At 41.1% G+C, this 111,889-nt stretch overlaps 2 protein-coding genes and 1 pseudogene across 5 annotated transcripts; 1 reads left to right on the top strand and 2 right to left on the bottom strand.

Annotated features, from left to right (window-relative positions):
• Positions 1–8,792: 8,792 nt before the first annotated feature.
• Positions 8,793–15,500, bottom strand: KIAA1143 (KIAA1143 ortholog). Of its 4 annotated transcripts, XR_009701582.1 has the most exons (5): positions 15,332–15,500; positions 12,282–12,426; positions 11,168–11,230; positions 10,345–10,435; positions 8,793–9,108 (listed from the first exon to the last, which is right to left on the bottom strand). XR_009701582.1 is itself a non-coding variant. In XM_061196531.1 (4 exons), the coding sequence occupies exons 1-4, from the start codon at positions 15,437–15,439 to the stop codon at positions 10,416–10,418; spliced, it is 336 nt and encodes a 111-aa protein (XP_061052514.1). In that variant the 5' UTR covers positions 15,440–15,500; the 3' UTR covers positions 9,140–10,415. The 4 variants fall into 4 exon arrangements, 3 of the variants coding, with proteins under 3 accessions (XP_061052514.1, XP_061052515.1, XP_061052512.1); XM_061196531.1 differs by lacking the exon at positions 8,793–9,108 and having other exon boundaries at positions 9,140–10,435; XM_061196532.1 differs by lacking the exon at positions 8,793–9,108 and having other exon boundaries at positions 9,140–10,432.
• Positions 15,501–15,693: 193 nt separating this feature from the next.
• Positions 15,694–84,723, top strand: KIF15 (kinesin family member 15). Its single transcript, XM_061196518.1, has 35 exons — positions 15,694–15,718; positions 21,659–21,701; positions 22,193–22,376; positions 24,362–24,438; positions 28,451–28,488; positions 33,296–33,393; positions 34,727–34,906; positions 45,116–45,325; positions 47,011–47,136; positions 47,303–47,425; positions 49,393–49,516; positions 50,055–50,131; positions 50,356–50,565; positions 51,479–51,656; positions 53,657–53,798; positions 54,613–54,754; positions 61,539–61,736; positions 62,489–62,596; positions 62,868–62,973; positions 63,872–64,037; positions 66,466–66,616; positions 66,778–66,863; positions 67,848–67,917; positions 68,306–68,392; positions 69,311–69,415; positions 70,233–70,355; positions 72,204–72,350; positions 73,261–73,362; positions 73,657–73,821; positions 75,354–75,463; positions 78,564–78,633; positions 79,679–79,716; positions 83,513–83,678; positions 83,917–84,048; positions 84,376–84,723. Exons 1-35 carry the CDS (start codon positions 15,700–15,702, stop codon positions 84,424–84,426), a joined length of 4,152 nt encoding a protein of 1,383 aa, XP_061052501.1. The 5' UTR covers positions 15,694–15,699; the 3' UTR covers positions 84,427–84,723.
• On the bottom strand, positions 59,862–61,282 carry LOC133094902 (protein LTO1 homolog; annotated as a pseudogene).
• Positions 84,724–111,889: the final 27,166 nt, after the last annotated feature.

Raw genomic sequence — 111,889 nt, 5'->3', positions numbered from 1 at the left:
ACTCTGAAGAGTTTTATGTAGATTTTGATACCTTCCGTTGTTGGATCTAATTTCACTTCAAGCTCTGGACTTCTCATTTCCATGAAAAGGGAAGCCTCACTAACACTAACTGAGTAAAAACTCGTGTTCAGGACTTTGTGTTTTGAGGTGGAGTGGGATGAGGAGAAGACACAGGAGAATAGAGAGGGGGCATAAGATAGAGAATATAAGCCTGTTGATGAGGACGTGGCTTTACTTGTTTTGAAATCTAAGAGCACAACACTAAAGGGGAGCCTCTTAAGGGAAGAGGAGGGTAGGAGACGTTGGGTTCTTAGGCGCCAGCAGGTGGGGCCAACATGAGAATAGCGTCTTGGGGATAAGTGGGTGGGGGTGCCTCACTTACAACAAAGAATGGCTTCTTAGAGCTCAAAAGAAGCAAAGAAATCAAAGGATACTTTTTAAATTTTTTTATTTATTTTTGGCTGTGTTGGGTCTTTGTGACAGTGCGTGGGCTTCTCATTGCAGTGGCTTCTTTTGTTGCAGAGCACGGGCTCTAGGCTCGTGAGCTTCAGTAGTTGTGGCACATAGTAGTTGTGGCTCACGGGCTCTAGAACGCAGGCTCAGTAGTTGTGGCGCACGGGCTTAGTTGCTCCGCAGCATGTGGGATCTTCCCAGACCAGGGCTCGAACCCGTGTCCCCTGCATTGGCAGGTGGATTCTTTTTTTTTTTTTTTAAATTTTTTTTATTTTTGGCTGCATTGGGTCTTTGTTGCTGCATGCGAGCTTTCTCTAGTTGCGGAGAGCGGGGGCTGCTCTTCACTGCGGTGTGTGGACTTCTCATTGCGGTGGCTTCTCTTATTGTGGAGCACGGGCTCTAGGCGCTTGGGCTTCAGTAGGTGCAGCACGCAGGGTCAGTAGTTGTGGCTCACGGGCTCTAGAGCACAGGCTCAGTAGTTGTGGTGCACTGGCTTAGTTAGTTGCTCCGCGGTATGTGGGATCTTCCCGGACCAGGGCTTGGACCTGTGTCCCCTGCATTGGCGGGCAGATTCTTAACCACTGCGCCACCAGAGAATTCCCGGCAGGTGGATTTTTAACCACTGCGTCACCAGAGAAGCCCTAAATGATACTTTTAATGGTGCTTCATGCAATGCTAATAAGCTACTTAAGGTAAACAAGCACATCTAACACTAAAAGGTACCCTTGTAAGAAAAGTAAGAGATATTTTCCGCATTTCCAGAGTCAGGGATAAAGAAAGAGGAACTTGACTTCCCAAAGTCAAACAGCTAATGTCAGAGTTGAATCTCAGTCTAGATCCTGGTTTTTATAGTACCAAACTCACAGGTAATTTTCCATCACTGAACCTTTCCATTGTGTGAGATGCCAAAATTGTGAAAAACGGGGGGGAGGTATTTTTTCAACTTAATGTGTGCTCATTGAAATACATTTATAAAATAAGAGTGGAAAAAATTAAAATTACATACTTTCACCAAGTACATATACTAAAGTACTTACTTTAGTATATTTATTCTAGCCTTTCTTCTCTGCTTAGCTTTTCTTTCTTCCATTAAAAAAAAAAAAAGTAGCTATGGGGAATTCCCTAGAGGTCCAGTGTTTAGGTCTCCGCGCTTCCACTGCAGTGGGCCCAGGTTCAATCCCTATTCAGGGAACTAGGATCTCACTGCTGTGTGGCCAAAAAAAAAAAAAAAAAGTAACTATGATTATTATGTTACATCTTGCTATTTGATTTAACATAAGGATTTAGCCATACTCTTACAGACCTTCTATAAACCTCGTTTTAATGGTTGCCTAACATTTTATTGACCTGCTCATAATTTACTGACTTGTTTCCCTTCTGTTTGTTTAAATTAATGCCATTTTTTTCTTATAAATCAGCTAGTCCACTTAGTGCAATGCCTGACACATGGTATGTGCTCATGTTAGCTAGTAAAATTATTAACTCAGCAGTGAAACATGTTTGTATATAAAGCTTTTTCATCATTTTAAATTATTGCCTTAGGATTTTCAGAAGGTATGATCTTTAATTTTATTTTTAAAATTTCATTATTTTTTTGACTAGACAATAGAAGCTTATGGTTTAAAATTCTAAAAGCACAAAAGTTAAACAGTGAAAAGCCTTCTTGCTAGCCACCCCAGATAAAAAATATTATCAGTTTCTTGTTTTCCTTCCAGAGATAGATGATTATAAACAAGGAAACGTGTTTCCCTCCTTTTTCTAAAATAGACTTTTAAAGAATAGTTTTAGGGGACTTCCCTGGTGGCGCAGTGGTTAAGAATCCACCTGCCAATGCAGGGGAGGTGGGTTCGAGCCCTGGTCTGGGAAGATCCCACATGCCGCAGAGCAACTAAGCCCGTGCGCCACAACTACTGAGCCTGCGCTCTAGAGCCCGCGAGCCACAACTACTGAGCCCACGCACCACGACTACTGAAACCCACGCGCCTAGAGCCCGTGCTCCGCAACAAGAAAAGCCACTGCAACGAGAAGCCCGTGCACTGCACGAAGAGTAGCCCCTGCTCGCCGCAACTAGAGAAAGCCCGCACACAGCAACAGAGATCCAACTGCAGGCAAAAAAAAAAAAAAAAAAAAAGAACAGTTTTAGGTTCACAGCAAGATTGAATGGAAAGTACATGGAGTTCCCACGTATGTACAATCTCCCCATTATCAGTGTCCTGCACCAGGGTGATACATTTGTTACAGTCCATGAACCTACACACTATGAACTGAAAATTCATAGTTCAAGTTAGGGTTAACTCTTTTTTTTTTTTTTAATTGAAGTAAAGTTGATTTACAATGTTGTGTTAGTTTCTGGTGTACAGCAAGGTAATTCAGATATGTATGTATATATATGTATGTGTATATATATATATATATATATATATATATATATATATATATATATATATTCTTTTCCATTATGGCTTATCACAGGATATTGAATATAGTTCCCTGTGCTATACAGTAGGACCTTGTCATTTATGCATTCTATATATAATAGTTTGCATCTGCTAGTCCCAAACTCCCACTCCATCCCTCCCCTGCACACCCCCTTGGCAACCACAAGTCTGTTCTCTATGTCTATGAGTGTTTCTGTTTCATAGATAAGTTCATTCGTGTCATATTTTAGATATCACGTATAAGTGATATCATATGGTATTTGTCTTTCTCTTTCTAACTTACTTCACTTACTGTGATAATCTCTAGGTCCATCCATGTAGCTGCAAATGGCGTTATTTCTTTTTTAATGGCTGAGTAATATTCCACTGTGTGTAAATACCACATCTTTTTTTTATATTTTATTTTATTTATTTATTTTTTATACAGCAGGTTCTTATTAGTGTTTTATACATATTTGTGTATATATGTCAATCCCAATCTCCCAATTCATCCCACCAACACCACCTCCTCCCGCCATTTTCCCCACTTGGTGTCCATATGTTTGTTCTCTACATCTGTGTTAAATACCACATCTTCTTTATTCATTCATCTGTCATTGGACATTTAGGTTGTTTCCATGTCTTGGCTATTATAAACAGTTTTTCTATGAACACAGGGGTGCATGTATCTTTTTGAATTTATAGTTTTCTCTGGAATGGGATTGCTGGATCACATGGCAACTCTATTTTTAGTTTTTTGAGAAACCGCCATACTGTTCTCCATCGTGGCTGCACTAATTTACATTCCCACCAACAGTGTAGGAGGGTTCCCTTTTCTCCAACACATTAGGGTTCTCTTAAGAGTCATGCATCCTATGGGTTTGGATAAATGTATAATGACATGTATCCACCATTATAGTATCATGCAGAATAGTTTCACTGCCCTAAAAATCCTCTGTGCTCCACCTATTCATCCCCACCTCTTCCCAACCCCTGACAACTACTTATCTTTTTATTGCCTCCATAGTTTTGCCTTTTCCAGAATGTCATGTAGTTGGAATTGTACAGTATGCAGCCTTTTTTTAAAATTTTTTATTTTATTTCTTTATTTTTTGGCTGTGTTGGGTCTTCTTTGCTGCACGCAGGCTTTCTCTAGTTGCGGCGAGCGGGGTCTACTCTTCGTTGCGGTGCGTGGGCTTCTTATTGCAGTGGCTTCTCTTGTTGTGGAGCATGGGCTCTAGATGCGTGGGCTTCAGTAGTTGTGGCTTACGGGCTCTAGAGCACAGGCTCAGTAGTTGTGGCGCATGGGCTTAGTTGCTCTGCAGCATGTGGGATCTTTCCGGACCAGGGATCAAACCCGTGTCCCCTGCATTGGCAGGCGGATTCTTATCCACTGTGCCACCAGGGAAGCCCCTATGCAGCCTTTTTGAGTTGGTTTTTTTCACTTAGTAATATGCATTTAATTTTCTCCATGTCTTTTCATGGCTTGATAGCTCATTTCTTTTTTTTTTTTAAAGAATTTTTTATAATTTAAATTTATTTATTTATTTATGGCTGTGTTGGGTCTTCGTTTCTGTGCGAGGGCTTTCTCTAGTTGTGGCAAGCGGGGGCCACTCTTCATCGCGGTGCGCGGGCCTCTCACTATCGCGGCCTCTCTTGTTGCGGAGCGCAGGCTCCAGACGCGCAGGCTCAGTAGTTGTGACTCACGGGCCCAGTTGCTCCGCGGCATGTGGGATCTTCCCAGACCAGGGCTCGAACCCGTGTGCCCTGCATTGGCAGGCAGACTCTCAACCACTGCACCACCAGGGAAACCCTCATTTCTTTTTTTAAAAAATATTTTTTATTAATTAATTTATGGCTGCGTTGGGTTTTCGTTGCTGCACGCGGGCTTTCATTGCGGTGGCTTCTTTCTTCGCGGAGCATGGGCTCCAGGTGCACGGGCTTCAGTAGTTGTGGCTTGCAGGCTCGGTAGTTGTGGCTCGCGGGCTCTAGAGCGCAGGCTCGGTAGTTGTGGCACATGGGCTCAGCCGCTCCGCGGCATGTGGGATCTTCCCCGACCAGGGCTTGAACCCGTGTCCTCTGTATTGGCAGGGGGATTCTTAACCACTTCGCCACCGGAGAAGCCCGATAGCTCATTTCTATTTAGCGCTAAATAACATTCCATTGTCTTGCTGTACCGCAGTTTATCCATTCACCTACTGAAGGATATCTTGGTTGTATCCAGACTTTGGCAATTATGGATATAGCTGCAATAAACATCTGTATTCAGGTTTTTGTGTGGACCTAAGTTTACAAGTTCTTTGGGTACATACCAAGGGGCGCAATTGCTGGATCACGTTTAGTTTTTTAAGAAAGCACCAAACTGTCTTCCAAAGTGGTGACCATTTTGCACTCCCACCAGCAATGAATGAGAGTTCCTGTTGCTCCACATTCTTGTTAACATTTGCTGTTGTCAGTGCTCTGGATTTTAGCCATTTTAATACGTGTGTAGTGGTAGCTTATTGTTGTTTTGTGTTTCCCTGATGACATATGAGGTGGGGCATCTTTTCTATGCATATTTGCCATTTGTATATTTCTTTGGTGAGGTATCTGTTCAGGATGTTTCCGCATCTTTAATTGGGTGTCCAGCTTCCATTGCCCACAAGTTTACAGAGAACCTTCTCTGGGAGGTAGACAATACTGCCGCAGTTGCACCAGAGACCCAGCTTGACTTGTTGGCTCAGGGAGAGGCAAGGGCAATGGGAAAACTGACTCTGTGCTACCATCTCCTCAGGGGCCCAGGGTAGGAGGGGAAAAGTGTAGTGGTGCACAGCTGGATTGGTGTAGGGAGGAGAAGGCTGGGAAGGACTGTGAGTGTCAAGGCAGGACAGACGGTTTGTGTTCTAGGACCCCACACTGCAGATTCAGAGGATCCAGACTTTGGAGAGAATGGAGGCTGTGATGAGATGAGGAGCAAGAGAAGTTATGGCTAGACTTGGGAGAATTTGGGGAAACATACACGAATACAAAGTTTGGGGTCCCATCCTGCAGCTGAGGAACTTGGTCAGCTCTCCCCCAGCAGCTCCTGGGACCAGGACTGTGCTAGCTGTTGCCAGTCTCTAAGGAAACGTTCAAATCAATGATGATAACTCAATGGTCTCTTCTGTCCCAGCTTCTGGGACCACATATGCCTAAATCACGTTAAACTTGGGGCTGCCATTAGCCTAGAATGATTGTGGGGCAATGGAGGATTCCTAACCTCAGGCCTGGACAGACGCCTTCCGTCTAGACTTTCTCCTGTCTGAAAGACTTCATGCATAACTTGGGAGAAGCAGTAGGTTGGTGAGAGTAGATGTCAGTCAAAACTGTTTCCACAGCAGTGTGAGGCTCAGAAAGCAAGAACCTCTGGAGAGACAGGGCCCAGGACTGGGGAAAGGGCCACAGAAGTGGGAGCTTGAAAACTCAGAAGACATGTGTCTTGCTTCCTGATTTGACTGCATTGCCCTGGATATCTTGAGCCATGCAGTCAGATATGATTGCATTTTGCACTGTTTTGTGTCAAATGTAAAAATACCTTTGACCCTTACAAAGTGGCAGAGACTTCCTCAGGAGTTGCAGGACTCCTAATGAGTGAAAGAAAAAATCCCGTTTACTCCAATAATACCTAAAACTGCACTGTCCAATGGAGTGGCCACTAATTACATGTGCCTATTTTGTTCTCTTTTTTTCTTTTGGCTGCACTGCGTGGCTTGTGGGATCTTAGTTCCTTGACCAGGGATTGAACCTGGGCCCTCGGCAGTGAAAGCGCTGAGTCCTAACCACTGGACCGCCAGGGAATTTCCTACATGTGGCTATTTAAGCTAGTTAAAATTAACAGAAGGAAAAGTTCAGTTTCTCACTCACTCTAGCCACATTTCCAGTGCTCAATGACCACATGTGGCTAGGGGCAGCAAAGCTGTAAAACATTTCCATTATTGTGGAATATTCTTTTTTTTTAACATCCTTATTGGAGTATAATTGCTTTACATTGTTGTGTTAGTTTCTGCTGTATAACAAAGTGAATCATATTGTGGAATATTCTATCAGACAGTGCTGGCCTTGATGTTTGGCTTTCCTAGGCAATAAACTTCAAAATATTTTTTGGACGCTGATATAGACTTGATGACCTTTTATTTTGACGAGTAAGCACATTAGATTAACCTGCTATTTGTTATAACCATTATTCCATAAAATAAAAACCAGAGATAAGAAACCTATAATCTCAGAATAAAGGACTTCTTCAGAAGAAAGTATAAATGGGCATCTTTGCACTGACACTGACAGAGAAGCCCTGGAGCCTGTATTGACATTCCTGTGCCATTGTCAGCTTCTAGGATTTAGGCCTCTTTAGTACTGCACTTGAGCCCTATCCTTGAAAAGGGCATCAGGAAGGCCCTAGGGGATCTTCTCGGCCTTTGGGAAGTGACATGCCCTTCTCAGTGCATCATGTAAGGAGGTCATGCTGTCAGTATGACTTATTACTGGTAATGTTACTTTGATCATTTAGATAAGGTGGCATCTGCCTGGTTTTCCACTGTAAATGACTAGTTTTCCTTTTGTAATCTCTGGTGGAGATATACTTTGAGACTATGCAAATAGTGATTTTTCAGCATATTTCTGGCCACTAATTTTGACATCTTTTGATGAATCTTTCCAACACCACTTAGGTATTTGTTTACTATGGCCTCTGTAACAAACTATCACAAACTTGGTGGCTTAAAAGAACAGAAATGTACGCTCTCAGAGTTCTAAAAGCCAGAAGTTTGAAATCAGTTTCATTAGGCTGAAGTCAGGGTGTTGGCAGGTCTGCACTCCCTCTGAAGACTTTTGGGGAGAATCTTTTGTTTCTTCCAGCTTCTGGTGGCTGTGAGCATTCTCTGCCTCTCTTCACATTGTCTTGTCTGTCTAATCTCTGTCTGCCTTTCTCTTACAAGGAAATGTGTGATGGCTTTTAGAGCCTCCCCAGATTATCCAGGATTCTCTCTTTGAGAGCCTTAATCACACCTGCAAAAACTTTACCACCTAAGGTAACATTCACAGGATTAGGACCTATCTCTTAGGAGGCTGCCATTCAGACCACTGCAACTTATTACTGTGGAATTTTCCAAATGGTGATTTTTTTTCTTTTTTTAAAAAATTTATTTATTTTATTTTATTTATTTTTATTTTTGGCTACGTTGGGTCTTTGTTCCTGTGCACGGGCTTCTCATTGCAGTGGCTTCTCTTGTTGCGGAGCACGGGCTCTAGGCGTGCAGGCTTCAGTAGTTGTGGCACGCGGGCTCAGTAGTTGTGGCTCATAGGCTCTAGAGCACAGGCTCAGTAGTTGTGGCACACTGGCTTAGTTGCTCCGCGGCATGTGGGATCTCCTCGACCAGGGCTCGAACCCGTGTCCCCTGAATTGGCAGGCGGATTCTTAACCACTGTGCCACCAGGGAAGTCCCCCAAATGGTGATTTTATTTTTTCTATTTCCATCATTCCTCCTACATTTATTAATTGGGATTCTACTGCAAGGAAGACCTATCCCTTTTCCTCCACGTGTGTCCTTTTGACATGCCCCCGTTATTCTTTGAGGACCGCCTTACTTTTGGGCACAAGATGTTCCAGGCTTGTCCTTTTACTATTCCTGCCTCAGCCCTGGGATCACATTACTGACCTATTTGTCTAGCCCTGCTCATATGGTCCATTCCTGAGAAGCAAGGGGACAGTTCGTGAGGAAAAAGGACTAGCCTCTCTCCTCTGGCCCCAAACTCATTCACCTTTCTCGGCAGTTAACAGGACCCACTGTTCTTAGAAAGTAGTTTACAGAGGTGAAGCAACTTTCTTAAGGCTGCTCAGATGTCACCTGCCACCCTACCTTGGTCGTGGGCTTTCATCATGAGATATGCTTCCTGGCTGGTAACACTCACACTTAACATTGTTAGAAATATCACCTACGGTAAAGACTTCATCAATATGATAAGTTTCAAGATTTAAGATCTTTTAAACAGTCTTTCATGTTACTTGTTTAAATTTTTTGTTTTATCTCCCTTATAATAGGCTTTATCAGTATTTCTCAAATTCGAGTGAGCATCAGAACCACCTGGCAGACTTGTTACAGAGAATGCTGGGCCCTACACCCGAAATTTCTGATTCTTGGGCAAGGCCTGCACATTTGCATCCTTAGGTTTCCAGGGGTGCTGATGCTGCTTGTCCAGGATCCACACTTTGAGAACCACCGGCCTGTTAAAAAAAAAAAAAATTAAACACTCAGTTATTCTAACTATATTTATTTTGCTCTTAATATGTTAGGTACTGTTCTGGGTACTGAGGATACAGAGGTAAGACAAAGGCCCTCCTGCCCTGCAGACTCCCACCTGTAAATGCTAAGACATACTAAAATTTACAGTCATTAAAGCAGTGGGGTGTTGGTACAAGAATAGATATAGCAATGATACAGATTAGAAAAAACCCTGGCTTGTTACAAGTGAGTATACATTAAAGATAGTACTAGGAATGGCTTCGGGACTAGTTTGTGTAATTTAGAGAGCCTATTTCAGGACTCACACTAGCCCACTCACATGAATCACTTTTGAGGATTCTTTACACTAGGTCTGAAAATGGCTGAAAGATAGGTGTGGCACCAAATTCATAACATGGAATCTGAAATGCCTAATTTCTGGCTGGTGAAGAATGGGATCTTGACAAGTCTCCAGTTTCGGCTGACTTGCAGTAATGAGGAAAATTATTAGGTAACATGAAAAACAGTTTAGCTTCCCTGGTCAAAGAAAATGCCAGTTAAATATAACTATTAAACACCATTTTCAAAGCATCAAATTGAATGCATCAGGGATGAGGTGATGTGGGCTATTGTAGGTGGTATGAATAAAATGGTAAAAACCACCTAGAAAGCAATTTGAAAGAAAGCACGAAAAGCTTTAGAAATATACAAATACTTTGATCTAGTAATTCTGCTTCCAGCAACTCATTCTAAGGAAATCATCAGAAATACACTTGGAGGTTTCTGTGCACACACATTCTACCACTGTATCATTAGGCTGCATGTAACAGAAACCCGACAGAGGATTAACTAAGAGGGTGTTTATCCTCATGTATCAGGAAGTCCAAGGCTAGTACAGCAGCTCCTCCAGGCATGCCATCACGATCCAAGCTCCTCGAGTCTTTCCACTGTACCACCCAGAACAAGTGGCTGTCTTCTTCATGCCCCAAAATGGCTCTGGTACTTCTTGGTTTCATGTTTGTGCTCCAGGCAGGATGGAGAGAGGACAAAGGTTCACGCTTGCCAAATCTGTCCTTTTGTATCAAAAAACCTAGTAAGCAGACTTCCACTTGTATCTTTTTTTTTTAACCGTGTAATCAATAATAGTCACCATGTGATTCAGTAGATCCTAACTTGTATCATGGTCACCTGTATTAGATCCTTACTTGTTCAAGATCCACTTGTATCTCTTAACTTACCAGAGCTGTCACACGGCTACCCTTAGCAGGAGCTGGGGAAGTATTGGTAACTAGGCATATGATCATCTCCCTCATCCAAAGTGAGGTTCTGCTGAAGAGGAAGATAAAACACAGGATCTGTTTAATTACAAAATCCTCTGTAGCTCTTAATGTCAGGATTTTGAATTTTACTGACCTAGAAAAATGCTCATGATACAATGTCAAGTGAGAAGCAGGACTGAGAACATACAGAATACAATCACAATTTTGTTTAGAAAAATATAATTTACATACACACACATCCCACACACAGGAAATAACAAAATGTTAGTGGTAGTTAATGTCTAGAGAGTTAGCAGTTCAGGTCAAAAGGGTTTTGATGGATAGATATGTTTTATCTTACTGAATGTTTTCTGTATTTTCTAAATTTTCTCCAGTGAACGTGTATTATCTTTTTTTTTTTTTTAATGTTTTAGTTTTACTTTTTGGCCACACCGTGCAGCATATGGAATCTTAGTTCCCCAACCAGGGATCGAACCTGTGCCCCCTGCAGGGGAAGCATGAGGTCTTAACCACTGGACAACCAGGGAAGTCCCTGAACTTGTATTATAATAGGAAAAAAAGATGTTATTTAAAAAAATACCCCGTATGTTCTTAAAGAAGACTAAGTCCAAAATATTTATTTATACTTATTCACTTTCATCTTCATTGTCAAAAGAAAGGAGGCTACTATTTTTGATTTGCTTTTGTGAGTTCTTTTTAACTGAATCCTGCTTATTTATTTCATCTTCTTCATTTGTCTTCTTCTTTTTTGAGCTTGCTGTTAAACCGGAATATTTTTCACCTGAGGAACGCTTGACTGGTTTTCGATACATAATTCTTCCATCAGCTGAAGCTGGTTCTTCATCTGCAGCAAAAAACAAAGTTAAAAAACTTTCTTTCTCTCGTTATTTTGACTTTATCAGAGAGTCAAACGGCAGAAAATCTCATACGGTATTTATGGATGTCCTTGAGTCAATTCAGTCTGGTCTTCTCCACTGCCTCTAGCTATATAGCCAAAAGACATGCAGTCACTTAATAAAAACTCATGTACCGAACGAAGTATTGTGTAATATTGCCAGTCCCCAATTCATTACAATCAGGCTATATTTTTAAGTATTTCGAAAAGCGATTGTTTGGAACTCCAGCATTTCCTCCTAAAGCAATGTAATAAATGCTTACAAATAATGAAAAAAATACTATATAGCATACCACACTTCAGGCACTAATTAAATACACCTCTGTTGACTAGTTTGTTAAACCTAACCAGATATGTTTTTAAAAAACAGATGTTTTTACTTAAATTTGCACTTAACCCTTATAACAGCCCAATAAAGTGGGCACAACTGTTGTCCCCATTTTACTGATGAGGTAACTGAGGCTGAGAGATGAAATAACTTGTTCAAGGTCACACATCTGGTAAGTGTTAAAGCCAAAGTTTGGGGCTTCCCTGGTGGCGCAGTGGCTGAGAATCCGCCTGCCAACGCAGGGGATACGGGTTTGATCCCTGGTCCGGGAAGATCCCACATGTCGCGGAGCAACTAGGCCCGTGGGCCACAACTACTGAGCCTGCGCTCTAGAGCCCGCGAGCCACAACTACTGAGCCCGCATGCTGCAACCACTGAAGCCTGCATGCCTAGAGCCCGTGCTCCGCAACAAGAGAAGCCACCACAATGAGAAACCCACGCAACGCAACGAAGAGTAGTCCCCGCTTGCCACAACTAGAGAAAGCCCACGTACAGCAACAAAGACCCAACGCAGCCAAAAATAAATAAAATAAATAATTAAAAAAAAAAAAAAAAAAAAGCCAAAGTTTGAACCTAGGACTGTCTCCTTCAAACATACCATACCACTGTATAAAATGATTTCATACCTAACTCATTAAGTTGGTAGAAAAACCAGCTTACTTTCAGACATACCTGCTTTGGCAGCCTTTATTTCTGTTTTAATTTTCATGACTTCTTCAACTGATAGGTCTCCCTTTTTTAAAACCACCACTTGGGGCTGTTCATCTTCTTTGTCACTGTGATCACCATCTTCACCTGGGAGCTGAAGCTGGATTCTCTAGGAAAAAAACACAAACATAACATTTAAGTTGCTGACCTTGAACTAAATACAACCACTGTCTCTGTGAGAAACTGTAATTACTAGAGTGAGAAGGGTAACTTTATTGACTAAATGTGTTTGGCAATGAATTTTCAAGTAACTCTTAAGAATCTAACCTCACCAGAGTAGGGAAGAGGTCCACCTGCCAGTTATCCTGGGGTGCCTGTTCAAGGGAACTGGTTTCCATTTCAGCAGGACCCCAGCTTGCAGTTCCTGATGTCAGGGGCCCTCTGCTTCATGTTCTGCCAGCATTCAGCCTACTCAGGGCAGTGCTGACTACAGCAGTTCTCTCTGCTCTTCATCAACCCTTTCCACTTACATCTCTTCTCAAAGTGTGACAAAAAATAAACACCAGCAAAGTACAGAAAACGGCAAGTAAAAGGTCCTCCTTCACCTACTGCTCATCTTTACTCCCTTCCAGTAGCTTGTTTGGTGGGTATCTTAAGTGTTATTCTAAGTGTATAAAAATATGGAGGTATAGAAGACATTTTGTATACGAACAAGACACAGAACATACTACTATATGACTCGCTTTCTTTTTTCTTTTTAAATTATGAAATGTACCAAACATAGAAAAGTACAGAAAATAACAGAAACCATGCAATGACTCTACAGGTGCAACAAATGGTAATATTTGGCTAGTTGACTGAGATTTTTAAAAAATGTCAGACATCATATAAGCCCCACTCGCCCAACTTTTTTACTCAAAAAAATCTTTGCACAATGCCTTGAGATACATATGGCATCATCTATTTTTAAAAATCACTACCCAGTATTTAATTATACATATGGTTATCTCATGGTTTATCTGACCAATTCTTTGTAAGTAAAAATTTTGGTTGTCTCTAGTTTTTTTCTACTATAATAAAATTTTTGCACATGTTTTTGTTCACTTTTGCAAACTTATACATAGATAAATTCCTCGAATGGAAATGCTAGGTTGAAAGGCATGCACACCCACCACACATTATTCAAATAGCTTGTTAGTCCACCTCTCACAGAGCCTTCCTTGTCTCCCAAACAGGGCAGCAAAGCCCTGCAGGATTTGGCCTCAGTCAATAACCACAGCTATAATCTTAAACTATAAACTATAATTATATAGTGATTTCCCATGAAACTCTTTTCTTTTTGTTAACAGATTCCTAGAATGATTATACTGCCAAAATGATTAAGAATGAAGTTGGTTTCGCAAACACAGGAACCTGGGACATCTGTCTACTGAAAAGTCTGTTGATCAAATGTGTTAGCCCGAATGACTGATATTAATTGGAAAGCTTCCCCCCCCCCCCAACCCCGAGTTCTCCTAAGATAGCATTCTAAGCTGCAATCTTGAAGGTGTTAACTAGGCACACACATGATCATCACTAGGACCTGAAGCAAACTATAAAATTAGGTCCATATTCTCCTCATCGCTGAAACCATGTCCCTTTTCTCAAACCTCATCCTCTTCGCCATCGTCACTGTTTTTGGTCCTGGGGACCAGTCACTCCCTGATCATGTTATCTCTATCCAAACATGCTCCTTGTTGCCTACTGAATAGTCCATATGGCCTCACCTCTATCAGTCCCTCAATCACTTCTAAACACAGTCAGTCCGTGACTATCTCTACACTTTTACCCATGCTGTTCCTTCCATCTCTACCTGCTGACTTACCCATGCTCAAGATTCAATCTAAATGTCCCCTCCTCCATGAAGCCTTGCCTGACGATAACCACAGTCATCTAACCAATGTAACTTGTCACCCACTACTTGGTGCCACAGGCACTGTACTAGGAAAATACAGAGGGATTAAGATACTTAGAGTGTTCGATTTAGTGGTGGAGATACCCAAGAGAGCAAGTAGTTGCCATGCAGAATGATGAGTATTGCAGATAAGATGCGGATAGAGTGAAGAGAAGAACAGAGGAGGAGTTACTGTCTGGGGGAGGCTCAAAGGGCTTCACTGAGGTGGTGACCTGTGAAGGCTGAGATGAGGCAAGCAGGAAGGTGTTAAAGAACAGGGCATTTTGGAGATCCATCTCTTTGTCCTTTCAGAGCCTGGCCCAGTGCCTGGGTTTAGCACATACTCACTGGATTAACTGCACTTAAGTCAATTTTGTGTCCTACTAAGTGACTTGAGGGGTGGGTCTTTGTGCAAGTGCTAGACACAAAGTGCTAAATAAATTCTCTATTTCTCCACACATGCCCTAAGCATAATAGTCTCTTTCTATTAAAAAAGGTAGGGCAGATTTTGATGTGAATCAGTTCGGGTAGGAGCCTGGGGGGGCTTAGAAGTTGCCTCCCACCAATCCCCGTTTCTAAACTATCCAGGTGTGGCTCCTTCCTGAAGCTCCTCTTCTTCTATTGAGATCCAAGATATTCAAGATTTTTGCTTTCCGTTTTTTTTTTTTTTTTTTTTGGTGACAACAAGCACAGAAGTAGATCTAGGGCATTCCTTAAGGATGTTCCAGACTCAAGGCTTAGGATATCAGGTCATTTGATCGAGTGGCCTCAGTTTCTTTACCTGGAAAATGGGACGACGCTACCACCCACACTGCTAACTACAGGTTATGGGATAAGCAAGTGAAAACGAAGAGAGAGGAAAATGATCTTTCTTAACCGTCTACCAAGGACGAGGCGCTTTACCTGCGTGAAGTCATTTTCAAGAACACAGCAGCACTGTGAAAACGACAAATAGCTTCCTGGGCGAAAGAGGCAGTAGTTGTTTGAAGATGACCAGCCTGGGGTCCGAGGACACTCGGACTAGGGGCCGGGCGCGGGTGCGAGGAGGGACCCATCAGTATCTGGCCTCCAAGTCAAGCCAGAAGCTGGAAGTGGCGGAGCGGGCCGCATTTCTGCGGTAACGGGACTGGCCCGGGCTCACCTTGGTTTCTACCGTGGGCCCTTCCTCGTAGCCGATCCGTTCCTTGAAGCGGGCCAGGAACGCCGGCTCGGCTGGCCGCACGTACGACACCTGATTCCGCTTGCTCATAGCCGCGATAGGGAAAAACAGGATCCCCCAGCCGCCTGGAGACTGTACAGAGGCGAAGGCGCCTACTCGTGACGTCACGTCGGCCCCGACCCTGACTCAAGGCCTGGCAACATGGCAGCCTCCATGCTGGCGTCAACGTCCGACCTGAGCGCCAAATTTAAATTCGCGGCCATCTTGAGTGGGCGGAATCTCCGCGAGCGGCTGGGCTGGAAGTGAGGGCAGTCGCTCCGTCGGTCTCGGGATCGAGGGGTGAGGGCACCATGCCGTCCGGTTGCAAAAGTAAGTGAGAAGCCCAGGCTTCGTGAACCAGAACCCCGTCTCCGCCCCCAAATACGAGCTTTCCTGCTGGGCGGGAAGGGCAAGAGCGGACTGAGCGGCGGGGGATGTTTGGAATCTCCCTCTGTCTCTCCAAGATAATACACTAATGGAACAGCTCTCTTCCCTTCCGTCTATGTGTTGGGCGCACGCTACGAGCCTGGCGCAATTTTAAGCTCTGGGGCTGAGCAGAGAACCGGAACCGAGCCCTCATCCAGGCGCTTGGCTCCTAAGCGACCTGCTGGTTCTTCCCTCCCGTTCTCGGTCCTGCAGTTTCGTCGCTGGCCTCTTCCCGAGTCCGGACCCGGGCTGCCTCTCTAGGTATCTTCGCCTGAGGGTCAGCCCCAGCTCTCACTACCTTCTATGTATTTCCACAATACTGACTTTCCTGAAGGGAAGAACTTATTCTTGTTCCAAGCATGTCTTTCTCTTTTGGAGGGTCCGCTGTGGACTCTCCTTAGGTAAGGGACTTTTAAAGCACAGAATTCAGTAGTGTCTTTATATTTTCACAGTCCCTTTTTTCTTCTCAAGGAGACCCTTTCAATTTCTTCCTTTTTCTCATGGAAGGGAGCCTGTCATTTTTGCTTTTGATAAACCGTTCAATTTTACTAATTTCTTGGTCCTTTGCTTTTCCTGTATACCTGCCTCTTACATCGCCTAACCCTTTAAGGAGTCTTGGTTTTTTAAAGCTGATTTTGAGCTGATTAGATGGATCTTTGTGAATGGTATGAATGGTAACGAGGCGATGCCTATGTTAGAAGATGGAAGAAATGGTGAATTTTTGGTGTTTGAACCTTTCAATAACGTTAATGCTTTTAGCTGTCAATTGCAATTCTTTCCTGATATGTTTGTTGTTTTACTTACCTTTTAGGTCCATCATACCATTAACACCTCATTATGCTCTCTTTTTCCATCTAAAATGTTCCTTTTCCTCCCACATTTTCAGTATTCAGGGAATATTAGCACACAAATTGGTACGTTATTGGAGCAAAATGTTGATCGCTCTTTCTGCACAATCACAGTGTTCAGTGAATCTGGACTCAAGCAAGAGAATTGGTGTTTGTGATATTAGAGCATCTGTTTATTTAATGGAAAGTGACATATGTATGTGACTATGTTAAAGGACTCTGTCCTGTCTGTACACATCAAGAAGTGATAGGAGGGCTTCCCTGGTGGCGCAGTGGTTAAGAATCCGCCTGCTAGTGCAGGGGACACGGGTTCGATCCCTGGTCCGGAAAGATCCCACATGCTGCAGAGCAACTAAGCCCGTGCACCACAACTACTGAGCCTGCTCTCTGGAGCCCGTGAACCACAACTACTGAGCCCATGTGCCACAACTACTGAAGCCCGCATGCCTAGAGCCCATGCTCCGCAATAAGAGAAGCCACCGCAATGAGAAGCCCGCACAACGGAACGAAGACCCAACACAGCCAAAAATAAATAAATAAATAAATAAATTATTTTAAAAAGTGATGGGAGCAAGGGTATTCACAGCTCCCCTTTATGATGGTGGTGATTTCCATGGGGAACTCTCCTGCTCCTGTAAGTTTGTTAGCAAAGTTGAGGTTGATGACATCCCAGGTAAGTGCATTCCCAGCAGTCTAGAGACCGGGAGCATGAAGTGGGAACACAGGGAAGGAGAGAGCCCATGCAGTGCTCCCTGTAGCTCTTACTTTTGTGCTCATGAAGGTTATTTCTTGTGACAACACTGGCACCATGGATTGCTGACTGAAATCAGAGAAATGAGAATGTGAAATAACCCTCATGAAATTGACTGAGTTTAAGAGTCCCTTTCTGAACTTAATCATATTTGGTTAGATGATCCATAGCTATCTGGACTGCAGAGTAAGCATCTAAGGTTTGTTTGTTTGTTTTTATTGAAGTATAGTTGACTTACAATGTTTCAGGTGTACAGCAAAGTGATTCAGTTACATATATATATATATTTTATTTATTTTATTTTATTTTCTGATTGTATCATCTGCCCGCTCTAAATTCTTTTTTTTTTTTTTTAACTTTTAATTTTATATTGGAGTATAGCCAATTAACAATGTTGTGATAGTTTCAGGTGCAGGGCAAAGCGACTCAGCCATATATACATGTATCCATTCTCCCCCAAACTCCCCTCCCATCCAGGCTGCCACATAACATTGAACAGAGTTCCCTGTGCTATACAGTAGGTCCTTGTTGGTTATCCATTTTAAATATAGTAGTGTGTACATGTCAATCCCAAACTCCCTAACTATCCCTTTGCCCCACCCTTCCCTCCTGGTAACCATAAATTCGTTCTCTAAGTTTGTGAGTCTGTTTCTGTTTTGTAAATGAGTTCATTTGTATCATTTCTTTTTAGATTCTGCGTATAAGTGATATCATTCTCCTTCTCTGTCTGACTTAACTTCACTCAGTATGACAATCTCTAGGTCCATCCATGTTGCTGCAAATGGCATTATTTCATTCTTTTTAATGGCTAATATTCCATTGTATATATGTACCACATCTTCTTTATCCATCTAGTTGCTTCCATGTCTTTGCTATTGTAAACAGTACTGCAATGAACACTGGGGTGCATGTATCCTTTCGGACTATGTTTTTTTCTGGATATGTGCCCAGGAGTGGGATTGCAGGGTCGTATGGTAGCTCTTATTGTTGAATTGTCTATTTCTCCCTTCATTTCTTGTCATGTATTTTGGTGCTTTGTTACTAGGTGAATATATGTTTGTTATTTTTTTTTAAGTAATTTTATTTTTGGCTGCGTTGGGTCTTCGTTGCTGCATGCGGGCTTCCTCTAGTTGCGGCGAGCGGGGCCTACTCTTCATTGTGGTGTGCGGGCTTCTCATTGCAGTGGCTTCTCTTGTTGTGGACAATGGGCTCTAGGTGCGTGGGCTTCAGTAGTTGTGGCTCGCGGGCTCTAGAGTGCAGGCTCAGTAGTTGTGGTGCACGGGCTTAGTTACTTTGCAGCATGTGGGATCTTCCCGGACCAGGGCTCGAACCCGTGTCCCCTGCGTTGGCAGATGGATTCTTAACACTGCACCACCAGGGAAGTCCCTGAGTATATGTTTATATCTGTGTTATCTTCCTGGTAGTTTGACCCTTTTATCATTATAAAAAATGTTCTTCTTTATCTCTAGTAATTTTGTTATAAAGTCTGTCTGAAACCTGTATAGCCACTCCTGCTTTCTTGTGATTGCTGTTTGCATGAGATAATCTTTTTTCATCCTTTTACTTTCTATATGTTTATATCTTTGAATCTAAAGTGTGTTTCCTTTATATAGTATATAGTTGGAGCATGTTTTTTCATCTTAGTCTGACAATCTCTGCCTTTTGATTGGGTTGTTTAATCCATTCACATGTTGTTATTGATTTGGTTGTATTCACATCTGGCATTTTACTTTTCATTTTCTATGTGTCACATGTCTTTTATGTTTCTCTGTTCCACCTTTACTGCTTTTTTAAAAAAATTTTTATTGGATTATAGTTGATTTACAATGTTGTGTTAGTTTCAGGTGTACAGCAAAGTGAATCAGTTATACATATATATAATACATATATCCACTCTTTTTAAAATTCTTTTCTCATGTAGGCCATTACAGAGTATTGAGTAGAGTTCCCTGTGCTATATAGTACGTCCTTATTAGTTATTTATTTTATATATAGTAGTGCGTATATGTCAATCCTAATCTCCCAATTTATCCTTCCCCACCTGTTATGCCCTGGTAACCATAAATAATTTGTTTTCTACATCTGTGACTCTATTTCCATTTTGTTACTCCCCTTTTTTTTTTTTTTGGAGGGGAGCCACGCCACGTGCAGGATCTTAGTTCCCCGACCAGGGATCGAACTCGTGCTCCCAGCAGTGGAAGTGTGGAGTCCTAACCACTGGACCACCAGGGAACTCCCTGCTTTCTTTTTTTGAAGTTTTTTTTTTTAATGATTGCTCTAGGGTTTAACATATACATCTTAACAGTGTCAGCTTTTATTTTTGGCTGCGTTGGGTCTTCGTTGCTGTGCGCTGGCTTTCTCTAGTTGCAGCGAGCAGGGGCTATGTAGCTTTATTCCCTTTCACCCCCTTCTTTGGTATTATTGTTAAACAAGTTACATCTATTGTTAAAAACCCAACAATACATTACTTTACCATCTTTAGTCATTTCCTTAGGCTATTACAGCTTTGTTCCTACCCACCTTCTTTGTGCTATTATTGGCAAATATACATATGTTTCTATATGTTGTAGGCCCAACAATACATTATATACATATTATTTTATACAATTGTTTTTTAAATCAAGGGGAGGAGAAAATAGGCATTTCTATTGTTTTTTATAATTACATAATCACTGTTACCTGGTGCTCTTTGATTTTTTTCATGTAGATTTGAATTTTACTGTCTGTGGTCACTACTTTCAGGCTGAAGAACTTCCTTTACTATTTCTTGTAAGGTGGGCCTTCTAGCAACAAACTCTCTAATTCCTCTGGCCTCTGTTGTTTCTGCTGAGAGTCAGCTGTTAATCTGATTGGGGTTCTCTCATAAGTAATGACTCTCAGCATTTTTACTATGATGTGTCTGTGGATCTGTTTGTGTTTATCCTTTTTGGAATTTGTTGAACTTCCTGGGTGTGTAGATTGCTTTTTAATGAATTTGGGAAGTTTTTGGCCATTATTTCTTTGAATTTTTTCTGTTCTTTCTCTTCTGTTCTTTCTCCTGATACTCCCCATTTATGTATGTTGGTATGCTTAATGATGTCCCGCATTTCTCTGAGGCTCACTTCACTTTTCTTCATCCTTTTTTCTCTCTGTTCTTTGGCTTTTATAATCTCTATTGATCTATCTTAGAGCTTGCTTGTTCTTTTTTCTGCCAGTTCAAATCTACTTTGAGCCATTCAAGCGAATTTTTATTTCACTTGATACACTTTTCAACTCCAGAGTTTCCATTTGTTTCTATTTTATAATTTTTCTTTATTGATATTCTCTATTTGATGTGGACATTGTCCTCATACCTTCCTTTAATTCTTAATTTTGATTTCCTTTAGTTCTGTACATGTTTATAATGGCTACTTTGAAGTCTTTTCCTGACAAACCCAGCATGTAGGCACTCTCACAGGCAGTTTCTGATGCCTGCTTTTTTTCAGGTTTATGGGTCATACTTTCTTGTTTCTTTGAATTCCTTGTAATTTTTTTGTTAGAAACGTGACATCTTAGATAATATGTTGTAGCAACTCTGGGTACTGGTCTCCCCATCCTCTAGGATTTATTACTTACAGCAAGAGGAGAATACCGGGATCTTTCCCAAAGCAGTCTCTCCCTGAACAGCAAAATTGGGGAAGTTTTAAGCTAAGCGTACATACATATTCATGAAGGGACTTGATTGAACTGAGGAAATTTAGCATAGAGTTGGGGCAAAGGTCGACAGAGTCCAAGCCTTAGTCGATTGAAGTCTGGAGGGTCACCGTCGTAATTCCATCTTCCACCTGACTATGGGCCTTAGTTCCTGCAGAACTCAAAGGTATATCGTTATGTATGTCCCTTGAGGAACCAGGAAGCTGCCCCAAGGCTGCACCGTGGTTTCTCGACTGCTCCTCCTTGTTTCTGCATTTCCTCCCTTAAGGTCATTAATTACTGAGACCTGTTTGAGGGCAAGCATTGCGCCAGGCTTAGACCACAAAATGGCTTAGACCAAAATGGGTTCTCTTATGTCAAGAAAGCCATTCCTGGTTCTCTTTCTCCGGGGACCCCCTAACCTATCTGCTTACAGTTAGAATGGAGAGGAAGATCTAGGCTTGTCCCCTGTCACGCCCAGGCCAGGGAGCCGGGAGACTGAGGAGTGTCAGCAACTGAAGAATAGGCTAGAAGAATGGGGTTTTCATGTTGTACTTTTAAAAACCTTTAATGACTTCTTATCTTTTTTTCTAGCTGAGTTACGCAGTGTGACAAATTGTCAGTCTAACCAACCAAGGTAAGGAAAAAATCTTGTTGATGAGACCAAAAGAATTAGGGATGTAGTATTCCTAAAACAACCATTTAGCATAGTAAGTAAGGGTTCCTTGTTTCAGCATTAAGCTTTGTCCTCGGCTACCTGGAAATATGGAAAAATCACATCTCCTCCCCAGCCCCTGTCCCCTCACCTTCCATGCTAAAAGATGGAATCAGTAACATAATTCTCCCTTGGGATGACTTATTTTATTATTGCTATTAAAAGGGAAGTCAGAGACAAGCAGAGCTTAGAGCTGCCTTTCAGTAGATTTCAAGTAAAGGCTTTTGAAGTTGGCTGATGTGAAGCAAATCAGTAAAGGGTGTGGGTTATGTGGGACTCTTGAAAAAAGGTAAACGTAAATGGGTAGATCTTGGACTTTGTTGGGGAAACTCAGAATAGAAACACTAGAGGCAATATGAGGCTTAGATCCTTTTTCTCCAGTAAACTTAGCTGCTATATTCTTTTGTCTTTAGTAATGAAGGCGATGCTATCAAAGTTTTTGTGCGAATTCGCCCACCTACAGAGGGTTCTGGATCGGCTGATGGAGAGCAAAACTTATGCCTGTCTGTGCTGTCCTCTACGACTGTCCGGCTGCACTCCAACCCTGAGCCCAAAACCTTCATATTTGATCATGTGGCAGAAATGGACACCACTCAGGTAATGATGATTTTGGGAACTCAACTTTTCTTTTGGAACATATAAGATTCTGTTATTTGGGAGGATTTCACTTCTGGTCGCTTTAGTTTTGGTCAATATTTCTTGAAATATTTTGTTCTTTTTTGTTATTATTATATTATGGTGATCTGTGATCAGTCATCTTTGATGTTACTATTGTAATTGTTTTGGCATTTTTTAGCAATAAGGTATTTTTAAATTAAGACATGTACATTGTTTTCTTAGAAATAATGCTATTGCACACTTAATAGACAACAGTATAGTACAAATATAACTTTTATATGCACTGAGAAACCAAAAAATTCATGTGACTTGCTTTATTGCTATCTTCACTTTATTGACCTCATCTGGAAACGAACCCACAATATCTCCGAGGTGTGCCTGTGCTGCTATCCTGAGGGCTCCACTCTCACGACTGATTACCTCCCAAAGGCCCCATCTCCAAATACCGTCACGTTGGGGATTAGTGTTTCAACATATGAATTTTGGGGAGACATGCAATCCATAGCAGAGAGTGATTGATTTAAGATTACTATGGTGTTGGGACTCCCCTGGTGGTCCAGTGGTTAAGACTCCGCGCTTCCAGTGCAGGGGGCACGGGTTCGATCCCTGGTTGGGGAACTAAGATTCCACATGCCACAAGGTGTGGCCAAAAAAAAAAAAAAAAGATTGCTATGGTGTCAATAACTTTTTCTAATTGAGGACAATTTAGTTAAAATCTAGTCAGCACTATTCAATAGAACTTTCTGCAGTGATGGAAATGTTCTGTAATGTGCTGTCCATTACATTAGCCTCTAGATACACATGGCTATTTAAGTTTAAATTAATTAAGATTAATTAAAATTTCAAATTCACCTTTTCAGATGATTAATTTCTCAGATGCCCTAGCCACATGTGGCTGTTGAGCACTTGAAATATGACTAGTGCATCTGAGGACCTGACTTTTAATTTTTATTTAATTTTAATTAATTTAAGTAATAGCCACATATGGCTAATGGCTATTGCATTGGACATCACACATCTTGATTATTCCCTCATACACATGGATGTTTTTGGTGAGACATGTAGATCTTTAGATCTTTTTTCATCTAGGGCATGGCTGGACAATGGAAATAGAAAGTGAGCCATATATATAATTTAAAATTTTCTAGTAGCCACATTTTTGGTTGCGCCGTGCGGCTTGCAGGATCTTAGTTCCCCAACCAGGGATTGACCCCGGGCCCTCAGCAGTGAGAGCGCAGAGTCCTAACCACTGGACCACTAGGGATTTCCCTAGTAGCCACATTTTTAAAAAGTAAAAAAGAAACAGGTAAAATTAGTTTTAATTCTGTATCTTATTTAACCCAGTATATCTAAAATACCATTTCAACATGTAAGGAACATAAAGCAAGTTATTAATGAGATATTTTTCCATTCTTTTTTTTTTTTCATGTTCAGTCTTCCAAAACTGGTGTATGTTTTATACTTACAACACATCTCAAGTTGGACTAGCCACATTTCAGGTGCTCTGTAGCCATATGTGGCTCATGGCTACTATACTAGACAATGCAAATCTACGAATTCTTGCATTGTTGATAAGGCTGCATCTATTTATATATAAAAATGAAAATAAAAATCAGATATTGATTATTTAGTATAAACTTGTGGGAAAAGTACTGAAGAACATATAGGGCTATATATGTATTTTATGCTAATACCAGTATAATATTGCGTGCAGTATGCTAAATTCTATATAAACTCTAGATGTGAGGTTTAAATCTATAATTGCATAGGAGATTAATGGACATAATTATGTTTACAGTTTTATCATCTTAGCTATTTTAGTCTTTTTCCTATAGTAGATATAATTTTCATGTTATTGCAAATGAAAATTTGCACACAAATTTTATTATATTTTAGAATGTAGTTTAAGAAAAATGTTTTCATTTTTGTGAAATGTTAACATATTTGGTGCTTAACATTTGTAGGAGTCTGTGTTCTCAACTGTGGCCAAAGGCATTGTGGAGTCTTGCATGAGTGGCTATAATGGTACCATCTTTGCATAGTAAGTTGTTCACTGTTTCCTTATACAAGGGTACAATAGTAAGTGCTTCTATTTGTTTCCTATGGCTTCTGTAACAAATGACCACATACTTAGTGGCTTGAAACAACACAAATTTATTGTCTTACAGTTCTGTAAGTCAGGAGTTTGACGCTGGTCTCTGAGCTAAAATAAAGGTGTCAACAGGGCTGTGTTCCTTTCTGAAAGCTCTAGAGGAGAATCTGTTTTCCGACTTCTAGAGGCCATCTACATTACTTGGCTTACAGCCCCCTTTCTCCATCTTCCAAGCCAATGACATGCAACCCTTGCTCTTCCTTAGTCATGTTGCTCTCTGACTGAGGTGGGCATGTTCTTTAATTTTAAGGACTCATGTGATCTGATTGGCCCCACCTGCATAATAAGCAAGGTGGAAGGGATTAAACTCTACCTCATGGAGAGGATCTACATGTTATCTGGGATTCTTCTGTAAGGAAGATTTGTCTTTTTGCCCCCATTAATTAATTAATTCATTTATATGGTATGGACTTACATATATTTATTTCATACTTTGGGTTATAATCTAATGCTACATTATGTTTATCTTGTTGCTTACATTGTTCTAGCTTGGCCATTGGGAGCTTTTTGAGGTTGGTTTCTGTGTCCCTTTGACATGTCACATCCTTTTGTTTTTTGAGCACTTCCTTTATGATGCTACAGTACGCTCCTGGCTCATCTTATATTTTCCCTGTCTGAGACCTAGAATCAGCCATTTTGGCAAGAAGCCCTGGTTCCTTTTATTGGAGAATGGTGTTTAGAAACTAAGGGCACTCGGTGTGTTTGTTGCTACTGGAGTGTCATTGCTTCTAGGCCTTTTCAGCAGACAGAGCTAGGTAATATATGTATGTATACTAAGTCATGTATGCAGACATATCTATAATTGTTTCTGTTTCTATCCATTTCTATATACAGTAAGGTAAACTTGAGTTCATACTGATGTCTCTGACTCTAATCCAAGGGTTTAGAATCCACATGGGTTCATTCTAGCCTTCCTTTCTTGTTTATCTGTAACTTTGCTTGCTGACAGTGAGAAACCCGGGCTCCCACTGCTACCATCCGTTTATTTATTTGTTCATCCCCAGTACACATGTAAAGCAGTTTCAGAATTGTTAGCCTGTATCCCTGTGAAGAACAAATTTACTGCGTGCAGTGTTTATGTACAGATCCTTTTTTTTTTTTTCCTTAAGTCCTACAATTTCTAGTCAAAACCTCATTTTGTAAACTTACTTAGGCCAGCCCCTTTTCCACCTACACCTTTCAGTGCAGTATGTCATGAACTTGTAATTCAATTAGATACATTCCATCCTGGGGTCTCTGACATCCTAGTTGATGTGTTTTGTTTGTTTATTTAGTTTGCATACTTTAAAGTTCACTCTTTGTGATATACAGTTGCATAGTGTTTTGACAAATGCAGAGGCCCAAGCATTTAGCACAGCTATTGAAGAGAACAGTTCCTCCACCTTTAAAGTTCAGTTCCTCCACCTTCAAAGTTCCTCCTGTTTGTCCCATTCATAGTCAGCCACTCCTTACCCCCCGCCCCCAACCTCTGGATACACTAATAAATTTTCCATTCCTATAGCTTTGCCTTTCCCAGAGTGTCATATGATTGGAATCATACAATATGTAGCCTTTTGGTTCTGGCTTTTTTCATTTAGGATTTGTCTATGTTGTTGCATGCATCAGTAGCTTTTGCTTTTTCTTTCTTTCCTTTTTTTTTTTTTTTTTTTTTTTTTTGCCAAATAGTATTTTACTGTGTGGATTTACCACAGTTTTTTTATTCACTCCCCTGTTAAAGGATATATTGGTTGCTTCCAGTATTTAGCAATTATGAATAAAGTTGCTACAAACATTCAAATATTGGGTTTTGTGTGAACATAAGTTTTCAAATCACTTGAGTAAATACGTAGGAATACATTGCTGGGTCATATAGTATAAGAAACTGTCAATCTGTCTTCCAAATATATATTGAAAGTGCATGGTGATGAGAATTCCTGGTGGTCCAGTGGTTAGGACTTGGTGCTTTCACTGCCGAGGGCCTAGGTTCAATCCCTGGTGGGGGAAGTGAGATCCTGCAAGGCTCACAGCGCAGCCAAAAAAAAAAAAAAAATGCATGATGATTCTGAATTTCTAAATGCTGGCAGCCTTAAAATACTGCTCTAGGTTTAATGTTGGAATGTAAGCTGACAACCTTGGCAGTTCTACAAGGTCAGTTTTTTTTACAAGGTGAATCATTTCAGATTTATTTCATAAATAGGAATATAATTTGTAGTACAATTATTTTTTCCTTTTCTTCTAGCAATAGACTTCCTAATTTTATTTAGAACCAGAGGTTTTTAATAGGATGTAGTGAATTATGTAATTAATTTTGAGCAGCTGATGCTTTTTTTTGTGTGTGTGCCCTTGGTTCATCTGTAATTGGCTCAAAATACAAGAAAATAAAAAATAAGAAGTTTAAAGCTTGGATTCATCTTGTGCACAAATTCTTCCTTGAAAATTTGCCTTTGCCTTTCATGCTTACTTTTCAGTTGTGTTCAGCAGAACTAAATATTCTCTCTTGACCAGTGAAGCAGATAGCCATTTTCTCATGTCTTCTCAAGAAAAAAAAAGATTTTTTTTCCCACAGAATATTTTGAGTGGTAAAGTTCAAAAATCAATTTGAAATAAGAGCCACAATTACCAGAGATTATATATCTTCAGAACTGTTTTCTTTGAAGATCCTTAGGCATACTAATTATAATATTTAATTTGAAAATTGCTTTTGGTAGTTGAGGGCAGAAATGAGAAGCATACAGAGAGAAGTGAGCATTGATTTATTGGTTGGGTGAGCATACTTTCCGGTTTACTTTAGACAGTCTCAATTCTAGAGTTATTGTTAATAGTGTCCCCTTCACTTTCAAGTAAGATGCTCAACAATATCCATTTCTTATTCTGAGTTAACTGAAGAACTTTTTTTCCCCTACTTCCGAAAGAAAGAGGTAAACAACTAGATTATACTGTTTTCTAGCTCTTGGGGCATTGAACCAAAAAGTAAACTCAAAATTTTATATTTGTGCCATGAATCCAATGTAAACACATTTAACATCCTAACTGAAATCTATCTTCAACATAAATTTTTATTTTGTTTTTATTTTTTTAATATTTATTTATATTTATTTTGGCTGCATCAGGTCTTAGTTGCGGCACGTGGGATCTTTAGTTGTGGCATGTGGACTCTTAGTTGTGGAATGCATGCAGGATCTAGTTCCCTGACCAGGGATCAAACCTGGGCCCCCTGCATTGGGAGCATGGAGTCTTACCCACTGGACCACCAGGGAAGTCCCTAAATTTTAATTTTTTTAGTTTTTTGTTTCTCCTGTTTCTTGGTGTACCTGAGGAGATATGACACTATACAAAAAAAAAAAAAAAAAAAAAAAAAATCAAGCCTATAGCATAAGGATGTTTTTAATTGCTTTATTTTTAAATGAAGACATCTTAGTATCTTTTAAAGGCAGAATTTAGGAAGAGAATTGCTGCATTATTTAGAATAGCAAAAATTGGAAAAAAAAAGTCTGGTTGGTTCTGATTAAATAAATTATGATACATTCATGGAATACTATGTAGCCATTAAAAATAAAGAGGCAGATCTCTATTTACCAGCATAGAAAGATGTGTGAGATAAAAATTAAGGGAAAAAAACAGGTTGCAGAGAAGTATGAATAGCATCATTCCAATTTTGTAAATAAAAATTAAATAAAAACTCTGATGGCCATGTCTGTATAATCCAGAAGCATTTATTAGACGGTTAAGAGTGGTTAAGTCTTAGTGGTAGAATAGGAGAGAAAGAAAATGTATCATTCACTTTTTACCTGATATAATTTTTAAAAAGAAAGACAATTAGTTCTTTGTGGGGAGAATTTATAAACTAGTAGACCATATTAAAACAGGGTAGTCTTCTAAATTTCATGTGTGAAAATAATATATGAAACATTCTTTTTTACAGTGGACAGACTGGTTCAGGGAAAACATTTACTATGATGGGTAAGTAAATTAGAGATTAACATTTACTGGCTTAGTCTACTCTTTTTGTGATGACAGAACTTAGTATATTTTTTGGAAAGGAATACTTTCTGGTATATGATGTTGACCTCATAAAATTAGGGTTATTTCCCAAGCTTCTGTCGGATTGTGACTTCCATTATAGCAAAGTCTGTGTTTTTAGCTATGTTCCCAGCTCAATGCTTAGCACAGAGTATGTGTTCAATGAACAATTTTTGAAGTGGGTTTAATGAATTTTTATATATTATGTACTGTATAACCACTACCCAGACCAAGATTCCTAGTCAGTAACTACTCCCACTGCTGTCCCCTGACATATGTATTACTCTGACTTCTGTCATCACTAGTTTCGCTTGTTTTTGCACTTCTACAAATGAAATTTTACTGTATTTACTCTTTTATGTATGGCTTCTTTCTCTCAGCCTGAGGTTTGTCAGATTCATTAATGTTATGGCATGTAGTAGTAGTTTATTTCCATTGCTGTATAATAGATTGTTGTATGACTATACCACATTTTCTATTATTTTTTTAATAGATCTTTATTGGAGATAATTGCTTCACAATACTGTGTTAGTTTCTGTTGCACGGCAAAGTGTATCAGCCATATGCATACACATGTCCCCATATCTCCTCCCTCTTGAACCTCCCTCCCATCGTCCCTATCCCACCCCTCTAGGTCATCGCAAAGCACCGAGCCTATCTCCCTGTGCTATGCTGCTGCTTCCCACCAGCCAACTATTTTACATTCGGTAGTGTATATATGTCGATGCTACTCTCACTTCGCCCAACTTCACCCTCCCACCCCATGTCATCAAGTCCATTCTCTATGTCTACCTCTTTATTCCTGCCCTGCAACTAGTTTCATCAGTACCATTTTTTTTTTTTTTTTTAGATTCCATATATATTCATTAGCATATGGTATTTGTTTTTCTCTTTCTGACTTACTTCACTCTGTGTGACAGCCTTTAGGTCCATCCACCTCACTACAAATAACTCAATTTCGTTTGTTTTTATGGCTGAGTAATATTCCATTGTATATATGTGCCACATCTTCTTTATCCATTCATCTGTCGATGGACATTTAGGTTGGTTCCATGTCCTGGCTATTGTAAATAGTGCTGCAGTGAACATTGTGGTGCATGTCTCTTTTTGAATTATGGTTTTCTCAGGGTATATGCCCAGTAGTAGGATTGTTGGGTAATATGGTAATTCTATTTTTAGTTTTTTGAGGAACCTCTGTACTGTTTTCCGTAGTGGTTGTATCAATTTACATTCCCACCAACAGTGCAGGAGGCTTCCCTTTTCACCACACCCTTTCCAGCAATTATTGTTTCCAGCTTTTTTGATAATGGCCATTCTGACCGGCATGAAGTGATACCTCATTGTAGTTTTGATTTGCATTTTTCTAATAATTAGTGATGTTGAGCATCTTTTCATGTGCCTCTTGACCATCTGTATGTCTTCCTTGGTGAAATGTCTATTTAGGTCTTCTGCCCATTTTTTAACTGGATTGTTTGTTTTTTTCATATTGAGTTCCATGAGCTGTTTGTATATTTTGGAGATTAATCCTTTGTCTGTTGTTTCATTTGCAAATATTATCTCCCATTCTGAGGGTTGTCTTTTTGTCTTGTTTATGGTTTCCTTTGCTGTGCAAAAGCTTTTAAGTTTAATTAAGTCCCATTTGTTTATTTTTGTTTTTATTTCTGTTACTCTAGGAGGTGGGTCAAAAAAGATCTTGCTGTGGTTTATGTCAAAGTGTGTTTTTCCTATGTTTTCCTCTAAAAGTTTTATAGTGTCTGGTCTTACATTTAAGTTTTTAATCCATTTGGAATTTATTTTTGTATATGATGTTAGGTAGTGTTCTAATTTCATTCTTTTACATGTAGCTGTCCAGTTTTTCCAGCATCACTTATTGAAGAGGCCGTCTTTTCTCCATTGTATGTTCTTGCCTCCTTTGTCGTAAATTAGGCGCCCATATGTGCGTGGGTTTATCTCTGGGCATTCTGTCCTGTACCATTGATCTATATCTCTGTTTTTGTGCCAGTACCATACTGTCTTGATTACTGTAGCTTTGTGGTATAGTTTGAAGTCGGGGAGCCTGATTCCTCCAACTCCGTTTTTCTTTCTCAAGATTGCTTTGGCTATTCGGTGTCTTTTGTGTTTCCATACGAATTGTAAGATTTTTTTGTTCTAATTCTGTGAAAAATGCCATTGGTAATTTGATAGGGATTGCATTGAATCTGTAGATTGCTTTCGGTAGTATAGTCATTTGCACAATATTGATTCTTCCAATCCAAGAACATGGTATATTTCTCCATCTGTTTATGTCATCTTTGATTTCTTTCATCAGCGTTTTATAGTTTTCTGAGTACAAGTCTTTCGCCTCCTTAGGCAGGTTTATTCCTAGGTATTTTATTCTTTTTGTTATAGTGGTAAATGGGAGTGTTTCCTTAATTTCTCTTTCTGATTTTTCGTTGTTGGTGTATAGGAATGACAGAGATTTCTGTGCATTAATTTTGTATCTTGCAACCTTACCAAATTCATTAATTAGTTCTAGTAGTTTTCTGGTGGCATCTTTAGGATTTTCTATGTATAGTATCATGTCATCTGCAAACAGTGACAGTTTTACTTCTTCTTTTCCAATTTGTATTCGTTTTATTTCTTTTTCTTCTCTCATTGCTGTGGCTAGGACTTCCAAAACTATGTTGAATACGAGTGGTGAGAGTGGACATCCTTGTCTTGTTCCTGATCTTAGTGCACATGCTTCCAGTTTTTCACCACTGAGCATGATGCTTGCTGTGGGTTTGTCATATATGGCCTTTATTATGATGAGGTGGGTTCCCTCTATGCCCATTTTCTGGAGAATTTTTATCATAAATGGGTGCTGAATTTTGTCAGAAGCTTTTTCTGCATCTATTGAGATGATCATATGGTTTTTATTCTTCAGTTTGTTAATATGGTGTATCACATTGATTGATTTGCGTATATTGAAGAATGCTTGCGTCCCTGGGATAAATCCATAAGACTCTGGGAGAAGAATCTTCCAGGCAGAGGGACCATCCCTGCAAATGCACAGGCCCTGAGTTGGGAGCATGCTCAAGAGCATTCAAGAAACAGCAAGAAGACACATGGGGCTAGAGTGGAATTTTACAGAATAAGGGGCAAGTTGAAATTGTAGCCTGAGGCCAGGTCATGGATTTTGGAATTTTTCATGAGGGTATGTGAAGTCATGGGAAGGTTTTTTTTTCTTTGTTTTTTTGTTTTTTTAAAGAAGAATTACATGATCTGATGTATAATTAAAAGGACTACTCAGACAGCTGAATGGAATAGAAACTATAGGAGGGGCTAGAGCCGAAGCAAGATTGGGAGCCAAGGCAGGAGACTAGGCAAGAGACGATAAGGTAACTATAATGAATATTTTGAGTATCTTTATATAGTATTTAGCAGGAAAATGTTATAAAATTATCTGCACATATTCTAATATTATCTGTCCTCTGTGTTCATTTACTTGGATTTCTCTGCCCTGTTTTATATATTTTTTTTTCTTTTTTTTTTTAAGGTACAGTTTACAGGGGCCATTTAAAATATTTTAGGTATAGCACACCGAGATGATGATAATATTTTTAAATTTATTTTCTGTAGCTTTCTTGCATACACCAGCATTTTGTTAGTTCCTTTGGTCTCTAAGGCATATATATATATTTTAAATAAATTTACTTATTGATTGATTGATTTTTGGCTGTGTTGGGTCTTCATTGCTGTGCGTGGGCTTTCTCTAGTTGCGGCGAGCAGGGGGCGACTCTTCATTGCAGTGCACTGGCTTCTCATTTCGGTGGCTTCTCTTGTTGTGGAGCACAGGCTCTATGCGCATGGGCTTCAGTAGTTGTGGCACGTGGGTTCAGTAGTTGTGGCACACGGGCTTAGTTGCTTCTTGGCATGTGGGATCTTCCCGGACCAGGGCTTGAGCCCGTGTCCCCTGCATTGGCAGGTGGATTCTTAACCGCTGCACCACCAGGGAAGTCCCTCTAAGGCATGTTTAACTAATACATATAGTAACTTTTGGATCTTTTCTAGCTCTTTAGTTTTTATTCTGGCAAATATAGCTATAGCTTGAATTAGTATCCAAAAATTCCTGCTGTTTACATATCCACTCACATCTCCCCTTTTCCCCAATGTTAACAAAGTAGAGATTGGATTGCTCTTCAGTTTTCTGTCTGTACAGAAATCTTGTGAAGAATTCCTATAGTATCTTTCTTACCAGCTTGGCTTTTATTGCCCAATTAAGAAAATACTAGCTAATGCTAATTTTTATACCCTGTGAGATAGTTATTACCATTATTATTTCCATTTTATAGTTGAAAACTCCAAGAGATTAAGTAATTAGCCTGTGGCCACACAGCCAGTGTATAAAGATCAGCCTAGGAGACAGAATGTCTTATGCAACAGTAAAGTACAATTATTTGTTATTTCTGCTAATTTTGGTACCTGCAGAAGGAAAAATTTCAAGCTTGGGGCTGAAATGGATTTTTTAATTTATCAAACAAAAACTACTTTTTAAAATTGCTTAGTGGCTATTGTGGGCCCTTCCCTTCAGTCCCATTGATAGGCAGGTTCTATTATGCCATCTGTTACAGACCACGATTTATCTTGTTTGGGGGCCTGAAAGAAACTGATTATACAATTTGTCTTTTCTATATGAATTGCCTTTCAGTGTTGCTGTTTTGAAAGACTCCTGTTAACAGAATAAAAATGAACAGCTATATATATATTTTTTTACATTTTTCTTTAGGACCATCTGAATCTGATAATTTTTCTCATAACCTGAGAGGAGTAATTCCACGAAGTTTTGAATATTTGTTTTCCTTAATTGAACGTGAAAAAGAGAAGGTAAAACTTATTGTAAAAAAGTGATTCTATGAAATACCTAGTTTCGAGTAGCTAACTACTAATAATTAGCTCATGATACATGGAGGGGCATCATTGGTAGTCTACAGTGTGGCTAGGCTAGAGTCATAAAAAAAAATCTTTCAATTCTTAAGATAAAATTAAGAATTCTGAGTTTTTTATTTTCGAAAAGTTTTTAGTCTATAAAACATGCATCATCCATGAACCCACATTGAAAGAAAGAAGACTGTAGTGCTTCTTAGGCTCTCAGATTTTACAAGAGAGAAAGTGTAAAGAAAATCTTAACTGAGGAAAACAAATTCATTAAGCTCCGTCACCTACCTGTGCCTAGGCTCACAGTTGACTGCAGCTGTCCCCACATCTTCATGTCAGCCACTAGTAATGGGCCCATCTGTACCTCCTTTGCAGCACCTGCTACCACCTGACTATGATCTCCTTGCTTCACACGTGGTGTGGCTCCATCGTCCTAGCAATGTGGCCTTCCATTTTCCATTGGCTCCCAGATTGGGTCATTCTGTCAGTTGTGCGTCTTTAGCTTAGGGAATTCCAGGCTTAAGAGCCATTAGTGTTTTATGTTCTATTACCTATGTGCCAAGGAGTCTGATATATCACATTGGTTTACCACTTACTCCTTTGCAGAAACCATGCCTGACCATTGCAGTTAGACACACATATTATGTGCCAGTGAAGTAAGTTTAGTGACGTGCATTTCTGTGGTTAAAAATCCTATAGCGAGGCTTTTTAAAGAAAACTTTTATTTGTTTATTTTTTTAAAGAGAGACTTTTAAAATACATTATTTTCAGTCGTTTGAGGAATATAACACTTGATTTATATATAAAACAGGTGAAAATGGAATTGCTATTTTCATCACAAGGGAAAAAAATTATGTAACTATGTATGGCAATGGATGTTAAATAGACTTATTGTGGTCATTTTGCAATATATACAAATATCAAATCATTATGTTATACACCTGAAACTAATATAATGCTGTATATCAGTTATACCTCAATTAAACAAAAAATGGAATTGCCTATTTGGAATGCTCAAGTCCCACCTCCCTGTCTTTGTTCTGAGGCACTGTTGGAAACTTTAGGGCTCCTGGGACCACAGTTCGATGCTGCTTTAAAGTGTACTGATGTGCTGAAACTAGTAATCTACATTTTAAAACTGACTTTTAAGTGTCCTGTATTGTGTAAAAGATAATGTTGTAGGAAATTTATATGTTGTGAAGTGAGTGAAAGATGAATGCTCATGAAAGGTCGGGATGAACTCATGAAAAGAATATAGCTAAACCAGGCTTCTCTTTTACAGGCTGGAGCTGGAAAGAGTTTTCTTTGTAAGTGTTCCTTTATTGAAATCTACAACGAGCAGATCTATGACCTCCTGGACTCTGCATCGGCTGGACTGTACTTAAGGGAGCATATAAAGAAGGGAGTCTTCGTTGTTGGTGCTATGGAGCAGGTGGTGACCTCAGCTGCTGAAGCCTATCAGGTACCCTGCCTTGAGCAGTTTGATTCGTAGGCAACATAGCATGCTGTGACGAGCACCTTGATCTCAAAAAAAGAAAGAGTTGAGTTACTAAAAATGTTTGGTAAAGCCATAACCAGAATGTTCATGAGAAGAAATGAAAGAAGGATATGACAGTGTTTTATACATTTCCCCTTAGTTAAAGTAGAAGTTTGACCCCTTGATTTTGTGTTATTTTGGTGTTGTTCATTCCAGTCATAGACTCTTAAAAACCACCTTATATGTCACTGGGGGACAGTTTGTTAGTGACCATATCCCTTTAGTTGTTCCTCCTGGGAGATGCCCTTTTGTTTTAGGGTTTTTTTAAAAAGGATATAGAGTTACAGTTTTATTTTATTATTATTTATTTATTTAATAAATTTATTTATTTATTTATTTTTGGCTGTGTTGGGTCTTCATTGCTGCGTGCGGGCTTTCTCTAGTTGTGGCGAGTGGGGCTACTCTTTGTTGTGGTGCGCGGGCTTCTCATTGCGGTGGCTTCTCTTGTTGCAGAGCATGGGCTCTAGGCGCGCGGGCTTCAGTAGTTGCGGCACGCTGGCTCAGTAGTTGTGGTACGCGGGCTCTAGACACGCGGGCTTCAGTAGTTGTGGCGCACGAGCTGCTCCGCGGCATGTGAGATCTTCCCGGACCAGGGCTCGAACCTGTATCCCCTGTATTGGCAGGCAGATTCTTAACCACTGCGCCACCAGGGAAGCCCGGAGCTGCCCTTTTGAAGAGCTCCTGGGATCTCTCCCCTTCAAACCAGCTGGCTGTTCTCTCTATTTTCTACCCTTGTTTATTACTTGTTAGGTGTCAAAAGGCAACCTCGTTTGGCCATTCAGCTCAGGACAAACAAACCTTTTGACAAGAATTTGCAAAATATTCTATTCACATTTTTTTTTTTAATTTTTCAATTTTTTTAAATTTATTTTTTTATACAGCAGGTTCTTATTAGTTATCCATTTTATACATATTAGTGTATATATGTCAATCCCAATCTCCCAATTCATCCCACCACCACACACACACCCCCCCCCCCACCACTTTCCCCCCCTTGGTGTCCATACGTTTGTTCTCTACATTTGTGTCTCTATTTCTGCCCTGCAAACTGGTTCATCTGTACCATTTTTCTAGGTTCCACATATATGCGTTAATATATGCTATTTGTTTTTCTCTTTCTGACTTACTTCGCTCTGTGTGACAGTCTCTAGATCGATCCACGTCTCTACAAATGACCCAATTTCATTCCTTTTTATGGCTGAGTAATATTCCATTGTATACATGTGCCACATCTTTTTTATCTATTCGTCTGTCAATGGGTATTTAGGTTGCTTCCATGACCTGGCTATTGTAAATAGTGCTGCAATGAACATTGGGGTGCATGTGTCTTTTTGAATTATGGTTTTCTCTGGATATATGCCCAGTAGTGGGATTGCTGGCTCATATGGTAATTCTATTTTTAGTTTTTTAAGGAACCTCCATACTGTTCTCCACAGTGGCTGTATCAATTTACATTCCCACCAACAGTGCAAGAGGGTTCCCTTTTCTCCACACCCTCTCCAGCATTTGTTGTTTGTAGATTTTCGATGATGCCCATTCTAACTGGTGTGAGGTGATACCTCATTGTAGTTTTGATTTGCATTTCTCTAATAATTAGTGATGTTGAGCAGGTTTTCATGTACTTCTTGGCCATCTGTATGTCTTCTTTGGAGAAATGTCTATTTAGGTCTTCTGCCCATTTTTTGATTGGGTTGTTTGTTTTTTTAATATTGAGCTGCATGAGCTGTTTATATATTTTGGAGATTAATCCTTTGTCCATTGATTCGTTTGCAAATATTTTCTCCCATTCTGAGGGTTGTCTTTTCATCTTACTTGTAGTTTCCTTTGCTTTGCATTAAGTTTCCTTAGGTCCCATTTGTTTATTTTTGTTTTTATTTCCATTACTCTAGGAGGTGGATCAAAAAAGATCTTGCTGTGATTTATGTCAAAGAGTGTTCTTCCTAAATTTTCTGCTAAGAGTTTTATAGTGTCCGGTCTTACATTTAGGTCTCTAATCCATTTTGAGTTTATTTTTGAGTATGGTGTTAGGGAGTGTTCTAATTTCATTGTTTTACATGTAGCTGTCCAGTTTTCCCAGCACCACTTATTGAAGAGACTGTCTTTTCTCCATTGTATATCCTTGCCTCCTTTGTCATAGATTAGTTGACCATAGGTGCGTGGGTTTATCTCTGGGCTTTCTATCTTGTTGCATTGATCTATAGTTCTGTTTTTGTGCCAGTACCATATTGTCTTGATTACTGTAGCTTTGTAGTATAGTCTGAAGTCAGGGAGTCTGATTCCTCCAGCTCCGTTTTTTTCCCTCAAGACTGCTTTGGCTATTTGGGGTCTTTTGTGTCTCCATACAAATTTTAAGATTTTTTTGTTCTAGTTCTGTAAAAAAATGCCATTGGTAATTTGATAGGGATTGCATTGAATCTGTAGATTGCTTTGGGTAGTATAGTCATTTTCACAGTATTGATTCTTCCAATCCAAGAACATGGTATATCTCTCCATCTGTTTGTATCATCTTTAATTTCTTTCATCAGTGTCTTATAGTTTTCTGCATACAGGTCTTTTGTCTCCCTAGGTAGGTTTATTCCTAGGTATTTTATTCTTTTTGTTGCAATGATAAATGGGAGTGTTTCCTTAATTTCTCTTTCAGATTTTTCATCATTAGTGTATAGGAATGCAAGAGATTTCTGTGCATTAATTTTGTATCCTGCAACTTTACCAAATTCATTGATTAGCTCTAGTAGTTTTCTGGTGGCATCTTTAGGATTCTCTATGTATAGTATCATGTCATCTGCAAGCAGTGACAGTTTTACTTCGTTTCCAATTTGTATTCCTTTTATTTCTTTTTCTTCTCTGATTGCCGTGGCTAGGACTTCCAAAACTATGTTGAATAATAGTGGCGAGAGTGGACATCCTTGTCTTGTTCCTGATCTTAGAGGAAATGCTTTCAGTTTTTCAGCATTGAGAATGATGTTTGCTGTGAGTTTGTCATATATGACCTTTATTATGTTGAGGTAAGTTCCCTCTATGCCTACTTTCTGGAGAGTTTTTATCATAAATGGGTGTTGAATTTTGTCAAAAGTTTTTTCTGCATCTATTGAGATGATCATATGGTTTTTATTCTTCAATTTGTTAATATGGTGTATCACATTGATTGATTTGCGTGTATTGAAGAATCCTTGCATCCCTGGGATAAATCCCACTTGATCATGGTGTATGATCCTTTTAATGTGTTTTTAGATTCTGTATGCTATTATTTTGTTGAGGATTTTTGCATCTATATTCATCAGTGATATTGGTCTGTAATTTTCTTTTTTTGTAGTATCTTTGTCTGGTTTTGGTATCAGGGTGATGGTGGCCTCATAGAATGAGTTTGGGAGTGTTCCTTCCTCTGCAATTTTTTGGAAGAGTTTGAGAAGGATGGGTGTTAGCTCTTCTCTAAATGTTTGATAGAATTCACCTGTGAAGCCATCTGGTCCTGGACTTTTGTTTGTTGGAAGATTTTTAATCACAGTTTCAATTTCATTGCTTGTGATTGGTCTGTTCATATTTTCTATTTCTTCCTCTATTCACATTTTATGGATTCTAACCTGGCCAGTTGATTTGAAACAGTTTTTTTGTATGTAATATTTGATACATACACAATATTGCCACATGCATATAACTTACTAAGCATAATGTTAAAATGAACTTGCAGGACCCCATTAGACAATTTAGAACTAAATATCACCAATATTATCATTCTACCTGTGTGCTTCTTTCTATTTCATATCCCTGGTTCCTCCCTAAACATAAGCACTGTGCTGAATGTCATTATCATTTTCTTCTACTTTTAAATCACATATGTATGTATTTCTTAAAATGTTAGTATTGCCTGTTTTTGAGTTTTAAAAAGAGGTATGTATTTTGCCTTCTATAACTTTTTTAAACTCAACACAGTGTATGAAATTCATCTATGTTGCCTTTTTTTCACTGCTGTGTAATCCATTATATGAATATTTATAAATAAATAAATATACATATATCAGGGTTCATTAATTTATTCTTCCATCTTCAGCAAATCTTATTCAAACTTCTTAAACTGTGACTCTTATAGTAAGAGATAGGTTTTATTTGTGATCCGGTATATGTATATATACATTTTCAAAAAATAATGTTGAGATTTTGATTGGAATTGCATTGCAGTTAGAGACCAGTTTGGAGGGATTGACATCTTTACAGTAGAGTTCATACATGAACATGGTATGTCTCTTCATTTAATTGGGTCTTTAATGTCTTACGTTACAATAATTTTCACCATAAAAGTCTTACCTTTTTTTGTTACCTTTATTCCAATATACCTTATATTTTTTATTGCTCTGGTGGGGGATAACTTCTTTTCAAAATTACATGTTGTCTGTTATGTATAGAAATGCAGGTTTTTTAATAGAATGCTTTTATAATCAGCCACCCTGTTAAGTATCTTATAAAATCAAGGATGTGTGTTAAATTTTGTCAGATGCTCTTTCTACCTCTACTGAGATGATCATGTGGTTTTTCTCATTTAACATGTTAACATGATAAAATATTGGATTAGCTTTGTCAGTATTTTGTTTATCATTTTTCATCAGGGCTTAAGATTGAGATAAACTTGTAATTTTCCTTTTTCCTACTTTCCTTATCTTGCTTTATTACCACCTTTATGTGTTTTGGAAATATGTGTGATTAGAATGACCTGTTCTTAAAAAGCATGTAGCACTCATCCCCCAAATTATCTGGGCCTTGTGTTTAGTTAGATTGATTATTTGTTTATTTATTTATTTATTTGGTAAGAAGATTTTTAACAACAAATAAAAATTCTTTAATAGACCTATGCAGGCATTTTGGGTCAGAAGTCTTGATAGGTTACGTATTCCTAGAAAAATTTTAGTTTCCTCTAAGTTTTCAAATATATTGGCATAAAGTTGTTCCTAGTATTCTCATTTTAAAAATCTTTGCTGTAACTGCAATTTTGTTCTCTTTTTGAATAGTTGTGATGGTTTATATGGCCTTACTCTTTAATGTTTTATTTTTATTTTCTTTGGGTTTATCCTACTGTCCTTCTTCTGACTTCTTAAGCTCGATGCTTAGCTCATTTTGGCCTTTCTTTTGTATTTAATGCTATAAATTTACTTAATATTACTTAAAGTTCACACAAGTTTTAATATCTTAACTGTCATATAGATCTAAGTATTATTCCATTATCTCTTTTTTGACCCATGATTTACTTAGAAATGTGATTTTAAATTCCCCAATTTATGGGAAATTTAAATTTATTTTTCATGTTGATTGTTAATTGCATTGGGATCAGAGAATTTGGTCTTGTGTGATTCCTAGTCTTTGAGATTTATTGAGAAGTTATTTATGGATTAATACAATGGCCAACTTTTATAAGTGTGTGCTTGAGAAGAATGTACATCCTTGGATATAGGGTTTTATATTTTTACTAATATTTTTTTGTCTGTATAATCTATCAGTACTTGAGATATATTAATCTCCAGCTCAAGTGTTGGTTTTGTCTTGATTTTTGTCTGTATACATAAATATATATGTATACATATAGAGATAGACTTTTATTAGGGGCATATGCAAGTAGTAGAATTAATATATCTTCCTTTGATTTGAATTCATAGTTTTGTATTTATATTAACACAGTTTTCTTTTTTTTTTTTTAATTTTTATTTTTGGCTGCATTGGGTCTTCATTGCTTTGTGCGGGCTTTCTCTAGTTGTGGAGAGCGGGGGCTACTCTTCGTTGTGGTGCACGGGCTTCTCATTGCAGTGGCTTCACTTGCTGTGGAGCATGGGCTCAAGGCGCACGGGCTCAGTAGTTGTGGCATGGGGGCTCTAGAGCGCAGGCTCAGTAGTTGTGGCACATGGGCTTAGTTGTTCTGTGGCATGTGGGATCTTCCCGGACCTGGGCTTGAACCCGTGTCCCCTGCATTGGCAGGCAGATTCTTATCCACTGCGCCACCAGGGAGTCCCTAGTTTTCTATTATTAACACAGTTTTCTATTAACATATTTTGCCTTAAAAATTTATTTTGTCTGATATTGACATACCACTGAGCATTCTTTTGATTAGTTATTTGCCTGGTATATGTTTTCCCATCAGTCCTCTATGTTTTAATGTTTTAAGTTTTTCTACAAGAAAAACCATGTAGTTATATCTTGCTTTAAAAAAAAAATTTTTTTTTTGACAACATTTTACCTAACTTTACATAAGTATGATTGTTGATATTGTTGGACTGGTTTCTACCATCTTTCTACCATCTTTCTTAGTGTTTTGTGTTCTGCTTTATTCAGTGCTCTTTCCCCTTTCTTCCTTTCTTTTTTAAAAATATTTATTTATTTATTTGGCTGCGTCGGGTCTTAGTTGCAGCATGCAGGATCTTTAGTTGCGGCATGTGAACCCTTAGTTGCAGCATGTGGGATCTAGTTCCCCAACCAGGGATCGAACCTGGGCCCCCTGCATTGGGAGCGTGGAGTCTTCACCACTGGACCACCAGGGAAGTCCCTCTTGCTTTTTTTTAAGATGAGCAATTTTAGGTTCACAGCAAAAGTGAGGGGAATGTACAGTGCTTTCTCATATATCCCGTGCTCCCCCAAATGGGTAACCTTCCCCATTTTAAACATTCCCCATTAAAGTGGTACAATTGATGAACTTACACTGACATATCGTAATCACCCAAAGCCCATAGTTGACATCAGAGTCCACTCTTGGGTTGCCTTTTTGGTTTTGATCCCGTATGCAGCACCATTTGTTTAAAAGAATTTTCTCATTCGGTTGCCTTTGCACCTTTAAAGAAAATCAATTGATCGTGCATGTATGGGTTTATATCTGATTGTATTCTGTTTCATTGATCTATGTGTCTGAATCAGTTACCAATACACAACTGTCTTGATATTGATATTGTTGCTCGATATTAGGCAAACCTGAGGATATCATAGGTTTGGTCCCCCCCCCCCCACCACAATATAGCAAATATTGCAATAAAGTGAGTCACATGAATGTTTTGGTTTCTCAGTGCATATAAAAGCGATGTTCTGTAGTTTATCAAGTGTGCAATAGCATTATGTCTAAAAAAAAATGTATATACCTTAATTTAAAAATATTTTATTGTTAAAAAATGCTAACCATCCTCTGAGCCTTCAGTGAATCATAATCTTTTTGCTACTGGAAGGTCTTTCCTCAATGGTGATGGCTGCTGACTGATAGGGATGGTGGTTGCTGAAGGTTGGAGTGGATGTTGCAATTTCTTAAAATAAAACAACAATGAAGCTTGCTGCATCAGGGGACTCTTACTGTCATGAATGATTTCTCTGCAGCTGTTTGGTACCATTTTACCCATAGTGAAACTTCTTTCAAAATTGGAGTCAGTCCTCTCAAACCTTGCCCCGCTTTATCAACTACGTTTATATAATATTCTAAATCCTCTGTTGTCTTTTCAACAATCTTCACAGCATCTTCGCCAGGAGTAGATTCCATTTCAAGAAACCACTCTCTTTGCTCATCCATAAGAAGCAACCTCTCATCTGTTTTATCAGGAGATTGCAGCAGTTCAGTCACATCTTCAGGCTCCACTTCTAATTCTACTTCTCGTGCTATTCCTACCACATCTGTGTTATTTCCTCCACTGAAGTCTTGGACCCCTCAAAATCACACATGAGGGTTGGAATCAGCTTCTTCCAAAGTCCTGTTAACGTTAATATTTTGACCTCTTGCCATGAGTCATGTATGTTCTTTATGGCATCTAGAGTGGTGAATCCTTTCTAGGAAGTTTTCAGTTGACTTTCCCCAGATCCATGAGAGGAATCACTATCCATGGCAGCTTTAGTCTTATGAAGTATATTTCTTCAATAATAAGATTTGAAAGTCAAAATGACTCCTTGATCCATGGGCTGCAGAATGGATGTTGTATTAGCAGCCATGAAAACAACATTAACCTTGTTGTACATCTCCACCAGAGCTCTTGGGTGACCAGGTGTATTGTCAATGAGCAATACTATTTTCAAAGGAATTTTTTTTCTGAGCAATAGGTCTCAACAGTGACCTTAAAATATTCAGTAAACCATGTTGTAAACAGATGTGCTGTCATCCAGGCTTTGTTGTTCCAGTTATAGAGCATAGGCAGAGTAGATTTAGCATAATTCTTAAGGCCCTAGGAATTTTAGAATGGTAAATGAGCATTGGCTTCAACTTAGTCACCAGCTACATTAGCCCCTAACAAGAGAGTCAGCCTTGCTTGACACAGGGTTGCCACAAACCTTCAATTTGTAAAAAACATAATATCTGCAAAGCACAATAAAATGAGTTAGGCCTGTATTGCTGAGAAGTACGTCTTGAGATCAGGTAGAGTAAGTTCTCTAATTTCTTAACAATTAGTTTGGTTATTCTTTAGTCCTTTGCATTTTCATATACTCAGATTTAGTTTGTTAGTTTCTACAGAAAAGACTGCTGGGATTTTTAAGTGGGATTGGGTTGAATCTGTCGATCAATTTGTGGAGAATTAATATCTTAACAATATTGAGTCTTCTAATCCATGACTATTCACCAAATAGTTTTGTGTTTTGTTTTTGATTTTTGTTTGTATTTGGTCTTTGCATAAGTATTTAAATAAGCAGACTTGTATTTGCTTTTTCACCTTATGTTGCACAAATGATAGTATATTGTGCTACTTTTACACTTGCTTTTTTAAAATTTTTATTTATTTTTATAAATTGATAAATTTATTTATTTATTTTTGGCTGTGCTGGGTCTTCATTGCTGTGCATGGGCTTTCTCTAGTTGCGGCGAGCGGGGGCTACTCTTTGTTGAGGTGTGCAGGCTTCTCATTGCAGTGGCTTCTCTTGTTGTGGAGCACGGGCTCTAGGCGCGTGGGCTTCAGTAGTTGTTGCACACGGGCTCAGTAGTTGTGGCTCGCGGGCTCTAGAGCCCAGGCTCAGTAGTTGTGGCACACATGCTTAGTTGCTCCGCAGCATGTGGGATCTTCCCGGACCAGGGTTCAAACTCGTGTCCCCGTCATTGGCAGGCGGATTCTTAACCACGGCACCATCAGGGAAGCCCTGCACTTGCTTTTTTAAGCTAATAGTATTTTGAAATTTGTCCCATGTTTGAGGATCTCTCTCTCTTTCTCTTTGCAGCTGTTATGAATGTATCATTATATAATATTTAATATACAGTATTTAGTGTTATGAAAAGGAAGCATGAACTACTAACCAAAAAAATAAAGATATAAACAATTTCATTTTTATGCTATGGCTGGTTAATAGAGAGGGTTATAACAGCTCCATTTATTGAGTGTATGTGCTAAGCCCTGTGCTAACTCCTTTTGTATATGTTATTTCATTTAATTTTTTATCTACTTTTTGAGGTAAGCTACTAATTTCTTCATTTTATCCGATAGATATTATGACCATGCCACTCAAGAATGTAGTTCTCAGACTATGGGTGTCACATAGGAGGTTGTTAGAAATGCAGGATCTCAGTCTCTACCTCACGTCTGCTGAGTCAGAATCTGAATTTTAACCAGATCCTAGCTGATTAGCATTCATATTACAGTTTGAGATGTTCTGCCCTGTGAGGTAGGTACCCATATTCCCATTTTACAAATATGGGACTGAGCCTTGAAAAGGTCAACTGGCCCCCAGACCACACAACTGGTAGATAGTGGAGCCAAGAGTTGAACTCATGTTCATCCAATTCTAGAGTCTGCAGTCTGAACCTTCATGTATCCTGCTTGCCACAGGAAATAGGGAGGGAAAACAAATACTTTGTAGACCAAAAGAGCTAATAAAACTTTGGGCTTGAAGGTAATTTTGAGATTTATTTTATCTAACTTTCTCATAGTCTCGGTAAAGAAGAGGGTCCAGAGAGATTTTGCGATTTGCATTGAGTTAATACAAATACAGAAATGGCAAAACCCATTCTAGATCCTATGCCTTCTGATTTCCTGCTTGTTTTCTTTCATGACATGGAGAAGAATCAGAAAAGGAAAGGGAAAGGAAAATAACTTGAGTATATTCCTCATTAGATGGTCTCTCACCACTCTTTGCAAATTTCCTACTGATGTTCGTGGCTGTTGTGACCGCTTGGAAGTCGTGATAATGTGTTTTCCTTTTGCCTAGGTGTTGTCTGGAGGGTGGAGAAACAGACGTGTAGCATCGACATCAATGAATAGAGAATCCTCTAGGTCTCATGCAGTCTTTACAATTACAATAGAGTCAATGGAGAAAAGCCATGAAACTGTGAACATACGGACCTCCCTTCTCAATCTGGTGGATTTAGCAGGATCTGAAAGGCAAAAAGATACCCATGCAGAAGGGATGAGATTGAAGGTAAGAACGGAATTATGGTCTTCAATTCTTGACTGTGAATGATTACTAGAAGTCAATACCAAGCTAAGTGTTTTGAGGGCTACAAAGGATTAAGAAATTGCTTTCATCCAAAAGGTATAGAAATTTTTGTTGTGGGGTAGGGACAGTAAACATACATGGGATATGACGAGTGTCAGTAGCAAGAGTATTTGAATTCATGCCAAAAGGGGTGATAATATGAGTGGTAGCAGGGGTCAGAGGAAGAAGGGTGTGACATGGCCTGCTTGGGGGAAGCATGGGAAAGTAGTTCTTGAGTTAAGGGTTAAGGACCTCGTTCTAGGCTAAGGTATTACCAGAAGTTCTTGGTAATATGTATTGCTAATGTATATATGTATATGTATTGTAATATGCACTGTCAGTAAAATGTGTGTGGGAACTTCCCCGGCAGTCCAGTGGTTAGGATTCCGCGCTTCCAATGCAAGGGACACGGGTTCAATCCTTGGTCAGGGAACTAAGATCCCACATGCCCTGCGGACAAAAAAAAAAAAAAAAAAAGGTTCTTACATTATAAAACAACTATACTCCAATAAAAATTAATTTAAAAAAATGAAATGTGTGTGGATTCTACAGTTTAGGATATATAAGGGTGGTGGGGAGAAGAGTCAGAAATGGTAGAGGCGAGGGTCTTGTTTGCCTTAAAAGTGAGGGTTTGAGCCGCTTGAGCTCTCAGGAAGTTTCAGTCTGTCCCACATTTGTGTTTCTATGGGGACATGAAGCAAAGAAAAATAGCATAAGTTCAAAATAGGACATATGCTGGGCCCATTCTAAATGCTTTATATATATTAGCTATTTAACCGTCCCAACAACTCTGGGAAGTGATCCTATTATCCTTTCTATTTTGAAGAAACTGGAGGAAATTTTCCAGGGGCACATGGCTAAGAGTCGCTGAGATTCAAATGGTAATCCAGCTCCACAGACAGGGCTCTCAACTGTGACCATAAACCACCTTTCTGAATGGTAACAGATAGTGGCAACTCCGTACTCATCACATCTTACTTAATAATTTCTATTCCTCCTCTCTTTTTTTCTATTCTCCCACTTCTGCAGACCCAGTTATCGAAATATGCTCCCTACGGTAAAAATCCAGTGTAACATGTTTAACCCAAACATTTTTCTTTTCTCCTGAAACCACTCTTTTAAAGGGGTTTTATTATACATTACATTACAGAATTAGACTGAATGTTCTCTTGTAATATGTTCATTGGTGGCTTTGTGGGACATGGGAGTGGGTTATTAGTTACCATACCCTTATAATGTAGCAAACATTTTAACATAAAAGGATTGAAAAATATGCCTATTAATGCACTCCAACTTTTTTTCCTCTGTTCTCTTCTAGATTTTATCCCTACCTATAGGTCAGTTTAAAACTATTACAATTATGAGGTGACATTGATATTTTTTTCCTTCACATGATTTTTGTGTTTGTATTTGAATAGTACTAAAATTGCAGTGTGTGCCTCGAATAGGAAAAGGTTAGTGGACAGCTGAGGACATCTTTTTGCTAAGAAGTTAGTTACCTTAACTAATATTGTCCCTGTCTTGCCTTTCCATTCCAAATTGCCACCCTGCTAGGTATATTTTAATTCAAAATACTAAAAAGACATCAGTGCACCTCAATTTTTTGTTCTTTTTCCCCAACGCCCTAGGAAGCAGGTAACATAAACCGATCGTTGAGCTGCCTGGGCCAGGTGATTACTGCACTTGTCGATGTGGGTAATGGAAAACAGAGACACGTTTGCTACAGAGACTCCAAACTTACCTTCTTACTCCGGGTAAAGTAGATCATTGGGTTCCTGGGCCCCTGTTTTGGTTATGCTCACTATGGTTGGTAGTCGGATAATCTCTCAGCCTTGGTGCTAATAGTATACATTTTGTTTGCTTAAAAAACATCTTGTGGTTCCTCCCCTGAAAATGTGTACCATTCATATCATTAAACAGGATTCCCTTGGAGGTAATGCCAAAACAGCCATAATTGCAAATGTTCATCCTGGATCTAGGTGTTTTGGGGAAACCCTATCAACGCTTAATTTTGCCCAAAGAGCCAAGCTGATTAAAAATAAGGTAAAATACTGAGTGTACTTAAGTAAATTAGAAAAATATTTAAGCTTGCAGTGTCTCACTTTTGTGATTGCCCTCATATTAACATTAGCTTTTAGTTACTGTATTTCTCTGTTGTGAAAGCCTAACTCTAAGCACGGTTTCTATTTTATCTTTCCTAGCCTTCTATATCGCTCATGTAATTTGAGACTAGAGTAGGTCTTATGGTCATTATTGTTTGGCTAGTTTTTTCTCAAGGGAAGGCAAAGTTTTTCCTTTGTAATTGGGCTGGAGACTAAATTTATTTACCTAAACCGTGCTGTCAGAGCTGGGTGTTGGGAGCAGGAGGATCCACTTTGAACGCAGTTTGATGATATTGACAAACTTTGTCTTTCAAGTTGTCTATAACTCCAAGGAGTCCTCATTTTTCTTTATATACAAGAAGTTTCCTTGATATTTGTGTACACCAGTGGTCAGAAAACTTCCTGTAAAGGGCCCAAGAGGTAAATAATTTCGGCTTCTTGGACCATATGGTCTCTGTCCCAACTACTCAGCTCTGCCTTTGTAGTGAGAAAGCAGTTGTAGATGATATGTAAACATATGGGCATGGCTATGTTCAAGCAGCACTTTGCCAACCCCTGGTGCAGACTGTCAAAAGACCAAGGAGTTCCCCACTTGCTTTGGAGAGGTTGGAGGGCTCTTTGGTTCTAGACAAAAGAATCAAGGGGCATAAACTGGCAAATTAATTTCCTCTCTCTTTCAAAGGAGAAAGTGGTCATTCTTACCTCCCAAAATAGACTCCCTGGTGATCTTATCATGGTAAAAGCAAAGAGGTCCATGTTGCCTCTTCCCCTGGGTAAGGCAGAAGAGTATAGGTCTGGTTATTCATTCATTTTATTGGATTATGAACCCCCTGTGGGATATTTGTAATATGAGGAGGAAAATCATTAGAGCTTCCTGACCCTATCTCTTGGGACTTACTAGAAGATTTTGGAGAGTGGAGAACTGCAGGGATAATTAGAATTATGATGTCACCAATGTGGCAGTGACGTCACAGTGTATAGGAGTGCCTTTTAATGAGGCTGTCCATAAGAATCAGAAGCAACTAGAAATGGCTTCTTAACACATGAAATGACAAAACCAGGAGCCTTATACTAGTCACTGCCAACGGTGAGTCCTCTGCTGCAGCCTACCAAGGGAAAGTGGCTTGGATGTCTGGAATTTGTTTAAGAGTGAACAGTCCTTCCCCGTGGGCAGACCCAGCTACAGACAGGAACATGGGGACCTTGGGGCTGTCAGAGGTTTCTCCCTCACTCTGGAGTATTGGGTATTTGATTTGGTTGGTTCTCAGCTCTTGACTCTTGTTATCACCCTCTAGGTTTTGTGGGACTTTATGAACTTCTTAGAAGTCATCTCAAATAAGACATTTCTTTAAAAGAGCATTTAGTGTGATAATAAAACAGAAATGGAGTTGTCAAACCAACTCTCCCTTCCAGGAGACTGTTAGGAAATACAGGGTTGGATTTTTCTGGAGAGGGTGGTTTCTTCCAAGCCAGTGGAGCTCAGGTCAGCTCTGCAGTTCCTTACACCTCTTTAGTGAGCGAAGACAGGGGGAGGTGACACTCATGGAGGTGTTTGCTCTTCTTCACGGGGTAGGGTTATCTCAGGAAGAAGGCAGTGTTAGATGAATATACGTTGATCCCAGAGGCGACCCAGCCCAGCAGGGCCCAGGGCTAGTCAACAGAGCAGAGACCTAAGTGGGGGCTTGGGGAGGGGAGGGGAAAGAGTCTCTGGCTCTAGGTGTGAAGGCAGAGAGGAAGGAAGCTCCCTCCGCACTCCAGCGCACTGATTTTGGAGGCCTTTGGACTGTTTGTGAGATGCAAGTGCAGTTTTGTTTGGTCTTCGTCACTCCAAATCATACAAACAAATATAAACACGAGGCTGTATGACTCAGCGTTCTTTTAATGCTTTTTAAAAAAATTCTTGAACAGGCAGTGGTAAATGAAGACACGCAAGGAAATGTGACCCAACTCCAAGCTGAAGTGAAGAGGCTCAAAGAGCAGCTGGCCCAGCTTACTGCAGGGCAGATACCACCAGAAAGCTTTCGGACCGGAGGTACGATGGGCGCAGTGTCCTCTAACCGGAGGAAATCCAGGCATGGGTATTAGTATGAGAGCCCTCCAGTGACAGGCACAACACAGTAAGGCTACCCAGATTTCCTACGAGTGTCTGTTCCTGTTTATTTCACCTACATAGGAACATGGTACTTTGTAACCAGACACAGTTACCACAGGTACTGATTTCTGTGAGATGTGGTGGGAAAGGGGAGTAGAAATAATTTTGAATAATTCATCCCTAATAAGTGCTAAAAAGAGATACTAGTAAATTTCATTTAGATCCACTTCCAGGATTCTGTCATATGTAATCTTTATATGTTTACTAAATTGGATATGAGAGACTTACTTTTCTTCAAAGAATAGGTAATTTGTAGACTGGGTTAATTTGAAATTCATGATCTGGTGATGAGAGTCTGATTCTTTAAGACATTGAGAGCAGTCAATCAAAGGCTATTTTAGCTCATTTCTTGTTCTTAAAATTTGAGAGATAAAACATTTTTCCTCTTTCCTTTTCTTTCTTACTGGACCCGTTACAGACAAAGACGAGACTGACTACATGAAGTATTTCCGAGAGGCAATGTTATTCTTTAAGAAATCTGAACAGGAAAAGAAGGTAGGAAACAATTAGTAAAAGGGGATTCAAGATATTTTAGGCTTTCACTATGAGGAGCTTTTCCGAGTGAAATAAATGGCACAAGTAAATAAAACAAAGGAAGACTGAAAAACCTAATTTTGCCTTTGAGATTAAATGTGAAGTTAGTGTTTATTGCTTGTTTTGTGAAAATTTAGGGAAGCCCAATTATTTTTTATGTTTAACCAAATTATGAATTTCTTAAGTCTTTGGTAGAAAAAGTTAGCCAATTGGAAGACCTCACCCTCAAAAAAGAAAAATTTATTCAATCTAATAAAATGATCGTGAAATTCCGAGAGGATCAAATAATGCGCCTGGAGAAGCTCCACAAGGAATCCCGGGGAAGTTTTCTGCCCGAGGAGCAGGATCGTTTGCTGTTGGAATTGAGGGATGAGATTCAAACTCTGCGAGAACAAGTGAGTACATGACATTCGCAGTAATTGTAAAACTAAAAGAAGCTCAAGGCAAGTATGAATCAGTCACCAAATTGGTCAGCAAATTCTTGTAATTTAATGCAAGAGAAAGTGTTTTAAATGAATTCAACTGACAGTATGATTGCATAATGTGCCCCTCCCCCCTTCCCCCCCCACCCCCCCAATTTTCTAAAGTAGTAAAACCTGAAGGGAGAAGGGAGGACGTGGTGGTGGTTGTGGTGGTGTCGCTGCCATGGCACTTAGCCCCAGCAGGCCAAGCACACTTCCTCCCAGTGGGCACCTGGGGTTATCGGAGCCAGTAGTCTCTTCGCAGCTGAGCCCTTTGAAGTGTTGTTGTTTTTCCTTTTCCCTGAGAGGATGGATAGTTAACACAGGCACGTAATTAAAAAACAAGGATAATCTCTTACCAGAGGGGATATCTTTTGAGAGGTTTTTCTGCATTTTCCAACTAATATTGATAGATGTTTTTACTTTTATCCCTTTTGTGCACAGAAGACAGCATACACACTTTTCTGTACCTTGCCCTTTTCATTTAATGTGTCTTTGGGGGGCATTCCACCCTGGTCAGTAGAGTTTCCTAATTCTCTTCAGTGTGTTAATTCAAGCCGTCTCCTTTGCGGGAAGAGCCTGCCACAATGTGCACCCTGTGCTTATCACCGCAGGTGCCTGGGTGAACGTTTCAGGGGTAGGCGGGGAAGTTTCGAGTTTCCAGACCCGAATGTAGAGTTCAGAGTTGTGGGATATGCACGTATTCAGTCTGATGGTAAAAGCTGAGGTACTCCCCACCCCCGCAGTGCCTGCGGTGTCCACAGTGTTTGCTGTTGGCTTTCGGAAAGACTTGTTCGCTAAGGTCATGTTTGTAAATGCGTAAGTCTCTAATTCTTCCATGTGACAGGTAGAGCACCACCCCAGAGTTGCAAAATATGCTATGGAAAATCATTCCCTCAGGGAGGAGAACAGAAGACTGAGATTGTCACAGCCTGTGAAAAGAGCCCACGAAATGGATGCCCAGACCATCACAATCCTGGAAAAAGCTTTCTTTGAAGTATCTGGCAAAGAGAAAAATGACAAAAGTAAGACGTGATAGTTGTAAACATGCCTTCTAGGGGCGAGGGGACTGTTTAAAAGGGCATCGATATTGCCTTGCATTGAGAGTTTTCATTTTAGCCTCTAGACCTGGTGTACAAATTTCTTATATACATACTTATTCTTTATGAAGGCTAATAGATACCCATTAGCAAAGGAATACTCAAAGAATATCTCTGTCTTACAGATAAAAGATTGATTCAGATATTACTTTACATTTTTATTAAACGGAATTGTCCTATTTTAAATATTTGAAATGAAAAGTACTTAACTAATGACAACATGAATGAGTGTAGAGTTGAGATATTTATTCACCTGACGAACATCTGTACAGTGTGAGAGATGTCAGAGTGATCAGACTCACGGTCCAGCCAGCACAGTGATTGGTCCTGACGTCATGGTTGCGGGTAATGCTTGCCAGTGTACGTTCTGCTCTACATTAGTTCTGTAAGTTTACGATTACTCTCTGAAAAGTGGTTTAGTTACTGATCTGATTTACACGCTTGGCAGCCATTGGTGTTAATGCTCTGGGATTTGGTAACAAAGTCTATGTTTGCTCCATTCTTAGAGTGAATATCTTCATGGTCTTTTATCACATTCTGTTTCAGCCTTTGTTTCTCTTTAGGTTGAAATTGAGATAGTTCTAATCTTTTTATACTGCAATGATAAAGGAAAAAAATATTTTTTAAATTTCCTTTTCCAAGCCTTCTTCCATTCTGTTATGAATTAACGAAAGAATAAAATTCACAGAATATGGGTTGTAGAGAGACCACAATTTTAGATGCAAAGTTAAAATCAGGTTTTCTGTATTAACTATTTTTTCCTACAATGCTCTGTATTTTGTTGGCCATTTTGCCCTCAGTAGTACCTTAACTTACTACCTTTGAAAGATACTAATGGTAATTTCTGGACCTCACCATCTTCTAAACATACATCATTCTCTAAACAATTTCTTTTTTAATAAGCAGTTTGGGGTATTTACTTCAATCTTTCTTCTTTTTTTTAAACATTTATTTATTTTATTTATTTATTTTCCTTATTTTCTTTTGGCTGCGTCGTGTCTTACTTGCGGCACATGGGTTCTTTGTTGAGGCATCTCTGTTGAAGCATGCAGGATCTTTTCGTTACAGTGCGCAGTCTCCTTGGGTTTCTGTCTAGCTGTGGCACGCGGACTTCTCTCTAGTTGTGGCGTGCAGGTTTTCTCTCTCTAGTTGTGGTGCACAGACTCCAGGGCTCGTGGGCCCTGTAGTTGTGGCACACAGGCTCCAGAGCGCGTGGGCTCCTCTGTAGTTTGTGGCAGGCGGGCTTTCATTGAGGCACACAAGCTCAATAGTTGTGGTGCACGGGCTTAGTTGCTCCACGGCATTTGAGATCTTAGTTCCCTGAACAGGGATCGAACCCACGTCCCCTGCATTGGAAAGCTGATTCTTTACCACTGGACCACCAGGGAAATCCCTCTCTAAACATTTTTACATGTTGTTTCCCATACTGAAACTCAGTGGCACTCTTTTCAACAAATTCAGCCTTCTAAGCAATCCCTGAAAATTAATATATTCTACCTGGTAGATGATACCAAGTTCTTTCAGTTGCCTGCCATTGCTATTTGTTTCTTTTGCTAAAAATTCATTGACCGTTGGCATTGATTCCTGCAAGATTCAATTGGTGATGTTTCTCTGTCCAGCAGTGTGGGTGTTATACTTCAGTCATTGTTTGCTCTTTTCTCTTAACGGAAAAGGTGTTGGGTTAAATATGCCCCTTCATCCTGTGGCTTCACAGCTTCTCAAAAACAACTTCTGATACTCTTTGATGCACTGGGTTGTGTCTTATGTCTCCTCTTGAGTTACAGGCTCTTGTATTTTAGGGTCCACTTTCCAATGATTTCTCTTTTTTCCTCCTTGTGCTTCAAAATTGATACCTGGCAGAGAACTTAGAATATGTATTCTGTTATTTTTCTTTTTCAAAGACCAGGTTGTTTCCTTATTATCAGGTCAGCAAAGATTCTCTCCTAAAGCTCCAAAAGAGCCATGTTCATTAGCAAACACTGAGAAGTTAAAAGCACAACTCCTGCAAGTTCAGACAGAGCTGAATAATTCAAAGCAAGAATATGAAGAATTCAAAGAACTAACTAGGTAAAGTATAAATACACATTCATGCTTGCTATTTCTGACCTTTTAGTGTTGGTTTGTTTTGGTGTTTAGCATTGATGATTTAATTGAACATTTACCTCAAATATTCTAATATAGCAGCTAACTTGTTTTGACATGAAGGAAAAGGGCTTGCATCTAGCTCTTTTTCTTTACTCACTTTTAAAAATTGAGGTACAGTTGACATAAACTTCTAGTCTTTAATAATATATTCAATGAACTAGATGATACAGATGTTTTAAGGGATATACCTATTGAGATGAGTATCTGTTAAAGTTACTTGGAAATTCTTTATCTGGCCAGCAAATTTAAATCACCGCTGTTATGAATTAGATCAGGATTTTTAGAAATTACAGGTTTGTTAATATTCTTTTTTTTTTGAGATTCAAGTTTTATGCAGTTATTTATTTTTTATTAAATTTTTCCTGTTAATATTCTCACTTGATATTCTGTGTAAAAGAAAACAAAGATAAACCACATTCATATTATAATTAAGATTAATCCTGTTCTAAAATATATAGAAATGTTTGTTTTAAAAATAACATATTACATATGGAATCATTGTGGATTGTTTGGGCTTTTGAATTGGAGCGCTACCATTTGCTAGTTGAATACCTTAAACAGTCATCAATCTCTGAGCTGTATTTTACCCAATTGGAAAATCACAGTAATAATCTGAGAATATCTCTGATTTAAAGAGAAAACTATAAAGTTGTGTGAGAATATAAACTGTAAAGTACTCTACAAATGTATGACATTACTTATTACCTGAAACACTCAATATTATAATATGTATTAGGAAAAGGCAGCTGGAATTAGAATCAGAGCTTCAGTCTTTGCAAAAAGCGAACCTTAATCTTGAAAACCTTTTGGAAGCAACAAAAGCCTGCAAGCGGCAAGAAGTTTCTCAGCTGAATAAAATTCATGCTGAAACACTTAAGGTAGGTAATCTGAAGCAGTACTTCAACCTTAAATCATTGGTGTCTCATTTTGTGAATAATGGAGAGTCTGCACAGATTATCTCCAGATACAGATAGAATCCCTTGCCAACAGTTAACCCCAGGGTAATACTAGTCCTAGGGTTCTGATGTATAACCCCCAGTGGCAGGGTCATGTAGGGAAGAATACAGCATTTGGAATCAGACCTGGGTTCAAATTCTAATCTGTCAGTAACCTTAGGCAGGGTTTCCTAACTTCTGAGCCTCATTTATTGCCTCTGAATTGGAGACGAGGTCAACTTAATAACTGGGTTTTTAGAGCATTAAATGAGATAATAAAGTGCCTGGCACCTGATGGCTCTCAGTATATGGCAATTGTTGCTATAATGTGTTGTGTGCTCAAAGCTTGCAGTGGAAGAATAGAAATCCTAAAGATAAAGACCACTAAAGGATCAAGGGTAACACGGGGGATAATAGAAGGGATTGTTCCCCTAAATAACCATAGCCCTCGTGAAAGAAGAAAACTGTGAACATCTGAGAATGAGGAGAGGGAAGGGGAATACATAAGGAAGGCAAAGGTTAAGAAGCTGATGCTGCTCATCCTGGTTATTTTAACTTTTGGACCAAATTCTCTAAAGGCTAAAAAAAAACCTTTCCTTATACATCTTAAAAATAATAGATGTTTCTCTCTAATGGTTATCTTTATCAGTGATGCTTTTTGTATCACTTAATAGGATACTGCTTTTCAAAGTAATTTTATTTGTTTGAATAGGTAATCACATGACTGGAATTTTTTTTTTTAATATTATTTATTTGGTTGCACTGGGTCTTAGTTGCAGCAGGCGAGCTCCTTAGTTGCGGCTTGCCGGCTCCTTAGTTGCAGTACGTGGGCTCCTTAGTTGTGGCATGTGAACTTTTAGTTGCGGCATGGATGTGGGATCTAATTCCCTGGCCAGGGATCAAACCCGGTCCCCCTGCATTGGGAGCGTAGAGTCTTAACCGCTGCACCACCAGGGAAGTCCCATGACTGGTATTTTTAAAGGTACGAAGTGACAAGTCTCATTCTGTCTGCTGTCCTTTTAGCCAACCAAGACCCTCCTTGGAGGCAGTCAATGTCACAAAGTTTTTTTGTTTTTTCTTTCTTTTTCATATATTTTTTTTCCCCACAAACAGTAGCATACACATACACATCATTCTACACCTCAATTTTTTGTTTAAACATAATATTTTAGAGTTTGTCCCATGTCTAAAGGGAGAAAAACAAACTTTCTCTCTTTTTTTTTTTTTTTTTTGGCTGCGTTGGGTCTTTGTTGCTGCACATGGGCTTTCTCTAGTTGCGGTGAGCGGGGGCTACTCTTTGTTGCAGTGTGCGGGCTTCTCATTGTGGTGGCTTCTCGTTGTGGAGCACGGGCTCTAGGTTCGTGGGCTTCAGTAGATGCAGCACGCGGGCTCAATAGTTGTGGCACACAGACTTAGTTGCTCCGCGGCATGTGGAATCTTCCCAGACCAGGGCTTGAACCCGTGTCCCCTGCATTGGCAGCCAGATTCTTAACCACTGCACCACCAGGGAAGTCCCTCTCTCCTTTTTGTTTTTGTTTGTTTTTTGTTTTGTTTTGGCAGCTGCACAAGAATATACTGTATGGATATATCATGATTTAACTTGATATATATCAAGTTAAATACTATTATTTAACTTGAAAATACTATTTTCAAGTAAATACAAGAAAAATACTATTTTTCCTTATAAAGGTAGAATTTTTAAGATTGCTTTTTTTAAAAGGCGGCCTTTAAAATCTGCAGGAAATTATTTTAAAATACTTGCAGAATATCACCAAATGTTTCATAATTTGAGTTTGTAGCCCCTTAGCAATAGAATTATAGAGCTTGAAGCACTGTGGCATTCTAGTCTACTTCTTTTTATAGCTGAGCAAACAGGATGAAGGGGATTAAAAGTTTTGCCAAGAGTAGCATAGCAATTCAGATCTTGTTGCTGTTGTTCATTTTTAATTATATGAGAACTTTATGGATACATTATCCTTGTTTAAAGAAAGTATACATATGTATACAAGTTTCGGTTAAAGTTCCTTTTGAGTACCACTGCCAGTCTGGGTCTCATCTGGTCCTTCATCCCCCATCCCCATCCCCAGGGGTAATTTATCATCAATTTGGGAATCCTTTTTCTTAGCAATTTTGTACAGTAAATATACATAGTCTGAGAAGATATGTAGAGTTATTTCATAGATTTTTTTTTTTTTTTTTTGTCGTACTTTGTTTTTAAAAATAAATGGAATCATCCTACATATGTTATTCTGCAGTGGGCTTTTGTTAACTCAGGAATATGCCTTGGGTCTTTCCACATGAACTAGTACTTAGAACTCTACCTCATTTTAAACCCAGGCTTCTGTGCTTTGGAGTAATTACGTGGCTTATTTAGGTGGTTTCCAGTGCAAGCATTCTCCGGGGCGGGTTTTATGAAGGAGAAGTGGTAGTTTTAGGACGTTTCAGTATCCTGCTGAAGTGCCCTCCAAGTGGCTGCACCACATTCCTTCCCAGGAAGCCTGGGAGCACTCCTTCCATAGCACTGGCCCCAGAACTGGCATTGTTCGACAGTCTGATGAGTGAAAATGGTTTTAATTCTACTTTTCCTCATTTCTAGTGAGGCCAGACCACATCTTTTCCTATGTTCATTGCCATTGGTTGGAACACAGGAAAAGATGTTTGACCTATGAAAAAGTGCCTGTTTTCCTCCTAGTTATTTATCTTTTTCTTGTGATTTGTAGGCGTTTTATGTGTTAATCTTTTGTTTGTTGTGTATACTGCCAGTATATTCTGCCATCATGTTCCTTGTCTTTCATCTTTGTATGTGATACTTTTGTTATACAGAAGTTTTAAAATTTTGATATAGCCAGGTTTATTGATCTTTTATCTTTGCGACTTTCTTTTTTTGGCCGTGCCGAGTGGCTTGCTGGATCTTTTTTTTTTTTATAAATTTATTTATTTACTTATTTATTTATTTGGCTGCGTTGGGTCTTCACCGCTGTGCACAGGCTTTCTCCAGTTCCGCGAGCGGCGAGTAGGGGCCGCTCCTCGCCGCAGTGCGCGGGCCCCTCACTGCGGCGGCCTCTCTTGTTGCGGAGCACGGGCTGTAGGCGCGCGGGCTCAGCAGTCGCGGCTCACGGGCTCCAGAGCGCAGGCCCAGCGGCCGTGGCACACGGGCCCAGCCGCTCCGCAGCACGTGGGATCCTCCCAGACCAGGGCCCGAACCCGTGTTCCCTGCACTGGCAGGCAGACTCCCAACCACCGCGCCACCAGGGAAGTCCCGGCTTGCTGGATCTTAGTTCCCTGACCAGAGATTGAACCCGGGCCCCAGCAGTGAAAGTGCCAAGTCCTGACCACTGGCCTGCCAGGGAATTCCCTCTTTGTGACTTTTTAAATACATTTTTAAAGGCCTAGACAATCTCAAGAGCATCAGTATATTCTACTTTCTTTTACTACTTTTATTTTTTATTTTTTATTTTTTTTGCTTTAAAATATGCTGTTTATTTTTTTCTCCAATTATAAAAATAATACATTATCCAAACAGATAGTTTAGGAAACACAAAAATCCACCCAGGAAAACGACAACAAAAGCCCCTCCATTCCACCCGTCAGAGATAAGCGCTGCTGGTGTCTGTGACGAAGGCACATCTGAGGCCGTGCGCCCAGCCCCGGCCTCTGCAGAACTGAGGTGGGGCTGCAGGCCAGGAACAAACAGCGAGACACGTTAAGACAGCCGAGCAGGATAAAGCCGGAGTCTTGTCCTCTAACAACTAGAAGCTGTTTCTCCCTCCTTGGCACATGGTGAGGGCCAGAGTCCCAGGCCCCGCAGGGACCCCCCAGCAACTGCCAGTGGAGCATGGTTTACCCAGATGCTCTGGAATGATTTTAAAATCTGGAGCGGATTCACGGCTACCCCTGTGCTAATCTCACTCATGGCTTCCAGATCTGCTCCCTGGGCCAGGAGTGAGTGGGGAGAGGCCTCGGGCCGGGGTGCCCGAGGGGCCTGGACACGGGCCGTCATGTGCAGAGAAATGCCCGGGAGCCACGCATCTCAGGGGGGACTGGCCTGCCTGGACCTCACCGCATACAGACGATGCCTTTTAAGTCTGGGCAGAAGACAGAAGAACTCACAATAAAAGGAAGGCTGCAGTAAGGCTCCAAAGTTTCTGCACATAGAACGGTGACCATTTTTGATGCTGCAGAGCCCCACCCACCAGGGGACACAGGAAGAGCACGTCCCGGCTCCCTGGGGACAGGGCTGGCCTCTCCTCCTCTCGGCCAAACACCCACATCCATGGCCACAGGGGATGCCCCAGATCTCCCCGGGGCACAGCGGGTACCTGCGGGCAGGAACCCTGAGCCTGTGGGTGCGACCGCACGTTCCAGAGCGGGTACCAGGAGACGGGGGATTGAGCCGGGTGCCGGGGTTGGAGTCCCAGCTCTACCGCCTGCTGCCCTTGGACCAGGCAGTCTGTTGGGCCTTGGTTTCCTCGTCTATAAAATGGGAATAATGCCCACCTCGTGGGCTCCTGAAGGGACTAAATAAAACATGAGAAGCAGGTCACAGCACTGGCACATCTCAAGGGTCAATAAATGTCACAGTACCCATCACTCCTTCCCATTAACCTGCTTCGTGTCAACCCTGTGGCTCTCATTTTTTTAAAAACTGTCCCTCTGAGCGTTGACCAAAGCCTGGGCGGTAAAGGGGAGGTTTATCCTATCCAGAGCCAACCCGAATCTAGATCCAGCCAGGCCTGCCAGGTGATGAGAACCCGTGAGCCAGCGGCCTGGACCCTGGACCAGAGAAGAGCAGCCCCATGAGGGCTCTGCCAGGACCACGTTCAGACTGCAGAGCAGACAGGGCCCAACAAAGGACGGGCTTGTGTGGAGGGGCCCTGTCGGGGGCACTGAGGCTATGGAGGCAGACCTCAGGGGAAGGCACCAGCCAAGCTGGAACTCTCCCTGCAAAACAGTGAATCCCTCATCATTGTTTTGCCTTTAATCACATTTTTAAACACTTAACATACAAACATCTGTTCCTTGATGTTTCGTCTTTGTTCCTCTGATATCCTCAAAATGAAAGTCCAGAACCTTCACTAATTTTAAAGTCGGGCTGAACGTTTAGTAATGAACAAGGCTGCTTAAATTTCCCTCTAATTTTGTCTAAGTCTTCGTGAAGTTTATCATAAGTAGGGTCATCATAAGGGAGTTTCTGAATCATTCCAATCAGCGATTCTAAGACCTTCATCTTTCTGCTGTCTTTCTCAGTGGCGTAGCCGTGCAGGAGACATCTTCAAGCAAAAGCAAAACCTTGGTAGCACCTGATCTCAGATCTGATTTTAGCTCCATGTAACGTGTTATACTGTCTTCCTTCAATCATACCCAAACTACTTCCTTATTCATAGCCTTCCTGATACCCTTCCCCGTGAAACCTCTAATCCGCCATCACGATGGCATCGAACATGTCCTGACTCCTGGCCGTGGCAGCAGCCGCCCCGCCGCCAACCCCCGCCCCTCGGGCTCGGCCGCCCCGCTCTGTGGCCACAGACCCGCAAAGCCTCGGGCGCGGACGCCTCTTTTACTACTTTCATAATTTTCTTTTTACATTGAGATGTTTCATGCGTCTGCTATTTTATTTTTAAATGGCATGACATACAGGTTTACCTTTTTTAAAAAATAGACTATGTTTTATATATGGAATCTAAAAAAAAAAAAAAAGAGTTCTGAAGAACCTAGGGAGGGGCAGGACAGGAATAAAGACGCAGACGTAGAGAATGGACTTGAGGACACAGGGAGGGGGAAGGGTAAGCTGGGACGAAATGAGAGAGTGGCATGGACATATATACACGACCAAATGTAAAATAGATAGCTAGTGGGAAGCAGCCGCATAGCACAAGGAGATCAGCTCGGTGCTTTGTGACCACCTAGAGGGGTGGGATAGGGAGGGGGGGAGGGAGACGCAAGAGGGAGGGGATATGGGGAGATATGTATATGTACAGCTGATTCACTTTGTTTTAAAGCATAAACTAACACACCATTGTAAAGCAATTATACTCCAATAAAGATGTTTAAAAAAATAATAAAATAAAATAGACCACGTTTTTCTCATTAATTTGAACTTTCCACATATAAATTATTCTATTTCTGGACTTTTTATTTTCTTCCAATGTTCTATTTGATTATACATATGCTAATAATGCATTGTTTTAGTGACCATACACTTATATTTTTATATTGACCAGGGAAGTCTTCCTAATTTGTTGTCTTTTTAATTGTCTCTTCTTGCACTTTTTTTTTTTGTATACAGTTTGGAGTCGACTTATCAAGTTCCATTTTTAAAAATCTTACAACAATTTTTGCTTGAGACTGCTTTGAACTGATAGGTTTGTTTCCACAAGGGCATTTCTATGCTGCCTCTCAAGGATACCTTTTCTTTTCTTTTTTTTCTTAAATATTTGTTTATTTGACTGCTCCAGGTTTTACTTGCAGCATGTGGGATCTTTAGTTGCGGCATGTGAACTCTTAGTTGTGGCATGTGGGATCTAGTTCTCTGACCAGGGATTGAACCTGGGCCCCCTGCATTGGGAGCATAGAGTCTTAGCCACTGGACCACCAGGGAAGTCCCAAGGATACCTTTTCTTTTCTCTTGATGAATAGAATTATAATTTTATCCTCTCTGTTCACACAATTATAAATATGCTATTGTTTTCATGTGTGCTAATGTTTTCCTAATAATTTTTTGCTGCAGATCATAACGACACCAACCAAGGCTTATCAACTTTGGTCTCGACCAGTACCAAAATTAAGCCCTGAACTGGAGAGCTTTGGCTCTGCACACACTCAGAATTCTAGCAAATTGGATAAGGATATCTTAAATGAGCCAGTGCCACCTGAGATTAATGAACAAGCTTTTGAAGCCATTTCTGAAGAGCACAGAATGGTGCAGGTACCTGTTTAGTATTAAAATCGTATCTTTTTAAGGATGAGTGTATAAAAATCCCTGGGTTAGAAATCAGCCTGCTCTTGTTCTTCTAATCTGCTTTGCAGTATTTAGCAAGTCAGTTTCCACTCTCCTTGAGCTTTGGTTCTCTCGTGTGTAAAAAGACCAGTTTGCCACTAGCTTCTAGTTCCAGAACTGGTTTACATGGCACAGTGTTGTATCTGCTAAAGAAGATTAAATAGTTGAAAGAATCTTGTGATAGATCAAATTTTAGACAGCTTTTGCTATATTTGAAATAACGTGAAGTTTGTTTATCTCAGAATTCAGTGATTTGTTTTTTCTTTTAAGAAGTTTATCTACTGTCTAGTAAAACTTATAGGGAGCCACGTCACCCCAAATTCCAAAATTTTGCCCTTCCACGGGTATGGAGGCTTTTCTGGTGAAGTCACTTCATATAGGCCTGAGAAAGCTTCTTAGAAGTCTCAAGATGGCTCTACGATTTAATCTATGATTTTAATTTTAATCACTTCTTTCCTTTGTGTTTCAAATTATCCACTTTGATGGGCCACAAGTGTAATTCTGAAACATGAGAAATCATTAGTGTAGTCTTTTGAAATGGTTTTCTGGCTCCAAACTGGCCTTTGATACCTTTGTCCATATGAGGTTTTGAGTTTTGTATTTTTAATGCAGAAGAAATGATGGAATGTTTAAGATGTCCATTAAAAGAATTTTTGACCACTGAAGTTCTTGTGTTGCAGGAACAAATGTGTGCCCTTCAAGTCAAGTTGGATGAAGAAGAGCATAAAAACCTAAAGCTTCAGCAGCACGTTGACAAACTGGAACATCATTCTACTCAAATGCAGGAGGTGAGACCGCGAGCATTGCCTCAGAAAATATATGAAACAGATCCTCAAAGTAAGAGCATCCCAAAAAGGAAATGACATTATGAAGCCTTGATCAAGGTTTATTTGAGTTGTATTCTCTATTTTGTTACTTCACCTACTATTCTGATAATGAGACACACACCCCTAGTCTGAATTTAAGACTAGATTTTAAAAACAGAAACAAGGTGATGATTTGGAGTGTGTCTTAGCATGCCAGTATTTTTTTTCCAGTAAATTTATCTCTTTCCCAAAGCTTTTCTCATCTGAAAGAACTGATTGGACCGAACAGCAGCAAGGGTATCTCTCTCAGTTGAATGTCCTTGAAAAGCAGCTTCAAGACACTCAGACCAAGAATGACTGTGAGTCTGAACACTGGAAGCTTCCTAATCTGAATACTGTAACTCAGTATCTTTTTACTCGTATGGATAAAATGTTGTCCCTGTGTTTTTGGTTGGTTGTTTCTGTTTGTTTGTTTTAAATTAGACCAGACGAGTAATAGCAATATATTATAAAGGGTAATTTTCTCCAGGACTGCTCTCAAACAAATGATACAAATGTTTGCTTAAAGTTTTAATACTGCTTTGAAAACAAAGTGTCTTGAATTCATAAGATGCAGGTTTTACTAGTGACAAAAAAGCATAAAATATATTTGTATATATTCATAGATGTGGGAATATCATTTAATTCCCAGTTTTTTTAGTTTTTTCTTTCATCAGAGTATTTGCAATAGCTTATGATAAAGCTAAGGCAAAAAAGACAACCGTTTCCTTTTCTTTGATCTAAAAAGTTACCTAATTTTAATTCCAGTTAGAGTTTCCTTAGAAGACCAGAGTGTTTAACCTATTTTGGAAAGTTCTGGTACATCTCCAAAGGGTTTTCAATAAGTAAGATTAGGTCACTTAAAATACGTAAAATCTCTTGGCTTTTTTTCTTATTTGAAGAGTTTTGATGCACATTCTGCAGGAGAAATGTAGAAAAATCAAATGACCTACATGTGAGGGACAGGTGTTAACTTTTTTTTTTTGGTAGAAATATACCAAAAACCATGAGCAAGGGAGAGGAAGAAAATAGAAATCTCAGTGCTCCTAGATACCTCCCATTCAGTTGTTCAAAATTTTTACTCTTAAAATGGTCTCTTCAACTTGTTTTTGCTGATTGTGTGAAGGGTACCTATCAAATTTATTTGCCTCCTTTGTAAAAAATACATGTAAAGAAAAGTCTGTTAAGAGTTATTATGTGTTTGTTTGTTTGTTTTAGTTTTGAAAAGTGAGGTACATGACCTGCGAGTAGTTCTTCATTCTGCAGACAAGGAGCTGTCTTCGGTGAAACTGGAGTATAGTTCATTCAGAGAGAGTCAGGAGAAAGAACTCAACAGCCTTTCCGAAAGACACATGCATGTACAGCTTCAACTACATAATGTCAGGTAGAGTTGTTCTGTTATAGTTTCAAGTTGCCTGATGGCCTGTAACCCAAGACTACTTGAAGTACAAGTGCTGTAAACCCAACTCAAGCTAGTTTAAAAAACTAAAAGGTAATTTTTTGGGAATGCCCTGGCTGACCAGTGGTTAGGACTCTGCGCTTTCACTGCCGAGGGTCTGGGTTCAATCCCTGGTCAGGGAACTAAAATCCTGCAAGCTGCACTGTGCCCCCGTTTAAAAAAAAAAAAAAAAGGTAGTTTATTGGCTCACGACATTGGGAAGCCCCAGAGGTGATTTTGGTTTCACGGACGAACTAGATTGAATCTCAAACAATATTGTCAGTGTGCATTCCCATCCCCCCACCCCCCCCTCCAGCTTCTCTCCCTCACTTCCTCTTTCAGTCCCTCCCTCCCTTTCTCTCTGTTCTTCTTCCCTCTGTGTATTGCCCTTATTCTCTTCTACTGTTGAGGACCTTCCTCTATGTGACGGGGAACAGATTGCCTCAGACAGCTCCATCTTCTGTCTCCTGGCATAACAACCCCTGCGAAGAAATTCTCTCTCCCCGTCGCCATATATCAATCCCAGAGAAAATTGGTATTGTTCTTGCTTGAGTCATCTGCTTACTTTTGGGTCAATCACTTACCAAGGGTTGGCCCAACAGAGGTGACGTGTCTGTTCCCTCTCCAGCGGGAAAGGTGTGCTCTTACTAGAAGGGACAGTACAAGGTAGACCAAACCAGTAGTTGCCACCATTGTCCACAGTAACTCCAGAGGCTGGCTAGTTAGTCAGGTGCTGGTAATCTTGAAACAAAGTAATCTAAGATGTAAATTGTTTGTTTTTACTGGGTTTTTTTCTCACTAATTTCAACCTTTTGTAAAACGTAACTTAAAACCATCTTGTGGTTTTGATGCTATTTCCCAAGTCTATGGCAATAATTTAATAATGGACATTGATTGTGATACTGTGAGTGTGATATGAGTGTGACTGCTCACTCTAGAAAAGCTGCTAATAGACAACCTTGAATTTAGTTTTTATAGACATTGCAAAGACTAAAACCTGTAATGCTTGAGTGTTTTTTGAATATGCAACAAGGAATTAAAAATAGAGGAAGAAAACTTGAGGTCTGCATGTCTCCATAGACATGTTTTTGTTGGGCCTGCCCAGTATGGTTTTTGAAAAAAATTTAGCATAACATTTTTAAAATTGAGAACTTTCTTATAAAGATCCGTATTTCAGCATCCTCTTAAAAATCCGACAAGTTGCTGGCACTGGGCCCACATTCTTGCATGGCAGCCATCCTTTAGAGAGGGGCCTGTGCTAAGTCAGCACAGCCTCCACTCCCCGGCGCCATTTCCCCAGCACCAAGACTGCTGGTCAATGGCTATTTATCATCACAGGTGCACTGTTGTTTTTTCTTTCACCTGGTATTAGTTTTTAACATCCGAATCACTAAATCTTATCTTGGCTCTGTCAAACTAATTTTGTGTGATTTTTTTTGCACTCAATGTGACGTACATTGAGTATATCACTTACTGGGCTGCTTAAACTGTCATGGCTCTCAAAGGTTGTTAAGACCTCTAAGTGAAACCACCCAACCGCCGTGTATTTCTTGAATTATTTTACCTGCTTTATATATACAGTTTGTATCATAAATCATATGTTCTTCCTCCCTACCATGTATTGTCTGTATATCTGTCTTTAGCAACTGATTTATCCCACTTCGTAGTTTGCCACTTCTACTCTGCATGGAGGTAGTGAAGCCAGATAGATCCAGGTCTCACAGCCCTCTGTGTACAAGCTGGGACATCTGTTTTGGGTGGTCCAGAGGTCATGTTTACTAGTTTTTGGATGAACTCTGTTTGGGCATGTCACAGTATGTTGCGAAGTAGAATAAGAGAGTGAAAACCTAAAAAGCAATAAGTAATAATCATGTGACTTAAAAGATAGTTCTATCCTAAAGGAGTTTATTCTCTTGCTCAGATCAAAGCCATATTTGCCATCTTGAAAAACCTTCCTATAGTCGGGAGAATAGGTGCTGAGTCTATAGAGTTCAGCTGTCAACAAAATTAAATCAATGGGCAGTCTTTAGTTTACATGAGGGTTAGGTCTGGAACCCCCTAAATGAGTCTCATCACCCGAAATTGCCAATCAATTAAGCATGTCTGGTTGAAATCACGGGAGAAAGAATGAAGAAGTAAATGGCTGCAGGCTAACATGCCCAACCTGTCTTTTCCATCCCCATCACACTAATATTCGTGCATCACATCATAATGACCATTTCACAGAAGTCCGTGAGGAGCTTTACATCAGTCAAGCCTTCTGTAAGTTGGGAATGGTCTGTAGATGGGATAAAGTGAACTGCAGATAAATCTGACTAACAGAACTACATTTAATGTCTATATTTACTTTTGTAAAAATGTTTTCCTGATAAAGATTAGAAAATGAAAAGCTTCTTGAGAGCAAAACCTGCCTACAGGATTCCTATGACAACTTACAAGAAGTAATGAAGTTTGAAATTGACCAACTTTCAAAAAACCTCCAAAACTGCAAAAAAGAAAATGAAACTCTGAAATCTGATCTGAATGTAAGTTAAGAAGGATGTTGGTTATTGATGAACTTGTTCTGGATGTGTGACTGTTTGACCTCTTCCTAACTTCTGTACTGGCCCATTGTGCCTGCCACGTAGAAGGTACTCCATGTGTTTGTTGACTACACCTTAAAATCTAATATAACATTGTCTTTTAGAATTTGATGGAGCTTTTTGAGGCAGAAAAAGAACGCAATAACAAATTATTATTACAATTTGAAGAAGATAAAGAAAACAGTTCTAAGTGAGTGCTATTTATCTTTTCCATAGTTGACTAGAATATCATTTACTACCACATTCTTTATCTTGCGGGTTTTCTTGTTTTGTTTTTTTAATTGCTAATAGCCTGTTAAGTATTTTTTTGAAGCATTCCAAAACAAATATCAGATTTTTTTTGTATAAATGGCTATGTAGAGAAACTTAATTTTTCAAAACATTTAATAACTAGCTACAGTACTTTTTAAATGAATAGCAATTGGTGGTGATCAGAACTCGGGACCTTCTGTAAATAAACCACAGTATTTATTATTGAAAGGTGGGGACTGATTTATTTCTGTCTCTACTATTTGATTTCTCTCTGCTCTTTTTTTCTTCTGGTCCCTTATATGAACACCATTGTCTTTCTTTCCTCTCTCCAAATTCTTTTCCTTGGTGATCTCTCTCAGTCTCTTCGTTCCAGCCAACAGGAGGATTATCACTCTAATAAGAAAAATTTGTATTAGTGTATTCAGCAGATACTTGTAGAGTTCTTACTATGAGACAGATTCTCTTCTAGTCCCTGCTATATACTGGTGACTCCATCTAATTGGGAAAGACAGTTAACATTTAGTCATTCATTCAAACGTTTAGTGATATCCAGCAAGCCAGGCACTGTTCCGGTAAATGCCAGGACGTTTAGAGGTAAGACAGTGAACAAAATAGCCCCGCCCTTTTGAGGTTCACATTGTAGCACAGAGAGATGGGTAATAAGTAAATACTATATATTATGTTAGGGAATCCTAAGTACTCTGGAGAAAAATAAACTGTCCTGGCACAAAACTGGGTTCTTGTTAAATAACTGTTGAAGAAACTGGTTCAAATTTCTGATCCTACTGGAATACAATTCCTAACACCAAGTATATGTCTAATAAAGTTCAGTTGCATTGCATTGAATCTCTTCTGTACGAATGGACTCAGTTCCTGTTTCCATTGAATGAGTCATGAGTAAAAGATAGTTCTTCTTTTCCAGAGAAATCTTAGAAGTTCTTGAAGCTGTACGTCAGGAGAAACAGAAGGAGATGGCGAAGTGTGAGCAGCAGGTAAATGTCCTATACTCTAACTCTGAAATTTGAGGTTTATAACTTTTATTCCTGATGTCCAAAGAGATTTGTTATAAAAACTGTTTCAGCTTTCAGATGTTGAAAATTTATAATAAAAAGATGGAATTTTTGGTTGGTTGTATTATTTTCAACTCTTGTTTTTCTAACTCCCAGGTGGCTATAATCATAATTTGTTGGTGGTTTCCTGATAGAGACCACAAAATCATCATCTTTTAACCCAACTTTTTATTTTCAAATATTACTCCTTAGTATACACTGTTTAATATGAAAAGCAGATGTCAGCTCCTTTTATGCTTTTTAAAATACATGTGTGTGGTTAACTTTGTGATTTAATTCTCTTTCTAAAAATATTAATTTTTCCCTATAGATGGCAAAAGTACAGAAACTAGAAGAGAGTTTGTGTGCTACCGAAAAAGTAATCAGTTCTCTGGAGAAGTCTAGAGACGCTGACAGGGTAGGTAGAGGTTGAGGATATAGCCCCCTGCATTTTCCTTATAAACGCTGCCTTCGCATTCCAGTCTCCTGCTCCCAGGGTTAGCTAGCATTTCTGTATGCACTTAGGCCTTGCTCATCTTCCAAGGTTGCTAGAGAATGAAGTCTTTAAGTTAATTTTCCTTATAACTTCAAGCGCAAACTGTTCTATCACTATTTTTTTTTAAATAAATTTATTTATTTATTTATTTATTTTTGGCTGTGTTGGGTCTTCGTTTCTGTGCGAGGGGTTTCTCTTGTTGCGGCGAGCGGGGGCCGCTCTTCATTGCGGTGCGCGGGCCTCTCACTATCGCGGCCTCTCTTGTTGCGGAGCACAGGCTCCAGACGCGCAGGCTCAGTAGTTTTGGCTTACGGGCCCAGTTGCTCCGCGGCATGTGGGATCTTCCCGGACCAGGGCTTGAACCCGTGTCGCCTGCATTGGCAGGCAGATTCTCAACCACTGCGCCACCAGGGAAACCCTCTATCACTCTTGATGGCAGTGTTTCTAAAACACATCCCTGCCCCCTTTAACTAGGATGCTTTAAGGTCAGTGCGACCTTTTCTCATTGATTGTGAGTGCCATGATACAAATTCTCAAATCCCTGGTGGTGGCTTTAACTAGAATAATAAACATTAATATGTATGTCTGAACATAAAATTAGTTGTACATTCCTTATATGTCTAGCTCTTATTCATTCATAAAACCAAAGCAAACGATTAAAATATTAGAAAACCAATAAAATATAAATTAGTAATATTAATAATGTAATGTGACACATGATATTTTGCTAAAATAAAATTGACTTCTCCTATTGTCATTTGGAAAGATAAATGATTTATCATTAAAAAAAGATCTCCTTGCTGTCATTGGGTATGAAGATATTGTTTCTTTCCTTGTCAGGAAGTTGTAGCTGACCTCATGAGCCAGATCCAGGAGCTAAGAACCTCAGTCTCTGAGAAAACAGAAACCATAGACACCCTGAGACAAGAACTGAAGGACATCAATGTAAGTTCTGTCGCCAACAGGATATTAAATTTGAGCACGAGGCACAGTTCACAGACTCAAGTGGTTAACAAATGCCCCACAGAAAAAAGGGTTCTGTGGTCACCCAGGTTTGAAAATATGTACTAGTGAAAGCTCAGCAGGCTTGGGTATCTGCAGAACCTGCAGGGCCTTTAATATGCTGACATGCGTGCTGTGTGCATCTCGGGAAGGCAAAGTCGGCTGCAGCATTTCTCAGATCTCACTGACCTGGGAGCAGTGCTCTCTGTGCACATTTGGGAATTGCTGATCCAAACCACATCAGAAACAGACTGACTGTTGCCTCTGATGGTTAAGGGTATGTGGTGTTCCTTAATTGCTTCAAGAAAAAAAACAGCACATTTTAGTTAAATTCAGAGACATCAGTGATTTAGAAAGTGAGTTTGTTTCCCCATTATTGGACTTTATCATTTCCTAAAGTAACTGCTTACTCTTCCTGCATATAAATGGTGAATGCTTCCTCCGTCCCTTGGGTAAGGGTAGTTTTTTGTTAATGTTCCTCACTCCTGTGCTCCAAACGGGGCTTGCTGCACTCCACTGATTTCTGATAAAGATGACAAAAGCAGATGTTTTTTCACTGATACCTGTGGGACTTTTCCACTTCTTCTTGCCATTCATCCATTAACTCTTCCACTCCTTCATTCAACAAGTAGTTATTGAATTTATTTGTGTTAATCTGGTCATCACCTTGGAACTCAGACTCATTCTTCAGTTATTTTAATCTAAAAATAAACTGATAATAAAGCAGACAGATCTTGTATCATCATTTTCTTTTCTGCAGGGCAAATACAATTCTGCTTTGGTTGACAAAGAAGAGAGCAAAGCATTGATTAAGAGACAGGAAGTGGACATTCTGGATCTGAAAGAATCCCTTAGACTGAGAATACTCTCCGAGGACATAGAGGTAGATGTTAACACATCATCACCCTTTTTGGTTTATTACTTGTCAGTATGTTTCTGTGTGTTATTAATGAATAAATAGAAGACTTTTAAAAAGGAGTAAGTCATAATTTGAGCCACTTTCCCTAAAGTAGTTAGGCAATTGATAGATAATACTAAGATTGTTATATTTTGTTTAGTTGATTTATTTCCATTCATTTGTGCTAACAGCATGCTAAGTTCCTGTAGCTCACCCTCTTCTGAAAAGGAAGCAGAGTGGAAACTGCATTTACTTGGATGTAGTGGTAGCAGCAGGGAGCAAAGAAAGGGCTGGTTAACCACAAAATTGCTTCTTGTGTTTTAGCTAAAATAAGTTTTAATTATCTTGTTGTTGATGTAAATGTATCTTTTAAAAAATTAAGCAGTACTGTCGTGTGGTTCAATATTCAAAATATATAAAGCAATATACATTCCCTCTTGTATATCCTTCCAGAGATATTTTTGGCTAATCCTATATACCTTGAGTTTTCCTTTTTTCACACAGATGGTAACCCACTATGTATACTGCTCTGAACCTGCTTTAGAAATAGTTTTCTTACTATCCATGAAACAAATTCAACAAATATTTATTGAACCCACCTGCCATACAACCTGTACCTGTTTGTCATTTGGGAATGGAAGAATGATTGAAACACAGATACTTACCTTGAGGCATGCAATCTAGCTTAAGAGGTAGATGTATTATGATGTAATAAATGACTTGGGAGCACAGAAAAGGGAGGGAGAGGAGCAGTTATGCCTGGAGAATTCCAAAGAGCTTCCCGGGGAAGATAGTATTAGTACAAGACTTTGCTAGGGAGGGAAGCCTGGCACCTGTGAATGTTTGTGGAGCATCCTCATAAAGGGGAACAGTTGGGTGTGACTGGCTTGAGGTGGTTGGCTTTTTGGCCAACCCAATAATAATCTAGATATGAGAATTAGATGCATATAATAGTGAAAAATTCAAATCAACTGAAATATTTAGTGAAGGGTTAAATGGTGGTGCATCCATAAGATGAAATAGAGCCCACTCAGTGAAAATGATATAATAAAAGAGTACATATATGTGGAGATGTTTGTGATCTATCAGGTATGTGTGTGCAATACATGTATTGTATCTATGACGTATATGTAATACTGTATGTTTAATGCATATGTAATATACACTATTATATATATCTGTGCACATATACATGCACATTTGGAAAGTTAGGGGGAATAGATTCTGCTCTAATTTGGTAGAGATTACATACACTGTGTACATAGGAATTATGTATGCAACCTATAGGACTTCTAATTCTCTCTGCCACTTTCCATCAAGCTACTCCCCTGAAAATTTGATGGCCTATGACACTGTATCACAGTCTGGTGGCCTGTGACACTGTATCACACTCTGGTGAACTGGCCAGCCCCTCCCCAATTAGCTGAGGGGTACTCATCTTTAAAACTGTTTACCTTCCTGTGTATAATGGACTAGAATCTATTGGTGAGACAACAGGTAAACTAGAGACCCATGCCTGGAGTCCTCCCAGGGAAGGAGAGATCAGCTTTAAGAGATTACCTGGGGTTGAGGGGAGAGGGGAGCAGAGGGCTGTTAGACCTCAACTGGGATACTTACATGAATTTACTGTAGTATTTATCTCTGGACCTCATGACTTAAGTATTAACTGCTTGGTTTGTCTTGGAATGGATTAGCATACAAGCAAAAAAAAAAAGATTCTCACTTAAAACTTTCTTAACGTTTTAAAAATCATACATAGTAATGATTTGCAAATCGATACTGGAGCACCACAGTTAAAGAGAGTCTTCCCCTGGGGGGATTGTCCCCTAACAGAGGGACATGCTCTGTGAGGACCTGGCTCACGCCACTGAGCAGCTGAACACGCTCACTGAGGCCTCGAGAAAGCACGCGGGGCTTCTGCAGTCGGCCCAGGAGGAGCTGACCAGGAAGGACGCCCTCATCCAGGAGCTTCAGCATGAGGTGAGATGCAGGGCGAGCGTCGCTCAGGATGGGCTTTGGGGGTTGCGGGAGCAGGACTGTGTGGCGGTTGAGCTCATAGCGTCCCTGCCTCGGCTAGTTCTCTACATTCAGAAAGGTGGGCTAGCAGGGCGAGCAGGTAGTGGGGCAGCAGCGCTGTGGGCTCTTAACAACCTGGTTGCTTCTGTGTGTTCAGACTTGGTGGCTGTCCTCCTGCCCACCCTCTGCCCTTGACACGTGCCAGCAAGTTCTAACCACTGTGGCAAAGGTTATGCCTGACTTTGTTTTTTTTTTTTATTTTAATTTTTATCTTTGGCTGCGTTGGGTCTTTGTTGCTGCACATGGGCTTCTCTAGTTGCGGCGAGTGGAGGCTACTCTTCGTTGCGGAGCACAGGCTCTAAGCGCGCGGGCTTCAGTAGTTGCAGCACGTGGGCTCAGTAGTTGCGGCACGTGGGCTCTAGGGCGTGCAGGCTCAGTAGTTGTGGCTTGCAGGCTCTAGAGTGCAGGCTCAGTAGTTGTGGCGCACAGGCTTAGTTGCTCCGTGGCACGTGGGATCTTCCTGGACCAGGGCTCAAACCCGTGTCCCCTGCATTGGCAGGCAGATTCTTAACCACTGCACCACCAGGGAAGTCCCATGGCTGACTTTTGTCCTCTTTTTTGGCTAGTGTAGTTTTATAATATATTTTGTAACTTTCCTCAAATGACCCTTTGATTACTTGTGAAGCTTAAAAAAGAAGTTTCTTTTAAAGTGTAAATAAATTTGTGAGAGAAATGTCAAATTATCAATCAAGCCCTGAAAAAATAATGTAAGAAGTCCATTTCCGCATGCCTTGGGAGGATTGTCTGTTCTAATTGGACCATGTACCTGTATTATTTTCTAACTTGTAATCTTACATCTGTTCAATTTTCCCAGCTAAACCAAAAGAAAGAGGAAGTAGAACAGAAGAAGAATGAATATAACTTCAAAATGAGGCAACTAGAACATGTGATGGATTCTGCTGCCAAGTATCCCCAGGTACTTTTCATAAGAAAGAGTGCATTTCAGGAGGAATAAGCAATTTTGTGAGCGATGCAAGTTGGAAATTGCTAAGACTAGCTTTTCTTTACAGAAAAAGATTTTCACTAACAGCTTTTCTGCTTTTTTTGATAAAAAGGTACCAGTGTTTTATTTGTTTTACTTGGACAAGAATTAGAATAGCAAGCTATATACATAGCCTGTGTATTTTCTACGTGCTTGGCATGTATATTTACAATGAAATCTTTATAACCACTTCATCAGGTATTTGGATGAAATTTGATTTTATTTTAGAGCCCTAAAACACCACCACACTTTCAAACACATTTGGCGAAACTCCTGGAAACGCAAGAACAAGAGATAGAAGATGGGAGAGCCTCCAAGATTTCTTTGCAACACCTTATAACAAAGCTAAATGAAGACAGGGAAGGCAAAAATGCTGAAATCCTCAGAATAAAGGTAACTGGGTAATTTTTTTCAATGAATTTAATGTTTCAAAATAAGCAGTATCTTTCATGGTGACTGAGGATCTAAAATTCAAAAGGGACAGAACTCCAGGGTAGATGGAGAAGAGTCTTCCTCTCACCCCTGACTCCAAGCTGCCTAGTTTGCTGTCCCTGTAGGCTCCAGGTGTAGCTAGTTTCTTATTTATCTTCTGAGAGCTTTTCAGAGCATCTATAACCAGGCGCGTAAGCATTGTCTCCCTGCCCCATTTGTTTTTCATGCGATGGTGTCATATCATACAGGCTGCACTAACTACTCTCATGACAGTGCTGTCCAGCTTTTAGATTTTTGCCAATTTAATAGCTGAAGCACATTATCTCACTGTATTTTTAAATTTGTGTTTTTCTTATTAGGAGTCAGATTGAGCATCTTTTGGTTTTTTGTTTCTATGAACTATATCCTTCACCCATTTTTCTATTGTTGGACTTTTTCTTAATGAGGTACAAGCATTCTTTATATGTTAGAGAGATTTGCTTTTGTCTGTTTCTCTTGTCTGCCATTTCTTTAAACTTCCTTCTAGTGTTTTTCACCCCGGTACTTGGAGGGTATGGCTTTTGTGTGTGGGAGAGTATATTTAGGGTGGTGTTAGGGGTGGGAAGTGCGTGGAGAAGTGCCTGGGTAGGTGTAGTGTGGGTGCAGAGGAGTGTGTAGGGAGGATGCGATGCCCCATAGAAGATAGTCTGTGACCTCATGGCTCTGCAGTGAGTTTTTGTTTAGGAACAAAATTAGCCTACTGTATAGGAAGACAGTATCACTCTTAAGCTTTGTTTCTCATAGAGGGGATCATTCCTGGCTTTTTTATTCAGGGCGGCTCTCAGTATGCTGCTATCTCAGGAATGTGGCATGATCTTGGTACTCAGAAGAAATTGGATCAGGTTAAAAGAAATCAAACAATAGATAAGCAGAAGTAAATCAAAAAGGACACTCCTTGCAGACGAGTATTTATTTCTTCTCGGTGGTTATGCTCATGATTTTCAAGTCAGAATCCAATTAAGTATTTTGAGGCTGTGGCACATCAATTTTTAAAAATTAGAATCTAATAAATAGAATCAAATAGAAGATTTACCAAAGTAGTAGATGCTTTTGTTCATCTTTTCTCATAAAGGAATTTTTAATGAATTATGGTTTGTTTGGGGGTTTTTTTGGCTGTGCCGCCTGGCATAGGGGATCCTAGTTCCCCAACCAGGGCTCGAACCCGTGCCCCCTGCAGTGGAAGCACAGAGTCTTAACCACTGGACTGCCAGGGAAGTCCGAATTATGTGATATTGATAAGAGACTATGTTTAAGACAATGAGGGTATGAAAATTAATCACATTCAGAGCCCCTGAGAGCTTCTCATAGTCTACTTTTTCTCCAGTGATACCCAGAGCAGTGTTCAGTGTGTAAAGGGAGCTTAAAAGAGAAATACCTGTCTCATCATGGCCTGGGGAGCAAAATAATGCCTACTATAAGGTGTTTTCTGAAAAGACCTGATTTGATGTTATTAGGAGCAGTTGTGTGAAATGGAAAACCTACGCCTGGAAGCTGAGCAGTTAAGAGAGAAAAACTGGCTCCTGCAAGGTCAGCTGGATGATATTAAAAGACAAAAGGACAACAGGTGAGAAAGAGCCACGAGCAGTCTGTGAGCTAAATCTTGGCCTGCCTGGGTATAGTTGAGTGAATGAGGTCAGGAGAGGTTTCACAGCGTGTGTGATGTTTCTTGCTGATCCAGCAGCTGCTCCAGGGGTTGCTTCTCAGTCAGGTCTGATGAGGGGGTTGTTTTACCAGAGAGGGAAAATAAGGTCATCACCATCTTGCCCACTCTGTTAACTTTTGTATTGCTACAGAGCTATTGAAATGAATTTCAAATGCGTGAAATACTTGAACCAAACTGTCTACTTGTATTTGAAAGGGGTGAGGCGGGGAGCAAATATGTCAACAAGACAGGGCTCAAGGTTCTGCCTGCAGAAAAAGGGAGAATTTCCTTGGTTTTGCTTCTTGGCTTCTGGTGAGGGGCAAGTTCTTAGGAGAAGCTGTACAGGGGGGCGTTCTGTTAGATCTGGGTGTGTGTGTGGGTGTGGGTGTGGGTGTGGGTGTGTGGGTGGTGTGTGTTTTGGCCTCAACTCAGTCTTCTAGTTGTATCTGATGGCACAGCATCTTGTCAAGGGCAACCGCACCCAGGTTATATCCTGTCTCTGACACTTGAAAGTTGTGTGACTTTGGACACATCTTTAAACCTCTTAGTGCCTCAGCTTCCTTAGCAATAAAGTGAGGGAGATGATAGCTCTTATACAAGGTGTTTTAAAGACCAAAGATAACGTGTGTAAAGTGCTGGCTACAGTGCTTAGGAGAGGGGAGTCACTCAATAAATGGTAGCTATTAAGTAGACACAGTAGATTTATGATCCCACCCCTGAGTGAGGGATGGAGATGAGGGTGGTCTGTGAGATTATGCAGGAAGTTGAGGTCTGTCAAAGGGGGTCTGTGTTTGGGATGGAAGCCCTCTGTGAATTCAGCATCCCAGATTAGGGGTGTCTGCTTTTCCTGCTGTTGTCAGAAGGTCTGTAACAGGCGCTTTCCCACTCCCACCGCTCCCCACCCCTGTCCAGAAGCAGCCCTGACACGCACTGTCCAAACCTAAGTGAGACAATGGATATTTGAGGACGGTGATGGTGGCTGTGCTAACAATCTATTCCTAAATGGTTCTTTGTTGGGTGGCGGGGTGCAAGGGGATCCTAGTTCCCTGACCAAGGACTGAACTCAAGCGCTCGGCAGTGAAAGCTCAGAGTCCTAACAACTGGACTGCCAGGGAATTCCCCTAAATGGTTCTTTTCAAGTTTTAGTGAGCATAGGAGGTGCTCATTTTATTAAGCATCCTCTTGTAGGGATTTCTCTTCCCCTTCTGGGTGATTTTGATGCAGGTAGTCCACAGTCTGCTCACCTAGTTTCCATATGCTCCACCCCCATGTCCAGGCATATTAAAGAAAAGCATTGTACCTGGTATACTGTCTTTTTTTTTTTAAACATGTTTATTCACATATAGTTTTTTTTTTTTAATTTATTTATCTATGGCTGTGTTGGGTCTTCGTTTCTGTGCGAGGGCTTTCTGTATTTGCGGCAAGCGGGGGCCACTCTTCATCGTGGTGCATGGGCCTCTCACTATCGTGGCCTCTCTTGTTGTGGAGCACAGGCTCCAGACGCACAGGCTCAGTAATTGTGGCTCACGGGCCCAGTTGCTCAGCGGCATGTGGGATCTTCCCAGACCAGGGCTCGAACCCGTGTCCCTTGCATGGGCAGGCAGATTCTCAACCATTGCGCCACCAGGGAAGCCCATGGTATACTGTCTTTTATCAAGAGTTAGTTTGAGCATGGAACTTAGAACGTTACCAGATCATTTATAAAACCACAATTTAAAATACTTTATTTCATAGCCTTGTGTCCCATTTGTGAGGAGCCATACAGAACCTTCTTCATGAAAGATTAGAGTAGAAGAAAATTATAGCCCAGGGGTCAGCCTGTTTGGTAACTGAAGTTTCATTGGAGCAGTCCGGTTCTTTCATATAAATATCGCAGTGGCTGCCTTTGCATGACAACAGCCCAGTTGCATAGCTGTGCTGGAGACCTTATGGCTCCCAAAACCTATGTCTGGTTCTTGACAGAAAAAGTTACCCCCCCCCGGATTAGACAACAGAAAACACATCTACCCTAATGATTTGGGGTGTTTTCCTCACTACCATTTTTATCTAGGTTGTCAGGTTCATTAAGTGGAAGAAACTAATGTAGCTTCTGTTTTCCTTCAAGGAATGATCCTTTACCCACCAGTGAGAGAGAGATTTCTAGAGAAGCCAGTGGCGTTCAGGCAGGTTCTGCTAGGGGGGGTGTCTCCTGATCCAGGGGCTGCCCACAGAAACTCAATTTATTATCCAACCTGGTCAGGCTCACAGAGATGGCCTCACATTAATCAAATTCACATGATACTGATGTATAGTCCAGAATGTAATTTCCTTTGTACAGAGGAGTGTTTCTTTTCCATGACGGGATTTATGTCTGGTGCTCAGAGAATCCCCTTCTTGGTGTCAGCATGTATGGGAAGCCCGAGTGGCATCAGAAAATTGCCAGCTGACTATGATATCCAATGCAGGGAATTCCCTGGTGGCCGGGGGCACAGGTTTGATCCCTGGTTGGGGAACTAAGATTCCGCACGCTGCGTATCGCGGCCAAAAATAATAAATAAAAAGGGCTACAGCAGTCCCAGACCTGAAATCCAAAGCAAAGAGGGGGCATCAGAGGCTCCACGGGACAGGCCAGCGTGAGGGGCCCTCCCCGCCCCCATGTGTGTCCTGTGTTTCCCCCACCATCCCGACCCAGCCAATCACATTCATGCCAGGCACCTGGACTGTCCTTTCAGCCCCATTTTGTTCACATATGATCTTCAGATGGTACTGCTCTAAGTTAATACTTTATTCTCAAGCAAACCCTGTAATTAGATTTCCCAGCTTTGCTCATCTCACTTTTGTATGGACGGAATCCCAAATGCTAGGGAGGTACCTTATTTCATCCTCATGTGTTGATCACGCTTATTGACTGTGCTAACTTGACCTAATCACCATAGAATTAGCTCTTCTTTGCACATCGTGGCATTGCTGCATGTAATAGATACGAAATCGATACTTGAATATATTTGACGCTTTTCCCATCCTCCCTTCCTAATCTACGCAGTGAACAGAATCATTCAGACACGCAGCAGCTGAAGAATGAACAAGAAGAAATCAAAGAAAGACTTGCTAAAGTATGATTTTTTTTTTTACCTAATAGTTGTTTTTTTCTTGTGTGAAAAATGCTTTTATAGTTAGCATTTATGGTTATATATTTTAGAAAACATTTTATTATTGAAATTTTGTCGTTTTTGTATTCCTGTTAAGTTTGATATTTACGATCAGTATTTAGCTATAGCTGAGAATTAAGAGTGAATTAGTCTTCATGCCTAGACGGTAAGCCTGCTGCTCACACAGAATTCTCCATTTAGAAGCAAGTATCGAGTGCCTATTTGAGGCCTTAAAGGGCACAATACATGAACGGTTGTAAATAGGTACCCCCTTTATGTGTGTGTAGCTGGGATTGTAGAAAAGGATGTCCCTTTTTTTTTTTTAATTGAGGTATAGTTGATTTACAATATTGTGTTAGTTTCTGATGTACAGCAAAGTGATTGTTATACCTATATGTGTATTCTTTTTCATATTCTTTTCCATTATGTTTTATTATAGGATATTGAATATAGTTCCCTGTACTATACAGTAGGACCTTGTTGTTTATCTACTTTACGTATAGTAGTTCGTATCTGCTAATCCCAAACTCCAAATTTATCCCTCTCCCCCTTTCCCCTTTGGTAACTGTAAGTTTGTTTTCTATGTCTGTGAGTCTGTTGCTGTTTTGTAAATAAGCTCATTTGTATCTATTTTTAGATTCTACCTATAAGTGATACCATATGATATTTCTCTGACTTACTTCACTTAACATGATAATCTCTAGGTCCATCCATGTTGCTGCAAATGACATTATTTCATTCTTTTTTATGGCTGAGTAATGCTCCATTGTCCATATGTACCACATCTTCTTTATCCATTCATCTGTTGATAGACATTTAGGTTGCTTCCATGTCTTGGCTGTTGTAAATAGTGCCATTATGAACATTGAGATGCATGTATTGTAAGGGAATTTGCTTTAATTGGTTATATTACCATTAGGGAGAGCGGACTGATTACTTTCAGTCTTTTGTTTAGCAATGTTAAGAACTTAAGTCATTTTTTCTTTCTCTTTCTTTAATCTTCTTATAGAATAAATTGGTTGAAGAAATGCTAAAAATGAAAGCAGAGTAAGTACACTCTTTTGAATTCAAGTTCTTGTTGATCATTTATTAATACCAACCAGTATTCCTGTAAAGGAAGAAATGCTTATAATATCCACAAGGTAAGTAAATTCTTTCCTTTCTGCAGTAGTATTTGAACGTAATAGATATTTACAAAATTCTTTTCTTAAATACCACTTGCTAAAGGGGTTCCTCATATGAAGCCATTCCAAAAAAAAACTTAAAGAAATAAGTGCCAGGAAAACCTTAGCTTCCCTGGGGGAATTGATGGGTTTTCTCCTCATGGACAATGAGAACTATATAACTGACCAGGTTTCCTTCTCGCTTCTGGTTTCCTCTGCTTTAAAACCTTGAGGCCCTCTCAGACCCATAGATCAATACTGTGAATTCTTCTGGTCTTGACCTTGTGTCTCTTTATGTTTTCCATGGACATGATTTTATTTTATTCATATAGTTCTTGTATTTTAATTTATGTAATCTTATAAACTGCCTCATCCTTGATAAACAAGATACACTGTATTTTCTATCAAGTTCAAAATAAGTAAACTGGTTGGTATTAACAAAGTGATAAAACGTTAGAAAGATATTGTACTCTCTGAATAGAATAGATCTCATCAGGAACAGCGATTCTCAAACATTTTCACTTGTTTTACCTCCTAAAAGAATTTTGGAACACCATATACCCTCTTGCACATTTTTGGAGTTGACTATGTCTAAAATTTTTCATTGTAAGTTTAAATTATTGCAAAGGATAGAAGTTTTGACATACTGAAAATAGTGACATTTAGAAATAAAGCTTTTGTGGTGTTCTTTTAAAAGTTATCCAACTGATTTGGTACTTTCTACCCATTTAAAAAATACTTGAAGAAATTCGTTAGTCTAAAATTTTACATTGTTCCTTTTTCCTTTGAAATTAAGTTTCCATTCTATACCCATGCAGAATTATATCCTAATTTAATATATTGTTTGGAAATTATTTGGTTGACTGCCCTATCGTATAACTCAGCAATGAAAATATGTATGCAAATTACAAGTAATTTGTAAAAATGTATTATATTCATATGGCTCTAAGTGTTATATTTTTTCTGGATTGAGTTTTCATTACAATTATTAAAGTATCCTGAATTTATTGTAAATTTTTATGAATAATTATTATACAAGTATAATTTTATTGGAAATGCATCTCTCAATGCATTTTATCTTAATGCTTTTTCTTTAATTAGCTCATTCTGTTGCACTTAATTCTGGAATCAGACAGTATTCACTATCAATTCTGTTCCTACTTTTTTGTTTTTATAGATATAAAGGCTGAGAAATCTTATTCACATACAATGGAAGGAGTTTTGTTAGAATGTTGTCCTTCAATTATTTGAACTCCATCCAAGTTAATATGCCAGAAGTTACATAGTGATATGTCATCAAAAATTCTTTTTAGGGACTTCCCTGGTGGTCCAGTGGTTAAGACTCTGCGCTTCCACTGCAGGGGACATGGGTTCGATCCCTGGTCAGGGAACTAAGATCCCACATGCTGCATGGTGCGGCCAAAAAAAAAAAAACAAAAATCTTTTTAATGATCAGCTGACAAAGACCACCCCACTTTTGAAAGGTTTGTTACTCAGTTATTGAGTCATTTGCGTCATAGACTCATATACTCAATAGAGTATAGGCGTGGAACAGAACTTTGTTCAACACTTTCATCTGCATTTGAGCAGCTTGGGGACTGGTTCCTTGCCAGTTAGCTGTAGGGCTAGGACAGAAATCTGGATCACTTACAGGATCTATGAGAATCCACCAGAAGTATAGATAATACCCATTTGAGACCTTCTAGCAAAAAGAATAAAAGCTATCCAAGCTGATATGTAATTTATTTCATGATCTAGTAATCAGTGCTACAGTGTCCCTGGGACTACAGGAGCCCACACTGTGGCAAGTGAAGCAACCTCCAGAAAATGGCACACATGGTTTTATCAGTCCCAGCCTACGGCAGCAATTTTAAACATTGCGTTATCCACACGTGTATGTGACGATGCTTTTAAAAAGCTACAAAGAACTGAATACCAAGCCAACAGTGGTGTAGGCAGATGTTTAATTTCACATAACAAGAGGTCTGGAGGTGCATTGACTCAGTGATGCCATTACTGACCCAGACCCTTCCCATTCTTCTGCTTTTGGTACTCTTGCTTGTGACCTATTGGCTGCTGCAGCCAATGCTGCTGCAGCTCCAAACAACATAAACAGGAAGATCACAGCTTGCAGTGTTGTGGGTTCAAAAGGACTTTCTTTTGTCAGGGAAAAAAACTCCCAGAAACCCTCAAGATTCATTGTGTCTCCTTATCCAGAATTAGCATGCCTGCAGGGCAAGCTGAGAAAACCAGTATCTGGCAGTGGGGTAGAGATAACCATGGTTTTAGCTCAGACCAGTTATTATTTACTAATCTTTGGGAACTGGGTGTGTTTCTCCTCTCCCTTTCTTGTCCTCTGAATAAACTGAGTTTTTATAAAAAGCAAGGGATTGGCTGTTGAGTAGGCAGCTGCAGTGTCTGCCATGCCACAAAGTCTTTTCATGAAATGAAAGCAAAATACATAAGACAAATGCAGAACAGTTCCAGATGAATTGGGAGAGCATCAGTGCCCTCACTCCCACACTGTCCTCCTGAGGTTCCACGGAATGTCGTCTGAAAACACCGCCCTAGAAATTGTTGGCCTTAAGTGGTATTTTTAATTCTGTGTATTACATCACTTAAATCATCAGCTTTCTATTCCATATTCATTGTAAAATAAATAAAAAGCATTTGTTTCTTTGGGAAGCTTATAGGATTCAGTTAGTTTTGTGAAATTCTATATAATTGTTTGGTAACCCTTTTTTTTTTTCCCTTTTGAACACTATTTTATTTGTTTTTTTAACATTTTATATTGGAGTATAGCTGATTAACAATGTTGTCTTAGTTTCAGGTGTACAGCAAAGTGATTAAGTTATACATATACATGTATCTATTCTTTTTCAAATTCTTTTCCCATTTAGGTTGTTACATAGTATTGAGCAGAGTTCCCTGTGCTATACAGTAGGTCCTTGTTGGTTATCCAACACTGTTTTAAATATAGCAGTGTGTACACGTCAATCCCAAACTCCCTAACTATCCCTCCCTGCCTCCCTTCCCCCCGGTAACCATAAATTCATAATATAAGTCTATGAGTCTGTTTCTGTTTTGTAAATAAGTTCATTTGTATCATTTTTTTTTTAGATTCTGCATATAAGCGATACCATATGATATTTGTCTTTCTCTGTCTGACTTAACTTTACTCAGTATGACAATCGCTAGGTCCATCCATGGGTAACCCTTCTTTTTAATGTTTATTTTCAATTGATAGTTGCATAAAGTGTATAAATTCTGAATAGCACATCCTTGAAGAAATGACTAGTGTCCCACCATCTGAGAACCAGTTTTTGAAACCAGAAATGATTACTCTAAGATATGGGGCACTGAATAAACCATGCAGACTATAATAATACTTAAGTAACAGTTTGCTCTGAGGGCTAGATCTAAAAGTTTCCATTCTAAATTTTTGTTGTGTAAAAAACGGTTTGTGGAGCTTTCCAAAATGAAAGTTTTGGGTAAAACAACCATTAAAAAAGTGTATCTGCAGCTCTTGCTATCTTCCTGTTCTGTCAGAAAGGGGAGGGCTGAATATTAGCGATACTTTCAAATAAAAATTCTGGGCTTGGGTGACAAGTGTCTGATTTGAGTACTGTTTTATAATTATGTCCCTTTGAGAGACCATAACACGATATTTACTGTTACAGCCTAGAACAGCTCCAGAGTGCCCTTCAGAACAAAGAGACCGACTACCTTACAATGACTGAGGAAGTTGAACGAGTCAGAATGTTGGAGTCTAAAGCGTTCCAAGAAAAGGAACAACTAAGATCAAAGCTGGAAGAATTGTATGAAGAAAAGGAGAGAACATGCCAGGTGCATTTGTGTGTTGGTCTTTATTAACAGAGCCGATCAGCATAAGTCTCCTGGCTGTGATTGGGCATCCTGTGGTTTACAGCTGCTCCAGTGCACGCAAAGATGTGTGGTCATGAAAGCTGGGAACCTGGGCTCTGTCTCTCCCTCCCTGTGCTCTTGGAAGGCATGAAATAATGTTACTTTAAAAGAAAAATTAAAAGCAGCTCATTTTCCCTTCCCTGGATTGATTTACCTGCAGGAGATGGAAATGTTAAGAAAGCAGGTGGAGTGTCTCGCCGAGGAAAATGGGAAGTTGGTAGGTCACCAAAACCTACATCAGAAGATCCAGTACGTAGTGCGGCTGAAGAAGGAAAACATCAGGCTTGCTGAGGTAAACTCCTGAAAATTGTGCCGCATAAACTCATTCTGGTTTTTAAATGATGATTTAGTTAAAATTTAATTATTGAATCACGTAACTGCTTTCTTCAGGGAACCTCCTGAATTAAAAAACAAAAAAATTCAGCCATTGCTATTGTAAGCATAATTCAGTCAGTTATCATACACATGAGATTCTTGTTTACTGTTAAAGTAGTTTACAAACGGAAAATTACAGTCATAGTTTGAAATTTAAACTTAATGAATGCCAAGAATAACTCTTCCTGCAAGAATTAGAGCCTTAATTTTTTTTCTTTTCCTTTTCTTAAAAATTACTGACCAGGAGTCAGAAAAGTTGCGTGCTGAAAATTTACTTTTAAAAGAAAAGAAATGAATGAATCATAAGGATCCCGATCAACTACCTACCTTGTTTGGAGACTTTTTTCCCTCTTATAGAAGTAAGACCTGCCCCTGCGCACTTAGTAGAGCTGAATTAAGAGCCACGACTATTACCTGTGTATGTGGGGGTTGGGGGGCTGACCCTCAAGTTTCTTATGAACTCTCTGCACCTGTGCACACCTGTGGCAGCTGGCAGCCTGCAGTTAGAGGTTACCGTTTCAAAGCTGTAAATATTGGGAAAACCTTTTGTCTTTTTAAAATAGAAGCCCGTAGCTGAGGTTTTACAGTTGATGTCGGCCAGATTATTTTTTTCCTTCAGTACTGTCATAATCTCCTTTGAGTCTTGCATCAGAAGCTCCAACAATACACAGGTTCCAAAACTTACAGTGAGGTTAATGATGGTGCAGTGTGCATGAATAGCAAACTTGTTAATATAGATTGTTTTTGTATTCCTACTTGAAGTGTTCTCATGGGCCTTTTTTATGACTGTCAATATGGCCATTTTTCAAAATGTAATAAAATCTTTTAAAAATAAATTGTTTAATAAGGTAATTTATATTGTTCATTCACCATATGCTTATTGAGCAACTATTATATGCCAGGCACTGGTCATCAGTGAACAAAGCAAACAGAAACCCTGCCCTCAAGGAACTTCTGTGTATCAGCACTTCATTCCTTTTTATTGAGAGTAATATTCCGTTGTATGGACATGCCACATTTTATTTACTTACCATTCGATGGACATTGCGTTACCAAACCAAACTTGGGTCCGTTCACCCTCGTGCAGCCAATCTACTGACACTGCGTTTGTGTTTTTTGGGGTTTTTTTTGTTTTTGGCTGTGCCGTGTGTCTTGTGGGATCTTAGTTCCCCGACCCAGGCCACCGCAGTGAAAGAGCCAAGTCCTAACTACTGGACGGCCAGGGAAGTCCCTCAGCAAAGCATTTTTTTAAAATTAATTTATTTATTTATTTATTTTTGGCTGTGTTGGGTCTTCGTTGCTGCGTGCAGGCTTTCTCTAGTTGCGGCAAGCGGGGGCTACTCTTCATTGTGGTGCGTGGGCTTCTCATTGCGGTGGCTTCTCTTGTTGCGGAGCACAGGCTCTAGGTGCACGGGCTTCAGTAGTTGTGGCTCATGGGCTCAGTAGTTGTGGCTCGTGGGCTCTAGAGTGCAGGCTCAGTAGTTGTGGCACACGGGCTTAGTTGCTCTGCGGCATGTGGGATCTTCCCAGACCAGGGCTCGAACCCGTGTCCTCTGCATTGGCAGGCGGATTCTTAACCACTGCGCCACCAGAGAAGTCCAGCAAAGCATTTTTAAAGGCAAGATGGTACTTCCCTGGTGGTCCAGTGGTAAAGAATCTGCCTTACAATGCAGGGGACCTGGGTTCGAGCCCTGGTCAGGGAACTAAGATACCACATGCCGCGGGGCAACTAAGCCTGCGCACCACAACTACTGAGCTCGCGCACCTCAACTAGAGCCTGCGTGCTGAAAACTACAGAGCCCACGTGCTCTGGAGCCTGCATGCCACAAGTAGAGAGAGAAAAACTGGCATGCCACAACTAGAGAGAAGCCCACGCGCCGCAACAAAAGATCCCGCATGCCGCAACTGGGACCCAGCGCAGCCAAAAATAAATAATAAATAAATCCTTAAAAAAAAGAAAAGAAAGCAAGATGAGGGAGAGGCATCTCAGGGTTTGTGATAAGTTCGTGCCCAGTTCTCTGACTGGTTGGTGGTGAGGTAACAGGGCAGTGTCACAGGGGTTAACACTATCAGTCCTTAGGTGCCAGTAGGTCTGGGGGCTATGCACTCATGGTCATCAAGTAATTAACTTCTTCCATTCGGTGGGGGTTTTAGCATCTATAGAACAACTCAGGGAATGTGCCATCAGATACTTTTATCTAGGTGCTTAGAGAGGAGCTAAAGCAGAGGAGGTGGAGGAAGGGTCTGTCCCAGGAAGGCCCTATAGGGTTTTGCTCGGTTACAATTTGAACTGTTGGCAATTTTGGGCTACTATGGATAACAGTGCTCTAAATACTCCTGTGTAAGTCTTGCTACGAAAATGTTTCACATCTCTTGAGTAGATACCTAGGGGTGAAATTGATCTCAGGTGGCCTCGGCCTGCAGCGGCTTGAAGCAAGATTTCAGTTCCCCAGCCAGAGATTGAAGTCAGGCTGCAGCAGTGAGAGCGCTGAATTCTAGCCACGAGACCACCAGGGACCAGTGGCCAGTCACAAGGCCCTGGCCTGTCAGCAGTGTAGAAATGAATTTCTACATAGGGTCAGAAAGTAGTGAAACAAGTAAAGCATTTATTAGGAGGAAAAAGAGTACATGTGGATAGACACACGGGCGGGCTCAGAGAGAGAGTCGTGCCCTCATGGTAGTTTGAATCACTTTTATGGGGCATTTCTTCTGGTTTTCCTTGGCCAGTCATCTTGCTTTGCCTGGTTCTGAGTCTGTATTTGGTATATCTGTGTCTTCCTGATCTTGGAGAGGCAGCAGCGGGCAGTGGCTTGAAGCAAGATCTTAGTTCTCTGCCCAGGAATTGGACCTGGGTAGCCTGGATGAAAACCAGGAATCCGAGCCATTAGTCCACCAGGGGCTAGAGGCTGGAAGCTAAATTCCCCTGGCCCTTGCCTCCATTGAAAAATGCATTTCTCAAGGAGGCAAAAACTGCAAAAACAGGTACAAAGTTTATTATTAGAGACACAGCACAACAAGTGGGAGAGCACACAGAGAAAGTTTCTTTAGTGAAGACAAGCAAGGCACAGATGCACACCAGGAGAGAAAGGGTGTGGGCGTCCCCCCTAATGAGGAGCACAGTAAAGAGGCGGTTAAATCATTTATATAGGGCAGTCCTTCCGGGTCTTTGTTTACCGTTGGCCAATTATCTGGTTTCTTTTTCCACACCTGACCTGCCCTAGGACCCTCCCCGACATGCGTGCACAACTTTTTTCCAAGATGGATTCCAGCCCAGAGGCCTTGGCATCACCTATTATGGGTGGCACCCCCTCCTTTTTAACCCTCAAGGAGCCTTTCTGCACATGTGCAGTGTCCCCCTTGCCCCAAGGATGGGAAACATGTGACCTCTTGATCCTTTACTCAGACAGCGTTTAGCCTCTTTCTTTCCCCGCTGTGACTGTTATCTTAAAGTGTCCTCAGGAGACAAAGTCCCGCTATTTACCCTGTTGCTGTTGTTATTTCTATCTCGTAGTGCAAACAGGAGGCTGGTTGTAGATACCTAGCCTAGAGCCCACCTGCCTCCTTCCTCAGGAAATGTAAACAGGAGACCACTTGTAAATGCCCAGCCTGGAGCCCATCTGTCTCCTGCCTCACTCCCATGTGCGCACATGCATCTCTTAGCCAAGGTGTATTCTAGTGAAGAGGCCTATGGGTAGCTTGACATCACCTACTATAGGGTGGTGCCCCCACCCTTTTTGACCTTCAAGGAGCCTTTGCACGTGTGCGTGTGTGTGTGCATGTGTGTGTGTGTGTGTAGTTGGGATGGTCTCCTTGACTTCGAGAATGAGGAATATGTGGTCTTTTATCTCTTATCTGGGCAGGGCTTAGCTTCTCCTCCCTCCTGCTGTTTTGGAGTATCAGTCCACAGGGGACAGACTCCAGCTGCTCACCCTGGGGCCCATCTATCTCCTGCCTCAAAATTGCTGGGTCCTTTCGGCCTCTCCCAAGTTCTCCCCATTACTTTTTGGCAGCAGCACCATGTTCCTTATCGGGAAGGGACCTCGTGTTGTGAGACAACTCACACAAGCGGTTTGCATCATGCTTGGCCGAGGAGGGCAGTTTCAGTCAACGGTTCCCTCACACAACTGTTCTTTCTCCTGAGAAATGGACTCGGCTTCAGAGAATGCACATCAGAGATGAACCTAAAACCAAGGTCCCCAGCTATCTGCAGAGAATGAGGCCTGGGCTTCGTGGAGATATATTTTTTTTCCTTTTTCTCTTTTTGTGAGTGTATATGTGTATGCTTCTTTGTGTGATATTGTCTGTGTAGCTTTGCTTTTACCATTTGTCCTAGGGTTCTGTCTGTCTGGTTTTTTTTTTTTAGTATAGTTTTTAGCGCTTGTTATCACTGGTGGATTTGTTTTTTGGTTTGGTTGCTCTCTTCTTTCTTTCTTTCCTTTTTTTTAATTTTTAATTTTTTATTTTAATAAATTTATTTTATTTTATCTTATTTTATTTTTCTTTCTTTCTTTCTTTTTTTCTCCCTTTTCTTCTGAGCCGTGTAGCTGACAGGGTCTTGGTGCTCCGGCCGGGTGTCAGGCCTATGCTTCTGAGGTGGGAGAGCCAAGTTCAGGACATTAGTCCACCAGAGGCCTCCCGGCTCCACACGATATCAAACGGCAAAAGTTCTCCCAGAGATCTCCATATCAACGCTAAGACCCAGCTCCACTCCACGACCAGCAAGCTCCAGTGCTGGACACCCTGTGCCAAACAACTAGCAAGACAGGAACACAACCCCACCCATTAGCAGAGAGGTTGCCTAAAATCATAATAAGGTCACAGACACCCCGAAACACACCACTGGAGGCGGTCCTGCCCACCAGAAAGACAAGATCCAGCCTCATCCACCAGAACACAAGCACCAGTCCCCTCCACCAGAAGCCTACACAAGCCACTGAACCAACCAACCTTACCCACTGGGGTCAGACACCAAAAACAACGGGAACTACGAACCTGCAGCCTGCAATAAGGAGACCCCAAACACAGTAAGTTAAGCAAAATGAGAAGACAGAGAAACACACAGCAGATGAAGGAGCAAGGCAAAAACCCACCAGACCAAACAAATGAAGAGGAAATAGGCAGTCTACCTGAAAAAGAATTCAGAGTAATGATAGTAAAGATGATCCAAAATCTTGGAAATAGAATGGAGAAAATACAAGAAACGTTTAACAAAGACCTAGAAGAACTAAAGAGCAAACAATGATGAACAACACAATAAATGAAATTAAAAATTCTCTGGAAGGAATCAATAGCAGAATAACTGAGGCAGAAGAAGGAATAAGTGACCTGGAAGATAAAATAGTGGAAATAACTACCACAAAGCAGAATAAAGAAAAAAGAATGAAAAGAATTGAGGACAGTCTCAGAGACCTCTGGAACAACATTAAACACACCAACATTCGAATTTTAGGGGTCCCAGAGGAAGAAGAGAAAAAGAAAGGGACTGAGAAAATATTTGAAGAGATTATAGTTGAAAACTTCCCTAATATGGGAAAGGAAATAGTCAATCAAGTCCAAGAAGTGCAGAGAGTCCCATACAGGATAAATCCAAGGAGAAACACGCCAAGACACATATTAATCAAACTATCAAAAATTAAAAACAAAGAAAAAATATTAAAAGCAACAAGGGAAAAACAACAAATAACATACAAGGGAATCCCCATAAGGTGAACAGCTGATCTTTCAGCAGAAACTCTGCAAGCCAGAAGGGAGTGGCTGGACATATTTAAAGTGATGAAAGGGGAAAACCTACAACCAAGATTACTCTACCCAGCAAGGATCTCATTCAGATTCGACAGAGAAATTAAAACCTTTACAGACAAGCAAAAGCTAAGAGAATTCAGCATCAGCAAACCAACTTTAGAACAAATGCTAAAGGAGCTTCTCTAGGCAGGAAACACAAGAGAATGGAAAGACCTACAATAACAAACCCAAAACAATTAAGAAAATGGTAATAGGAACATCCATATCGATAACTACCTTAAATGCAAATGGATTAAATGCTCCAACCGAGAGACATAGACTGGCTGAATGGATACAAAAATAAGACATGTATATATGCTGTCTACAAGAGACCCACTTCAGACCTAGGGACACATACAGACTGAAAGTGAGGGGATGATAAAAGATATTCCATGCAAATGGAAATCAAAAGAAAGCTGGAGTAGCAATTCTCATATCAGACAAAATAAACTTTAAAATAAAGCCTATTACAAGAGACAGAGAAGGACATTACATAATGATAAAGGGATCAATCCAAGAAGAAGATATAACAATTGTAAATATTCATGCACCCAACACAGGAGCACCTCAATACATAAGGCAAATGCTAACAGCCATAAAAGGAGAAATCGACAGTAACACAATCATAGTAGGGAACTTTAACACCCCACTTTCACCAATGGACAGATCATCCAAACTGAAAATAAATAAAGAAACACAAGCTTTAAATGATACATTAAACAAGATGGACCTAATTGATATTTATAGGACATTCTATCCAAAAACACAGAATACACTTTCTTCTCAAGTGCTCATGGAACATTCTCCAGGATAGATCATGTCTTGGGTCACAAATCAAGCCTTGGTAAATTTAAGAAAATTGAAATCGTATCAAGTATCTTTTTGGACCACAACACTATGAGACTAGATATCAATTACAGGAAAAAATCTGTAAAAAATACAAACACATGGAGGCTAAACAATACACTACTAAGTAACCAGGAGATCACTGAAGAAATCAAAGAGGAAATCAAAAAATACCTAGAAACAAATGACAATGCAAACACGACGACCCAAAACCTATGCGATGCAGCAAAAGCAGTTCTAAGAGGGAATTTACCTCAAGAAACAAGAAACATCTCAAATAAACAATCTAACCTTGCACCTAAAGCAATTAGAGAAAGAAGAACGAAAAAAACCCCAAAGTTAGCAGAAGGAAAGAAATCATAAAGATCAGATCAGAAATAAATGAAAAAGAAATGAAGGAAACAATAGCAAAGATCAATAAAACTAAAAGCTGGTTCTTTGAGAAGATAAGCAAAATTGATAAACCATTAGCCAGACTCATCAAGAAAAAAAGGGAGGAGACTCAAGTCTAGAATTAGAAATGAAAAAGCAGTAACAACTGGCACTGCAGAAATACAAAGGATCATGAGCGATTACTACAAGCAACTCTATGCCAATAAAATGGACAACCTGGAAGAAATGGACAAATTCTTAGAAAAGCACAACCTTCCGAGACTGAACCAGGAAGAAATAGAAAATATAAACAGACCAATCACAAGCACTGAAATTGAGACTGTGATTAAAAATCTTCCAACAAACAAAAGCCCAGGACCAGGCGAATTCTATCAAACATTCAGAGAAGAGTGTTCACCTATCCTTCTCAAACTCTTCCAAAATATAGCAGAGGGAGGAACACTCCCAAACTCATTCTACGAGGCCACCATCACCCTGATACCAAAACCAGAAAAAGATATCACAAAGCAAGAAAACTACAGGCCAATATCACTGATGAACATAGATGCAAAAATCCTCAACAAAATACTAGCAAACAGAATCCAACAGCACACTAAAAGGATCATACACCATGAGCAAGTAGGGTTTATCCCAGGAATGCAAGGATTCTTCAACATATGCACATCAATCAATGTGATAAACCATATTAACAAACTGAAAGAGAAAAACCATATGATCATCTCAATAGATGCAGAAAAAGCTTTTGACAAAATTCAACACCCATTTATGATAAAAACCCTCCAGAAAGTAGGCATAGAGGGAACTTACCTCAACATAATAAAGACCATATATGAAAAACCCACAGCCAACATCGTTCTCAATGGTGAAAAACTGAAACCATTTCCTCTAAGATCAGGAACAAGACAAGGTTGTCCATTCTCACCACTATTATTCAACATAGCTTTGGAAGTTTTACCCACAGCAATCAAAGAAGAAAAAGGAATACAAAGAATCCAAATCGGAAAAGAAGTAAAGCTGTCAGTGTTTGCAGATGATATGATACTATACATAGAGAATCCTAAAGATGCTACCAGAAAACTACTAGAACTAATCAATGAATTTGGTAAAGTAGCAGGATACAAAATTAATGCACAGAAATCTCTTGCATTCCTATACACTAATGATAAAAAAATCTGAAAGAAATTAAGGAAACACTCCCATTTACCATTGCAACAAAAAGAATAAAATACCTAGGAATAAACCTACCTAAGGAGACAAAAGACCTCTATGCAGAAAATTATAAGACACTGAAGAAAGAAATTAAAGATGATACAAACAGATGGAGAGATATACCATGTTCTTGGATTGGAAGAATCAACATTGTGAAAATGAGTATAGTACCCAAAGCAATCTACAGATTCAGTGAAATCCCTATCAAACTACCGCTGGCATTTTTCACAGAACTAGAACAAAAAATTTCACAATTTGTATGGAAACACAAAAGACCCCAAATAGCCAAAGCAATCTTGAGAAAAAAAACGGAGCTGGAGGAATCAAGCTCCCAGACTTCAGACTATACTACAAAGCTACAGTAATCAAGACAGTATGGTACTGGCACAGAAACAGAAATATAGATCAGTGGAACAGGATAGAAAGCCCAGAGGAAAGCCCACGCACATATGGTCACCTTATTTTTGATTAAGAAGGCAAGAATATACAATGGAGAAAAGACAGCCTCTTCAGTAAGTGGTGCTGGGAAAACTGGACAGCTACATGCAAAAAAAAGAAATTAGAACACTCCCTAACACCATACACAAAAATAAACTCAAAATGGATTAAAGACCTAAATGTAAGGCCAGACACTATAAAACTCCTGGAGGAAAACATAGGTAGAACACTCTATGGAATACATCACAGGAAGGCCCTTTTTGTCCCACCGCCTGGAGAAATGGAAATAAAAACAAAAATAAACAAATGGGACCTAATGAAACTTAAAAGCTTTTGCATAGCAAAAGAAAATATAAACAAGACAAAAGACCACCCTCAGAATGGGAGAAAATATATGCAAATGAAGCAACTGACAAAGGATTAATCTCCAAAATTTACGAGCAGCTCATGCAGCTCAATATCAAACAAACAACCCAATCCAAAAATGGGTAGAAGACCTAAATAGACATTTCTTCAAAGAAGTTATAGATTGCCAACAAACACATGAAAGGATGCTCAACATCACTAATCATTAGAGAAATGCAAATCAAAACTACAATGAGGTATCACCTCACACCAGTCAGAATGGCTATCATCAAAAAAAAAAAAAAAGGCCATCATTAAAAAATCTACAAACAGTAAATGCTGGAGAGGGTGTGGAGACAAGGGAACCCTCTTGCACTGTTGGTGGGAATGTAAATTGATACAGCCACTATGGAGAACAGTATGGAGGTTCCTTAAAAAACTAAAAATAGAACTACCATACGATCCAGCAATCCCGCTATTGGGCATATACCCTGAGAAAACCATAATTCAAAAAGAGTCATGTACCATAATGTTCATTGCAGCTCTATTTACAATAGCCAGGACATGAAAGCAACCTAAGTGTCCATCAACAGATGAATGGATAAAGAAGATGTGGCACATATATACAATGGAATATTATTCAGCCATTAAAAAAACGAAATTGAGTTATTTGTAGTGAGGTGGATGGACCTAGACTCTGTCATACAGAGTGAAGTAAGTCAGAAAGAGAAAAACAAATACTGTATGCTAATACATATATATGGAATCTAAAAAGAAAAAAAAAGGTTCTGAAGAACCTAGGGGCAGGACAGGAATAAAGACGCAGACATAGAGAATGGACTTGAGGACACGGGGAGGGGGCAGGGTAAGCTGGAACGAAGTGAGGGAGTGGCATGGACATATATACACTACCAAATGTAAAATAGATAGCTAGTAGGAAGCAGCTGCATAGCACAGGGAGATCAGCTTGGTGCTTTGTGTCCACCTAGATGGGTGGTATAGGGGGGTTGGGAGGGAAACGCAAGAGGGAGGAGATATGGGGATATATGTATATATATAGCTGATTCACTTTGTTATAAAGCAGAAACTAACACACCATTGTAAAGCAATTATAGTCCAATAAAGATGTTAAAAAGAATTGCTGGGTCATCTGGTGAACATGTGTTCATCTTCTTTTTAACATATTGTCTAACTTTTCCAAACATACCATTTGGCTGCACTATTTTATGTCCGCAACAGCAGTGTGTTCCAGTTTTTCCATATCTTCACAAACACTTGTTACCGTCAGGTTTTCCTATAGTTATCTTGGAGGGTATGAAGTGGCATATCACTTATATTTTCCTAATGACTAATGACATTGAACACTTTTTACATATAGTAGTCAGCAATAAAAAAAGAGACAAACTGATACATGTTCCTACAACATGCAGGAACCTTGGGTTGTGGGGTGGGGGGGAGAAAAAAGCATGCTAAGTGAAAGAAGCCAGACCCAAAAGACCACATATTGTATGATTCCATTTATGTGAAATGTTCAGAAAAGGCCAGGTGATAGAAAGCAAATCACTGGTTGCTTGGGGATGGGCACAAGGGAAACTTTTTTTCCTTTTTTGCTGTGCTGCACGGCTTGTGGGATCTTAGTTCCCCGACCAGGGATTGCACCCGGGCCCTCAGCAGTGAAAGCGTGGAGTCCTAACCACTGGACCGCCAGGGAATTCTCACAAGAGACCTTTTTGATGTTGCAGAAATGTTTTAAAAGTAGTTTGTGGTGATGGTTCCACAGCTCTATAAATTGACTAAAAATTAAACTACATTCAAAATGGGTTAATTTTGGGACTTCCCTGGTGGTCCAGTGGTTAAGAATCCACCTTCCAATGCAGGGGACGTGGGTTCGATCCCTGGTCAGGGAACTAAGACGCCACATGGCGAGGGGCAACTAAGCCAATGTGCTGTAACTACTGAGCCACAACTGGAGAGAAGCCTGCATGCCACAACGAAGAGCCCAAGCACCACAACAAAAGATCCCACGTGCCGCAACGAAGATCCCATGTGCCGCAACTAAGACCTGACGCAGCCAAATTAAAAAAAAACAAAACAGAAGGCAAATTCTTAATGAACTGATTCAGGAAATGAAAAATAAATTTTTTTTAAGTTACTTTTATGGTTTGTAAATTATACCTCAATAATGCTGAAGGAAAACTATTTTAGAAGATTAATGCATAGTTGAACTTTCAAGGAATAGTAATAGTAAATCCCTAAGAGCCAGAAATGAAGAACGAACTGAAATTCAGTGTAAGGTAAAGAATAGACACTGACTGCCTTGGAGGTAGGAGAAGGTGGTGCAGTGAAGCTGGTAATAAAGAGGCTTGGATCTTACCACCTCGTGAAATAAAATTCATATTTTATGGCAAGACAAGAAAAAATATAGGACTTCCTGGTGGTGCAGTGGTTAAGAATCCACCTGCCAATGCAGGGGACACAGGTTTGATCCCTGGTCTGGGAAGATCCCACACGCCGCGGAGCAACTAGGCCCGTGCGCCACAACTACTGAAGCCTGCGTGCCTAGAGCCCGTGCTCTGCAACAAAGAGAAGCCACCGCAACGAAGAGTAGCCGCTGCTTGCCACAACTAGAGAAAGCCCGTGTGCAGCAATGAAGACCCAACACAGCCAAAAATAAATAATAAATAAATAAATTTTTAAAAATATACATATAAACAAAAAAATCTTCTGTGCCCTTTGGCCTCCTCTCTCCCCTGACTCTGCATCTTGTATCTGCATTATGCATCGAACAAACCCCCCCCACTGGCAGAACTACCTGCTCACCCATAAAGAGCAATATTCTCCTAGCATCAGTAGCACAACTCCATAAAGATAATATTCTGTCTTGATCTCGTAAGGGGTCACATGGTGCTTAGGTCTGGATTATGTAAACTGTCAATAAAACGTCATTTGATGTACAGCCCTCTTTCTCCAAAAACTTGTATAACTGTGCCTTGACTTCTAACAGGCAGAACAGTTCTCAGAGCTTTCTGAGATGCTCTTCCTGGGTTATAATCCTCAAATTTGGCTTGAATAAAATTTTCCATCTTGGGAACTTCCCTGATGGTCCAGTGGTTAGGACTCCGAGCTTCCACTGCAGGGGACATGGGTTCAGTCCCTAGTTGGGGAACTAAGATCCCGCATGCCACAAGGCACAGCCCCCCAAAAAAATTTTCCAGTTTTCTTAGGTTGACTGATTAATTTTTCGTCAACAACCTATATGAGTTCCCCAGGGCTGCTGCAAAAAATTACCACAAAGTGGATGGCTTAAAACAAATTTATTCTCACACAGTTCTGGAGGCTATAAGTTCAAAATCAAGGTGTTGGCAAGGCTGAGGGCTCCAGAGGAGAATCTATTTCATGCCTCTCTTAGCTTGTGGTGTTGCCAGCAACCCTTGGCATTCCTTGGTTTTTAGATGCATCACTCCAATCTGTTTCCATGGTCACATGGCATTCTCCCGTCTCTGTCTTTGCTAAGAACACTAGTCAGATTAGGGCCCACCCTAATGGTCTCATCTTAATTTGACTACATTTGCAATGACTCCATTTCCATATAAGGTCACATTCACAAGTGCTGGGGATTAGGACTTCAGCATCTTTTTAGGGGGCACAATTCAACCCATAACGTCACTCACAGCAAGGAAAAGGAGCTAAAGCTTTAGGCCAGCTAAGGACAGGGAGCTAGAACTGAAAGTTTTGCAAAAAGCCAGAACCCAAGGAGTACAGGGATCTTAGTCATTCCTGGCAATTCTGCTGCCTGGAACAGGCCTGATCCTGAGTATGTACGTGCTCATTTGTTTAACTGGGCAAAGAAATGGACACAAATTGGAAGCGTAAAGAAGCCCCTGTGTCCTTGTCTTGTTGAAATGAGGTTTTTCTTTTCTGACAAACAAGGAAAATAAAGGAACAATGAACAGGCTAGAGAAGCAGCATAAACTGGCCTGAAAGAGCTAATCAATCCTAGTTTTATTTTAACTGTTACTGATCTGTAGTGTCTGTAACTAGATTTGTCCTTCACAAAGCTAACCTCTAAGACTCTCTGACTCTGTGAATTACATCCTGCCCCTGGTATATACACCCCCTACACTCCCTTGTAACAAATTACCCCTTGGAGTGTTCTGCATTTCAGAAAGAAGGTCCTGGGCCGATAACCCAGAGATGAACAGACCCAATTACCGGGCAGCCTGACGCCAGCTGTGACCATTTTGAAATAAAGCAGAAAGAAGAAGAATGCAAGACCTTCACTACTTTGATCCTTATCACCTACCCCAGACTGCAAGCCCCACCTATAAGTCATTTCCTGATTCCCCAGGGAGGAGGGCACAGTTCTTGAGGCGCCAGCCTGCTATGTTCTCTCTTTGCCTGGCAAAGAACAAAGCTACTCTTTTGTTTTTCCTCCAAAACTCTGCCTCTGTATTTCTATTGGGTGTCTGTGCAGAGAGCTAATACTTTGCCATCAGTGAAGGGAGGAAGAGACTGAGGTAAGGTTGGAGAGAGGGCATAAAAGAGACAAGACATTCACTCCCTAGGTCATCACAGGCCACACCCATCCCTCCTGTCTCATGGGGAGGGGGGTGGGGAACTTCACACATTTAAATTCCCTCCTTGGCCCCTAAGGCCTCTTAAATTTGTGACTTTAGGCCCTAAATTTGAGGCAGAGTTTGAATGGGTCTCCCAGAACTCGATAGGTCATCTTTTGTCCATAAGCCATCTTTGATGTCTGTTTTCATTGCTTTTTAAATAAATGTGGGGACTTCCCTGGTGGTGCAGTGGTTAAGAACCTGCCTGCCAATGCAGGGGACACGGGTTCGACCCCTGGTCCGGGAAGATTCCACATACTGCAGAGCAACCAAGCCCGTGCACCACAACTACTGAGCCTGTGCTCTAGAGCCTGCGAGCCGCAACTGCTGAAGCCCGGGCGCCTACAGCCCGTGCTCTGCAACAAGAGAAGCCACCACAATGAGAAGCCCGCGCACCACAACGAAGAGTAGCTCCCACTCGCCGCAACTAGAGAAAGCCAGCGCGCAGCAAAGAAGACCCAATGCAGCCAAAAATAAAATTAATTAATTAAAAAATATACCATTAAATAAATGTGGGATGAGGTATTCCTTCCCCTTCACACTCCCAGTTAAGGGTGCTCTAGTTAACACCATGGTGCTGTTAGTAAGTTTTAAAATTTTATCTTTTATAATCAAATCATAGTCTGTTCACTCAAACTTTTGTAGCAAGGACAGGAGCCGGTCACAATATTGGGCACTGTGGCAGAACAAAGAGAAAACATGCATAGCATCTGCCTGATGGAGCCCAGTTAGGGAGGCAAGTATGTTGCAAGGCGTGTGAGTGTGCTGAGGGCAACGATTAATCACAGACCTGCTACTCAGTGTGGTGTGTCCCCCATCCCCCGTCCCCCCCCCACCCCCGCCGCCTGCAGCATTAGCACCATCTGGGAGCCTGTTAGAAATGCAGAATCTAAATCCAGCTCCAGACCTGAGTCAGGATCTTCATTTTAACAAGATTGCTAGCAGGTGATACCTGTGTACATGGGAGCTTTTGTCCAGGACGCAGAAATTACTTCCTAGCTGGGTGTCCAAGGATGGTATCAATTCAGCCATCATCACCAGGACAAGGCCCTGCGCTGGGCACTGGGGACCTAGAGAAGAAAGAAACATGTCCCTGCCCTCGAGGAGCTCGCAGGCTAGCAGGGAGGCAGACAGACAACCACAGGAGTGGTGCAAAGGTAGGGGAGTAGCAGAGTCTGCTTTACAGAGGAGGTGGCTCTGAGATGCTCAACCTCTAGTGCTAGTAGAGGCATCATTTGTTCTAAGAAAACTTATAAAGCAGGCACAGTTGATCCAGCACAACACCACTCAATTTCCTGTAGGTTCCAAGTAAGGTAAGAGCTTTCTGATGGGATCATCTTTGCGCTGGGGTTCACACAGCTCTTTGCAAAGTGGCACAGTGCCTTTCAGAGCCTCCCTTTTCTCAACTGCAAAATTGGCCAATTTGAAATTTTAATAGGAGTTATCAGGGTTATCCATGCTTTTATTGGAGCCACAAAGCCACGTTGTGAGAGGATGGCACATAAGGACTAACATGAAAACTTCCTGAATGGAAAAAAACAATCCTGCTGGACAGTATGTGCACTGTGAAATCATGTTTAGAAAAACAGTCCCATACATAGTATATGCACTATTTTTTAACGTGTGCTATATATAAAACTATACATATAGGGACTTCCCTGGTGGTCCAGTGGCTAAGCCTCCGCACTCACAATGCAGGGGGCCCGGGTTCAATCCCTGGTCAGGGAACTAGATCCCACATGCCGCAACTAAGAGTTTGCATGCCACAACTAAAAATCCCATGTGCCGCAACAAAGATCCTGCACACAGCAACAAAGATACCGAGTGCTGCAACTAAGACCCAGCACAGCCAGATAAATATTTTTAAAAAAAACAAAAAAAACTATATAGAAAAAGTACTGTAATAACAGTGACTTTCCTGGATAGTGTAATTGGCCTTTACACACTTGAACAGCACTTCATTTTCAAAGAAACGTACTACTTAAACGAAAACATTTTAAAAGTTAAGTACATTGGAAATTGGAAGTAATGTTAATTCCGATTATCTGAGTGGAGTGATTATGGATGAAATTTTCTAATATCCTTTCTAAATTTCTTACAATGAGCATATATCCATCAGGGCCTTTTGAATTGTCAGAAGCCCGAACCCTAGCCCACTTTCTTGCTGAGTCTGCAGGTCTTTGGCGCCCTCTGCCGAAGTATCTCTAAGGTGCATGTCGATCTCCTGGGGGTCTTGTTAAAAAGTAGATTCTGAATCAAGGGTGTGGGGCGGGACCTGGGAGTTAAACAGATTCCCAGGGGAAGCCGATGTTGGACCACACCTAATGACAAGGATTGAAACTGCTAGGCCACGAAGAGTTAGTCTACATCAGCAACCACAGTACCACCGCCACTGTCAGCCTTGGACATCGGTCCTGGAACGCGCCAGAGTAAAGCCTAAACCTAACGCGGAAAAGAGCCAACCCCGGGAGAAGGAGGCCTGCGGCTCTGCCGCCGGCCCCGCCCCTCTAGGCCCTCGGGGAGCCTCTATTGGCCACCGCACCCACGTGAGCGTCGCGTCACGTGAGGCCGCAGTCCAACGCGGAGTGTGCTGCTCCGGGGGTCCGTGGCAGGCGCAGCGGGCTCCAAAGTGGGATGTCACAGGCCGAGAGGGGCAGTGTGTGCGCAGCCGCCTGCCTCGACGCTTCCGCCGGATTCCTTCCGCCTCCCCAGGCCACCGCGATGCGGCGCCGCATTTGGGGGCACCTAAAATCTGTTCTCCGACTGGGTTAGTTCGCTTTTGGGGAAGACGCACACCGCCTACATCCACTCTCTACCTTTTTTTTTTTTTTTTAATTTATTTGGCCATGCCGGGTCTTAGTTGGGGCACGTAGGATCTTTTTAGTTGGGGCACGTGGGATCTTTTTAGTTGGGGCACGTGGGATCTTTTTAGTTGGGGCACGTGGGAGCTAGTTCCCGGGGCCAGGGATTGAACCCAGGCCCCCTGCACTGGGAGAGTCGTAGCCACTGGACCACCAGGGAAGTCTTCTCTACCTCTCGTTTTGACTGAGAGAAATGTTCTGGACATTCCCCCCAATGCTGAGAACTCCTGAACTACCTCCCCATGTCTGCTAAGGTGTACTTCTTTGCCGCTCCCATCCCGAGTCATGGGCCAGCTTCTGCTTGTTAAAGAGGTTTCATTGCATCTGCAACCCAGGGTTAGGCCCTGACCTAAGAATCAGTAGACAGGCTGATTCTTTAGGTGTAAGCCTATTTAGGGCTAACCCAGTGGGAGCTGCCACGCTCGCGGTTGGTATCCTGCTGGCTGTAATTCTTGGAGTAAGTGGTCCAAAGTAAGATGGGTGACTATGAGCCATGAGGTTTTTCTAGTCTTCTCAGTTGTGCAGCAGACCTTCATAAGCCTTTACGTAAGCAGGCTGGCACTGGCATATACAGTGCTTATGTGTAAATCATGCAGAGACACTCCTTCCTCAAGACACAATATATTCAGTTGCTGGGAAACTGTTAACGAGAAATGATAGTATTAGGTTTAGATGGACACCATCCCCAGAGGAAGCAGCTCTGTCTGCAGGCAGGTTTAAAACTCAAAACCAAGCAAGGGGTCTGCATATCCTTTGTGTAGGAGGCTTCTGAAGGTCCTCTCTTCAATCAAGGCTCTCCTTTAAAAAAGAAAGAAATCTGCAAGTTCTCCAAGTGATGCTTGGGATCGCCATTCAAATAGTCCCAGGTGTGGTTTCCCCAGGAATGGCTGTGTCCTGGTTCAGAGCAAGGAGCCACACTGCCTGGGCTTGAATCCTGGCGGCTGCCCCCAGCTGTGGCACTTTAGGCAAGTTACTTAATGCCTCAGGATTTTTATCTGTAAAATAAAGTTAAGGAATAAATGAAAATGTACTTAAAACAATTAGCAGAGGCCTGGCGCAGAGTAAAAGCTCAAGAATGCCCAGTGGGATTGGCCCGAGTGGGATGTAGCCTTCACAGGATGGCGGGGAGACGGGACTTATTCATGCTTTACCTGCTCCCAGGAAGTGAGGACTCTGCCCCTGATTTACTCATCCGTCATATCGAGTAATAACTACTTGGCCCTCTGGGATTGAACTTCAAACCTTGGTCACTGTGGGGTCAGTAAGGGACTGGTGTTCAATAGAAGATAACTGGATATGGATTCGCATTTGACTTCTGCCCAAGGTCATATGGCCAGCAAGATGGCCAAATATGGTCTTCTCTGAGGTTGTTTCAGGTGTTAAATGGGTGTGCTCCCTGCTGAGGGTTAAGTGAAGCCCTGTGCAGGAAAGCTCTGAGGACCCCCAGGCTGTGGTGGCCCAGCTGCCAGCAGTAACCATGACCCTGGGTGCTGTGAGGGGGTCTGCCGGTCATGCTGCCCGGGGCTGGCCGTGGCTGCAGTGACACTTTCTCCTGCAGGTGAACGTGGGCTTCTGCGTCTTAGGCATTATTGTGATGGCTACCACCAATTCTCTGATGTGGACGTTCTTTAGCCGGGGCCTCAGTTTCTCCATGTCTTCAGCCATTGCATCTGTCACAGTGACTTTTTCAAATATCCTCAGCTCGGTGAGTAGCCTGAGCGTACAGTTCCTCTGTCCCAAACCTGGGTTCTGGGAGGGTTCTGGGCGGGTTGTCCTTGGGCAACCCCTGCTTTCCCACATAGGAGAAGGGCCAGGAACTCAAGCAGAGGTTGGGCTGTGTCTTGACTCCCAGTGGCTGCTCCTCTAATCTCTAACTTGGAGGAATTCTCAAGTTAAATGGGGATGAAGTCCAACTGTCAAAAGCCTACTTGCTGTTCCTCAGGGGTCTGTGAACTCAGGCAGGAGATGTGGAGGGTCGAGGTTCTCTCCCAGGTGGGGCTGAGCCAGTCAGCCCTGCAGTCCAGGCAAGGAGGGCTTGGTGGACCAGATGTGTGCTGGGCCTGGCTGCCGGCCTCTGCTGGGCTTTCTTGTGCACTTTGCTGGGTCCGATGCTGTGAGGAGGTACCCTCCCCACTTCTCCAGGTGAGATATGCTGAAGGTAACAGATGGGTTTCAGGCCCAAGACTTCCAGCTCCAGACCTTTCCTCCCGCCCTAGAGGGGCACTCAGCCACAGGGGAGTCAGGTGGTGCCCACCCACCGTGGTCGCATCCTGCGGGCACGTGCCTGCCCAGCCTCACAGCTGTCTCTGTCCTGCAGGCCTTCCTGGGTTTTGTGTTGTATGGGAGTGCCAGGAGGTCTTGTGGTGGGGAGGAGTCTTCCTCATCCTCTGCGGACTCACCCTGATCCACAGGGAGCTGCCACCACCCAGGAAGGCTCTTCCACACAAGCAGCAGTAGCACCAGCGGGCTGGGCGGACCCGCTGGAAAGACAGTGATGGCGGCTCAGGCTCGGGCTGGCGTGTGGGGACTGCTTCTCAGGGCGATCTGGGTGTGCAGCCTTCTGACCCTCGGCCAAAGGGAGATGCTTCCCAGGGAACCAGGCCTGTGACGGAGCAGCCTTGCGGGTGGACAGCTCCGGCCTCTGTCGGGGGAAGTACACCGCAGCATGTTCTGCCCGAAGCCTTCTCGGTCCGCCTGCTCGGTGCTGTTGATTCTCACGCTCCACAACCCACCCGGTGAGCCATGGCAGGTGCGGGAGACCCTGGGGTTGGTGGGCTTCCTGTATGGACTTGAAACCATTGCTGTAACTGCAGTCCTGTTGCCTAATAACAAAGGCCAGTCACGGAATTTTGGAATCAGTGACTGGTGGGGCTTTCGACAACTTCACACTGATATGTCAGGCCGTCAGCGTCATGCTTCTGGATTATGGCAAGAGAAGGAAAACTAGATTAATAAATACTTTTTTTGTAAGTTAAAACTGCCAGGTGTGGAATCTTAATTCTTTCCTACTTTTTTTCCTTGCCTAATTTTTTGGAGTAAGAGCAACCAGGGCGAGCTGCAATTCCCAGAGGGGGAGTTGAAACTCCTCCCCCCGCTTCCAGACCTGGGGCTTGACTGCTCTCTGCCTGCCTGCGTGGTTCCTTCCTGACTTCACCCAGGCTGGTGCTCTTCAAATTCAGGAGCGTCTGTCCATTCTCTCGGTACCAAGGAGAAAAGCTTGACCTCACTTTGGGAGCCTAGTTTTATTTTACTTATTAGGAAAGGAAACTGGCCCAGAGGTTGCTCCCACCCCATCACATTACCTCTTCTGCCCTTTGGTCCCGTGACTTTTTTGTATCTTACGCCATGTGAATCTAATTCCTAGTTCAAAACAGTCTGTTTGCTGCCTGCACCCTCTCCCCGTGCATAGCTTCAAGTGCGATGCTCACCTGCTCCAGTTCCCCGGGGCTCCCCTGGCTGGCTGAGAGCCCTCTCAGCTCTCCTGAGCCTGACTGCCGGCCCCAGGTCTCCTGCCACATCCCGTGCAGGAGAGAGGGCCTTCTTAGCCACGAGGCTGGGGGAGAGAAGGGTCGTGTCCAGCTGGCCCCTCCTCCCCACGCACATAGCACCTTCATTGCTCTCCTCCATTACTCGTGGCAGTTGCCGGATGCTCTCCAGAGCTGTTCTGTGGCTCCCAGTGACTTCTCTGTGGCCCAGCCCCCTCTCTAGCTGCTCCCTTGCTCCTCCTTCCCTCCCCTACTCACCATGCCTCAGTCACCCACACGTCTGCATCTCAGCAGTTCTCGAGGCCACCACAGCCAGTCGTGCCTCCATGCTTTTGTGCCTGCTTTTCCGTTTGCCTTGGATTCCCTCCTCCTTCCCCTGTCCCTGGAAAACTCCTCCTTCATATCCAACAGGGCACAATTTGCTGCTCTTTCTGAGCTCCCACAGGGGCCAAGGCCAAGCTGTGATTCACAGAATGGTAATTGACTAGCCCCACTTTGACACATTGAAGCCTCCCAGCCTCACTGGGAGGGAGGTACTCTTGTTACTCTCATTTTAGAGGTGAGGAAACTAAGGCTCAGAGAGGTTGGGTCATTTGCCCACGTTCACACAGCAAATGAATGCCCAAATCACTGTGTGACTCCAGGGTTCGACTCTTAATCCATATAAGCATCCTGCCTCCCCCTTCAGCACGTTAAAGCCCCGGAGAGGTCCTGTGGACGAGGAGCCTGTTTTCCAGTGTCTAATAGCACTCCCCAGGTCTCACCTCCTACCCCTCTGAAGGTGATGCTCCCTGGAACACTCTTCACAACTCCCTGGTCAAATCTGACCCCATTATTCTACCTGTGAGGAAGATGAAGACCATTCAAGGCTCTGCAGGGTGTATTCACATACATGAGTCAGGCACCCTGCCAAGGCCAGACGTGAAGGCTGCTGAGAGCTGGTGGCCGGGCCTCCCTGAGCAGTTCACGAATAGGGCAAGAAGAAGTCCATCTTGGAGCAGACGTTGTCCTGAGGGGACCCAGCCTCCCATCCAGACGCCTGCTGGATACATAAAGATGCTTGGTGCTGACCCAGACCCTCTCACTCTCAACTCGACAGATGTACCTGCAGGAGACCACGGGACACAATGAGATGTTTGTCTAAGAGGAAGGTTTGTCATTTTTCAAAAAGCAGAGAGATACGTGTCTCCATCTAAGAAGATGAAGTGTTCACTGTGTCTCTTTACTCATTTCAGAGGTATCGTATCTTGATAAGAGAATGAACTGTGTATCTGTATTTGTCTTTCAGGTGTGCACCCCGGATGATGGGTTGGAGTTTGTTTGCTCTGGAGCTGGCAATTTAACGTCCAGGTTCAACAGCCAATAATGGCCTGATAGGTCAGTGTTACTTTTTTTTTTTTCTGGTTTTAAAATTTTACTTATTTCTTTTTTAATGTGTATAATTCAGTATTTTGTTACTATATTCACAAAGTTTTCAACCATCACCACTGTCTAATTCCAGAACATCTTATCACCACAAAAAGAAACTCCCACACTCATTAGCAGTCACTCTCCATGCCATGGTACCCCCAGCCCCCTGGCAATCAAATCTGCTTTCTGTCTCTATGGATTTGCCTATTCTGGACATTTCATAGGCATAGACTCATACAGTATATGGCCTTTTGTGTCTGGCTTCTTTCATTTAGCATAATATTTTAAAGGTGCATCCATGTTGTAACATGTATCAGTACTTTATTTCTTTTTATGACTGAATACTATTCCATTGTGTGCACGTACCACATTTTGTTTATCCATTCACCTTGTGATGGACATATGGGTTGCGTCCACTTTGTGGCTATTATGAGTAATGCTGTTAAGAATATTTGTGTACAAGTTTTTGTGTGGACTTGTCAGGTTAGAAATGAGCTTATAGCTTCTGATACAAGAAGACAAGATTTTGCTCCTGCAGATCTGTGGATGTGGATTTACTAACTCCTCCTTGTCTCCACAAGAAAGGGAGGAAAATGTATCAGGATGCAACGTCTTTATGATTTAGACAGGGCCTCGCCTCCCTTCTTCCTCAGAACCGGGAGATGCTCACAGAGCTTGGTCGGGGGCAGGTTTGAATCCCCAAAGCAATGCTAATGAGGCTCTCCTTCCAAAATAGACTACCAGCTTCCTTTGGAAGAAGAGGACATAGTTTTCCCCCACCTCTGGGAGGCGCGCCCGTGCCATAAGCACACAGCGACTTAGGCCCTACTGTGTGCCAGGCGCTGGCAGCACTGAGAGATACGTGGTGCAGAGCCTTTCCTCACACATTATCCCAGTTAAACAACAGCTCTCTGAGCTGCTCGCCCGTTCATTGACGCGTGCATTCATTCATCTGTTGAGCACTGACCGTGTGCCAGGCCACGGGCTGGGGACACAGAAATGAGAAGATTCCATTCCTGGCTATAAAATCAGTCCCCTGTGAGTTTCATTTTGAAATGTATACCTGTCTCTCACCCCTCCTGTAGTTTTCAGGCCCTTCTTCCCTGCCTTTCTCTCTTCTCCCTTCTCCTCATCCCATCATCTCTGGGTTAACGTGAAATTCGGTCCATGCCTATTTTTCTAGGAGAGTTTGCATTTTGAACTTCCTGTCCCATGGTAGGACCTGAAGCCTGTCCCCTCTGTGAGTAGAGAGCAGAGGGTCTTAAGTGGGATGTCCCTGACCCCAGTATCCCAGGAGTTGGCTGGGATCCATCACTTGGGAAGGCCAGACCCTGGCGTGGTTTGGGGGCTGCAATACTGGGGCCTCAGAGTCCCAGTGGCCTGTGACCAGACCCTGGTGTCACCTGTGCCAGGCAGGGAACGTGAGAATAGATAACGCTTTAGGACCAGCTGATGGATAAAATGCCATCACACAAGGAACTGAGTTAGAGCCACATCTCAGACCCAGAAGTTCTGGGCAGGAAGAGAGAAGGAAGGCGCGCTGGGTTCCTTGGCTGACACCCAATATATCCCACCCTCTCTGCACTGCCACTTTCCATCTGTAAACTGAGGGTGTCAGAATGGATACTCTCTCTAAGGTTCCCCGCAGAGCTCATTTTTTGTAGAGTATTTGGAATTGCCCTCACCTGATTACAGCACCCTTTACTGAGCCTGTCACCATAGACCCTGCTTTAGACACATGACCTCCTACTCCCCCAACAGACCTGTGACATGGGTGTTCTTATCTCCATCTTCCAGATGAGACGATGGAGGCACAGAGAGGTTGAGTAACTTGCCCAAGGTCACACAGCAGGTCTGTTGAGGGAACCAGGACTCAGGCCCTGTTCTGTCTGACCCCAAAGTCTGTTCCCCTTGGATGCTTTTACACTCACTCTGGCTTGGAAGTCACCGGAGAAAGTTCATCTTGTTCAAGCCCCTCACTGGTCAAAGGAAATGAAGGAGGCCCAGAGAAGTGAAGCAACTAAAACCCAGGCCTCCTCCCTCCCAGGCCAGGATGCTTTCCAGAAGGCTTCTCTTTGTTTCTGTTCTAAATAGTGAATTTAACTTTTGAATAGGTAATTCATGCACATGGTGCTAAATTCTGATGATGGAAAAGGAAATACAGAGAAAAGTAAGCATCCCCCTCCCATCCCTGAGCCCCCAGAGCAGGACCAGGGCCTCCCTGCAGACAGAGTCCGGCCCCAGGTTTTTGTAAGTGCTGTGTGCACTTAGGGCTTGGTTTCTTTTATTCGGAGGACGGCAGAAAGCTGCTGACCCGGTTCTCATTATTCCAAGTGACCGGGGTACCTCTGCCTCTCCTTATGGCAGCAAAGGTGACTGTCGGGTCCTGGGCACCTTACTCGTTTTTTTTTCAGCTGCGCCACAGGGCATGTGGGATCTTAGTTCCCCAACCAGGGATCGAACCCGCGCCCCCTGCATTGGAAATGCAGAGTCTTAACCACTGGACCGCCAGGGAAGTCCTTGGGCATCTTACTCAGTCCCTTCACTTCTCAGGTGAGGAATCAAACAAAGCCGACTTTCCCAGGGACATGCAACGCGTTACTGCAGGGTTGGGGCTCCGTCTCAGATCCCCTCTCCCCTGGTCTGGGACTTCTGCTGCCACACCAGGCTGGCTCCTTTCAGTAGAATTAACATCACTTAAGAAAATGACAAGTGCTCCTGTGGAGAGCAGAGCATTAATGTCTATCAATATTACAAACGTTTAAGCTCTTTGGCCCAACATTTCCACTTCAAGGCATTAAATCCTTCCTATAGATAATCACACATACGGGTAAAATGATCTCTGTACAAGCTTATTCTTTGCAGCACTGACTGTACTAGTGAGATGTTGAAAGCAACCTAAATGCCTATGGATAGGGTGCTAGTTAAATAAATGATGGGCCAGCCATACAATGGAACACTATGCAGCAGTGAAAAAGAATGGGCCAGGTCTCCACATGCTGATGGAAAGATCTCCAATGTTTCCAAGATACATTTTCCATGGAAAGACTCAAAGCGCAGAACACATTGCTCCCCTTTGTATGAATTAGAAGGGAAATTATGCATAAACATATTTGCTTCTCAGTGCATATAACATCTCTGGGAAGATCTAAAGGAAACTAGCAACTAGGATGCATTAAAGTGGCTAGGGGTACTTTAAAAATTTTGAACCATGTGGAGGCATTATTTGTTCAAAATATAGAACAAAATTTAAAAAATCACAAGCAGCTCTAAGTTTTTCAACTTGAAATGAAAAAACAAAGAAAACCAGAAAGTTAGTCAAGGTTAGTCCAGCGTTTCTAGAGTTGATCCTGACGGTAGCTGGAATGGCTAGCCACACACAGGTGAGGTCACGGGGCCTGGCCCTATTTTGGGGTCACATATGAGACAAATGGATGTCATTCTCCATTTTCTTTCCCTTTTAAATTGGCTCATCTTGGCTCCTGCTTCCTAGGTCTGACATGTAAGGTTCCAAGGTTTTATTATTCGTAATCAATGCCCCTTTCCCAAACCCCACCCGTGGCAGCCAGGGCAGGATCACGACTAACCCAGGCCCGCATATTTAGGGCTCGTTTCCTCCCCCGAGGACGGACTCCGAGGAAGCCCCGGACATCAGGGCTGGAGTCTCCCCCGGAGAATGCAGGAAAGAAGCTGAAGGGCTCGTGGGCACATCCAGCAGTGAGTGGGTGAAATCTTGCCTTGGCCAGCCACCTCCAAATCCTTGTCTTTCATCTGGAGGGTGTGCGGGGCCTCCACCCTCTCACCCCAACTTGTGGCTGTGTGGCCCTGCACTGCTCCCTGTTTTATCCCTCTAAAAAATCTTTCTATTTCAGCATAATTTCAGATGCACAGAAATCTAGTCAGCATAGTAAGAAGATTTCGCATATAACCGTCACCCAGATTCCCCAGATGATTCCACGCTTGTGACTCCCCCGACTCCAAGCCCCTGTGACCTCCTGGCAGGCTGTGTTCTGCAGACTCCACTCTTGTTTGAGAAGCATCTCCAAAGGCAAGGAAGGCTGCTCTGAAAAGCTGCAGAGGGACAAACTCAGACCCTCCGGGCTTCCAGCTGCTTCTTTCTTGGAGTGACATTGAAGAAGGAAACGAAGGCAATATGAAAAATTATCTTAGAGTGAAGATGTTTCACAGGAAACAGGAAACCTAGGAACAGAAAGGAAAACGTAAATAAAATTGACTTCATAGAAGTTAAAATATACGTGTGGCAAAGCCTACAGAGTCAGAAGGTAATGGCACTATGAAAAGTACTTTCAATACACCTAATAAGCAAAAGCTATTCTGTAGTATAAAAAGAGCTCTTATAGATCTATTTAAAAAATGACCAACATTCCAAAAGTTAAATGGACTAAGAACAGTACTAAGTACTTCAAAGTATCATAATATATGAAAGGTATTCAATCTGAGTAGTAATGAGGGTGATCATGAAACCAAATTGAAACAGCTATGAGATTTCATTTTTTCACCCATCAGATTGGCCAAGATTAAAAGTTTAGTAGTAAACAGGGTTTTCATTTTTGTTTTTAAGGCATCTTCCCATCTTTTTATGGGAGTGTCACAATGAAGTCTCTGGAAGGCTCTTTGGCAACATTTACTGAAGTTAAAGATGCACGTATCATGTGACACAGCTATTCCACTTTGGAAGATTTGTTACAAATAAGTGCAAAGACACATGTCCAAGAAAGTTATAGCATATAAGAAGAGTTGAAACAATCTAAACACCCACCCAGATGCAATAGTAGCCTCCAGAAACTATGGGATCTACTACGGCGGTTAGGAAATAAATTCCAAGGTAGAATTTAGAGGAGAAAAAAGAAAAAGCCAGATACAGAATGGTATGTTGAGAAAGCTCCCACTTGAATAAATAAATATTTGTTTATGGCAGAGAAAACTGGAAAGATACTTAGACGCTTCATATTGATTGCCTCGAGAGAGGATCACTGGGGTGGAAGAGAGATTTAATTTTTGCAGTGGACATTTCTCACTTTCTGTCTGACCTGTTTGGGATTCTTTGTGATTCCTTTCTTCTTCTTCTTCTTTTTTTTTTTTTAATATTTCTTTTATTATTTATTTATTTATTTGGCTGCACTGTGTCTTAGTTGCGGCATGTGGGATTTAGTTCCCTGACCAGGGATCGAACCTGGGCCCCCTGCCTTAGGAGCAAGGAGTCTTAGCCACTGGACCACCGGGGAAGTCCCTTTTTCTTCTTAATTAGAGAGGAACGGTAAGACAACTTTTCTTCAGCTATTGTTTCTTCCAGTTCTTATAAGTGACATTATCAAAGTTATTCACTTTACTGTGACAATTTGACCAGGTGAAAACCTGGAGAATTCCTAGGTCATGAGGTTGTTTAGGCATTTACATGGAGTGAACAAACACACGTGACGGTGATGGGTGTATAGTAGCTACTGTATAATTAGGAGAAAAATATTCCAGTTGAGTAATGCTGCAGCATGAGGTAAGAGACAGAAAATGTATTAAATGTAGAATTGCATAAATTCTGCAAGTGGAGAGAGGATACCTGTTCTCTGGTTGCACAACTGACACTCTGAATTGAGGAGAAAAATCTACCTGTTTCATTTCCTAATTATTTCCAGTTCTTCTATGTGACCTCATTGTCATCCTTGCTACATATGAATGCCAGTCATTGTACTTCTTTGCCCTTGTTAAGGACACAGGGTTCTCACTGCTCTCCTCACCCCCAGTCATCCATGCAGGCCCTGGTAGTTTCTGATGTGTGCTTTCAATTTTTTTCTAAAACAATGAGAAATTTAAGTGATGAATTTGAAATCACTTGTAAGGTTCACATGCAACATTGTGATCACTTAATTGTGGTAAGAGTAGAGCAGCTTCAGCGGACCAGAGTCTTAACTCAGGCAGTTAGCACTAGGAGATGTGTGAAGACTGATAAAATAGGATGATGGTGTTTTTCTTAGAGAGACGCGTAAGACTTGTTGAAAGTAACTATGGAGAGTTCTTTGGAAATGGAGGGAGGAAACTGCAAGGAAGCTCCCTTTAATCACTCCAAGGTCTTAGGCACCTAGTGGTGGTGTGTTCTGATGTACAAATGATGGGGATGGAGACTTGGCAAATGTGCTGGGTTTCTGAGAATCTGGGAAATCAGATTCTGTCCTTGTGATTTCAACAAATTTCTGGGCAGTACTGAAGACTAGATGCTGTTAGTATACAGAGATTATTACATTTTCCCAGGCTTAGATCGGTGGCAGTTTGACGGAGAGGGGGTGTTGAATGAAACAAACTTTGTGAATACAGCTTTAAAATATCACACGGCAACCTAGATGTTGGAGATGAGGAAGCCT

Source organism: Eubalaena glacialis, chromosome 7 (genome assembly GCF_028564815.1).
Source record: "Eubalaena glacialis isolate mEubGla1 chromosome 7, mEubGla1.1.hap2.+ XY, whole genome shotgun sequence".
NCBI classification, from domain to species: domain Eukaryota; kingdom Metazoa; phylum Chordata; class Mammalia; order Artiodactyla; family Balaenidae; genus Eubalaena; species Eubalaena glacialis.
Note: the sequence above shows the minus strand (reverse complement) of the source record. Positions and strands in the feature narration are given on the sequence as shown.

Excerpts from the sequence above, each read along its gene's own strand:
- KIAA1143 (XM_061196529.1), bottom strand. The coding sequence starts at position 15,439 with ATGAGCAAGCGGAATCAGGTGTCGTACGTGCGGCCAGCCGAGCCGGCG. Across the intron at positions 12,427-15,331 it reads GGCCCACGGTAGAAACCAAG|AGAATCCAGCTTCAGCTCCC; the intron begins GTGAGCCCGGGC and ends TTTTTTTCCTAG. Across the intron at positions 11,231-12,281 it reads AATAAAGGCTGCCAAAGCAG|ATGAAGAACCAGCTTCAGCT; the intron begins GTATGTCTGAAA and ends TTTTTGCTGCAG.
- KIF15 (XM_061196518.1), top strand. Across the intron at positions 28,489-33,295 it reads GAAAACATTTACTATGATGG|GACCATCTGAATCTGATAAT; the intron begins GTAAGTAAATTA and ends ATTTTTCTTTAG. Across the intron at positions 50,132-50,355 it reads AATCTGAACAGGAAAAGAAG|TCTTTGGTAGAAAAAGTTAG; the intron begins GTAGGAAACAAT and ends GAATTTCTTAAG.